At 37.8% G+C, this 116,505-nt stretch overlaps 1 protein-coding gene and 1 pseudogene across 3 annotated transcripts; both read right to left on the minus strand.

Moving 5' to 3' along the window:
* Positions 1-3,741: 3,741 nt before the first annotated feature.
* Positions 3,742-100,119, minus strand: CC2D2B (coiled-coil and C2 domain containing 2B). 3 transcript variants are annotated; one of them, XM_060033629.1, is made up of 35 exons: positions 100,000-100,119; positions 96,024-96,088; positions 94,100-94,160; positions 92,756-92,832; positions 92,322-92,395; positions 89,572-89,659; positions 85,632-85,830; positions 85,157-85,293; positions 84,928-85,056; positions 76,538-76,747; positions 72,343-72,440; positions 67,563-67,703; positions 62,659-62,764; positions 62,345-62,463; positions 59,584-59,761; positions 56,768-56,918; positions 55,471-55,618; positions 51,221-51,359; positions 49,875-50,078; positions 44,192-44,284; positions 40,831-40,922; positions 36,173-36,343; positions 34,609-34,705; positions 33,710-33,819; positions 28,830-28,926; positions 23,740-23,838; positions 21,175-21,357; positions 20,835-21,032; positions 17,593-17,682; positions 14,882-14,995; positions 12,535-12,669; positions 12,024-12,146; positions 7,518-7,576; positions 5,819-5,996; positions 3,742-3,930 (listed from the first exon to the last, which is right to left on the minus strand). In XM_060033629.1, the coding sequence occupies exons 2-35, from the start codon at positions 96,063-96,065 to the stop codon at positions 3,742-3,744; spliced, it is 4,329 nt and encodes a 1,442-aa protein (XP_059889612.1). In that variant the 5' UTR covers positions 96,066-96,088; positions 100,000-100,119. The 3 variants fall into 3 exon arrangements, with proteins under 3 accessions (XP_059889612.1, XP_059889613.1, XP_059889614.1); XM_060033630.1 differs by lacking the exons at positions 21,175-21,357; positions 33,710-33,819; positions 34,609-34,705; ... (20 more) ...; positions 96,024-96,088; positions 100,000-100,119 and having other exon boundaries at positions 28,830-28,850; XM_060033631.1 differs by lacking the exons at positions 5,819-5,996; positions 7,518-7,576; positions 21,175-21,357; ... (22 more) ...; positions 96,024-96,088; positions 100,000-100,119 and having other exon boundaries at positions 28,830-28,850.
* Positions 100,120-113,268: 13,149 nt separating this feature from the next.
* LOC132439170 (52 kDa repressor of the inhibitor of the protein kinase-like) lies at positions 113,269-115,108 on the minus strand (annotated as a pseudogene).
* Between the last annotated feature and the right edge of the window lie 1,397 nt (positions 115,109-116,505).

Here is a 116,505-nt window from a genome sequence, read left to right on the forward strand (position 1 = left end):
ATATTCACAACCAGGGCTGTCACATAATATACAACTCCAGGGGCCCTTGCACATAAATTGTGAGTTGTGTGGCACACAAGCTGCTTAAGTGCACGTAGTGGTCCTGCCCACACTTTAGAATAATATGGATGTTTTAAGAAGAATGAATTAGTTTACTTGGAGTATTTTCACTATTTTTGAAGGAGAAAAATAACATGCAGGAAAGCATACACAATGTGGTCCCATTTTTATAAAACAAACAGGAACATATGCATATATGTATATATGTATACATGAGAATGTTGGTAAGTGGAAGATACCTGTTGGTAAGGGGGTGGGTGGAGTGAATAATGTGGGTGGAGGAGGGGAGAATAGTAGGACAGGGACCCAAGCAGAAAAGGAAAAGAAAAAGAAAACCTGCACTTTAAAACATGATCATTTTTATGCACAAATAATAAGTCCCTCTAAAAATAATTTTAAAGTCTTCTCAAATATAAAAAAGGAAAAATACTACTTTATTCGGTTACCTAAAATCTTTCAATGACTGATTTGCTATTATACTTTAAATAAAATACAAACTCTTTACCATGACCTGTGCGATCTGGTCCTTGTCTACCTCTCCAACCTTATGTGCTACTACCCTTCCCTCTCCATATAAGTCTCTTTCTGGACTAGAGGCCTTTGTAATTGCAGTCTCCTCTGCCTGAAATGCTTTTGCCACAGGTCTCTGCATGACTGGCTTCCTCTCAACTGTGGAAGTCACAGATGCCTACCCAATAGCCATCCTCCCCTACTTCCTCACCAACAGAACCCTGATTTTACTGGGAGAGCAATATGTCCATTTAAAATACTTGATCTCTGGCCTCTCTTGTGGCTAGGAGTGATGCAATTCTGGCCAATGGAATGTAAGTAGAAGTTACTGGACACAGCCTCCCGGAAAGCCTTTTAAAAGAGCTAAACCAGAGGCCTTTTCTACCTCCTCCTTCCCTTTCTGCATTTTCTTGCCATGAAAATGACTGCGAGGCTATGTCCTCTGTGGTTCCCAGGTCAGCAGTCTCAATATCACCTGGGAACTTATTATAAATGCAAATTATCAGGCCCCACCCCAGATCCCACTGAATCAGTAACTCTGAAGGTTAGGCCCAGCAATCTGTGTTTCAACAAAGTCTTCAGGTGACTCTTAGGCATGCTGAAGTTTGAGAGCCACTGAGAAAGAGGACAGAAGTCTCCTTAGAGATGGTGAAGAAGACGGATGAAGATTAGTACACTTCTGACATCACAGAGCTACTGCACTAGAGTTGGACTGCCTCCTTCACACTTGGCAGTTGTATAATCCCTATTTGGTTACGCTACTGTGATTAGGTTTCTGTTACATGCAACTGAATGCAATTCTATTTGATAAATCATCTTTTAAATCTCCGCTCAAACATTATCTCCGTGGAGAGGCCTTCCCTCACTACACTGCTTATATCCTCCATCCCCAATAAAGTCCTTCTCCATCATGCCAACCTTTTTGCTTCCTTTATAGCAGGAGTCCCCAGCCTCCCGTCAGCGGCCTGTTAGGAACCGGGCCGCCAAGCAGGAGGTGAGCGGTGGGCGAGTGAGCGAAGCTTCATCTGCCGCTCCCCGCTGCTCGCATTACCGCCTGAGCCATCCCACCCCACCCCCTCCACTCCCCCACCGCCGTCCGTGGAAAAATTGTCTTCCACGAAACCGGTCCCTGGTGCCAAAAAGGTTGAGGACCACTGCTTTATAGCACTCATCATATCCTGAAATGATCTCACTTACTTACTGTTTATTTGCTTCTGAGCTGTTTCCCTTGTAAGAATGTAAACTTCCCTTGTAAGAATGTCTTTTCACTACTGTCCTCCAGCACATATAAAGTGTCTGGTACATAATGGATGCTTTGTAATTATTTGTGGAACGATTCATAGAATTTTATAATTGCATGTTACATTTAATATCATGTATTTTTAAAACAGTAAAATGAAAACATTGGTTCATTATAGACAATCACAATTTTTAGGAAAAATTTTTAGTTGAGAAACACATACACATATTTAAAAATGCATATAATACAGAATACAATACACACGTGCCTATGAACACTTTCTACCTTACTCTCAAGTGGCCTATCAATTCTAAAACCACAAACGATTAGCAAAATAGCTAGGTAAACATTCAGTGTGTCACAAAAATGAACTGCATGAATTCAGCATTTCTTTGGCAAACTTGTCTTTTCATAGATACAATTCTGTGCTACCCCAATCAGTGTGGGAGACTTGTTAATAACAAAACTTCCTATAGCATTTAAACACAAACATTCAAATAAAAACAAAAATTCTGATCATTTTTCTCATGCATGTCAGAGGACATATATAACTAGGTTTTAACCTTGCAGAGAAAGCATTCTCTTTACCCACATGCCCACTCTTTCTACTCTTCTAGTAATCTTGAGTTTGGTCCGAGACTAACACCCTGCAAATAAATGAGGTCTTCTCTGGCATCAACCTATGCAGGTATATTGGGGGAGGGGATACAGACTGAGGGTTCCCTGAGGATGAATTTGGGGTCTCTGCTCTCTGCTTGTGGGAGTGACTCAAGAAGCCCCAGTGCTACTACAGCAGGAGAAGTGAATTTTCTTTTTATGACTTTTACCTCATATAAAACTGCTCTCATCATATAAAACCTTTGGAAATCTGTATCTTTTGATTAAAAAAATAAGTTGTTATGTAACATTTAAATAAACTGTATGAATACTCTTCTCAATGAAGCACAGAACAATCAAATACAAGAAAGTACAGTGTTTCCTACTTAGATACCTATCCACTCTTTCTTGAGGCCCTAGATGGGTCTCCTTGGGGGCACCGTTGTGAAAGAAAAGCAGCAGAAAAGTGCCAGAGGCAGAATGGGGGGCTGCTCATTAAGAAAAAAAGGAGCTCTGGGATTTGGTAAGACCATTTTCTCCCTTTGTCACAGAATCAGGAAAGCATTTAGGTAGTGTTTCCTGGGAGTCCCTTCCAAATACTTGGAGATGAAATGACTTCAGGTCAGTGGCATCTAAAGAGAAAATTTTTGAGAAGCCGCCAGAAGCGGTCCTCAACCCAACATGGCATATTTCCCTCTTATTCTTAACCAGTGAAATAATCTTTTATCTCACGAGAAGCAATGACCTTGGGTTTCTATTTGAATAACTTCTGCCTGGAATTCCATCAGAACCAGCATCAGATGTACTAGCCTCACTTCAGTAAAGACAACACTCTATAAGGTAAGGTTCTCACTCTTAACTGGTCAAGAGAGTTACCTGGGGAGCTTGTTTAAAATAATGTAGGTTCTGGAGCTGTACTCCCAGAGATCCCCATTTAGTAGGTCCTGGGTGGGATGTGGGATTCTGCATTTTCAATAAGGCTTTCCAGGTGATTTTGATGGAGGTGGTGTGGGGCCCCCAATTTGAGTAACACTGATTCAGAGAGAAGTCAGAATTGCTTCTTTCCCAGAATAAGACCTACCGTAGACAGCGACCCAAGGCGCCAGACTTCCCAAAGTGTCCTCCCTGACGAGGTCTCCGGTGAGGAGGTCATTTATGCTTGTCCTCAAAGACTCAGGGAGTGAGTCTTGTGCCCAACTCTATAAGTGAACCAAAAATTGGGCTCACACCTGTCTGGATTTGAGGATAAATAGGAAAATCCCAAGTACTAGAAAAGTTTGGCTTCTGGTTGGAGGGGGGCTATGTACAATCTTTCCCTTTTCCCTTATTCCTTTTCACTGATACCGCGCTAATGAAGCCAAATAGACCCAAACAGATAATATGTTGTTTGGGTAGGGGTGAATATACACAGCTAGAGCAAATTCTGTCTGAGGAAATTCAGAGGAATGAATTCCAGTTTGATACACAGCATCAATAACTGACTGTACATCAGTGTATGGCATCTGGATAGGAAATCCTGCGACCTAGACAAATGGCAGAATAACACGTCAAACCACATTACGGTCACGTAGGTGATGGAGAATTACTGGATGCAAAGAGATTACAGAAGCCTCAAAGAAATGGAAGTCATAAAATAATAATAATAGTTATCATTTTGTGGGTGCTTACTATGTTCTAGGCACAATGCTAAATACTTCACATACATATTTAATCCTCAAACAACCCTATGAGGTAGGCTTTGTTATAATCCCCACTTTACAGAGAGAGGAGCAGAACCGGGTCTGTCTAATGCCAGAGGCTGCACACTTAACATTCCACATATTTGCACCCTTTCTGGAATCGCAAACTGCCAACAAGGAAACCTTGATCCTATAAGTGACAGATTTAAGGGAGCACTTTGGAAGAATTTATTTAACATTGATTCAGTTTATATTTATTGATAACCATATGACAGAATTAAGGGGTACGGAACATGGTCCCATGTAAAATTTTCTATTTAAGAATATACAAAGGACAGTCATTAGCTTCTTTCAAGACTTAGTTTGCTTACTTCAGGAGGCTTTTCCTGATCTTTAAATCTGTTGATGTGCTCTTCTCTTGTGGTTGCATAGGACACTGTCCTTTCCTAGCTTATTTAATAAAATATACTGCAATTACTCGTTTTCTGGTCCATTTCTCAAACTAGCCCACAGTCTCTGTGAATGCTCAAGATTGTATCTGTCTTGTTTACTGTCATAACCCCAAGTGTCTAGCACAATGGCTGCCACATAGGATACAAATAATAGTTAACATTTATTAAGTGCTGGGTGCTATGGTTAAGCAGCTCACTTAATCCTCACCACAACCACAAAGCAGGTAACTCTTTTTATCCCTGTTTATCTTGAGCCGTGGGGTAGAAGGTATAGAGAAGTTAGGCAATCTGGTCAAAGTTAATGAGTGGTTGAGCCAGGATTTGAACCCAAGCTGCAGGATTCGGTCTAGGTTCATGAATGTGTGTTACTAAATAGCAGATAATTTTACAAAGGAACTCCAAGTTTTAAACCTTGGCTTATACTTAACTATGCTTTGCTTATCTCTTTACCCCCTAATTCTATTAAAAAGAAAGCAAAACAAAACACCTTCCTCCCTATTCATGAATGAATAGTGCCTGCAGATCCCTCCCTGGCAGCCTGAGTATAAACTCCCAACAGATTCCTTCCTTTCTTCTCTTAGAGGGTTTCCCGAGGAGACATCTTCTAGTCTACGGGATAGTAGGGGGAAGGAATATCACTCTTGAGAGGCTGGGGCTTCCAAAAAACCACTGGAACAATTCATAGGGAAAAGGAGGTGAGAGGATTCCATAACTAAGGATATCATAGGGGAAGAAAAGAAGGACCCTAACAATACACCAGATGCCCACCATGTCTGATTATGGACTTAACTGAGTTTGAAGTGCCTTTCTACCATCCATGATGATGTCAAATGTGCTGGTGAATATATGAGAGGAGGTCAGAAGTCCAGGCTGGATGTATAAAGTTGAGAATAATTTGCATGTAGAAGATATTAAAGCTTGCCTTAGTCCTCTTGCCCAGAAGCAAGGACATGGAATCCATTCTATTACTGTACCATCTAGAAATCATGTTTTAGTTTCTTAGTTGCAAGTGGTTTCCTTTTGGGTATCTCTTTCCAAAGTTTGTGGTTTATACATTAAAAAACTGATTCCAAGAAAATGTCATGCAATCTGGTCATGGTACTAGTTACTCACTACATTTGAAATTTCTCAGTCTATAAGTAAATGCATTTTAATGCCATAGCATGTATCACCTAAGATCAAGATAAAAGGCATTTCAGGGATACTTAAGATTAGTATCATCTGGCAATTAATAACATAGATAAAACAAATGACATTAATGCATTAAATCATATACAAACCCAATAAAATTGTAGCAGTCTTTCAAATTCACTCTCTTCTTCAGATGAAACAACGTTTCCGGTGCCAAGCTCTAACTTAGGAAGGATTTGTCTTAAAATGAAAGTACATTGTCTATTCCAACGTGTTGGCTGTTTAGGTCGCCATTCCATTATTTTATATTTCAGAGTTCTTTCAATCCTAAGGTAAGAATGCAAAGATTATTTTATGATAAATTACAACTCATTTAAATAAATGTGGAAAAAGTTTTGTCACTTTTTCTCAAGTATGAGAATGATACTTTTTTGATTTAGGAGAAAACCAGACCTCTATGGCTAGGGATATCTGCCTACTGGGTGTGATTTGCCTACCATCTGATTACTGGGTTGGCATTCCTATTCTCCAAGACCCTCCTTTGACATAAGACATTGTGTTTCCAAGAAATGCCTTTATAAAAATTCAGATATCTTGTCTGGGATAATGTTAGCAGGAATGGGGTCACTGGACCAGTTAATTCAGCAAGCAGCATTGGGAGGAAATGAAGCACTGGACTGGTCAGTATGATGAGCAGTTTCCCTACCAGAACGTATGCTCCACGAGGGCAGGGAGTTTTGCCTACCTATGCCGCCTCTAAAACAGTGCCTGCTGAGAAACTGTTTCGGGGAGGGGAGAAAGTGGAGCACAGTGTGAGTTGGTTGATGGAAGCTTCTCCTCTGGGCAGAATCGTTGTGTGCTCCGGAAGAAGCTGCTGGGCCTCTCCTCACAGCTGAGTCCATAAAGTGACTAAGCGGTTTCGAGTTTGCAGAGAGTCATAGTCACGGCTATACGCCAGAATCACCTGTAGGACTTTATCAAAATATTTCACTATCTTCCAGATAGTGATTCAACAGGCCTGGTCTTGACCTCTGGCACCTATATTTTAAAATAGTTCTAGAAGCAATTTCTGATGAAAACCAGAAGTTGGGGACCATTTTCCTAGTGCTTTTATTCCTTTTTTGTTAAGAGTTGGGGAAGAAGGAGGGGAATAAGAGGTGAGAGTTGTGTGCTAGTGAGAAAAGGGAGTGGCAAAATGCTTTTTGTCATATTCTGTTTCAATTAGTTGGTAGCGGCTTACATGCCAGCCTGCTGTGTCAGCATGAGTCACTGGAGGTAGTCAGATCTAGAAGCTTCTGACACATCTGGAGTAGGAGTGAGGTCTGCTGCAAGGCTGTGACCCTTTGGGCTTGACTCAACCACTCCTCCGGACGTGTGTGTGTGTGTGTGTGTGTGTGTGTGTGTGTGTGGTGGGGGGAGGGGGAGGGTGCCTACGAGGGACAGTACTGATGTTGCTGCCACCCAGCTTGGCTCTTTTTACCACACACCAGGTTGTGGGCCATTTACCTTCCTGTCCTTTCAAGAAGTGTTAGCTACTGCATTATTATTACTATATGGCTCAACAGGTGTCTGTGTTGAGAACTTCCTAACAGCAGCCCACGGTGTTTTCCAGATGCAACCATATTTAACTTGGCATGTGTTTTCAAGAAGCACCCTGGATAGCGGAGGGGTGACTTTTGATGCACCAAGAGACAGATGACTCAGTGGAACGATTATAATCTGCATTTCATGCTCCTGTTGCTGAATCTAATGGGTATTTTGAGAGCCTGGGTTAGAGGACTGAAGGGTGGCTGAAAGAGAGATTAGAGAGAAAACATGATACTCATAATATATAAATAGAGATCATACCTGTTCTTTAGATCTTCCACCATGCTTTTATTAGTATCAGAATAAATTATTTCTTCAGGCTGAAATACAGAAAACTGAAAGTTAGAAAAGATTCTAGGGAGACCATCTTTACGTCAGTAGGCCCTTGGAGTGCTGATTATAATGAGGGTGAACCTAAACCAGTCTCATGTGGCAAAAACACTCCATGGTAGAGGCACAAAGGTAACGCAGATCACAGTGTTCCCTTTGATGTTAATACTACTTCACCAGGGCATGGAAGGGAGAATGGACTTACAAAAGATATTTTTCATGACAGAAGAAGACAGATCTGCTATCCCCATCTGTTTATTCAAACAAGCATTGGACATGTTTATTGATTCTACCAGATAATCTTGGAAGTTGCACTGGTATCTTCCACTTATTAACTGTGACCTTGGTGAAGTCACTTAACCTCTGTGAGTCTCAGTTACCACGTCTTTTAAAGAGGGACAATAACAGTACCTACTTCCCTGGGATCATGCAAAGATTTTAAAATCAAGTAATACATGTAAAGCCTGGCACATATTGTTCAACAAAGATCAGATACTATTGTTATTATTACTCTTGTAACATGGGGTACCATCTTCCGTCTTTGATTATTTGCTCCTTTCAGCAGGCGGGAGTCAGGGCTCTGTGTTTGCATGTGTGCATGTGCACACACTCGCACATACATGCAGAGTCCATTTCAATCTCCCCGTCGCCAAGCCTTTGCCCCGGGCACCCCAGCAACAGCAGAGAGCAATGCTCTACCATGTTTCCCCATGTTGCCCCCTGAGCAGGATTTTCTGGGAGGAGGAGAGGACTTCTCCAACCCCCTCCCCACTACCTAACCCGTTCCTCCCCTCCCTGAAGGGCTCATATAGACAAGAGTGAGGGGTTGGGTTTAGGCGGTTTTTACTTAGGATATTTCTGAGCTGAGAAATAGAGGAGCTATAGAGACACGGACAGATGTTTCCCCCTCATGAGTGGAATGAGGGTTGTACGAAAAGAAGGAAACATTTGCTAGGCCTCTAGGTCTTGGAAAATTTCGGGAGTGATTTGAGGGGGCTCAGTCTGTCAGGTGATGATCTAAGCCAGTGGCTCCCAAAACGTGGCCCCCAGACCAGCAACCTCAGACCCAGTGATTCAGAAACTCTGAGGGTAAGGCCCAGCAATCCATTTTTCCACAAGCCCTCCAGAAGGTTCTGATGCCTGCCGTGGCTGGATAACCACTAGATTAGAGCATAGGCTCAAGCACAGTGACTTTCCCCACAGTGAACACGGCAGGAGATGAGAGATACTGGAGAAAGGGAAGCATAAACTGCAGCATCACCTTACAGGGGCCACCAACTATCACAGTCAGGACAGGTAAACTGAAGTCCCTGATTGCTGTCACCAACCACTGTCTGCCCCTCCAAAACAATCCCCCGCACCCCTATCCTGGCAACTCTTAGGGATTAGTTAGGCCACTTTCAGGCCTGAAAAAGAGGCCTGGGTTATGTTGACTTGATAAGTTTATGGAGTGTTAGTCTATTTTCTTTTCAGGCAAAGGCCCCTTTCAGGGAATTCATATCCTTTAAAACTTTGAGAGGATTTCCCTGTTAACTCCATCTCTGAATACCCATATTCTCATCATACACACTCAAATTTGTGTTCTCAATTGCGATTAAGAAAAAAAACGACAACAGTGTTCACCACAGATAGTGGTTTGTTCCGGTATGTGTGCGACAAGGCAGAAGATCAAGGGCCATTAACCCACAGGAAAGAAATCAGTAGGGATACAAGTCAAATGCAACTATGAGTTTTATATTTATATATTCAACTTGACAAAGGCTTTAGTGGCTTTTAGAAATACACTTTTGATGATGGCGGCCCTTGCCTTGGTGATGTTGGCTTCTGACTGTCCTCGGCTCACTCCTTGGCAGCAGCCAGGCTGGCCTTTCAGCTCCTCGACAGACATCCGCTTGCCACTGCAGGTCTTCATGCCTGCTGTCCCTGCTCTGTGCTGGGACCATACTCCTCCTTAACTTCCATCTAGACCAGCTCCTGCTCACCCTTCTTCACTCTGCTAGTCATCACTTTTTTCCCCAGGAAGCCCCTGCAACTCCCCTTCACCTCAGGCCTCCTGCTGAGTGCTCCCCAAAGTACATTCATTTCTTCTATAGTAGCATTTATCGCTCTGTACAGCAAGTGCTCATTTCCTTCTGTTTCCTCCTCTAGAACACAAGCTCCAAGAGCACTGAGACATGTCTTTTTCCTTGGGGTACCTATACCTAAAACAGTGCTGGCCTGCTGCAGCACTCAATACACATTACCTGAATTAATAAGAGAATGAGTAACAGAAACAAAAAACCTCAACTCTAAATATATCATTCTCCCCCCTAGGAGGCAGCAATACTTTGGTCACAACTTTGGGATGGGAAAAGCAAGCAAGGTCTGTGGATGCCATAAATGTGGTTTGCTCAAGAGAGATAAGCACATTTCCCCTTCCTTATAAGGACTTTACAAACATCTGCAAGGAGAATGCTCAGAAGGATGCACAAGAAGCTACCAACAGTGGCTATTTCTTAGAAAGTGGGAAAAAGATGTTGAAGAGGAGAGAAACTCTTCACTTTTTACACTTTGATACTGTTTGATTTTTCTCCCCACAACCACCATTCCTTCTTTTTGATATTATGAACTATGTCAAACATTCTCAGATAAAGCACTGAGAATAATGTAGTGAACATCCACCCAACATACATACCACCAAGCTACATCTAATCGTTGCATTCCTCCATACTTGTTTTAGGTTTTTTTAAAGATGTAAAACATTACAGACAGATTTGAAGTACTCTGTATACTGCTCCCTGATATCATTCTTTTTTTCTCCTCTTTCCAAAGGTAAACTTTACCCTAAATTTGGTGTTTATCATTCCCATGCAAGCTTTTACACTATCACTATATATCTCTATATACGTAAACAACATATATTTTTCAAACTTCGTATAAGTGTGTCATTTCACATCTTCTTTACTTTGCTTAACATTACATTCTTTATATTCATTCATGCTGATAACAGTGGCTCTAGGTCAGTAGTTCTCAACCTTGGCTGCATGTGGGATCACGTGGGGAGCTTTAAGTAATACCAATGCGTGGGCTCTTCCCTCAGACGTTCTGATACAATGCACGTACAGCCAAGTTAAGAACTACAGTAAAGTAGTTTCATATATTTTTTTACTGCTGTATAGAATATTTTATAGTAGGAGTATTCATAACTCATGTGCCCATTTTCTGGTTGATGAATTGTTTCCTTTTATTTATTTATTATTTATTGCTATCTCAAGCAATTCAGTAATGACCTTCGTGTACTTGTCTCCCTGTGCGTGTATCTCTAGGGTATATACTTAGAAGATGAACTGGTGGATCAGAGGCTGAGTTTCTTCAGCTTTACCAACCTTACCATATTGCTTTCTAAAGTGTTTATAGCAATTCACACTCCCACCATTTCTCTGCCTCTTTGCCAATACTAGATGTGATCACACTTTTTAAAAAGTTTGGCCAATCTTCTACATGTGAAATAGTGTTTTATTGTTTTAAATTGCATTTCCCTCGTTATGAGTGACGTTGAGCCCTAGAGTTTCTGCTTCTGTGAATTGTCTTCTTCCTATTTTTCCATTGTCCTTTTTCTCATCCCCCCTCTCTTTCTTCCTCTGGGTCATAGCTCCTAGTTTTTGAATTTTGCAATTGCCTGCACACTGCCATACCATGGCTCTCAATCCAGAAACAGCTGTCGAAATGGAATTTGGGTGCCTTCCCAAAGCAGTAGTGAGTACATCATAGATCCCCTGGACAAGCCATCTGGTGATTAGGTTGGTTCCTGATTCTCAGCTCTGTACTTTGGTCTCTTGCCTCCTAAGCCCCAGGCAGTGCGTCTGCTGCTTTTCTTTCCCATCTTCTCTCAAGAGTAGCAAAGTAGGGGAGCCGCAATGCAGTCCCTGGCTTCAAAAAGTGAGACTGGCTCTGGTTCTCTGGATTTCATGAAGCATTTTCAGACCTTGGTGCCGTCCTCTTTGGGCCCCACTCACTGCTAGTGTTTCTGTCCTGCTTCTATTCCATGAGATAACTATCATGGTTGGGAGCCCAGATAAGCCTTCTGTTTTTCAATTTTTATACTTTATCATTGTTATGGATATGTAGTAGAAGGGCTAGGTCCAAGTAAGAACTTATTACACCATCTTGACATTATTTTTTATGTTTCATGATGAACATTTTAAAATTTTTATTTTAAAACCTAAATTCACAATTAAGATGATACCTTCTTCTCAATTCCTCTTTTCTGCAAGTAGAGAAAAAGGATCACAATAGCCCAAACTCAGGCTGGAGGGCAGAGAAAACTAGGTTTTATTAATACTGCCAAATAATTCAATGAGCAATCAGCTGTGTAAACATAATAAGAGCTGTCACAATTCCTAAGATTAGAACCAATGGTAACTTTCATAGAGACACACCTGGAAAAGTATAATTTACCTGTATGCTTTGTGCTTTCGTCCCTTGATAATTTTTTGGAAGCAACTGTTTCCAGAAACTTTCCTTTGAATAGTCAAAATATACAGCCCCTGGTGAATTATTTTGCTGAATGTTAAACCAGACCTATTAATACATCAACATAAAATCAGTAGAGGCCCACAGGAGTACGAAGCCCATAGTAGGTTAGGACGGAGCACAATTTTACAGTCCTACTCCCCAGTGAAGTGGCAGAAGCCAAGGATGGTTCTGAGGCAGGAGGTACAGAGATTCCAGGGGTGTGTGCGCACCAGACTGCTCGCTGGTTCTCAACCTTGGAGGCACTGCAGAATCACGTTAAGGAGCCTTGGGGATAAAAGATTCCCCTGGCCCTACACCCCAGGGATTCTAACTGAACATCTATAGCTTCTTCAAAGTTCCCACATGATTCTAATATATGGTCAGAGTACAGAACCACAGGTTTAACTCTTGAGGAGATAACTCAAGATCCCGCCGCCCCCCGCCATATACTTACATTTTCACCATCAAACAAACAATCTACACTTTGTAAGGGACAAAATGGGTCAAACTGCTTATGACATTGCCCAGTTAATGGATTCCAAAGCAAATATTCATCCGTTTCTGGCGTTAATACATAAGCCACATGCCCCTGTGCGAAGAAAGAGTTAAAGGCATTTTTGGTGGATGATTGATTTCACTCATTTTCGTATGTGGAATTTATAGTGTAAGCATGTGAGATCTCTGATTTTTTAATAGATAATATTGCCAGTTACCTTGGTTATTCTTTGTTCCTGTATTATTTATTTATTTGCCTTGCCGCACAGCTTGCAGGATCTCAGTTCCCTGACCAGGGATTGAACCTGGGCCACGGCAGTGAGAGCCCAAAATCCTAGCCACTAGACCACAAGGGAACTCCCTGCTATCTCTGATTTTTAAAAGCCTTTTTTAGGACCTTCACAATTTTTTTGAAGAGGATAAAACCAAAGCAACTGAAATCCTCAGGCCCAGGGTAGCATGAGGATTCAAATGAGAACTTTTGAGCTAGTGCTGCCACGTATGGTCCTGAAGGGTGTACCCTCATAGCAATAAAATATGTTGTTCTAACAAAATCAGTATATTATGACCAATTCCCAGTAGCCAGTACTAAAGGGTTTGGAGGTAGGGGCGCTTTTGTGTGATTCACACGAAGGTGCTACATGGATTAGCCCTGCTTTATGTGGAACATACTTGGAGACCAAGGGTGAACACCGTGCAGAGTTAGGGAATGGAATTTTGCCTAAGGCTCTGAAAAGCCAAGTGAAGTTGAAAAGCCATAAAATTAATTTTGTGAGCAAGATACAGAGTTAGAGGCCAGAGAGAAATTACACAGGAAAGCACCTGAGGAATAAAAGTAGTCATTATGTGATTATTTCGCTCTGCACATACTTTTGAAGTATAAACCTTTCTTATTTAGCAAAGAATAAAAATGTCAGGTAACAATAATAATGACTATCTAACATTTATTGAGTACCCCAGCTACTGTACTCAGCACTCACTAATTTTCTCACATGAATTCCAGATTCTGTGAGGCAGGGATGATGGTCATGCCCATCTTTCACATGAAGCTTGTCTAGGGTAACAGTAAATGGAATGACTCCTTTTCGGGGAGGAGATAAATGAGGCTCAGAGAAATAAGGCTGAGATCGTACAGTTAGTAAACGTCATTTCTGGGTTTTAAAATCCTCTTATGACTTCCAAATCTATACTCTTTTTTTTGCGGTACGCGGGCCTCTCCTGTTGCGGAGCAACAGGCTCCGGACGCGCAGGCTCAGCCGCCATGGCTCACGGGCCCAGCCGCTCCGCGGCATGTGGGATCTTCCCACACGGGGGCACGAACCCGTGTGCCCTGCATTGGCAGGCGGACTCTCAACCCCTGCGCCACCAGGGAAGCCCCAGGGAAACCCCAAACCTGTACTCTTAACACTGTGCTGTGTAGCCTGGTTTCCCTAACTCCAAAGCTCTTGCTCTTTATCACTGTGCTCATCTTTACAGTAAAGAGGCTTCACCTCAACCAGTAGCAGAGGTGAAAGGCACAGATGAGTGCTGCCACCCAGTGTTGACTCAGAGGTAAAACTGTAAAAATGTTTGTTGAAATATTGTTGGCTGTTTACTGCCATCTAGTGGCACTCAAAACTACAGCGGGGGATCATATGGGGAAAATAAGGGAATATAGAGAAATAAATGATCATGACAAGAACAAGACTGGAAGTTTTTGACACTTATCAAAATATTCATAGTAGAAATAGAAACATCCAAAAGAAGACAGCTTTCTGGAGGTTTGAATGCAAGTGTATATAAGTTGTAAAAATTTCAGGTAGGTTAACATAAATTTCTGGCCCACTTCTTACACGATTAAAAATTGAGCAGTGTAAAATAGGAAGAAGTACTTCTTAAGGATCTTAAAATATAGTGTTAGGGACACATAAAGATGATGGTGGTGATGATGGTTAACAACCACTATAACTACTACTGTAACTATTACTACATCACCTACCACCACCATTTTATTGAGCATTTTCCACATAAACCAGGTGCTGTCCCCAGTGCTATTTACTATGTAATTTAATATTTTTAGTAGCTCCATGAAGTAGCACTCTTATTTGTACTACTTTATGAAGAAGAAAAACAAAAGGAAGTCATTCTTTACATTGTAGAAATTTTGATGAACGAACATTATCCTCCTAAGTAAATAATTGTTCGCCTAGGAAATTTCCTAATTAGCTTGTGAAAAGAAGGAAACTTGGGGTTGAAGTCTTTTAAACTTGCAGCTAAAAGCTAATTAGTTTTGCTTACACTATTTAAATATTAAGTCCAACACTTACTTCCAACATCGAGGTTCCTAGGAGGACCAAAGCTTTCTTTCCAAAATACAGGAAGAAATTACAGAGAAGTATGGCATGCTCCTCCTTATTTCCAAGAGCCAAACTGATGCAGCGCTGAGGCAAAACAAAAGCAACAAGGACACAAAAAAGGAGGGGAGGAGAGAAAGTTGAGTAATGCAAGCATTCAACAGATTTAGAGTCCCTCCAAACCCTCACACACACATCCTTGCCAGGTCACTAAGATGACTGCAAAGCCGAAAGCTCCAGCACCCTTTGCCTGTGAAAACACTAGGTCATTAGAAAGAGAGAACATTAACTTGGAACATAAGGATCACCTTTATCATGGGATAATTAATGTGGATACTGTGTAAGTGACCCAATAATTTTATCCTCCAAAATGGGGCATTTTTGTTTGAGACAAATACCCTGGGAAAACAGGGATATCTTGGCTGATATTTTAAGGAACTTCACCTGATGGGAAATCACATAGTGTTTTTGGAGGAAGGGATCCTTTGGTCAATGGAGCTACACTGTGTCCTGTACCCACATAGTGCTCTCAACTGAAAGAGAGGAAGAGATCTGAGTTGGAGCCCAATCAGAAAGAGTAATGGAAACTTCTTTAATTGAAAGAGCTGAACAGTTGGGCTGGGTGTAATCACATACAGGGTGCCTAGTAAAGCAGTGGTAGCAGGAGAGAAAAAGCACAGCAGAGGTGGCAGACCAGTGGTCTGTAACCTAGTTCTAGTTGAGAGGTGTGTTTCGTTTGGCCCCGAAATGCTTTTAAAAGTTGGAAGATCTCATATAAAACTCTGGATTTCTGGCATGAAAAATCAAAGGATCTAACAAAATGTATAGGCCCAAATGTTCATATGGCAATGATGTGCTATTGCTGAGTAGCGGCTGCACCATTTAGACTGCACGTGTGCTTCCATTTCATTAGTCCCACAGAAAGGGCTGTGGTGGTCAGGGAGCTTGGGGAGGGGGCGCTCAGGAGCCCTTGGAGTGACTATTTACCAGTCTGGAAGCATTTCAATGTTTTAACAACTGATATGGCCACATCAGTACACACCGGCTGAATGTGATGCTGAGGAGGCTAGGGAGGATGGTAACGTGGCTCTTTTGAAAGGTGTGCGTGAACAGGAGAATGAAGAGCAGATTATGAGCAGTCTTCAACGTCAGGCCAAGGAGGTTCCCCTGACTGGATTTCATAAGAGAAGGAGGGAATGGATGAGAGTAGGTAACTAACATACTGCGTTCCAGGTGCCTATCCTTTCAAAACCCCTGTATGCCAAAGATGAGGAAACTGAGGTCCAAAGAAGCTAAATAACTTATCTTAGGTCACACAGCTATCAGATGGTTGACGTAGGATTTGAACCAAGGTTTGGTTGACTCCAAGACTGTATGTTGGGTAGGAGAAATAACTCTTGTCTTGTGACAAACTAATTAGTCATTCACTCATGGGTATCCCAAGTCCAAACAGTTCATGTCAATGGGAAGACATTGGCCAAGAGGAAGCCTATGACTGTGGTAACCTGTGGATTATGGGTATTGTTTGGATTGGAGGGCACTCGGGAGCACTAGTATTTGCCTGAATGGTTATTTTGTGGTTATTTTTAGCTACTTTAGAGGCTATCTTTCAATGTTCTGCAGGATCATAATACCCCTGGACACATTCTGATTAGTTTGAAGAGTCTAAGAAGAATCTAGAGTTAACTGACTCCTCTTTGAGTTTTACCAGATTTGAATCACTGGATCCCGAAACAAACCACGTGCTTGTATCTCCCTTACTCCCACTTAGCAGAAGGCAGGGTAGCTGACCTATTAAGTTAGTCCTGTGCCCGCTAAGTCCATTTCAGCTAAAAAAATCTAACCTCTAAAACATTCTAGATAAGTGCCAGGACTATCAGTTCCAGATGGAGAGTGTCCTTCTCTTAGGCTCCCATCAGGCTGGTATTTTCCATTAAAAATATTGAATACTTGCTAAATTTAAAGTACGTACAAGTGACGAATATAAAAATAAATAAGAATCAAATCTTCCTTATCATTCAAGGAGATTAAACTTGGGATGTATATGTACAGTGTGTGGGTATAGGGCCAGTATATAAGCAATTAAATATAATTTAAGGTGGAATGGAAAATGTGCTCTAATTAGGGCTGCCACACTTGTGGAGGGGGGCGGGGAATAGGATGCCTAGTTCAATTTGAATTTCAGATAAACAAGTAGTCTTTTAGTATAAATATGTCCCAAATATTGCATGGAGCCTGTATTTTACTTGGAAATCAGACTAAAGACAATTTTAATCCAAGTGCCAAGGAAGAGCACTGCTATACAAGCTCTTCATTCAGATGTGGGAAAACTGGGGAAAGCTTCTGGGAAGTGGTGGTATTTCTGCTAGACTTCAGGGTCTGACCACCTCTATAGTGAACAAGCCATATTTCTCTCTGGAGAATGTCATAATATTGTACACCTGGAATTCCCGTTGAATCTCAATATTATGAGCTCCTTAAAATGTTGAATAAGAATTTTGGTCTTTAAGAATTATTTTTACGGATCGTTATAGAGCTGAAAATGATGTATTAAATTATCAATTACCTTCAAATTGCACGAAGCAAATTACTACATAAGTGCATAATATTTTTTAAAAGTTTTCTTTAAAAGAAAAGCAAGTAAGAAATGCTATACATTTAAATTATAAAATGTAATTTGTTACCTCTGATGTCATCCATATATCAAAACCATCATTTTCATCCAGTGTATCAGGCATAATAGGAATCAAAGATACAAAGCGAGCAACGAGGTCCTAAAATAATATTAACTAACAGTTATTGAGAGCATACTATATGCCTATCACCAAGCACAGTGCTTTACATGCACTGTCATCACATTTAGTGTATCCTACAAGCCTATGAAGTACACACTATTATTAATTTTATTTTACAAAAGAAGAAACAAGCTTAGAGTGCTAAGATAACTTGCTCAGGGTCACACACGAACACAATTTATGGGTCTCTGGGAATAAGCCCAAGTTAGCGTGACTTCAGAGCATGCATGTTAACCATTATATTTCATTGTAATAAGTAAAAAATTTAAACACGATACATTACATGTATACTTTAAAGTATAACTGTTTAAAAAATGAAAAAAGATGTTGAAGAATAGCAAAAGTTTGATTTACTTTTAGGTTCAAAATCTAGCAGAAATATTTTTATTAATAAAAACTAGTTATAAGTTGCTGCAGCAAGAAGTCATTGGTGCAGCCGACTTTTTCCAACAACAGATCAATTGTGGATTGTTCCCCCTATAGGGCTGGAGATAAGGACTCGGACTAGAGTAGGAAAGAAGAAAGGAGTACAAATAAACAATGAGCTAACACAGAAAGTTCACCAACATTTTCACTGATTTACAATAGCTACCATTTATGCACTATTATGACTTCCTCCACTGGTCACGTTTCTGACTTCATGCAATTAATTAAACATAGTTCACAATCCTTGATAAGCAAAGGAGCTAGGATTTATGCTTTTTTAAAAAGGCAAAGATTGTCCTTGAAAGAAATCTGAGAGCATTATTATCTCCTTGGACTTTCGGTGTCAGGAAACAGGCAAGAAGAAACACGTAATGGAAAAGCAGAGTGTAGCAAATGGTGATCTAAACTAGGACTTTTGATTTTAGCTTAAAGAATCCAGGTAAGAGCTTTATACTGGGAAATAATATAAATTTTCTGAGGAGAGTCAATTGACTCGATCAAGCCTGAATAAATAAAAGGTATAAATGATTTTTCATAGATGCCCTTTAATCAAAGCTTCTTTTTTCTTTTTTTTTTTATGAAAATAAAATCTTTATTTTCAGTTATTACCCACCAATAAGAGAAAGTTCACAGTTTTAGCTCTTGACACAAAGTGAACTAGGAGGCAAATTTACATCCATCAGATACAACTAATGGACTAACTTTTAAAATCCAGGCTATCTTGAAAGCTTGCAACATACCAGATATTGCTGTGTATTTTCTAGTGACAGAACGCCAGCAATGGCTGACAATGACTTGTGAAGTGTTTTTAATAGCAGTGTTTTTTAATATGTTGCTAGAAATCAGGAGGTTTATAACACATTCATGTCCAGAAATGGGTTAAGATACTTTAAAGTCTAAACACAACATGTATGAGTGTGTTTAGGAGTATGTATGTTGCAGTCTCAAGAGGGGTCAGTAGTCCATATGGACTAAATTAATACTTGCCTCTGGGTAGCAGGTATGTTTGTAAATATAAAATTATGTTAAACATTAGCACCAGTGCAGAACATGCTCAGCATCATAAGATCCAAAACACCAGCACAAGTTTATCCATCATTAAAAAAACCCAATTACCTCCTTCCTAAAATGTCAAACTAGTAGGTAACTAGATTAATAAATCTAATCCCAATGAATGACTCTTGTACTGTACAATTTCTCTTTTAGAAGTAAAGGGGAGAACTAATCAGCTAAACAGACATGTTATGATTTAAAGTCTTAAATCATAAAGTATTTTTAAAACTGGATATTACCATACATAGATAGAAAATTACTAATAATAGTGACAAAAAAGAGCTTTAAAACTGTAAATAAAACCCCTTTCCTGTTTATCAATAAATGTTGCAGAAGACTTAAAAAACAAAAGATCCTAGAAAGCCTGTTTATTGATTATTCTCTCCATGTATGTTTTAGTAAGTGGTGATGCTCTTGATCAAGAAATCCATTATTAAACTAATTTTCTAATGGAGGAAGAGGTAAAAGATACTTATCACCTTCTGTGGAATCTATCAACTTAAGACCAAAATTAATAACAATATAGGAACTTCAGAAACAGTCAATTTGTGGTTTGTATTTCATGGATGGTGCTGCTGTTCCAACCTATAAAGTAAAGGTGTCTGCAAAGCTTATTTTTTTCTTCAACGGGAGACTAGATCTCTGATTTCACATTTTCGTTTCTCAAAGTGGAAGAAGCTACATTCTCTTCTGAGTCCATAATGAATACAGGTACATGTCTCTTTTGTCAGCTGGTAAATAACAGATATGCATAAAGCCACATAAGGATGGGGTGGGAAGTGTTTATGTTGGCGGTTTACAGAGCAAAACGTAACATAGTTGGACTTCCCTGGTGGCACAGTGGTTAAAGAATCCGCCTGCCAATGCAGGGGACACGGGTTTGATCCTTGGTCCGGGAAGATTCCACATGCTGCAGAACAACTAAGCCCGTGCACCACAACTACTGAGCCCACGTGCTGCAACTACTGAAGCCCGCGCTCCTAGAGGCCGTGCTCTGCAACAAGAGAAGCCACCGCAATGAGAAGCCCACACACCACAACGAAGAGTAGCCCCCGCTCGCCGCAACTAGAGAAAGCCTGTGTGCAGTAATGAAGACCCGAGGCAGCCAAAAATAAATAAAACAAAAAAACATAGTTTCTTCACTCCCACATACAACAAGAAGCAATCCTTAGAGGGCACAACTCCTTTAGAAACATAACTTTTAATCTTGCCTGGAAGTCAAAGGAATTTTTCTGTGTCATTTTTCAAAGTTTGACAGAAAAGTTGTGAAGCTGATATGGTCACGTGAACTGGTGTGGCAACAGTGACTCTCTAGTACAAGTGGGCAGAAGTGAAGGGGATCAGGAAGAAATGTTTTCTCCCATCTGGTGCTCAAGAGGACACATTGCAACATAGACGGTTTCTCTCTCAGGAAACTGTCTCTGAAGGTAAAGTAATTTTAATAAGAAAGTTATACTCAAAGTTAATAATAAAAAGTAAACAAGTTAAAATAAATATAAATTTGGAGTGATCAAAATGTTCTAAAATTTACTGTGGTGATGGTGGCACAACTCCGTGTATAAAGTAAAAGCTATTGAATTATATGCTTTGGAAGGGCAAATTGTATGGTATACGAATATCACAATAAAGCTACTAAAATAAATATAACTTACAAGTGTTGCATTAGAATCATGAAGAAATATATCCAGGAGTTGTTGAGGTGGATTCAATGCCTTGATATATCTTGTTACTAAGATCTGTATCCCTTCATCATTAAAAACAGTAGTTGTGATTCTTCGTTCAGGAAATAATGCCTTACAATTTTTTTTAAAAATCTGTGCTCTCTCCAAAACATCTATTTGACCTGAAAACTAGAATCGAGTTGAAAACATTTCAACATTGTACTATATTGTCTCCACAGGAAAATATCAAGAACCAACATTCATTTTTGTCAGCTTTGAAATTAACACTTCTTTGATAGTATATATGAAAATAATTCAGTGTAAAACCTACCTTGTTTAGTTCTGGATTACAGATGGCATATGATATTTGAGGTTCAATAGTAGCAAAAATATTTAAGAAGGTACATTCTTTTAAATTCTGTCCATTATAATCTTCTTTAGGAGACACATAAGTCTCACTCCAAGTATACCCAAGCAAAACCGGTGGAATATTTACTTGAAATGTTCCACTAATCTGAAAGAGTATATCAGTATAATGGATTCTGCATGATGAAAATAAACATCAGTCAAATATAGTATAGCTCAGTTCAGTCTTCTCCATGGCAGGAAACAGGCTTGCATGGGTTCATGCTGATTCTACTAATAGGTACTTGCACAAGGATGGTAAGGTTCTCCATGATGATTTGTTCATAGGCAACCTTGACACCCTGGGTCCCTGTCTAATATGTAGTACGTGGAGAAGGCAGAAGTAAGAAAGGGATGAAACAATGAAGCAAGTTAATGGACCAGAGTGATAAAAGCTCTTAGAAGATCTAATTTAAGCTCAGAGAAAATGCTAAAAGACCATGATACATTTTGCATTGGGTCTGGAAAGAGGAAAAAAAATATAACAGCAGGAAGGATGACCCAAAGTCCACTGGAGGAGGGATCTTATGTGTGTGTGTGTGTGTGTGTGTGTGTGTGTGTGTGTGCACGCGCATGTTTGGGAGGAGATAATTTACAATAATAACTAATACTACTACTAATATAACTAATAGTTATTGAGCACTTACTATGTACAAGGCATTCTGCCAAGTGCTTGATATAGATCATATTATTTAATAAGGTAGATACCGCTCTTATCTCCATTTTATAGATAAGGAAACTGGGGCTCAGAGCATGTAAGTAATTTGTGTGAGATCACAAAACTAATGAGTAGTAGAGCCGGGATTACAACCCAGGTTGGTCCACCTTTTTTTTTGCGGTACGCGGGCCTCTCACTGTTGTGGTCTCTCCCGCTGCGGAGCACAGGCTCCGGACGCACAGGCTCAGCGGCCATGGCTCACGGGCCCAGCTGCTCCGCGGCATGTGGGATCTTCCCAGACTGGGGCACGAACCTGTGTCCTCTACATCAGCAGGCGGACTCTCAACCACTGCGCCACCAGGGAAGCCCGGCTGGTCCCCCTTTGAAGCTCACATTCTTAACTACTTCTCTATCCTAGCATCTGGCCTGAGACTGAGAAACACCTGCAGGGATTTACAAACATAGGAAGCCCTATACCTCCAACAATTTAAAATCTCCGTTGCTCTTTATTTGCAGCACTTGTATTTTCAACGTGCTCCCTCATGACATCCTGTGATTGCATAATACGCAGACGTTTCTATTCTCCTCCATTCTCTTCTCCTTTCTTACCAACAGTTTTAGGTGGTAACATGACAGCCATGTAGTGACCAAGTCACATAAGTAAAATGCAAGAAGTCTGAGAGGTTTTCTGGGGAAGTGTCTGTTTTCCTGATACAGGCACTGCCCCTTCTTGCTTCACCCCACCTCCTGTCTGCAGCATGAATATGAGGCTGGAGGTGCAATTATGAGGATGAAAGTCACATGATAAGGAGAGTAGAACAGAAAGACAAAAGTAGCTTGGATCCTTGATGATATTCTTGAGCAGATGCACTGGCATCTAGACTTCTTTTTTGTGAGATAAATAGACCTCTTACAACAGCCACTGTCAGGTTTTCTGTTGCATATGACTGAATACAGTACTAACTGATAGATACATAAATCCTTCTGAGTCAAATGACTTTGTGTGCTTGATAAATGCATCTTTAGGGACTCGATTAAAAGTTATCTCCTCTGTAAATATTCCCCTGACCTTTCATGCTCCTCCTCATTCTCCTCTCACCTACCCCGAACCCCTCTGAACACCCCCTTGCTTCCCCCTCCAAACCAGGAAGGGTAGGGTACTCCTTACTCAGTGTTCTCATAGTACCAACCTCATGCCCCTATCAAAGCCCTACAGCATTACCATGTCGTACTGAAATGGTTTTCTTCTATAGACAGTGAACTCCTTGAGGTAGAAAATTCATTGCTGAATCATCTGTAACTGGCATATCTCTGTAAGTTACAGGGCCCCGATGAAATCTAGAATGGGGTTTTTATATTTTGCTGGCCATGTAGGCATTTTCTTGCTGCAAAACCCAACAGCAGAGCCCTCTGGGGGTACCACAGACACAGATGCTAATCATCAGTCTCACCATTATCAATAAACAGTGTCTGAGGAGCTGAAACTCCTGGAACCCATGGTTACAAAGCAATGTCATTAATCAGAATATTTATGAATCTGGTCTTACAAAACTATTATGAGCAAATATGAATGTTGCTTTAAGATCTAAGGCTACCTGTCCTTTTCTTCATCAACAAACACTCTAAAAATACATGAAATAAATTTGTGGGTGTCTCCTATTCCAGAGACAGCTAAAACCTTCAAATACTCCAACACCCATGGGGCAGTTGAATACAGGATCATTTTGACTGACTTATCAACCTGCCAGTCAGAATCTGACTCAAAGACACAGGTATTTCTATTAGCCAGAGACAAAAATTCAGAATAATTAGCAAAGAATCATCTTCTATTACCTCAGATTGTTGCAGGAGAGCAGAGAAAGGGAAGACAATGGATCCAAGCCAATTCTTTCTTATATATGAATGACCACTGCAGCTCTTGAAACTGTGATCCTATTAAAATAAATAATTTTTCTATTACTCATTCTATATCATGTGTTGGATAATTTCACACAAACATGTAGGTAAGTATAAAAAATTCTCTTCCTTTTTAAAAAGAAACCAAAGAGTAAATAGAAAAGATTTTTTTTCTCCCTTTAAAAAATTTCTTTAAAAGATAATTGACCATTTAAAGCAATAATAATGACCTGTTGTGGAGTTTATGACATACATATAAGGAAAATGTATGATAACACTAACACAGAGCACAGGAGGGGAAATGGTAGTATAGTAATATCCTGTTCTTACACTATATATGAAGTGGCATAATATTATATAAAGATAGACTGTGATAAAGAATATATAATAAAACCTAACACCATACACAAAAATAAACTCAAAATGGATTAAAGACCTAAATGTAAGACCGGACACTATAAAACACTTAGAGGAAACATAGGAAGAATACTCTTTGATGTAAATCACAGCAAGATCTTTTTTGACCCATCTCCTAGAGTAATGGAAATAAAAACAAAAGGGACCTAATAAAACTTAAAAGTTTTTGCACAACAAAGGAAACTATAAACAAGACCAAAAGACAACCCTCAGAATGGGAGAAAATATTTGCAAATGAATCAACAGACAAACGATTAGTCTCCAAAATATATAAACAGCTCATGCAGCTCAATTTAAAAAAACAAACAACCCAATCCAAAAATGGGCAGAAGACCTAAATAGACAGTTCTCCAAAGAAGACATACAGATGGCCAAGAAGCACATGAAAAGCTGCTCAACATCACTAATTATTAGAGAAATGCAAATCAAAACTACAATGAGGTATCACTTCACACCAGTTAGAATGGGCATCATCAGAAAATCTACAACCAACAAATGCTGGAGAGGGTGTGGAGAAAAGGGAACCCTCTTGCACTGTTGGTGGGAATGTAAATTGCTACAGCCACTACGGAGAACAGTATGGAGGTTCCTTAAAAAACTAAAAATAGAATTACCATATGATCCAGCAATCCCACTACTGGGCATATACCCAAAGAAAACCATAATTCAAAAAGACACATGTACCCCAATGTTCATTGCAGCACTATTTACAATAGCCAGGTCATGGAAGCAACCTAAATGCCCATCAACAGACGAATGGATAAAGAAGATGTGGTACATGTGTACAATGGAATATTACTCAGCCATAAAAAGGAATGAAACTGGGTCATTTGTTGAGACGTGGATGGATCTAGAGTCTGTCATACAGAGTGAAGAAAGTCAGAAAGAGAAAAACAAATATCGTATATTAAGGCATATATGTGGAACCTAGAAAAATGGTACAGATGAACCAGTTTGCAGGGCAGCAATAGAGACACAGATATAGAGAACAAACGTATGGACACCAAGGGGGGAAAGTGGCGGGGGGGTGGGGTGGGATGAATTGGGCTATTGGGATTGACATATATACATATAAACACTGATGTGTATAAAATTGATGACTAATAAGAACCTGCTGTATAAAAAAATAAATAAAATAAAATTCAAAAATTAAGAAAAGTACATGCACCTAATAAAGAGTTACAAAATATATAAAGCAAAAACAGAGCTAAAACATATGACACCAAAAGCAAGTTGATAAATTTGACTTCATCAAAACTTAAAACTTTGCTCTTCAAAAGGCACTGTTGGGAAAATGAAAAGACAAGCTATGTACCAGGAGAAAATATTTGTAAATCATATATCTGATAAAGGATTTGTACACAGAATATGTAAAGAATCCTCAGAACTGAATAATAAGAAAACAAATAACCCAATTTGAAAAATAGACAAAAGATTTGGACAGACACTTCACCAAAGAAGATATTCAGATAGCAAATAAATACATGGAAAAGTGCTCACCATCATTAGTCATCAGGAAATACAAATTAAAACTACAATGAGATACAACCACACGGTTATTAGAGTGGCTAAAATTTTTAAGTCTGACCACTTGTCTGTAAGACTGTGAAAGAACTAGAAGTCTCATACATTGCTGGTGGAAATAAAAAATGGTACAGTCACTTTGGAAAAACTGTTTAGCAGTTTCTTAAATGTCTACTTACCATATGATCCAGCCATTTCACTCCTATGTATTTACCCAAGAGAAATTAAAGCATTTGTCCATACAAGGACTTATACACAAATGCTCATAGCGGCTTTATTTATAATAGCCACCCCCAAAGAAAACCCAAATGTCCATCAACAGCTGAATATTTAAACGTACAACAGAATGTATGTGTTCAATAGACTACCACTATACAGTAAAAATTAATGAACTAGTTGATAAATAAAACAACTGAGACACATCTCAAAATAATTTTTCTGTGAAAGTTGCCAGACCAAGGGGAAAAAAGTGCATACTGTATGATGCCATTTTTCTACAATTCCAGAAGATGTAAACTATAGTTACAGAAAGCAGATCAGTGGTTGCCTGGGGTGGGAGGAAGGAAAGGAAGGAGGGAGGTATTCTAACAGGACAGGGGAAAACCTTTGAGAGTGGTGGATATGTTCATTATCTTGACTTTGATGATGGTTTCATGGGTATATATACGTCAAAACTTGTCAGAGGGGCTTCCCTGGTGGCGCAGTGGTTGAGAGTCCGCCTGCCGATGCAGGGGACACGGGTTCATGCCCCGGTACGGGAAGATCCCACATGCCACGGAGCGGCTGGGCCCGTGAGCCATGGCCACTGAGCCTGCGCGTCCGGAGCCTGTGCTCTGCAACGGGAGAGGCCACAGCAGTGAGAGGCCCGCGTACCGCAAAAAACAAACAAACAAACAAACAAAAAAAACCAACCTTGTCAAAGTATACACTTTAATTATGTGCAGTTTATTATATGATAATTATGCCACAATAATCCTATTTTTTAAATTAGAGAAAGTATGTGTAGTAAGAGAAGCAGGGACTAGACATAAATGGGTTTGGCATTTACCACCACGACCAACCCCACTGGCAGTACTCTATGATTCACTCCACTTTTAGCCATATAAATTTTTCACTTCATCAACAAAAGTGCTGAAATGGGGGAATATAGGAAAGGTGTTAGAGAATAGCTCTTGGGACAGGCATGTTGCTTGTTTAAGACTAGTATAGGCAATATCCCTCTCTTTAGCACTAGTATGTACTTATATCCACTGAATTTTTTTGTTTGTAATTAGGGAAGGTGAGAGCAGTTGGGCTGAGTTTAGGAAGCAAGGTGAAGAGAGAGGACAATGAGGACATGGAAAGGGTTGGTGTGCACTGTACCCCACTAGGTCCCTTGTCCTGGGTTTGACCCCTGATGATTAGGGTCGGCGGCTGGAGAAGCTCTTCTACTGTGAGATTTTGTGTACCAATACTGTTGCTTTAAGATCTAGATATATAATATGTAGCATGAATTCAGAGAAAATAGGGCCATTCTTCCCATGTTTGTGCAGAATCCAGTGCCTCTTGGGTATTCTGAAGTTTCATAGCTTTGGGCTCAAGGATAATTGGGGAGATAATACCCTTGGCACAGATGATGGCATCCTAATCAGGGGCAATGTCAACAGTGGTGGTGGTGAGATTCTTTTAAGTGGCTTTGAGAGCTGTGGAGCCTGAATCAAAAGAACACACACACACTGTTGAAATGGGAAGGATGACTATAGCTAACAGTCATGTTTAGGCACATATATGAGGACTACTTGGAGGCTTCCAGAAAATTTTCGGAGGGACTGGTGGAGGTTCTGTGAGTAGAGGGTGGACCAAGAGGAAGACCTTAGATTATTTATGTTAACGTGACTTCTTTTAAATCCATAAACTCAGAATTTCTGTTAATATTAAAGTTATACACTATTATCTGGGCTGAAGTAAGGAGATAGGATAAAAGAAGGGAGATAAAAAGGATAATTCATTGTAGCTTTCCTCACACACTCTCTTGCTTTCTGCTTCATTTTTTACCTTTCCACCATCCACCTCTGCCTTGCTGCTGTAATTATGGACCATGTTGGCTTACTGCCAAGAAATAATGGTATCAGTTAGGTTGCCATGGCCCGTTCCTTAGAAAATTCATCTGATGGTCCACTTGTAGATAGTCCAGGTTAGAAATGTAAAAACCTTGCAAAAGAAAATGCAGTATATTCTGGCTCCCATTTTAATCTGATCTCTCTCTTCTAAGAAGAACAAATGCCAGGGAGTCCAGGGTCATAATAGACAATTTTGAGATTCTAGTGATCATATGCAACTGTTAAGAATATCAAGAAAGCCATGGTATTCAATTTCCAAGCCCTGGGATTGTTGTTGCTACGTACCTGAATCTGGGGAAGGGCCGAAGTTTGAAAAAAGCTGCCAATACCCCAGATTCCTGCCTTCAGTTCATAACCACTGCTTTTGGATATCTTGCTACATGTCAGTAAACAGTGTAAAGCATCTTAATGTATATACCTTTATCACAGTAAATATGCTTAGTGCAGCAAACTTTAAAAATACGCTAAAGCTTGGCTACCAGGAAGTTCACATGTAAATGTAACGTTCAATTGCAGAAATCTAATTTTCCCAAATTCTTGGTATATTTATCTCTCCTCCTCTTATATGTGGTTTATGATCCCTGTTATTTTATTTTATTTTATTTTATTTATTTTTTGCAGTACACTCTCACTGTTGTGGCCTCTCCCGTTGCAGAGCACAGGCTCCGGACGCGCAGGCTCAGCGGCCATGGCTCACGGGCCCAGCCGCTCCATGGCATGTGGGATCTTCCCGGACCGGGGCACGAACCCGTCTACCCTGCATCGGCAGGCGGACTCTCAACCACTGTGCCACCAGGGAAGCCCGATCCCTGTTATTTTTGAATTGACTTGTCATATGTCTGATTTTATTTCAAGTTGCCCCATATCCTTTTTAGAAAATGTTGGAAATAGATACTGTATCTAAAAATCAAATTTACAAATATGTTAATAGACTTCATTCAGTCTGAACTTATAATTATTTCAACATTGATTATTATTTTACTTTACCTCATGTTTTTCAATAATCATTTCATCAAAAATGTTGATATATATATTATCTTTTATTTTAGATAAGCTTGAGACGCTATAATCATGTCCTGGTAAGCTGTAAATAAGAAAAACGTATTTAAATGCTTAACTGATTTTATAAAAGCATTATTCATAAAGGACTATAAAATTGCCTGCATTATTTTCTTTTATAAAGTATAAGATAAGAAAATCTATGTGCTTTCAGGACAACTGCTATCTTTCATTAAAGCCAGTATCAAAATATCTACAAACAATAAATGCTGGAGAGGGTGTGGAGAAAAGGGAACCCTCTTGCACTGTTGGTGGGAATGTAAATTGGTACAACCACTATGGAGAACAGTATGGAGGTTCCTTAAAAAACTAAAAATAGAACTATCAAATGATCTAGCAATCCCACTCCTGGGCATATACCCACAGAAAACTCTAATTGAAAAAGATACATGCACCCCAATATTCATTGCAGAACTATTTACAATAGCCAGGATGTGGAAGAAACCTAAGTGTCCATCGACAGATGAATGGATAAAGAAGATGTGGCACATATATACAATGGAATATTACTCAGCCATAAAAAGAAATGAAATTGAGTTATTTGTAGTGAGGTGGTTGGGCCTAGAGTCTGTCATACAGAGTGAAGTAAGTCAGAAAGAGAAAAACAAATACCATATGCTAACACATATATATGGAATCTAAAAAAGAAAAAAAAGTTATGAAGAACCTAGGGGCAGGACAGGAATAAAGACACAGACTTACTAGAGAATGGACTTGAGGACACGGGGAGGGGGAAGGGTAAGCTGAGACAAAGTGAGAGAGTGGCATGGACATATATACACTACTAAATGTAAAATCGATAGCTAGTGGGAAGCAGCCGCATAGCACAGGGAGATCAGCTCGGTGCTTTGTGGCCACCTAGAGGGGTGGGATAGGGAGGGTGGGAGGGAGGGAGATGCAAGAGGGAAGAGATATGGGGATAGATGTATATGTATAGCTGATTCAGTTTCTTATAAAGCAGAAACTAAAACAGCATTGTAAAGCAATTATACTCCAATAAAGATGTTAAAAAAAAAAAGTCAGAGGGATGCCATCAAAAAACCATGCAAATAGTCAAGAACCATATGATCTGCAGAAATTGAGGGAGATGAACAAGATTGGCAAGAGAAGGGGGTAAGGGCGCCAGGAAAAGAGAAAGGACTTTGATAACAGATGTAGTTGACAGTTCTTTATATTCCTTTTACCCGAGGGAGAGCTAAAGATGTATAGGAAGTAACAACTGAAAATTGCTACTTGAGTTTAGAGAACAATTTTAAGTTCCACATTTTAAATCTGTCTTGATCAGTGCACTTTATTTTCAATTACAAAAGCCTATTTATATAGCTTTAGCATCAAATATGAACCTTGAGAAAGAAAAGAGCTGGAGATCCCACTTCCTGATTTCAAAATACATATTTTACGAAGTTACAGTAATTGAAACAGTCTGGCCTAAAAACAGACATATAGACCAGTGGTACAGAATAGAGAGCCTAGATATAAATCCTTGCATCTATGTCAGGTCAACCGATCTTTGACAAGGGTGCCAAGACTACTCAATGAAGAAAGGACAATCTCTTCAACAAATGGTGTTGGTAAAACTACGTGCAAAAGGATCAAATTTGAGGGAGGAGATATGGGGATGTATGTATATGTATAGCTGATTCACTTTGTTATAAAGCAGAAACTAACACACCATTGTAAAGCAATTATACTCCAATAAAGATGTTAATAAAAAAAGAATCAAATTTGATCTTTATCTTATACCATACACAAAATTCAACTCAAAATGAATTAAATATTTAAAATGTAAGACCTGAAACTATAAAGCTTCTAGAAGAAAATACAGGGGAAAAGTTTCATGACATAGGTTGTGGCAATAATTTCATGGACATGATACCAAAGCACAGGCAACAAAAGCAAAAATAAAAAAGTGGAACTATATCAAACTGTAAACCTTCTGCACAGCAAAGGAAATAATCGTCAGAGTACAAGGTCAACTTATGGAATGGGAGAAAATATTTGCAAACCATATATATTATAAGGGGGTTCCTCTCCAACATACATAAAGAGCTCATACAACCGAATAGTAAAAAAGCTAATAATCTGATTTTAAAATGTACTAAAACTTGAATGGACATTTTCCAAAAATGACATACAAATGGCTAATAGATACATGAAAAAAATGCTCAAAATTACTAATAATAAAACACTCAGTAATAATCAGGGAAATTCAAAGCTACAATGAGATATCACTTCACAATTGTTAGGATGGCTATTATCAAAAAAAATAAAATAAAGTAACAAGTGCTGGTGAAGGTGTGTAAAATTGGAACTCCTGCACACAGTTGGTGGGAATGTAAAATGGTGCAGCTGCTATGGAAAACGTTATGCAGGTTCCTCAAAAAATTAAAAATAGAACTGATACCATATGATCTAGCAATCCCATTTCTAGGTATTTATCCAAAAGAACTGAATCAGAATATCAAAGAGATGTTAGCACTCTTATGTTCATTGCAGCACTATTCACAACAGTATGGAAGCATGCTAAATGTCTGTTGACAGATGAATGGATAAAGGAAATGTGGTATATATATGGAATACTGCTCACCCTTTAAAAAGAAGGAAATTCTGCAATATGTGGCAACATGGATGAATCTTGAGGACATTATACTAAATGAAATAAACCAGTCATAAAAAGACTGCATGATTCCACCTATATGTGGCATCTAAAGTAGTCAAATTCATAGAGTCAAAGAGCAGAACGGTGGTCACCAGGGGCTGGGGGGAGGGGGAAATGGGAAGTTACTAATCAACAAGGCGTAAAACTTCAGGGAAGCAAGAAGAATAAGCTCTAGATCTGCTGTACAACCTTTTACCTACATTCAGCAGTAGTATATTGCACACTTAAAAATTTGTTCAAAGGGTAGATGTCATGTTAAGTGTTCTTTCCACATTAAAAAAGTCAGTAGACGTTGAGTAAGGCAAACTACCCTCTGTAATAGTGGCTCACGTGATTGTGGGGGAAGGCAAGCCCCAAATCTGCAGGGTAAGCTGGCAGCCTGGAAGCCCAGGGGAGAGCTGCAGTTCAAGTCTGAAGCCAGTGTGCTGGCAGAATTCCATCTTCCTAAGTGGGGTAAGTCTTTTTTCTGTTAAGCCTCCAACCAATTGGATGAGGCACACCCCTATTACAGAGGGTAAAGAGAGTCAAACAGACACACACACACACACACACACACACACACACACACACACACACACACACACACACACACACACACACACACACACCCTGTTAGTTCTGCTTTTATGGAGAACCCTGAAATGCAATGACACTCTGGAAAAGGTAAAACTATGGTGGCAGTGAAAGGATCAGTGGTTGCCAGAGGTTCCAGGGGAAGGATGAACGGATAAATGGGTGAAGCACAGGGCATTTTTAGGGCAGTGAAACTATGCTGTATGATACTACAGTGGTGGATACATGTCATTATACATTTGTCAAAACCCGTAGAATGTACAACACAAAGAGTGAACCCTAATGTAAATTGTGGACTTTGATAATGTGTCAACATTGGTCCATTGATTGTAACAAATGTACCACACCGACACTTTAGGGAGGCTGTGTGTGCATGTTGTAGGCAGAGGATGTATAAGAACTCTGTGCTTTCTGCTCAGTTTTACCGTGAACCTAAACTGCTCTAAAAATTAAAGCCTATCGATTTGTTTAAAATGGAAAAAAAAAAGAAACTCAATCTCATTAGAAATCCAGGAATGTAAATTAAACCACAACAAGAATATCACTTTAGATCCACTGTATTAGAAACATTAATTTTAAAAATACAAAATATTATTGAAGATGTGGCACAATAGGAACTTTTATATCGCTGTTGGGAGTATGTATTGGCACAATCACTTTAGAAAAAACTTTGGCATTAGCTAGTAAAGTTGAAGCAATTCCACTCCTGGATACAGATCCTAAAGTAAAGGGTCTCAAAGTGTCCCCTGACTAGGAGCATCAGTAACACCTGAGAACTTGTTAGAAATGGAATTATGTATGAGAACTACTGAACTAGAAACTATGGAGTTGGGCCCAGCAATCTGTTTAAAGAAGCTGTACAGGTGATTTCAGTGCACAAAATACTTTGAGAACTACTGTCTTAAAAAGAAACTCTTACATGTGTGTTCCAGATGACAAGTACAAGAATGTTCAGAGCAATACTATTTACAATAGAAAAACATTAAAACCAGGCAAATCTGCATCAACAGGATAAAGTATAAATAAATTATGGCATTTTAATACAGTGGAATACTATACAGAAGTGAAAATAAAGGAAGGAAGGAATATGAATTCATATTCATATGAATATGGACAAATCGCTCAAAATAAGAGTAAAGAAACAGATTGCAAAAGATCATTCAATTTACATAAAGTTGGAAAACGTCCACAGGTAAATAAAACATAGCTAGGGATAAATACCTATGATTTAAAGTCATAAAGAGAGGGAATGATAAACAAATTCATGGTTGTTACCTCTGGGGAGAAAGAAAGGGGATACAAATAGTTATTGGCACAGTGGAGCCTTCAAAAATATTGCTAATACTCCATTTTTTAAGCTAGATGGTAGATACACAGGTATTCATTTTATCATTTTTCCTCAGAACTTACATTTACATATACATTATATATATTAATATCTATGTAAGAAATACTTCATAATTTAAAAACTTAAAAATTAAGCCTATATCCATCATTATTTTCAATAACCAGCTCAAGAAAATAATTTTGTTACTGCTCTATTTTAGAAGCTGAGGAAAAATGGACTCCAACTTACATAAAATCTACTTTAATTTCTTCGTTCCAGCATGGATGAGATCCACTTGCAACACTGGTCTGGTACACAGTGTGCTGAAAGGAAACTTCCACAAAGGGGTGCACAGTATCCTGAAACACATGATTAACACGACTAGATTTTTGTAACATTTTATATAGCTGATAGAAGGTAGAAATTAGTTACTGGCTGATAACTGGATGGCTTACTTTTTCCAGTTTTTCAAACAACCATTATTCATTCATTCATTCAATTAACATTTCTTCAACCTATTCAATATCAGGTACTACTTTGCTAGGATCCAAAAATAAATGGAAATCCTTAAGGATTTTTATCTTAAGTCTATCAGGAGAAAATAAACAGGTAAACAAATAATTGCAATGAAATGTAAGAAATATATTCAAGGTATAATAGTAACTCAGGAGAGAGAATGATTAACTCTCTGGGGTGAGGACAAGGAGAACTTCACAGAGAAAACATTGCTTGGGCTTGAGCTTTGAAACATTAAATAGTAGTTCATGTGGCCAATAACATGGAGGTATGGTGGCCATTCCAGGCAAAGGAAAGGGCATATACGGAGGCCTTCTAGAACAAGTAGTAGTATGATATGATACCGCTGTGGGCTGATGAGAAATGTGGCTGATTGGTATGTAAGAACCAGACCATCACAGAGTGGTAGCCGTTCTAAGGAGCTACCATTGTAAGGAGCTTGCACCTTATTCTATAGACCCTGAGAGCAGGGTAGCAGAGAATGAAATAGTTAGAATTACATTTTATAAAGAGCACCTTCACTGTGTTATGGAGAGTAAACTAGAATTAGATGGATAGTCCAGTTAGGGGCCAGCTGCAATTCAGGGAAAACATGATCAAAACGGCACTTTACAGAAGTGTTAAATACTTACCTCATTTAAGATCTCATCTGAGGTTACGGATTTGATTGTTTCTTTATGTCTGAGGCGAGACATGGATGATATCAAATAAGTAGGAATATCCAAGGCTCTTCTGAAAAACAATATAGAGATAGGCACTTTAATTAATTTTAATATTAGTTTTGGTGGCTTTTTGCTTATGCTTATAGAGGTATATAAGTCAGCTACCCTGGATCTTATAGAGTTTGCTTTGGATCTTCATAACATAGGTGGTTAGAGATAAATACGTGACAATCACTACTCTGAAAGGGTAGCTCCTAAATGCTGAACTATGGATTGGAACCAGTCTGTGACAGAGTTTTCACTGACCCTCAGCAAAAGGAAAAAAATAGAGCAAGTAATACTTTGAGACTATATTCTTCCTATTTTTGGTGTTACAATATTCTTTCTTTTACAAATTGATTATTATAGAAAATGGTGGTAATTTTATAATGTCCTTATTTCACAAAACAGCCTTGAAATGTGCATTTGTTTTGAGAATATCAATTCTATCATAAATAAAGTCATATTTTATAATATAAAACACAGGCAAAACCTTTAAGAGGTTTTAACTATAGATTCGTAGCTAGTAAGCAAAATATTTGTTTTGCATATGTAGAGTTCATGGGATGTGGTAAACATAAAATAAGCAAGTAGAGCACATAAGTGTTAAATGTAGACAGAGAGGGTTGATCAGTATTCCTGAGGTACCTGGGCACTAAATATTCACAATACATAAATTATACATGAGATTAAATATATGAAACACTTGAAATTCGGGTTATACTAAATATTCATGAGTATTTAATATTCATGATGCCTTAATTTGGCCACTCTGACCCTACATATCCTCTGCCCAAGAAACGCAAATAAAACACACTGCGTGCCTGCAGAAGAGATAGGTAAGGTTTGATTTTTGTAGAAGTCACCTAAAATGATAAATCCAAAATGGAGCTTACTCTCTCCTGTAGTCTATATACTTCCAATACTGTGAGGGGACAGTGGCAGAAAACAGTGTAATTAGCAATAGCAGCTTAAGTTTTCACAATAGGGAATAGGGACAGAAGGTATTTATTTGATATAGCACCCAAAAATATACATGTTAAAGGTACTTTGGGCATCTCAACTTCTGAAAATTTGTAATACACAGCAATGACAGTAAGTTTGACTATCCAAATGAAGATTTCAACTTTCATTTAGTTTCTGTATATTGAACATTAATAAACTGCAAAGTTTTTGTTTTGTTTTGTTTGTTTGTTTGTTTTGTTTTTTGTTTTTTTTTTATGAGGGCCTCTCACTGTTGTGGCCTCTCCCGTTGCGGAGCACAGGCTCCGGACGTGCAGGCTCAGCGACCATGGCTCACGGGCCCAGCCGCTCCGCGGCATGTGGGATCTTCCCGGACCGGGGCACGAACCCGTGTCCCCTGCATCGGCAAGCGGACTCTCAACAGCTGCGCCACCAGGGAAGCCCCAAGTGCAAAGTTTTATTAAGAAGACAGTATAGAAATTTACATTTAAGACATCTTTTGCAACTCCAAAAATTGGCGCAATTGCCTTACCTATTAACTATTGCTTTCCTTGTAGGAATATTATAAGCCCTCAATATTCTGACAAGAATCTTAATATCTCCGTCACAGATAGTCTGTGCTGCCACTTTTTTCCTTTCTTGCCTCTGAGGCTTTAACTTTCTTCGTCGTTCAAGAAGCTTACAAACTGCACGTGTCAACTGGCTAAAGAGTAAAAAATGATCAATCACACAGATACAAGATAACTTAAAATTTGAAATATATCAATTTTTTAAATTAACTATTATAAATAAGGCCATTATTCTGAACCATGTTCTCTCCATTGTGGAGGGGAGACAGAGTTGTCTTAGACCCAAGGAAAGAATCTTTTTCTGGGCATAGAAGAGATGCTATGTTAAGAGAGAATGTGATTGCTCCAAGTAATTTGGGTGTATGGTCCAAGAAGAAACAAGGGCGTGGAGAGGTAATTCCATGAAACATGACGTTATATCAAAGGATTATTCATTTTTTAGGAATCGTTCTCTTGAAAGTGGTTAGATACTCAACTTTTCTACATGGTTCTGAATAGGAGTTAGTTATATGTGCTCCCAACCCTGGCAACACAAATCTATGCAATTATAGCTTTATGGTCACACCTATTTTCCTCCAAAGACTGAAAATAAAACACAGACTTCAGACTATACTACAAAGCTATAGTCATCAAAACAGTATGGTACTGGCACAAAAGTAGAAATATAGATCAATGGAACAGGATAGAAAGCCCAGAAATAAACCCACACACCTATGGTCAATTAATCTATAAATATGACAAAGAAGGCAAGACTATAAAATGGAGGAAAGAAAGTCTCTTCAACAAACTGTGCTGAGAAAACTGGACAGCTACATGTAAAAAAAATGAAAGTGGAGCATTCTTTAACACCATGCACAAAAATAAACTCAAAATGGATTAAAGACCTAAATATGAGACCAGACACTATAAAACTCTTAGAGGAAAACACAGGCAGAACACTCTCTGACATAAATCACAGCAATATCTTTTTCAATCCATCTCCCAGAGTAATGGAAATAAAAACACACATAAACAAATGGGGCCTAATTAAACTCAAAAGCTTTTGCACAGCAAAGGAAACCATAAACAAAATGAAAAGACAACCCACAGAATGGGAGAAAATATTTGCAAATAATGTGACTGACAAGGGATTAGTCTCCAAAATTTACAAACAGCTCATGTGGCTTAATATCATCAAAACAAACAACCCAATCAAAAAATGGGCAGCATACCTAAATAGACATTTCTGCAAAGAAGACATACAGATGGCCAAGAGGCACATGAAAAGATGTTCAACAACACTAATTATTAAAGAAATGCAAATCAAAACTACAATGAGATATCACCTCACATCAGTCAGAATGGCTATCATCAAAAAATCCACAAATGGGCTTCCCTGGTGGCACAGTGGTTAAGAATCTGCCTGCCAATGCAGGGGACACACGTTCGAGCCCTGGGCTGGGAAGATGCCACATGCCGCGGAGCAGCTAAGCCTGTGTGCCACAACTACTGAGCCTGCACTCTAGAGCCCACGAGCCACAACTACTGAAGTCCACATGCCTAGAGCCTGTGCTCTGCAATAAGGGAAGCCACTGCAATGAGAAGCCTGCGTACCGCAACAAAGAGTAGCCCCTGCTCGCCCCAACTAGAGAAAGCCCGTGCACAGCAACGAAGACCCAATGCAGCCAAAAATAAATAAATAATTTATTTACTTAAAAAAAAAAAATCCACAAGCAATAAATGCTGGAAAGGGTGTGGAGAAAAGGGAACCCTCTTGCACTGTTGGTGGGAATGTAAATTGATAGTGTCACTATGGAAAACAGTATGGAGGTTCCTTAAAAAACTAAAAATAGAACTACCATATGACCTAGCAATCCCACTATTGGGCATATACCAAGAGAAAACCATAATTCAAAAATACACATGCACCCCAATGTTCACAGCAGCACTATTTACAATAGCCAGGACATGGAAGCAACCTAAATGTCCATCAACAGAGGAATGGATAAAGAAGATGTGGTACATATATACAATGGAATATTACTCAGCCATAAAAAGGAACAAAATTGGGTTATTTGTAGAGATGTGGATGGACCTAGAGAGTGTCATACAGAGTGAAGTTAAGTCAAAAGAGAGAAACAAATATCATATATTAACACGTATATGTGGAATCTAGAAAAATGGTATGGATGATCTTATTTGCAAAGCAGAAATAGAGACACAGATGTAGAGAAGAAACTATGGATACCAAGGGGGAAAGCAGGAGTGGGAGGAATTGGGAGATTGGGATTGACACAAACACACTATTGATACTATGTATAAAATAGATAACTAATAAGAATATGCTGTATAGCACAGGGAACTCTATTTAATGCACTGTGGTGACCTAAATGGGAAGGAAATCCAAAAAAGATGGGATATATGTATATGTATAGCCAATTCATTTTGCTGTACAGTAGAAACTAACACAACATTGTAAAGCAACTATACTCCAATAAAAATTAATTTAAAAAAAAGATGTTCAATATTGCTAATTATTAGAGAAATGCAAATCAAAACCTCAATGAGATATCACCTCACACCAGTCAGAATGGCTATCATCAAAAAATCCATAAGCAATAAACGCTGGAGAGGGTGTGGAGAGAAGGGAACCCTCCTACACTGTTGGTGGAAATGTAATTTGGTGCAGCCACTATGGAGAATGGTATGGAGGTTCCTTAAGAAACTAAAAATAGAGCTACCATATAAACCTGCAACCCAACTCCTGGGCATACACCTGGAGAAAAACATGGTGCAAAGGATACATTCATCCCAATGTTCATTGCAGTGCTGTTTACAATAGCCAAGACATGGAAGCAACCTAAACATCCACTGACAGAAGAATGGTTAAAGAAGATGTGGTACATATATACAATGGAATATTAGCCATTAAAAAGAATGAAATAATGCCATTGCAGTAACATGGATGGACCTAGAGATTGTCATACTGTGTGAAGTGAGACAGAGAAATAGAACTATCATATGACATCACTTATATGCAGAATCTAAAAAAAAAGATACAAATAAACTTATTTACAAAACAGAAACAGACTCACAGACTTAGAGAACGAACTTATGGTTACCTGGGGGAACGGAGGGGAGGAGGCATAGTTAGGGAGTTTGGGATTGACAGGTACACACTGCTATATTTAAAATGGATAACCAACAAGGACCTATTGTATAGCACAGGGAACTTTTGCTCAATATTCTGTAACAATCTGACTGGGAAAAGAATTTGAAAAAGAATAGATACATGTGTATGTATAACTGAATCACTTTGTCGTACACCTGAAACTAACACAACATTGTTAATCAATTATACTCCAATAAAAATAAAAAGTTTAAAAAAATAAATTTTCATCATTGACACACACACACTACTATATACAAAATAGATAGCTAATAAGGACCTACTGTATAGCACAGAGAACTCTACTCAACACTCTGTAATGGCCTATATGGGAAAAGAGTCTAAAAAAGAGTCGACATATGTATATGTATAACAGATTCCCTTTGCTGGACACCTGCAACTAACACAACATTGTAAATCAACTCTACCCCAGTAAAAATTTTATTTTTAAAAATTTATTTATTTTTGGCTGTGTTGGGTCTTCGTTGCTGCACATGGGCTTCCTCTAGTTGCGGCGAGCAGTGGCTACTCTTCTTACAGTGCGTGGGCTCCTCATTGCAGTGGCTTCTCTTGTTGCAGAGCACAGGCCCTAGGCGCACAGGCTTCAGTAGCTGTGGCGTGTGGTCTCAGTAGTTGTAGCAGCCGGGCTTAGTTGCTCCGCGGCATGTGGGATCTTCCCGGACCAGGGCTCTAACCTGTGTCCCCTGCATTGGCAGGCGGATTCTTAACCACTCCACCACCAGGGAAGTCCCTACCCCAGTAAAAATTTTTTAAAAGTAAGTTTTCATTTAAAAAATGTGCCCATGAAACAATTACTTCAAGGTATATTTTAGAATAGAACACCCCCCTCAAAAAAAATAGCCTTCAGCATCCTACACCAATTAAAACCTTATTATTAATACTAAGAATCTGCAAGTGGCCCCAGGGCGGTTTCCCCAAACGCAGCATCCCTAATTCCTGCTCCCACCCTTAAGTTTCCCAGATAGGACAGTATGAGAACTGAGTTACTTCAGCCAAAGGCTCCCCCAACTGCTGCCTGTGGATCACAGAGCCCTTATATGGCTGAGGATTCCGTTTTGAAAGGGAGAGATTACAGGCTTAGTGTGTGGTGCTACCAGCAATGACTTTTCCAGTAGCAGTCTCGGGACAGGGAAATCTTAGGGCAAAACTAATTTGGGACAAAGGTATTTCTTTTTTTTTTTTCTTTTCTTTCTTGCCCTAAAAAGTATCAATAAGGAGAGGGTTAAAATCTAAAATATTATACAATTGAAAATACAAATCATATAGTTATGTCCAAAATACAATTTTAAAATGACAAAAAAAATTAAGTCACTGTGTTTCATTTTATGCTTTGTAATTGCATTTTGACATTAACTTAATTAATATAAAAATACAGAATTTATTAGAGGACTTTGAAGGTATTATCTTATAGCTTTGTATTTTGTACTTAAATAATAATAATTTTAGATGTACCTTGTAGATACAATTTCTTCATAATCAGCCACAATATCTGATAAGTTAAATTTGCTAACTTTGGCAATTCTTTTCATTATTGACCTTCTCATCTACAAAAAAATTTTTAGAATTTAAAGAAATGCACAGTTTATATTTTAAGATTAAGTATATACGATGCTACTGGTGTCACTATTTTTTACTCCTAATTTTTTCAAGCAATGAATTGAAAGGGGAATTAGGTAAGTGAAAGTATGGTTCTGTTTGCTACCATTATTAAAATCACTCCTAACGCTCTCATTAATGTCCCTCTCATCTCTTTTTCCACCTAACTCTCAGTATATGTGGACAGAACGAATCTTCACCAAAGGAGATGATTATCCTGTGAATGTGTTTCTACAACAGTCACTTGTACACACACAAATCTTGATTCACAAGGAAATGTGGTCACATTTCTGTATTTCCTTTGAGTCCATCCTATTCTGACCTTAAGCTCTCATTCTGTCAGCTTGGTAAGATATTTAGTGCTTGAACAGAGCCAATCCCCTAAGCCCTTGCACCTTGCAGAACCCACAGACCTTGGTTCCTCCAAGGACTCTGAAATTCTTCTTTTTAGTCTGAGGAAATCCCTCCCTTTCTCCCCTAACCCCATGCTTCACAACAGGTTTAGACTTTCAGAAATGAAACCAGGAAGAAGTGTGTCTGGAGGCAATTTTCTTTCTGTCCTGCCACAAATCATCCCAAAGATAATGTAACCTAAAGCCTAATGATCTGCTTAAATTCGATAGGAAAATGGGGTGATAGGAGAATGGGAAATTATAATTCCTAAGAATTACCCTGCCATGTGGGGAACAAATTGTTTCCTTTGAAGGTGAACCACACCCCTCCTCCCTCTGACCCCATCAGTGTGCTTGAGCCTTCTCACTTGTGCTTTCTCTCTCTGTCTTTCTCTCTTTCTCTCTCCCTCTCCCTTGCTTCCTTGCTATCACACAGACTGAGCTCCTTGCCGTTCCTCCCATAGGCCACGCATATTCCTTCCTCACAGTTTTCACATGTGGTTCCATTAGCCTGGAATGTTCTTCTCCCAAAAAACCTCCATGGCTAGCTCCTTCAGTTCACTTCAGGTCTTTTGCTGAAGCGTTAGCATCTCGAGGGCTTTCCTTGATCTAAGGAAGGCTTTCCCTTGTCTAAAATCACACCTGACCCCCCCAACCCCATACACACCCCTGTCCTCTCTTCCTACTTCACTTGTCATGGCACATATCACTTTCTAACATACTCATGTTCTGTTCATTATCTGACTTCCCCCACCAGAACGACCTCCTCTAGGAGGCCAGGGATTTTAATCTATTTTGTTTACTGCTGTAATTCCAATGTCTAGTATAATGACTGATTCACAGCAGGTGCCCAATAAGTATTTATTGAGTAAATTAATGAAAGGGACAGGTTGCGGAGAAGCACTGGCCTCTTAGATGCAAATATTTCAGCAAAACTTTATCTAGCAATCCTTGAGACTGCTGGGACTTTACTGCTCCAGTCCCGGCCTCAGCCACCACTGACCCCAGTAACACAGCAGGAAGTGCAATGCATGTAACTCACAGTCCCTCCCACAGCAGGATTTAGACACCATGGCCCTATTAGGCCGCCAGTGTCAAAGCAGGATTCCAGTACCTGTAATTAAAGTAATTATCCCTTAAACTTGTAGTTTTAAACTATCCCGAGATAGCAAAGAAGTCTTCACAAGGAGGTGAAACCCAATCACACAATGTTCTTAAAGCTCCTTCCCAGGATTCCTATATGAAGGTCAAGCATCCTCAGACACTTGCTCTCTTACCACATTCCTGATCTTTTGCTGCCCTCCCTTCTGGGCTTCCTCATACACCAAAAAAAGAGAAGGCATAAGAAGGATATGTATTCTCTTTTCTTTTCTTTTTTTTTTTTTTGTGGTACGCGGGCCTCTCACTGTTGTGGCCTCTCCCGTTGCGGAGCACAGGCTCCAGATGCGCAGGCTCCAGATGCGCAGGCTCCAGATGCGCAGGCTCAGCGACCATGGCTCACGGGCCCAGCCGCTCAGCGGCATGTGGGATCCTCCCGGACCGGGGCACGAACCCGTGTCCCCTGCATCGGCAGGCGGACTCTCAACCACTGCGCCACCAGGGAAGCCCTCTCTTTTCTTATGAGTAAGAACACCTCTTTATTTCCTAAGACGCAAATATCATTATTAAATCACATCTCAACTTAAAAAAATATATATGGAGCTAATGAAGAAGGTGTAGGAGGGGCAAGAGTGAGTGGAAAAAAACGTCTGCCAGCAATAAAGAGGAGGTGCTCTTTCAGGCTACAATAGCTATAGTGGTCTGCATTTCCACCACACTTCCATAGGAACAGAGTACAAACTAGCATAGAACTTGAGGTTCTATCTTATTTGCCCCTTACTTCAGAAGTAAAGCAAGGCAGGCATTTTTATTGTCTGTTTTTATAGAACAATAAGGCAGGACTCAGTGCATAGATTACCTGCCCAAAGACAAACAGGATGGTCAGAACAGGTCTTCACACACCTGCCTAGCGCTTTTCTAGTCACACAAGGTTGCTTCTCTCCTGTCTCCACGAGGGAATTGTATGTACCTCTTAGATCTTCCCATGGCTCTCTGCTTCTTTTCAAGTTACCCTAAAAGGCTGCTCTGGTGCCCTATAGCAAAGCCGATAGATTCTATTCTTGCAGAAGTCTTAGAAACCTCCTCAGCCTGCAATTTTATCCCTTACTTCATTAATTGTTCAAACATTTCTCAACATTTTCTGAGTGAAGAGCACTGTGCTGGGCATGATGGATCTATACATATAGTCACTGGAGCGATGAGGGGTCAGTGGAAAGAAATCAGGGGTGAAATTCAGTGAGGGATTCCACCTCAAACCTGGTTTAGGCTTTGTTACGGTGTTCTGTCTCCTAGTGGCTCCTCCCTTTGTCCCGTGAACTGCTCTGGTGTACGGCATTATGAGTTATTAATAAAACTAGGGATTCTGGCAAAATGCTGGCATACTTCCCAAAATGAACTTTTAGGGTCAAAAAGAGATGGGAAGTCTTTAACGTTCATTTGTAAATGGAAACAGTGGGATATGCTTTAATAATGAGTTTGCTGTCAATTGAAGTAACTGCTGCATCAACAATGTACATCAACAGTGTACATTTACAGATGGTCAGTAACTAACTCTGAAAAGGAAGTCTGAATAGAACAGAAAACCTCTCAGTGATCAGAAAGAGGTGATGAGTAAGCAAGTCTGTCTATCTGACTCTCTGGGAAGAGTATAGTACTATGCATCCAGGAGACCAGTTTTCACAAAAGTAAATTCAAACATATTGATAAAACTATTTTGTTGTTGTTACCTTTTTCAGAAAATTGGCAGAATTAATCCTTTGTGCGGTAATAGAATTCATATCTGAAATGGACATATCCTTCTCTATCTGACTTTCATATTCCTATAAACAGAGAATTAAATTAGTTTCACTTCTTGAATGTAACAGAGTTTAGATATGATACACTGCAATAAAATATTAACTACTCATTTCAGTTCATGTGTAGGAGATATTGGCAACACTCTGGAATTGAGAGGAGAGAATACTTCTTTTAGATTCTCCCAATGAGAATTAGCTAAGAACACATATTTTGTTTGCTTCTAGGAGGAGGTCCATTCATCTTTTAAAACTGAGTAATGATTGAGAAAAAATTTGCGATTGAGAAAATTATAAGAAAATGTAAAGACGATTGAGAACAATTCTTCATGCATGCATTTACCTGGTAATCACTAGAAACAAAAGAAATGGAAAGTGGTAGAGTATAAGCGTCAAGAGAGTGGGCTTTGGAGGCCATAGTCCTGGATCCAAGTTGGCCCTGCCATTTATTAACTTTGTGGTTTGGGAAAAAGATGATTAACTACTACAGACCTCAGTTTCCTCTTTTGTAATAATTATAATATTACTGTTATTAATATGTCACAGGATTGCTGTGAGATTTAACTGAAACAATATCTATAAAGTGCATGGCATACAGTAAGTAGTCAAAATATGCTGGCCATAATCAATAACTTTAATTTAAAATCCAGCAGTGGGTCTAAGATTATTTGTCAGGATGCTTCATCTATGTAATTTAGAATAAATTGCATCTGTTAGAGCTGCATTTGTGGGATACGTTCCTAACTGCACACTGAAATCATTTTACATTATAGAGAGCATTAAAGATGACACAAAAATTATGAAGTATCTCTTACCTTAAGTAGATAAATTATCTGAAAGTAATTTATTTGTTTTTCTAATTATCCACAAGAAATCTTGAAATTAATCCTGTTGACAAGTAACATTTTACCTAGGGATATATTATATTACTATTTCATATCACTTTATTTATTTTAAAAGTATTAATTTATAGGAGTTACTTAAATACTCTGGATACTAATTTTTATTAATTAATATATAATTTGAAAATATTTTTTCCTAATCTGTGGGGTTTAAACTTTAATATTATCAAGTTTACTAATCTATTTCTTTATAATTTATACTTTTTGTGTTTTAAGAAATACTCTCCTGCCCAAGATTAAGATATACATTTAAAGTTTTGCATTTCATGTGTAATCTTCATTACACATAGTATTTATTTCTTTTGTGAGGTCTGAATCTAATTTTACACCGTTCAAAAATGTTTTATAATTTTCTCCATCAAGTTTTTGTACATGTTTTGTTCAATATATTCCTATGACTCTAAGAGTTTTTATTGCTACTGTAGGGTGTATCTTTGTTAAGTTACATTTTTAGTGGGTTTTTGTTGGTGTATAGAATGCTATTTATTTTTTGTTTTTAATTTTTCCTCAAGTTTTTCAAACATACAGAAAATTAGAAAGAATGTTAAAATCTATGTACCTACCCTTTAGATTAAGTAATTAATATTTTGCCATATTTGCTTAATTTGTTGCTTTTGTTTTCTTTTTTTTGGCTAAATATCTCAAAGTATAAATTACAGACACCATGACACTTCATTCCTAAATAAATACTTCATCATGAATCTCCAAAAACTAAGGACACAACCACAGTGCCATAATCACAGACAACAAAACTAACGATTTTCCCATGTATCTACTATTCAATTATCAATATTACATAATAGTCCAATATCTAAATTTCACCAATTGCTGTCTTTTCACCAATTGCTGTTTTTTCACTATATATATATTGTATATCTCCATATATATATTCTTTTCAGATTTTTTTTCCCATTATAGGTTATTACAAGATATGGATAAAGTTCACTGTGCTATAGAGTACGCCCTTGTTGTTTATTTATTCTATATATAGTAGTTTGTATCTGCTAAGCCCAAACTCCTAATTTATCCCTCCCCCACCCCCTTTCCCTTTTGGTAATCATAAATTTGCTTTCTATGTCTATGAGTCTGTTTCTGTTTTCTAAATAAGTTCATTTGTATCATTTTTTTACATTCCACATATAAGTGGTATCATATGATATTTTTTTCTTTCGTCTTATTTTATTGAGAACAAGCTTTACATGAGACAGCCAAATGATGGCTTTACAAAATTCTAGAAAATTGCTACTGATTCCAGCCTGGAAATCCCTAGCAAACCTAATACCATCAAGGGACGTGTGTGTATGAGCACATAATTGCACAGCTCTCTTTTTAAGACTTTGTAATGCATTTCCTAAATTGAAGGTGGTATCATATGGTATTTGTTTTTCTCTTTCTGACTTACTTCACTTAGTATAATAATCTCTAGGTCCAACCATGTTGCTGTAAATGGCATTATTTCATTCTTTTTATGGCTGAGTAATATTCCATTGTACACATATACCACATCTTTTTTATCCATTCATCTCTCCATGTACACTCAAGCTGCTTCCACGTCTTGGCTATTGTAAATGGTGCTGCTATGAACATTGGGGTGCATGTATCTTTTCGAATTAGAGTTTTCTCTGGATGTATGCCCAGGAGTGAGATTGCTGGATCACATGGTAACTCTATTTTTAGTTTTTAAAGAACCTCCATACTGTTCTCCATAGTGACTACACCAATTTACATTCCCACCAACAGTGTAGGAGGGTTCCCTTTTCTCCACACCCTCTCCAGCATTTATTTAATTTGTAGACTTTTTGATGATGCCCATTCTGACTAGTGTGAGGAGGTGCCTCACTGTAGTTCTGATTTGCGTTTTTCTAATAATTAGCAATATTGAGCATCTTTTCATGTGCCTGTTGGCCATCTGTATGTCTTTGAAGAAATGTCTATTTAGGTCTAAGAATGATGACTTTTTAAAGAGATGAAAATGCAACAGAGAGAAACAGTTGTACTTGCTAGCCAGTTGGCCCACATTCCAAATTTGTCTGATTGTTTCTTTGTGGTGTCATTTAACTTGTTCCTTTATTCCTCATACTTCTTGTAAACAAATTAGAGGAGGAGGACAAGGGGGAGGAGAGGGGGGAGTAAGAGAGAGGGAAGAGGAGGAGGAGGGGGACAGGCTGAAGATGTCTCCGGGCATGTGGGATCTTAGCTCCCCGACCAGGGATGGAACCCGCACCCCCTGCATTGGAAGGCGAAATCTTAACCATTGGACCACCAGGGAAGTCCCTTGGGCATTTAAAAGGAGCATATTTTTTCCTTCCTTAACTCTGTTAATGTGGTAAATTATATTAATAGATTCCTTAATTAGATTAGCTTAGCTCTGTTATCTGGAAATAAACCCTACTAGATTATGGTGTATAATTATATATTTATACATAATATATTGCTTTTTGATTTGTTAAAATTTTATTAGGAATTGCACATCTATGCTCATAAGTGAAATTGACCTAAAATGATCATGTTTTGCTTTCTTTGCCCAATTTTGGCATGAAGGTCATCAACCTCAGAAAATGAGTTGGGTTGCTTTCCCTCTTTTTGTGTTCTCTCAATACTTTGTATAAGATAAGGAAAGTCAGCAAAGCCCCTAGTTTCAGAAGCAGAAATTCTTCCTTTTTTATGAAGTTATATCCTCAATTATGCTGAGCACTGTGCTTTGCCCACAGTAGTTTACGTAACTGTAGAATTGAATTCAATCATTGAGAGAAGCAGGAGGAAACTGAATAACTTTTCAGCCATTCTAAGCCAAGGGCTTCCCACTGCAGTTTACTAACTGAAATTCCTAAGGTCTCAAAACAGATGAATCACAATTAAAAGTTGAGCAATGCTTTCCAAAGCCAAATATCAATTGGTCTGTTTGTGAATACATATATTTCTACTCACCCATGTTTGTGAAAATAATGAATAATCTGCAAATCCTATGACTATTATAGTCATATGTGCTAACTGGTGGTGCCATGATATCATCATTGAAAAATCATTGACTTGCATTTCCTCTTTCACCTCTGAGCCACACCAAAAGAGATTCTCAGACAATCCACTTGGTTCAGCCATGAGTGTCTTCCCACTATTACTTGAGTTTTAAATGTAATGAGTCCTGTATAGTTTTGTTTGTGTCTCCTCTATATTAGGGTATAACAGCTAAAGGATGGCTGAGTGGCAACAACAAGAAAAAAACATAAACCTTTTTATAAGTAACTTTTACTATTTTTAATACTAAGTGGCTTGCTGCTGTTTCCCTTCAGTCCAGAATCGAATGAAATAAAATATCAAAAAGTTTATCCGTTTTTTATCAATTGATAATAATTCACCAAAGTTAATAAACCTGTTATAACCAATTTTAGTATAAGGCATTCACTCTTTCTGACCCATAAGATGTATAAACCTCAATATCCTTCATCAGCATCTGCTATCTTTAAGTTGGCTGACATCACCCTACAGTGGTAATTCTACTACACAGGCATTTTCTTCAGAGATGGAACATTGGTTTCTTCCTTCTTTAACCACCTCTTTGCAAGCACAAGTGTTAGGATTAGTACAATTGTTTTTTTCTACAGGAATTAGCTCTTATAATTCCATTCTTTTAAGCCTAGTGGAGTGCTGGTAAATGTTTAACAGCCAGTTCTCTGGGAGTGGGAGGGGAAGCCCCAATTTGCAGCATTTGTTGGTTTATGGTGTAGACATTCTCCCAGCAATACATTTAAAGCAACCAACATGAAATCACTGAAGGAGGAGCGGGGAAGAGATGCACACAACAGGCTCTTACCAGCTGGTGCCAGCAGGCTCCAGCGTGCCATCACTACACAGCATAAGATGAACTTTTCTTTCTTTCTTTTTTCCCCACATTTTAAAGTTTCTGAAATTGAGATGTGCTTTATAATCAAGTGTAAGTTTAATGTGGTAGTGTTTCTCTCCATTATCCCCCAAAGTTGCTATTAAATTGGTGATACATTTTACAATAAAACCCACAATATTTACATAAATTTATAATATACTTAAAAGAGTCTGGCTGTGAAATAGGTTGTTGGGACAACTAAGTTGCAAAGTTAAGCTAAGGACTTTCTGAAATTTGGGAGAGCTATACATTTTTAATGCCTAAAGAAAAGGGGATCCCCAAAAAATCAAGAAAGAAAAATTCCCATGAAACAAGCTCGACTTAATTGTGAAAGAGAAAGTATTATCAACATGGACATGACTGTTGCCTATCTATGTCCAACATGTTGCCTAATATGTCCAACAAAACATATTGTTTCAAACAACTGAATATAACAACGACAAAAAAGAGACTCACAGATATAAAGAACAAACTAGCGGTTACAAGTGGGGAGAGGGAAGTGGGGAAGGGCAATATAGGGGTAGAAGATTAAGAGGTACAAACCATCATATATAAAATAAGCTACAAGGATATGTTGTACAACACAGGGAATATAGCCAATATTTTATAAATAACTATAAATGGAATATAACCTTTAAAAGTTGTGAATCACTATATTGTACACCTGTAAAACTTATATAAATATTGTTCATCAACTATACTTCAATTAAAAAAATTTTAAGAGGGGAAAATTGTTGTCTACAGATTATCAGTTAAAAAAAAATTAAGATAGATTTAAAGCAGCAAAACGTTAACTTATCATAGAATAAACTATATTCAAATAGAAACCAAGTACCTGGAAGAGTAAATCTGGAATCTCTCTGTCATAGAGAGGCATTTGCGGCAGAAGGAAAACATCTAATTGACCTGCATTTCTAAGTTGCAATAGCTGGAAACGTTTACTCTTTTTCATTTCCTCTTCAGAAACAAAGTTAAATTCATCTTGCAACTGTTTGAGACGAAAATACTTTGGAATATCCTGTTCTTTATGTTTCATGTACTATAAAACACAAATAATGTAAAGTCTTTACTTAAAATATTAATTTTTTGAAATTCAAGAATTATTTCAAAACAGTTTTTCCCCCTAACTGTGAGATATGAGAGTTGCAATAGAAATAGGAAATGGAGCAACTGAATCTGTACAGAAAATCTGAGAAAAAAAAAAAATGCAGAATCCGGCCTATGCAGTTTCTCAGCCTTTTCCTGGTCATGATTTATACAGAAAATGAAAACATGTGTACTGCACAGCGGGTTAAAAGATGAGAGTTTTTGTGTCTGGTTGCCCTATGAGTCGACAGAGGATCAATATTTCCATACACATGTAATCAATTCAGCACATCAGTTGAGAAGTTCTGATCTGAAGAAGCTTAATTGCAATAATCTATGCATGCACTGCTTTATTCAATAAATGTAAAAGTGAGTACATGGTACATACAAGGAAAAGTGCTAGCTGCCATAAGAGAGACAAAGATTTACTAGTTGTAGTTCCACAAGGAAAGATAAAGCACATGAACAAATAACTAAGGTAAAAGGCAGAATGGTATTAGAGCCATAAGAGTTTATAAAAAGAAAAAAAGTTAACAGGACGGCAAGGGAAGAAAAGCCCATATCTAACTGAGGTTGCCAAGGAAGGATTTACCCAGACTTGCAGGGTGGGTAAGACAGCTGCTATAGGTGCGCTTCTAAACAGAGGGAATGACATGAATAAAGGTATGAAGAAAGCCTGTTGGAGCACACAGAGCAGTTCAGTTGGCTGTAAGGAGGAGTAGAAGTGAATAGATAATAGAGTCTTTGAGGGAAGGAGTGTGTCTATAAATCATCTTTAAAATCCTCAGCATTTAATAATATGGCTGGCATTCAGTAGATGTACACTAGATGTCAGCCTGGATGCAAGATACACCAAGCAAGGGCTGCTAAATAGTGGCAGAGTACCAATCACCAGGCCTAAAGTAGTAATTATTTCAGTTGCTGAATTTCTGCCATGCAATACTATAAACTGGCTGAAAACTCTATCTGTCCTCAGATTTACTTTTAATGCCTCCTAATGCCTAGAAAAATACACTGCAAACTGTGGAGGAGTATAAGAGTGTAGAGCTTAAGAAATAAAATATATTTACAGTACAGATATTTGCTATAACTTACCATAACAAATTCCATTAAATCAGAATATTCTGGATTATTTGGGTCAATTCTGACCTCATTTGCCCATTCAAAAAGCTTCTGTGCATTAATTAGCCATGGAATTCCAGGAACACCTCTTGCATCTACATCCCTAAACACACTAACATAAAGGAAAATATTTTGTGAACTTCTATATAATATGCAGGTGATAAATCTGTTATATGGGGTAAAACCTACCCATTCCAGGTATTTAAAGATAAAGCTTATCCTGTGTTTAAGGATAAAATAAAAGGTTTAGATGTGATATCTTTCCTGGTTCTTCTCACTTTCTAACTGTATCATAGCTTTTTTTTTTTTTATTGGAGTATAATTGCTTTACAATGGTGTGTTAGTTTCTGCTTTATAACAAAGTGAATCAGTTATACATATACATATGTTGCCATATCTCTTCCCTCTTGCATCTCCCTGCCTCCCACCCTCCCTATCCCACCCCTCTAGGTGGTCACAAACCACCTAGCTGTGTATCATAGCTTTTTGATAAATGTCTACCCCTCCCTTAAGAGACAAGTAAGCTTCTTAAGGGTAAAGTCTGTAAATATTCATCTTTGCTATCTAAAGTCCACAATATAAAAAGAATCTTTAGGCTATATCTTTACAGTTGAAACATAATATAGAGTATGTAATACAATTAACTGGGAAGTAAGGGCCAGAAGAATATCTTTGGTCATATGAGGCCATCTTCAGAGGTTAAGAGAGCTATAAAAGATGGGCTAGACTCATAATGCATCCTTAGTGACCTCAACTATAGGCTAAGTGAAGAAGGAATTCAACCCTAAACAGTAAGGGTTTATTTTCAGCCATCAATTATCCCAGTTATTTAATCTCTCTCTTCATAGATAATTTATTTCATCATGTAGAATTAGAGCAATTTGGACTAGAAGATTTCTAAGATCCTTTCTGTAAAGTACTCAAGAAAAATTCCAGTCCATAAACTAGGATTCCAGAAATACAGTTCTGACTCAGATTCAATAATGTCAACCCAAACATGGGCATACATTTTACACTGTCTACTTTCCATCAGTATCTATTCATATTTTTACGATGAATCTTTGGAAGCTATTGCTAACAAAGCCAATGTATGGTATGATAGGATGTTAAGCAAAATTACAAACAGGTAAAGTTTGAGTATTCTTCCTTTCTTTAATTCCTATGTCTGCTCTCATATTTAAACTGTTTTAATGTCTTTGTATAAGAGATATCTAGGGCCTGACACCCTTAACACCATCATGTAACAAATTTTCCTTCTCATGGGAAGATTCTTAGCCCAGGTCCCCTAGAGAACAAAGGCTGAGGTAAAGTTTAAATGTCAATGAATAGATTAGGGAGAGAAACTTATCCCATTATAGCCTAAAAAATTTAGGTTGTAATTGTATTTCAAGGTAGTCTCCAGATTTCTGCCTCAGGGGAAATAATAAACACCACAGAACATTTCCTGCCCTTGCTATATTGATTCCCCCAGCTGGCCCTACAGGTGTTTAGCTGTGGGCTACGGCAAAATTCCTCAGTCATCTGCACCCCCTCCTTCACAACCAAATGCTAAGCAAGTAATATAATTCAGTGATATTAAGTATACCCACAGTATTGTACAACCACCATAACTATGTACCTCCAGAATTTTTCATCATTCCAAACAGAAATTATGTACCATTAAACAATAACTCTCCATTCCTCCCTCCCCTCAGCCCCTGGCTTTGTCTCTATGAATTAAGCAAAAAATTTTAAAGTTACCAGGGAGAAAAGACAATCTACAAAATACTAATGTTTAGACTGATGGCAGACTTTTAAACAGCTATGATAAATCCCAGAAGATAATGCAACTATAGCTTCAAATAGGGAAAGTAAATATCAGCCTCAAATTTTATGCCCATCTAAACAATTATTCAAGAAGGAGGAAAATATAAATACATTTTCAGATCTACAAAGACTAAACAAGCTTGCTAGCCATGAAAACTGAATCATTAAAGGAGCAACTTTCAGCAAGTAAATCCAGAATGAAAGTCGTGGGAGGTAAGAAATGAGGGCAAACATAAAAGTCAATTAACCACATCAGAAAATAATTAACTAGTGAGTGTGAGAAAAACTGTTTTATGTTTTAAAAATGTATTAAACAAAAACTCTAGACAACATGGGATTGGAGAGGTGTGCCTAATGTTATACTGAAGCATTCTAAGATCTTCTTTTCGTTCACTTCTTTGTCTCTGGCTCTGTCAGTAGTTGATGAATAAATGAATGAATGAGTGAGTGAAACAGTGAATGAACATACTTTCTTTGTGCTCTCCTTTGGCTCCATGCTCTGACTCTCACAAGTCAATCTTGCCTTTTGGAGCACCCATCCCGTTCCTAGAACCACTGCTCCTCACCAGTCCTTGGGCTCCCGCAACTGTAGAGGAGGAGAGTTCTGTAACTTCCTTCTCTGATCTCAGAGGCCCCAACTGTAAAGTTTTACTTCTAGTTCACTTTAGAAAGGACTTTGAACTTTGAAACCCTCTCCTGCAATTCATTCCCTGTTGAAACCTGTCATCTGTTCCAATCTTGCAGAATTACTCTCAATCTTTTATAAACTTGAGTTCCCAACTAACAGGAACTGTTAAGTGCAGCATCACAGAAGCCATGAGACAAGAGACTTCAAGAAGCAAAACGAGGAGGACAGGCCAATGAATATGTCCAGAAGGTCCCTGGTAGCCTTCAGGAATAACTGAGTTGGGTTAAGGACGAAATGTGTGAATTAAAAGTAGAGGCAATGTATGCAGACCAGTAGACCACCCATATGAGGACTTGGGCGAGAAAAACAACCAGAAAGAGTTTTCAGGGTTTAATCAAACGCTTGGATTTTTCTTTGTTTCAAAGCACAGAAAGCTTCTTGGATACAAAAGACTTATAGCGTAGGAAACGGAAAAGTTGAAGAAAAGATAAGAAAAGGATATAAATATGTCAGCAGAATCCTAATGGAGACGAAGGAAAGTTCCAAATTACTTGTATAAAAGCTAGCTTTAGAGTGAGGAGAACAAACACCTGACTCCAAGAAAAAGGCAAAGAATAGCATGATGAGGCAAAGCTTAAAAATAGCTGCAGTGGGGACTGTGCTAGGGAAATACTAAGAAACACAAGAAAATAATGGTTCAGCGTACTAAAAGCTTATTCACTAGTTCCAAAATGAATTACCCTTATTAATTGTCCATTTTTCTCCTAAAACACCCTGCACAGCCTACCTCACTATCAACATCCTGCACCAGGGTTATAATTTATTATGTCTGTTGCAATAAAAGAATTGCACTTGTTATAATCCATGAACCTATGTTGACCCATCATTATCACTCAAAGTCCATGATTTACATTAGGATTTACTCTTGGTGTCTTACATTATATGGATTTTGGCAAATATGTAATGACATGTATCCACAATTATAGTATCATACAGAGTAGTTTCACTGTCCTAAAAATCCTGTGTGCTCTGCCTGTTCATCCCTCTCTCTTCCTAACCCCTGGCAACCACTCACATTTTTTACTGTCTCCATAGTTCTGCCTTTCCCATAATGTCATATAGTTGGATATAGCCATGGTTTTTTAAAAAATATGTGTTTAGATGGGGAGGGGAAAGGCTATCTTCTTGTTATGATCATTCACTAATTTTTAAATGATGGGATCTTTTGGTCCTTTATATATACCGTCTTACTCAAACATAGCACAATAGGTAAGCCAGCATTATCATCGTTTTTATAGAATTTTACTTTACTTCTAGTAAGCCTGTTTGTGGATGTGGTCTAGCAGTTAATCCCAATTCCTCTAGGAAGTCCTGGGATATAGATGAAAGTTCTATGTCCAGCAATTTCTTCCAGCAAATTGATAATGCAAAAGATGATTCTTTCATAATCCAGAATGACTGGGAGATATAAAGGTCCCAGAAGTAAAATCCTTCGGAGTCTTGACCTTTGCCTACAGTTTAAGGACTGTGGAACTGCCTCTCTCATCATCCATGTGGCTCTAATCCTAAGCATTGAAGAGATACATTCTCTTACATACAAAGATACTTATTGTCTTAGTAGAGTGATTATAAATAAAATATATAAGTATTTTACATATTTATAAATACAAATAAAAAATAAAGCAACATCCAAGTAAACTAAACTGTTTCTAGAGTTTTCCCTTTTGTAGGTCTTGTGAGATGCTTTGCTGAGGACTGGCATTATTTTTCAAGCATAAACATTTATTACCTGCAGTAAGCAGATCTTAATGACTGTGACATAGGTGTCAGAGGAACACCATTTTCATCTAAGGCCCATGATAGAGAATAGCTTAGTTTTCCTGAAGTCAAAAGACAAAGTTCTTCAGTTCCGTTTCCCTCAAGAAGAAAGGGCACATCTATTTATAAAAGGCATTAAAAACAAATGAATATCTGAGCACATTACAGTTTTTTTCCAGACTTTTACTTGTGGAACCTCAGGAACACAAAGTTTATGTTGACCATAGGCTCTAATCTTAGAGCTCTCCCTCACCTCACATCTAAGATCCCTCAAGGTAGACTGCTTCAAACAGACTACAAAAGAGAGAGGAACATATTTATCTGGACACAGAAGTTTTTAACCCATTCTTTCTGGGAGTGGCTGCCAGCAAGAAAAAAATATTGGCAGCAGAAAAAGAGCTACTGTGTGTCTCCTTTCCTACATTCTTGAGCGTTCCCCCTCTCCTCATCTTCTTTCTGTCTTCAGAGAGCTTAACGATACTCCTTGAAACTTCTGCCAAGCTCCTAGTGCTCCCTAAAATTTTCACTCTTAAGTCTTTTCTGCTGGGTCTCCACAACCCTATTTTCTGCTTCATCTGGACTTTGTCTAAGCAGACTACATTCCTCCCTCATTTTCTGTTCTCCCCTGGTTCCTTTGCCTATTTGTTTTCTTCTCTCTCCTCCTTGCTCACTCATTCATACTCCCTTTCTTTTTACCAGCTGGATGCAGCAACTGCAAAACCCCTAGGAAGGTGAAAGAGAAGGGAGCTGGGGGAGAAGAGAAATGACAGCATTCTGGCAGACATGCTAACTTAAATTTAATTGCAGGAGGAGTAAAATCAACTGAACAACAATAAACAAAAACATCACTTCTTCTTTCCTCTCTCCTTTACCACTTCCTTTCTCTCTCTTTCTCTTCCTCCCTCCCCTATTCAGTTCAAAGATGAATCAACCTGTCCTGGAGCATCTTTAAGATTTACTAAAGGATAGGCAGAGGCAGAGCAGCCTACCCATTCAGGAGTGGAGCTCACATTCCAGAGAGCATAGCGCCCTTGTCTCAGATGTCCCGGGAAAAGCAAAGGGGCTAATCCCGAATTTTAGATATCCCAAAGATCTGATTCAAGTCAAAGTTTTAAAAATTAGTTTAATGTCTGGAAGAAGAACTTAATTCATTTTTAACCTAATACTGTAAATATAGGATTCTTTATTCATATAAATGACCCAGGGTCATTTAGGATATGGAACTCATGAAGAAAATAGGAGGGAAGAAACATTTCTAATAAACTTACTGCTTCCTACTTCTCCATATGCAGGTATGACCAGCTGATCAGAGCTAAATTCTACATATTCCAAAACAGTTTTGCTTTTTAGCTCTGTGTTTTTAGGTAAGGGTAAATGTAGTTTTGCCAATAAGCTTGTCCTTTTACTTATTTCATAAACCTAAATATAAAAGAAATAGTTGATAAATCACTGAAAGTACAAAATAGAAAAAGAACTAAAATAAAGATCATCACTAACATAATTCCTTTAAAAATACTAGAATGTAAAATAGGTATTGCTCTATAGCATTTGATCCACATGGTTGTGAGAAAAGTAGATAATCCTAGGTGTTTAAAAGTATAATGCCTTTTACTGGTTTCAAAGAAAATCAATTGAATAAAAGGATTACAAATACAGTTCCGTGAATATATTACCTATAACACAATACCCGAATACCTCACTTTTGTGTAGCACTTTTAAAATTCTTTATCTCATTTAAACCTGATAAAAATTATAGGAAATAGGTATTATTCTTCCCACTTTGTAAATGAAGAAATGGAGTCTCTATATGAAACTATATTAATTTTTATTAAAAGTGATAGAAACCCAGGTGAAGTGCTTAAGAAAAGGGGAGATGTGCTGGCTCATGGAATCCAAGGACAGGTTAAACAAGCTATGGGGCAGGGAAGGGAGGAAAAGTCCCAGAATGAGTCAGGGAGGTGCTGGGTAGACTGTTCCATAGATGTCCACTGGGTACTAACCCAGGTCTTCTGATTCTGTATGCTGTGCTTTCCACTACAGTTCCATCACTGCCATAACTACAAACCTAAAGTTTTTTCAACAGAAAAATCTTATTTTGACTTATACTGTGTTATCAGTGTTTGGGGAAACAGTGATATGTGTTCTAAGAAGAAGGAAATGGAGGGGGGGGGGTGGTAAATGCCCCGTGAAAGATAAAAAAGAATGTACCAATCAAAAGGATAGTTGATTAACCAAGAAAGCAGGGGAAAAGGAAAGACAAAGAGGCAAATTTTTTCTGGTCATCTAAATACTGTCCCTGTAAGAGTGAATTTAACCCAACACATTGGTCCCTTTGACAAAGGCCTCCCTAATACAGAAATGTTTGTAGGGGTTATAGCTAATGGACTTAAAGTATTTAGGTTTGTGAAAAAATTTTCTTACTGTAAATTAGTAAATTGACTAACTAAAAAGAGACAACGAACTGATAAATAGATTCAGATATTGAATTGGCATTCTGATTTTACACATCGTCCTTGTAAATTTATTTAGGGTATGTAGATGCATTCTCATGGAACTGTTAAATCCAGTTTCTGAGACTGCAGAGCTGGAGGCCAGATCCTGGATGGTAGCAAATGTAAAGGTAGCGAATTCTACCTGGAATCTCCCCAGAGACAGACTTGTCTCCTAATGGAAGCTATCAACACCACTGTGTGGCTGAGATGGAGTGTGAAGAATGAAAATAGGCATTATAAGTGGAGAAAGTAGAATATTCAAAACTCTAAGTAGGAAATTGCAAGAATGTATGGAAAAAACAAGCAGTTCAGTTTGGCTCAAGTGAAGAAAGAGTAAAGAAGAATAGTAGGAAGAAAATTATAAATGTAGGTTAGAATGTTAGTCTAGGGCATATAGATTTATTCAGCAAGTTTTGCACTGCTAATGGTGCAACTTATCCCTAGATAGATTCCTTTCTTTCCCTGCCTCTTGTTTTGTTAAGATCATGTGCTAATTCATGGGATGATGAGGGATTCAAAATACACACTTATCTATTTTGGGAGGGGGCAGATTTTAAACTTCAAGTGGTTGGATTATTATATCACAATTTATTTTAGGTACAATAGTAGGAAAGTGTAGTCAGTATATTTTTTAAATAAAAATTTCAACAGAGGTACATTTTAAGATGATAGTAACTTGACAGCTCAGATGAACAAAATGAATACAGCTTTTGATCAGGGATAGCACAAAATTATTTTAGGCATTGAAAAATAACTTTGATTTAGATTTGTAATAATAATCTTCTCCCCACACCTCAAACTCCACCCCACACTCACATACACAAATCTTTTTATTTTTACTTTTATTTATTTTTATTTTTTTGTCGGGGTATAGTTGTTTTACAACGTTGTGTTAGTTTCTACTGTACAGTGAAGTGGAGTTCTCTGTGCCATACAGCCGGTTCTCATTAGTTAACAAATCTTTATTCCCTCCTAACTTTTCTTTCAGCTCTAGGTACAAGTTTAACCCTTATATTAACCAGCAAGATTTCTTGTCTAAACTCCTTTACTGTGTCTAATTTTTCTCCATCATCCTATTTTCTTCTTCTTTTAGTGAAGGGATTCTTATGGTGGGGTGTTTGGGCAGGAATCAGGGGTCTGCTGTATGTGTGTTCTTTCATCAGATTCTTAAAGGGATCCAACATTTTTTTAAAAAATGAACAAATATATCAAGAGACTGATATCACCAAGTTAAGGTTGGGGCAATTTGGAGAAATCATTCAACACTTACAATAGCTATACTACTCATAGTTTAAACAACCCTCTTCCACCTCACTAACAAATGAATAATAATGCTGCACATCTAGGGTTGGCAAGAATTTTAGCAGGATAGAAGTATTTAGAACAACTACAAATCAAATAATTTTGTACTTACAGCTATTAATAAAAGACTATTGATGAATTATAAATATATTATTTATAAATGTCTATCCATATAGATCAGTCATCTCAATATAAAAGAACTTACTTATCACATATAACAGTAGCTAACAAGAAATTTAAAATTATGTATGTCATAAAATAAGATACAAAATTAAATGACAACGGCATACCTCCAAGCAAATTGTTTCAGGCCAATATATTAACTGAATATTGAAAATTTGTTGAAACATGACTTTAAAATCAAACTGTAGGGGAGATACTGAAGTGCAAGAAACTTGTTTATTGTTGTATAATATTTTAATAAAATATTTAAGCTTCTGAATTTTGGCTCTCCTCTTTTGTTCATGCCTAAAAATTAAATAAACCTTTATTGGACCCTTGAAAAGCAAACCAGATATAAAATATTATTCTTTTCAAAATGTACCTCAACATGTTAAAATATGATCATTTTAGAGGACAAATAATATTTGAGCGCAATAACATTTGCCTATATGTGGATAAAAGTCTTTCCTACCCCTCAAATGTTTTTTTAAAAAGACATTTACTCAAAAATACAAAAAGAACTAAAATTAAGGTACCATAAATCATTCAGTTATTTTACTAAATTATAACTTAAAGAGATTATAGCACTTACCCATTATGTCTCATGAGAGGAGAAAGCTGAGAGACTTAGGAATGGGGGTGGCGGAGCTTGAATTGAGAATTCAAAAATATTTTCTAACTTTTAAAAGACACACACACACACACACACACACACACACACACACACACACACACACACACACACACACACACACACACACACACACACACACACACACACACACACACCATGTCTTCAATAACCTCAAGGAAGTGGCTCTAAGTCAATAGGCTTGCTGTGTCCTCTTAAAGGTCTTTGTGAATCTCTTTAGGCTTTAGGTTGTATACCGTTTTTTCCCCAGGACATTGTTTCTCTGAACCCAAAGATCAGACAGGCAAGCCAGAGAGGTTACTTTCCTGGGGCTCTATGAAAACACTTTTTGGGGGAGAAATTGATCCATTCAATGATATGAGACTACAAAGAGAGTCTTCAACCCATCCATTCATTTTTGTTCACTCAACCAACATTTACTGAATATCTTCTCAGCTGCAAGGCAACTGACCTAATGATATTTAAGACTTAATCCTGCTTTTCAGAAGGTAGACTAGTTGGAAGATAAGCCATAGGTTGAAAAATAAAATCCCCTTCTGTTCTCCATCCTAATCATCCTATAGGCCAGTATCTCCCTGCCCCCATATGTGCTCATCTTCTCTGTAATCTTCTCAGAGGGTTATGGGACAAAAGATTAATTATTCTTCCTGTCTCCCTGTAGGCCTTTTTTGACCTTCCTCCCAATTACCTTTAAAGAAATAGTTTCATAAAATAAGTCCTCTGAAAGTAGTTTAAATAATGAGCTTATGAAAATTTGTTAATTCGGGGTTATATTTATCCTCATGAAATCTTGCCTTTTTCTTCACCTGTAAACTCTTTTTAATTTTTCTTTAATCCCTGTACTCCTTTCACCTCTACCCTTGACATCAGTATATTCTTGTTTTCTTTTGTTGTTGTTGTTGTTGTTGTTTTGCGGTACGCGGGCCTCTCACTGTTGTGGCCTCTCCCGCTGCGGAGCACAGGCTCCAGACGCGCAGGCTCAGCGGCCGTGGCTCACAGGCCCAGCTGCTCCGCGGCATGTGGGATCTTCCCGGACCGGGGGACGAACCCGTGTCCCCTGCATCGGCAGGCGGACTCTCAACCACTGCGCCACCAGGGAAGCCCTATATTATTGTTTTCTAAAGAATCAATTCTTATTCAACTGGACATTTTAAATGGATAATGACAGCAATGCCACAACAATAGCTTTGAAAAGATATAAAGCATTATATTGCCTTTTGCCTTGACCTCCACTAAGTTTTAGCCTAGGCTTTCCAGCACAAATATCTTCCTCCTTCTCTTTCTCCTCTTTACTTCCAACTTCCATTTTATGGCTGTTCTCTTGTCCTCATTTAGATGGTCCTTTTGCATGGGTGTCTTACATAATAAATCATCTTGGGCCCTTGTAGGTGTAGAACAAATAAAACATTGCTTCACTGCTGCACTTCTCTAGTCAGAAAGAAGGTAATGATAATTGTGCCTTTGTGTTTGCTACTCTTTATGTTCATTTAAAAGTTTAACCACCTATTCATTCATTTAATGAAGATGAGTATTTACTGGGCACACACTACCTTCCAACACCATGCTAAATGATGCACATTCACAGTACTCAGAGACGAATCTGTACCAAGTTTTCCATGGGACAGAGATGTTGGAAAGTTGTACCTAGTTCAGTGCTCTAAGTTGCTACATCCGCTTTAGGGGAGATGAGATCCAAAGGCTTAGAGATGGGAGAAATGGCGATCGACATGACATCGGTTTATGCATGGATGTCCTAGGAGTAGGGAGAAAACCTTAAAGCTCAAGGAAGACGTCACAACTGAGAAGGAAAGAAGCTTGCATTGTCAAAGTAGAAAATTGTCCAGAGGGCCCTTTCTACACCAAACACTTTCTATGAAATCCAGGAGGTCCTTCAACAAGCAAGGGTGACCATATAACCTTATTTTTCACAGTGGCTTTATATTCCACCTATCTATACCTGAACAAAAATTACTACCATAGTAAAACAAAAAATAACCATCAAACTAAACTGGGTTATGTCCCACCTCAGTCATTAATTAGAAGTGTGACCCCCATCTCTAAGGTGAAGATAATACCATAGAGCTATAGTGGCAATTAAATGTGCAAATATATTTTTTAAACTCAGCATGCTAAGTGCCTGGTATATGGTACTCACTCAAGAAATCTAACGTTATTAAAAAAACAATACAATTACTAGACAATATATAATGAAGAAATAATCCTTTAAAAATGCTTACAGTGAACATCTAGATAAGTTTGTTAATTCTGCTGTGAAAGAAATTTGTGGCATCAAGGTAATTGGATTTAGTCTTTCAATATCTGTTTCTTCAAATTCTGAAGCTAAATATGAGAAGTTCTAGAAACAGAAAAATAAATATATAATTTATAATGTAAGTTCATTGCTTAGGACAATCATTCTTAAAATTAAACTTTATTTCTTATATTTGTCATTTTCTTGGGTAACTGTTACAAATACCAAGATTTCCTATTCTACCAAACAAATATTATAACTAGTTAAGATGAGTTGAATGTTATTTTGCAATATAAATACCTCCTGTTTCTCCCCATTCTTAAGTGCTTTTCCTTCAGTTTTCTTCTGAGTCTCATATATTTTTGACAATTCTTGTTTTTGTTCATCACATTTATTCATTTTCATCCTAATTAATAATAAATAGAATTATTTAAAGCAGGAATAATGGATTTGAGAGTTGTTAGAGATCTTGCCAACACACACACACACACACACACACACACACACACCACAATTCCTTACATAAAATAATTTTACATCCCAAGAAAATTATCAATATGATACACACACATATATATGTATATACATAAAATTTCATAAACTTGTTCTTAGTTTTCACAGATTTCTCCCTACTTAGTGTCTTCAGCCTTTTCTAAGGACATCAAGAAACCTCTCTGGTGAGAATGAGTAACCAAGGGGGATGGAAGACACAAATTTAAGGGCACATGCCATGTTTCCTCTCATTTTGCTTCCTCTCATATTTTTTAAAAAATTTTTGGCTGTGCCACATGGCATGCAGGATCTTAGTTCCCCGACCAGGGATTGAACCCATGCCCCCTGTAGTAGAAGCATGGAGTCTTAACCCCTGGACTGCCAGGGAAGTCCCTCTCATATTTTTTAAGCTGTGAGAACATGAGCATGTGTAAGGGCAGGACACTATAGGAATATTAAGTGGTAAATCTCAGTTATACTCCTTGGGGTTTATGCATAAACAGTAAGCAGTTCATGACATTACTACTACCACTACCACAACTACTACCACCACCACCACCACTAACAACAATAACAACTACTACTACTACTACTATCACTACTACAACTAGTACCACCACCACTAACAACGACAACTACTACTACTATTACTACTACAACTACCACCACCACCACCACCACTAACAACGACAACTACTACTACTACTATCACTACTACAACTAGTACCACCAACAACAATGACGACAACTACTACTACTACCACTACTACAACTAGTACCACCACCACTACCACTAACAACTACTACTACTACCACCACTACTACTACTACCACCAGTACTACTACTAGTAGTAGCAGCAGCTAACTTTTACATTGTACTTACTAAGCACATGGCAGGCAATATTCTAAGTACTTTATACATATTAACTCATTTAATTCTCACAGCAACCCTATGAAGTAGGTATTACTATTATTCCTCTTCTATTAGTAGTCCAGCAAAACCCCAGTTCTCTGGAACCCTTTCAGAAAATAATTGGTCTGGGAGTTGACTTTTTATTCTTTTCAGTTCAAAGTTCAGTTTTTTATTTTTAATCTTTTAAAAAGGAGATTCTTTGATAAGTATTATATACTCTGTTGGGAATAGAAAATGGTGCAATTGCTTTGGAAAAGTCTGGCAGTTCCTCAAAATGTTAAGCACTGAGTTACCATATGACCCGGCAATTCCATTCCTAGGTATATACCCAAGAAAAACAAAAACTATATCTACACACGTGAGGAGTGACTGCTAATAGGAAGATAGTTCTACGGGGGGTGGGGGGGGTGCCTAAAATGTTATAAAATGATAATTGTGGTGATGCTTGCACAGTGCTGTGAACATACTAAAAACCATTGAACTGTACACTTGAAATGGATGAACTGTATGGTTATGTGAAGTATATCTCATTATCATTGTAAACTATCATATGCTTTTTGCCTTTTGCAGTAAAATATAGGGAACCTAGTGTAGATACTACCTATATGGGCTAGAGACCAGACCACCTGTGTTGAAGCCCAGACCCATTACTGACACTATGGAATTTGGGCAAGTTACTTAAGTACTCTATGCCTTACTTTTCTCATCTGAAAATTGGGTTGTTATGAGAATTAAATGCACTCATTCATGTAAAGTGCTCAGTCCAGTGCTTGGAGTATAACAAACACTCAACAAATATTATTATTGTTTTCCTCTGATTCAGGGTAATCAATATGAAAGTCATTTAACTTATTGTTTAATCCAATGGCTCACAAACTTTGTCACATATTAAACTCACCTGGGGATATTTTTAAAGTTCCTGATGCCCAGACCATACTTCATACCAACTAAATCATAATAGTGGTTTTTAGATCTCTCCCAGGTGATTCCAGTGTAGAGTAACTTAGGCAACGTACAGTACTTAGACAACAGGTGTTTTAACAGGCAGTCTCTTTTTGAGGAGATCACTGAGACAGTGATCTTGGTTCCATAGCTTCCTCCTTTCTATTCAGTAGCTCTGGGAAATGACATGGATTTTCCTGCTTGAATAGATTGCTCTTTCTATATCTTTTAAAAGCCCCTTTGACAGTTATCTGGATCCCTTCCAGGTAAGTAGGAGCCTAACAGAGAACACAGGTGAAGAGAATATACAGGAATCTGGGTTCACCGTGCTACTTACCAGTGCTGTGGTTTGGGTTCAGTAGCCAAATTACAACAAGGTCTGTGGCTACTTACCCAGGCAGTTTCTCTAAGTTTAATGTAGTGTTGGTAACGTGAGACAAGGAAAATGTATTGCCTGAATGAGAAGACAGGACTAGATCCTCAATTTCCTGCTATTTTATTCTGCCACCATCACTTCATCAAACCTCCTCTAATTTCTCAATCAGTAACCTCCATGTGAGGAAATCCAATGAAAATTTTTAGTCCTAGACTTAACTGATACTTCAGAAGCATTAAATAGTATTAACCCTCCCTCCTATTTAAAATATTCCCCTTTCTTTGCCTCTGTGGCAAAACACTCTAACTGGTGTTTCTCTGTCCCTCCTCTGGTTTCTCCTCCTCTATCAAGCCATTCAAGGCAGTTTCTCAAGATTTAGCTCTCGGCCCTCTTTTCATCTCATTCTCTACCCTCTTCCAAAGCAGACTCATGCACATGCATGGCTTCAATTACTATTACTCTGCCATAAAAATTCAGCATTTTTCTTTCTAGTACAAACCATACATCCAGCTGCCCATTCAGCTGCTTTATTTGGGGATGTCTCAAAAGCTTATCAAATTCAATATCCCCAAAACCAAATATATGAAGAAAAGATAAGCTGAGCTTAGTGTCTAGGTCCCAGGTCTTCCTGTCATAAGTACTGTCTTTCACATAGGCCTGGCTACAAGCTTATTCAATTAGGGTTCACAAGGTGAAGGCCTGTGGTGAGGTTGCTGGTGATACACCTAGCCTGGAAACAGAGTTCCCAGGAGCACCTTCAAACATCAGCTTTTCTAGTTGATCAGAATGATACTTTGCTCTTTGTAGTGAGGTGGATGGACCTAGAGTCTGTCATACAGAGTGAAGTAAGTCAGAAAGAGAAAAACAAATACCGTATGCTAACACATATATATGGAATCTAAAAAAAAAAATGGTTCTCAAGAACCTAGGGGCAGGACAGGAATAAAGATGCAGACATAGAGAATGGACTTGAGGATATGGGGAGGGGGAAGGGGAAGCTGGGACGAAGTGAGAGAGTAACATTGACATATATACACTACCAAATGTAAAACAGATAGCTAGTGGGAAGCAGCTGCATAGCACAGGGTGGTGCTTTGCGACCACCTAGAGGGGTGGCATAAGGAGGGTGGGAGGGAGGGAGACGCAAGAGGGAGGAGATATGGGGATATATGTATGCATATAGCTGATTCACTTTGTTATACAGCAGAAACTAACACAACATTGTAAAGCAATTATACTCCAATAAAGATGTTAAAAAAAAAAAAGAATGATACTTTGATCAAGTGAAATGCCCCATTTTAGTGTAGCTGGGGCTAGCTAGTCCTGTGCGGCCAAACTCATCACTGACACTGTGGGGTTTAGTTCAGAAGTCTACAGGAGCAATCTGGAGAGGCAAACCCAAGCCAAAGTCCACGGGGAAAGTTGAATGGTAAATGTCAGAAGGAACAAATGCAAAGGGCCTCAAGTGGGATTGGAGTTTAGTACAATAAGAGTAGGTGGTGAGCAGGAATATTGGTCCAGAGCTACTGTTCTGAACAAGCTTATTGCATCTGTGACTCTCCTTTTCTGAAGAGGGGTTCATAACGCAAGAGTGTATTAGACCGGTTTAAAATATGAGAGGCAAGTCAGCAAGTTTACATGAATTCAGGAGCCTAAGATAAACAAAGTCCATGCTGGGTTAGGTTTAGAAACTGTCAGAAGCACTTTTGTTAAAAACTACTACAGCAGGAAAAAAAATCAACAAAGCTAAACATCTTTCTTAATTGCCTGAAATTATACTAATCTTTTATAGTTTTGAAAAACAAAAGACCCAGGACAACGGCTTGTGGGAGAGAACCAGTTATTTCACTGTGGGTTCACAAACAGCTTAAGAAGTGATTTGCAAGCAAAGTTTTTAATTTGTAACTATCTCCTCCACTAGATATGTTTTTGTGACTTACATGTTCCATCTAGAAGTATGATTGCTGGGTCTATGTTTAACTTTAACAAAAAGTGCCAAACTGTTTCCAAAGTAGCTGCGCCATTCTGCATTTCCACCAGCCATCAGTGAGAGTTCCTGTTGCTTTGCCAGCATTTGTTATTGCCTTTTTCTTTTCTTTCTTTCTTCTCTCTATTCTTTTCTCTTTTTTTTTTTTTTTTGGATTTTAGCCATTCTAATAGGTGTGTAGTGTATCGCATTGCGGTTTTAGTTTACATTTCCCTACTGATATAACATAATGTTGAGCATTGTTTCCTGTGTTCATTTGCCATCCATATACCTTCTTTAATGAAGTGTCTGTTCAAATCTTTTGCCCATTTTTAAATTGAGTTGTCTTATTAAGTTGTAAGTATTGTTTATACATTCAAGATACAAGTTCTTTGTTGACTATGTCAAATAGTTGACTAGCTTCTGGATTTTCTTTTCCAAGTTACTTTGAATTCCCAGTTATTCGTGGGCAGCTCCTCAGGAGACCTATAAGAACAAATAGAGCAGCCACTCACCTCTGAAACTGCAACTTTATCGAGGTGCTTGTAAACCCTTGGCGTTGTCGAAGGGATTTCATCTGTTTCCAAGTCCATAATATACTCTGTAGTAGGGAGAAGTCCTTTTCCTTTTCTAAGTCATAGAGCTGTTTTGTATTCCTACAATAATGTTAGATTAAAAATATGTTAGTGGGGCTTCCCTGGTGGTGCAGTAGGTAAGAATCTGCCTGCTAATGCAGGGGACATGGGTTTGAGCCCTGGTCTGGGGAGATACCATATATCACGAAGCAACTAAGCCCATGAGCCACAACTACTGAGCCCATGCACCACAACTACTGAGCCTGTGCTCTAGCACTCGCAAGCCACAACTACTGAGCCCGCGTGCTACAACTACTGAAGTCTGCGTGCCTAGAGCCCGTGCTCTGCAACAAGAGAAGCCACCGCAATAAGTCCACACACTGCAATGAAGAGTAGCCCCCGCTCGCCACACTAGAAAAAGCCTGCGCGCAGCAACGAAGACCCAATGCAGCCAAAAACAAATAAATTTTTAAAAATATGTTAGTGGATTAGAACTACAGTACAAGTCATTACAAATGGCCTGGAAGAATGTATTGTACTAACTCTTCTGGGCCCCCCCACCCTTCCTTTTTTTTCATTTTACCCACATCTTGATGTAGAGAATGAAATTCCATTTAGAGATTCATACCTTTTAAAGATTTTTCACTACTCAAAAGTGCTCTGCTAACATCCATGTATTTCCAGATTTTCTGGACATTCTGTAGTATATTTCTTATACATTTTTTCAGATTAACAATTAGAACCATTGCTTCAAATTTAGAGGTACTTTGCCTGATGGGTAGTGAGCAGATTATTTGGATGTTGAAGTAATATACTATTACTGGTTTCCTGACTTTGCAAACACACTATAGTATGGCAAATTATGCTGATTGATTTTCTAATATTAAATCATCCTTGCATTCCTGGAATGACCACAGTTTAGCTATATTATTTGATAAAATTCTGTTTAGCATATTTCGTGAATGAAATTGGGTTGCAGTATTTTTTGTGTTGTTGTTAGGTTTTAATTTCAAGGATAATATAACCTCATAAACTGAAGTCCTGAGTTTATCAATTTTTTATCAAACATCTGGATTTGTTGATTCTATCCTAGCTTTCTTATTAATTTCTGTTCTCTTTATTTCATTCCTTCTATCCTTTTCCCTAGCTTTCTAAGAAAGATGCTTAGCTCATTAATTTTCAACCTTTCTTTTTCTCTAATATATGTATTTAAATAGTCAAATTTTCCCTGAGATTTATTTTAGCTGTATCTCACAAATTTTGATACATATTAGTATTTTATCAGTAAATTCAAAACATTTTCCAATGATCAATATGATGTCTTCTCTGGTTAACAAATTATTTAGACCTGTATTTCTTAATTTCCATACATATGGAGATTTCCTAGTAATATTTTTTGCATTTTTATGTTGGGTTTCTGCACTAAATGATTTAAATCCTTTGAATATATTGAGACTCTGAGATTTGTTGAGATAGCATAACGTCAATTTTTGTAAATGTTCCATGTGTTCTTGAAGACAGTGGTATTTTGCAGTTGTTAGGTACAATATTCTACAAATACACCAAGTCAAGTCTATTAAGCATGTTGTTCAAATCTTCTATATCCTTAATGAGAATTTTTGGTTTATTTATTCCATCAATTACTGAGAGGAATGTGTTAAAATTGCCCAATACATTTGTGAATTTCTATTTTTCCTTATATTTCTGTCAAATTTTGCTTTATATATTTTGAAGCCATATTATGATATGCATGTATGTATATGTGTGTGTGTGTGTGTGTGTGTGTGTGTGTGTGTGTGTGTGTGTGTATGCACACGTGTGAATTAAACCATATATTCTGATGTGGCCCTCTAGCTCTAGTAAAGCTTTTTGCCTTAAAGATCTATTTTATCTTATACTAACTTAGCTATGCCAGCTTTCTTTTGTTAGTGTTTATGTGGCATATTTTTTCCATTATTTTGTTCTCTAACTTTCTATATCCCTATGTTCTAGATAAGTCTCTCCTAAATAAAATATAACTGGATTTTTAAAAATCCAATTATTGAGCTTCCCTCGTGGAGCAGTGGTTAAGAATCCGATTGCCAATGCAGGAGACACGGGTTCGAGCCCTGGTCCAGGAAGATCCCACATGCCACGGAGCAACTAAGCCCGTGTGCCACAACTACTGAGCCTGTGCATCACAACTACTGAGCCTATGCGCCACAACTACTCAGCCCATGTGCCACAACTACTGAAGCCCATGCACATAGAGCCCGCACTCTGCAACAAGAGAAGCCACCCGCTCACCGCAATGAAGAGTAGCCCCCGCTCGCCACAACTAGAGAAAGCCCGTGCGCAGCAACGAAGACCCAATGCAGCCAAAAATAATAAAAATAAAATAAAATAAAATTCGGACATAAGTGCCACGAAGAAAAATTCCAGAAAAAAAATCCAATTATTTTAATCCAGTCTAGATAAAAATGGATCACTTAACTCACTTAGATATATTTAGGTTTAACTCCACCATTTTCTTTTACGCTTTCCCCTTGTCTCATCAGTCTCTACAGTCCCTTTTCTCTCTCTTTTTTTTTTTTTTGCCTTCTTTTGGATAGTTTGAGTATTTTCTTATTATACTATTTTCCTCTTCAATTGATTTGGAAGACATATTTTTAAATTCTCTTTAGAGGTCATAAGTTAAAATCTAAGTCCTTGATTTATCAAAGTCTAATATTAAGCTTTACCTTTTTCTCCTCCTAGTCAATGCAAGTATCTTTAATTACATTTATGCTTCTCCATTCTTTACTCCATTCTAAAAGTTTTATTTTATTTTATTTTTTTTTTGCGGTACGCGGTCTCTCACTGTCATGGCCTCTCCCGTTACAGAGCACAGGCTCCGGACGTGCAGGCTCAGCGGCCATGGCTCACGGGCCCAGCCACTTCGCGGCACGTGGGATCTTCCCAGACCGGGGCACAAACCCGTGTCCCCTGCATCGGCAGGCAGACTCCCAACCACTGCGCCACCAGGGAAGCCCTGAAAGTTTTATATTTTAACTCTCTCTATATTTTTATACCCTGTAAGACATCATTATATCACTACATGATTGTTCATTGAGACTTACCCACATATTTACCACTCTCTTTGCTCCTCAATCCTTCCTTACTTGCTCTGTGTTCCTTATGCCATGACTGTTCTTTGCCTTAAGTTGTAGTTAATTTTATAAATAACGCTAGTTTGTTTTGTAAATACTGAAGGTTTCTGTTCATTCACTCATTCATTCAACTAACATTTATTGAGAGTTCACTATGTGCCAGTACTTGTACAAGACATATGTCAACTTCCTCAAGTAATATTGTTTGCATTTAACTAGGTTATTCTAGGAAACCAATTATTTAAAACAACTTGCCTCTAGTGGTTAAGAGCTTGTAGAGCCATTTCAGGTCAATGGGCAGAGAGTCAGGGAAATTCTTTAACTATCAAATCACTCTCACAGTTGTCATATCTTTGTGCACAGTTTAACTTTCTACCCAAAAAAAGGCTCCCAGAGAGCCTTCTTGCTTTTGAAGATTCCTTGACACATAATCATGTGTTGTCCTGAAATTATTTTTCCAGTTATTTTATTCTTTCCTAACTTCTCTTCCCAACAAGTCTATCAGCCAATGATTCCCAATTTGTAGATCACGTTTTTTTACAGGGGTCCTTAACTCTATATACTATCTGAGTATTGTTTTTAGATGGAATTAATAATATATCCTGCACATATGTGTATGTGGACTAATTCTCAAACATATACAAACACTTGAGATAAATATAATCCAAGTCAATTGAAAGGTATTAATAAGCTCATAGTAGTTTTTAATCAACATGTATTTTTTTAAAATAGACTGTAAAACTACTTTCATGTGACACCTCTATGAAATATTCTTACACAAAAATGAGTTTTTACAAAAGGTTGGAACCATTTCTATAACTGCCTAAAGACTAAGGATCTTCAGCAATCCCACTCCTGGGTATATACGCAGAAAAAATGAAAACTCTAATTCGAAAAGATACACGCACCCCAACGTTCATAGCAGCACTATCTACAATAGCAAAGATATGGAAACAACCCCAAGGGCCCATCAACAGATGATTGGCTTAAGAAAAAAAAAATACACACACACAGCCACACGCACACACACTGGAATATTACTCAGCCATAAAAAAGAATGGAATAGTGTAATCTGCAGCAACATATGGACCTAGAGAATATTTTACTTAGTGAAGTCAAAAAGAGAAAGACAAATACTATATGACATCACTTATATGTGGAATCTAAAAAATAATACAAATGAATCTATACACGAAACAGAAACAAACTCCAGATGTAGAAAAGAAACTTATGGTTACCAAAGGGGAGAAGGAGAGAAGGAGGAACAAATTAGAAGTATTGGATTAACAGATACAAACTACTATACCTAAAATAGACAAGCAACAAAGATTTACTGTGTAGCACAGGGAATTATATTCAATATCTTGTAATAACCTATAATGGAATATAATCTGAAAAAAATACAACTGAATCACTTTACTGTACACCTGAAACTAACAAAATATTGTAAATCAGCTATACTTTAATTTTAAAAAAAGAGTAAGGATATTGTTATTTTCTTATTTTATATCATCCATAGCATTGTACTATACTCTGTCTAAAGAAATTACTTAATAAATGCTTGATGAATACGTGAATGGCCTAAAACCTACCTTATCTGCCAATAATAATCCTGTAAAGATTTTCTGGTCAGCTGGCTTGTTTCCAAATTTTCGTTTGCTAATTTGGTAGCATCCTTCAGTGCTTTAAGCTACAACAAAGAAAAGAGCTTTTTTGGTACATTTCATCCACTTGTTACCATCATGCCAATTCACCTGTAGGTCTAGGTATGAGCAGCAGAAGCACAAGTGTATAACTTTTTGTATATTACTGTCTTGTCTTCAAAAATATATTTTATATAAGCACCTTGGGGCAGAACTGAGAAGAGCCTCAATATTTGTCTAAGAAACAAACATTATACCTTGAAACTTCTAAGTAATTAATCAATTAATATAAAGAAATGCCAATCAATCAAGATGATATATTGAGCACAGGCATCTATCTTATCTTCTATCTAAAATCCCATGGTTACAGAAAAGATATCTCTCTTTATCATATCCACTACCATCATCACAACCATACCTATACATGTATTTTATAATTATATCAACACATCTATATCTCACTATAAAATAAGTGTATAACAACATAGGATAACAAGTAAAATAAAATCAGCAAAATATATGGAGGAAAGTATAAAACAGACAGAAATAACCACAGAGAATATCGACAGAGAAATAAAAAATAAAATAAAAAAACAGACTCTAGGTCCATCCACCTCACTGCAAATAAGTCAATTTCATTTCTTTTTATGGCTAATATTCCATTGTATATATGTGCCACATCTTCTTTATCCATTCATCTGTCACTGGACACTTCGGTTGCTTCCATGTCCTGGCTATTGTAAATAGTGCTGCAATGGACACTGTGGTACATGTCTCTTTTCAAATTATGGTTTTCTCAGGGTATATGCCCAGTAGTGGGACTGCTGGGTCATATGGCCATTCTATTTCTAGTTTTATAAGGAACCTCCATACTGTTCTCCATAGTGGTTCTATCAATTTACATTCCCACCAACAGTGCAAGAGGGTTCCCTTTTCTCCACACCCTCTCCAGCATTTATTCTTTGTAGATTTTTTTGATGATGGCCATTCTGACCAGTGTGGGGTGATACCTCGCTGTGGTTTTGATTTGCATTTCTCTAATGATTAGTGATGCTGAGCATCCTTAGAAAGGCATCTTTATAATTTTGGTTTGCCAGACACTATTGGTCGCCCTTGAATACTCATTTCTCTTGGTAGGCAGAGCCCCAATTTTGTTCAGTTGCTCAATCTTCTTCCATTTATTTTAGACGTAAACCCTGATGAGTTTAGCCATTTGTAGCAATGTCATTCTTCTCTCTCGTGACTGGTTTAGGCATTTTAATGTGATATAATTCTAGGCAATGAGACATGAGGGGAAATCTGCTGTGGTGTAAGGGAAAGGTTGGAGAGGGCTCTCAAAGTGAGACTCTAGGCTGCATATTGTGTGTCTGGCCAGCATGCCTTCAGCTGGAGCAGCCACTCTGCTAGTTCCCATGAGAAGAGCTAACCAAGTCAACTTTCTGAAGATGAAGGTTAGAAAGAGAGAAAAGCCAGGGTTGTTGATGATATTGTTGAGCCATCAAATTAACCAACTATAGAGCTGCCCTAACTTCGGACTTTTGATACAGAAGGTAATACTTTTTCCCTATTGTTTAAAGCAATTGAGAGAGAGTTTTCTGTGAGTTGTAACCAAAGGTATGCTAATTGATACAAATCTAGGAAGCGTAGTAAGTGAACAACAAAACTTAAAATCCCCAAAGAAAAAAACTGACAGATTTGACTTCATAAAATTTTAAATATTTCCAAGAGATAAGAAAAATGAAGTTGAAAGGCAAGAAACAGAATGGGACAAAAATATATAAAACATATTCAAAAGACATATATCTCGTATGGACTTACATCCAGTGTGTGTGTGTATGTGTGTACATGTGTATATACGTATATGTGTATATATATGAAAACTCTTATAAAGATACATAAAGCTACAGAAAAATGGGCAAATAATATCAACTACTGGTTAGGACTCTGGGAAGTGGGGTCTGTCCTGTACTGTCAGTGGAAATTCAAACTGAAAACCTTTTTTGGAAAGGCAATTCATTACTCTCTAATAAAATTTAAACTTCATGCACCCTTACCCTTGACCAAAAAATATCACTTCTATGAATCTAGCCTAGATTTCACTTGTGTGAAAGAAGTTTTCATTTGTGTGCTCGAATATATGGGTACAAGGATGTTCATTGCTTTATTATTTGTAATCATAAAAAGATGGAAATGACCTAAGTGTCGTGAATGGGAAGTGATTAAACATATTAAAATACAGGTATATTATGGGTCTATATATAGTGATATGGAAAAAGCTCCAAGATGCAGAATTAGTTTTAAAAAACGAAGTTGCCAAATAATACATATGGGAAGATCCAATTTATGTTGAAAACTATCATGGCATATGTATACACACAGATACATGGAAAAGAGAACTTTAAAGCTGTAGTTCAAACCATGAGGTGAAGATTGAAGTGGGTCTTTCACACTTTGAAACTTCTACACTGAATCATTTACAATGAGAATGTACTCCTGTATTACTTGTGTAATTTAAAAAAAAACTAGAGGGAAAAATAGCAGAATGCTGCCAAGTTGAGGATCCTTTCTACTCTCCAATACTGTCTGCAGCATTTCTCCTTGTTCTTTAAGTGAGATTCATACTCATATAAAGGGACATATTCCAGTTTCAGAATTCCTTGGATGTCAGTGAGTTTCCCACTACTCTGAAGTTGGTTTGAACCCACTGAGAACAAGCAGAGCCATACATTTCACACCAACGGACTAAAAGGATACATACATTATAAATCAGTATTTTGGTAGGAGACCAATGGACACACTCTGTAACACTTGGCCTTTTCTCCTCCTCCCTACTGTTCTTCTCCTCTTTCATTTTAGAAGGGCATGAACATGACCTACCAAATTTCTCTTTTTACAATTTACCAGGAAATTGGAGAAAATGTTTATGTGCACATAAGGGAATAAATTGAAGAAAAGTAAAAATCAGCTAAGAAATTACTTTGGGTTCCTAAGAATCAAAATAATAATAATAATAAAAAACATGTTACAAATAATGATCCCCAAATGTTATTGTATACAGAGAGCATGCTACATGAAAAACAAATGTAGAGTTTTTATGTACAGTAATAGATAGTACTCTAGTGAAATATAATTGATATTGCTAGATCAGACTTCAAAAATTATACAATACTGTTGGAAAACTGTCTATTAAGTAGAAATCTATAAATCAAGTCACTTTTTCAATGACCTACATCTTAATTTCAGAGTTGATTCCTTCATTCATAAAAACAATGGTCATATTAAACTAAAAGTTAGAATATTCAATATTTGTTTTAGGAAATATTCTGACCTTAATAATTCATGGTCTTCATCTGTTAAGTTCTCCCACACAATTGCTATGTGAAAATTCAATCAAATGGATTAAGTCCTGTAGTTTTTGCACTTGTATTTTAAAAGGCAGATATATTAAGGTACAATTCATTTCCAGCTTACTGGAATATCTTGGTGACTCTATTAGTTTTGAATATTTAGCTAAATACCTCACTAAATATTTATTTTTAACTGTATTAATTAGCTGAATGAGACCTATCAAAATATCTTTTCAGAGAGAACACTAGTTAACAAAATGCTCATGTATCAAAAACTCAGCACAGAGTCTAGATGAGAGGTGCAAATTCATAAAAATAATCAGTGGGTACTCCTTCGATTTCTCTTCAGATTTTATGTACCCTTTATGACGTCATTAGATGACTACTTGGATCAATCATTCTCAGACTAACACTCTTCATATTTGATGAGAGATTCAAGGTCACTAATATTTTTATCAAAAATACACTCTTACAAGATTGAAAACAGCCATTTGGCTCTTTTAAATAGTAATGATTTCAAATATTCTTCTTGAGTCATAGGACCAAGAATACCATTGATCAGCAAACATTTATAGATGCTAAATATCCTGCAGGATATGTTTGAGGCTGCCTCCCTAGCCAGTTAATTCCTATAGTTTCTTTTCAGGAAAACTGAAATCAATCATTCTTTTATTTGATTAAATATTCAAAGTGCTAAGGGAACATATTCAATGATAGCTTGCTCTGTACTAAGAAGTCTCTTTTCTCTTTCAATATTAAAAGTTCAGCTCTGTAAATATAATGAAAACCATTCTCACCTTCTCATAAAGCAGCTGAGGTAAATTCTGTTGCTGCCTGTCCTGAAAACACTCATAAAGTTGGAGCAGCCTAGCACATAACACTTGCTCTTGATTGAAGAGAGGATGATGACTGAATTGCAAACCCACAATGTTGAGATCTAATTGGTACCTTTCCCTTTGACCTTCCATTTTGTTCCTAATAGAGCTTTCTAGATCAGATTTCACTGCCTTTTAAAGAAAAATATTTATAGGATATTAATTTTATTCTATTTCTTTTGAAATTACAAGTAACTTCTTTAAAAAGTAATATGTTAACTGTAAGAAAATTGAGATACAGAAAAGAAAAAAAACAATTATTTGCTCCTTCTTCCTCAAAATTGATTATAGCCCTTGATTTCATAAAATATATTATACTGCAGCATTTTAATCACCTTGCTATAAATTACTGTCATCTACCTTACTATTGTGTGCTGGTAGAGGTTGAACTTTCAAGTTATAAGCCGCCAAATAATTTCCTATAGGAGCACTATGAAAAATGGTGTTTAGAACTGGTGGGTCAATAGTTCACTATGTGATGTTCTAACAGTCATCTGTGGCCAGAGTTAAATGACAAACCCTTATTAAAACATTTTTCTTAAGTGAATATGTTGGTAATTCCCTGGAAAATTCCCTGGAGGGGCCTGGACTCTCTAAGCAAATGTTATAAGGAGACCATCTTTCTTTATACATGACACTGTCTCCATTTGTAAACCAGATTGTCCCTAAATTAGTTGAAGTCCATAGGCCTTAGATTGTATTAAAAATGATTCAACAGTGTTTTAGTACACTACTTTGAATTTAAGTACTTATGTTTGAATATTCATGTGATTAGTTTTTAGTGATACAGTTTGAGAAGGTTAATGGGTTACTTAGCACGTACAGCTTAATTCATGAATGGCTAGCCACTCCTGATATGAGCCATGACTGCAACCACCTAAAAAACACAGCATGAGCTCTTTCTAGATCAATCTGTAGTAGTAGAACATACCCTCCAGTCTGTGTCATTGCTATTACACCTGTTATTACACTGAAAAAACTGCTGTCCCACCCCTGATCTGGTGTGGCATATCCAGTGCTTCTCAAGGACTGTAGGTCACCAGGATGATGCCTACATCTCTCCCTCCCTCCTCTCTCCTGAGCTAGGAATCTCCTCCTTTTTCCTCTCTGGGTTGAGGGGAGGCAAGAAAATAGTAATAAAGCTTGTTTTTGTTTTATCCTTATCTTGTAAGTCTCTATTCTCAATGTAAAGGCCAACTCAGAAAGGGAAACCTGCACTTAATTCCACCTATAAAATTCAGTAATCGGTAGTAAATTGGTCATTAACCAGGCAAAACCACCAAGGAAATAAACAGTTTCCATTTTACACCACCAAATTATAATGGAATAATTTTGGAAATTCAAGTTGCTAAGCTAGAGATGCCTGTCTTATTAAGCAGATTCAGTACTGGACGAATAACCATGCTGCTTACTTGCTTTGGGTTTCTACTGGAATAACACAAACATCTGCCCTCGGTCCCGTCCTATTCAATACCTACTGATTGTGGTGCTCAGATGCTAGAGAAGGGTAACTGAGATGGCGGAATATCCAACAGCAGTCAAAGGAAGCAAGTTTAGACTGGAAAGCAAAAGCTAAAGGTGGAAGTAGGCTTCAAATATTTGAAGAGCTGTCACATAAGTGAGGTAGTTTATGAGTTCTTTATGGCCAAAGTCAAAAGAGCAATAGTGATCCAGGAGACAGATTTTAATTCACACAGAAAACAATAAACAATTGGAACTGCCTAATACTGGAATGAGCTCTCTTGGGAGATAGTAAGCTCCATGACACTGGTTAAAAGCATCAGTTGACTGAAGGAATTATGTGAACTTCTAGAACTAGGTAAGTGTGTTAGACCATAAGAACAAAGATCTAGGCAACAATGAATCAAAAACCAGATGAAAGTACAAAAACATCCATGCTGTTACATGGCATAACAAGTTAAAAAAACAGATTTTCAGAGACCCAGATATTGGAGTTTGATCAGATATGGACTTTAAAGTAGCTACTATTAATGGATTTTAAAAAGAGTAAAAGATAAAATACATGAAAAGATGAGAAGATGAAAACATAGGGCATTCCACAAGAAAACTGGAATATATATACAGAAGAATCAAATGTCAAATGAACACTTTGAAGCTAAAAATATACTGAAAATATCCGAAATTAATAATTCATTAGATGGGTGATTCTGGAAATATAGTGGCCATGTAGTTTTAGATCCAGGCATACTTCATTTCATTGTAACTTGCTTTATTGTACTTCTCAGATGTCGCATTTTTTTTACAAATTCTTTAATTTGTAAAAATTGATTCATGGCAACCCTTTGTTGAGCAAGTCTGTCAGCACCATTTGTCCAACAGCATTTGCTTAATTCCCGTCTCTGTGTCATATTTTGGTACTTCTTGCAATATTTCAAACTTTCTCATTATTATATTTGTAATGGTGATCTGTGGTCTGTGATCTTTGATGCTACCACTGCAAAAAGGTTATGACTCCCTGAAAGCTTAGATGACAGCATTTTTTAGCAATAAAGTATTTTTTAATTCAGGTATGTACATTGCGTTTTTTTAGACATAATGCTATTGAATACTTAATAAACTACAGGGTAGCATAAACGTAACTTTTACATGCACATGTATAAAATCCAGGTAAATGTATAAGAAGAATGCCAGAAGGAATAAAGGGCATATAGTAAATAATTAGGCAAAACTAGTCAACAAAAAACAAGCAAATAAGACCTGGGGTAATAGAGGTATGACAGAGTATTAAAGTACCTGGCCAAGGCAACAGCAAAGAGAGGATTTTGATACTCAGGGAGCTATTATCTCTGTTTCAATGGCCCTTATGTTATTTTTATTCCAGTGAGAAACCCCAAATGAACCTTGCCTCCATGGCTGGCTGAGCAGAGTAAAAAATGTAGAGAAGATAGAAGGGAAAGGCAGGCAGAGGCATTTGTGTGGCACTAATTTGAGAACATTAGCTGTTAAGGATGCTGCTACAGAATGAATTTTAATGCTCAGTTTACATGCTTGATGAAGTGACATTTACATTTATTCCCAACTCTAAGAGTCCATGAAATACTGAAATTAGCTTGGATGAAGCTAGAACAGATGTAGTTGAGGAAAAATTACTTGTTCAGCCCAGTGGTTTCCAACTTGGGATTCCAGATGGTTACAAAGGTTAATCTGGATAGTGGCTAATGTTTATCCAAAAATTATATTTTCTGCATTTACTTATCATCGCTTTGTTCATTCAGTTATTCATGCACTCACTCATTCATTCAGCAAACTGCCATTGTTTCAAGGACCTCCTTCTCCAAGAGCAATGGTCTCCAATAATTATGTTAAAAGATCTGTGCTATATCTTGAGCAAAATTTAAATAAAACACACTGTCACCATAACATGCAAAAGTTATGCCATGTAACAGCAAAAAACAAGATAAAATAAATACCAGGGATTTCCCTTCCTTCCTCTTTTATCCTTTTATTTTTTGATTTTTTAATGGAGATGGATTTTATAGTAACTGGGGAAAAACAGAAAGATATTGCACTGTTGGGTGGGGGTGAGGGGGTCATTTATAAAATCTTGGTAAGTGTGTTATACTATGAATTACGATGAGGCAGAGACATTGCCAGGCTCTCATGGTGTGATAGGCACCATGAAGAAAATAGGATTTTCTAAGATTATGCCAGTCAACTGATGTCTTTCTCTTCTAAATTATACAGGACCCTAAAAGCTTACATCTACTGAAGTGATGAATTCCATTACAAATTATGTAAGTATTCACTGAGTGTCTGCTATATGCTAGGCATTTGGATATGTGCTAGTGATTTAAAAAAACAAAACAAAAAGAAAATCTTACCCTGGTTACAGTCAAGCAGGGAAGAGATTAGGTAAACAGAAGACTTAGATACAGATTGAGCCTTAACAAAACTGCAACCCAGTCTGAAATCAGTTAAGTCCCTGATTGGATTAAGATGATTATCCCCACTCAATATGCCTAAAAAGTAGAGGAATGAACTTTTCTGCAAGAAGATATGATCTAGAGTTTCTACAACTTTTCATATATAATATATGGAATATAATAAAAAAATACCAACTATAATAAAAGACAGGACTAAAAGCGCAAAATCAAGAGAGAAGAACAAATAATAAAAACAGATTTTGAGGGACCCAGATATTGGAGTTACCAGATATGGACTTTAAGGTAGCTATTATTAATGTGTTATAAAAATAGAGTAAAAGGGGACTTCCCTGCTGGCACAGTGGTTAAGAATCCGCCTACCAATTCAGGGGACAAGGGTTCGAGTCCTGGTCAAAGAAGATCCCAAATGCTGCAGAGCAACTAAGCCCATGCGCCACTACTGAAGCCTGCACGCCTAGAGCCTGTGCTCCGCAACAAGAGAAGCCACCGCAATGAGAAGCCCGCGCACCGCACCTAAGAGTAGCCCCGACTCACTGCAACTAGAGAAAGCCCGCACGCAGCAACAAAGACCCAACACAGCCAAAAAAAAAAAAAAAAAAAGCCATCAGCCAAAACTGTTAGAGGTTTTGTCTACTCCAGTTATGGGTTACAGCAAGGAATTCTGAAGCAGCTAGGGGCGCCTACTCCCTAGAAAATTTTATGACAAGGCTTCACACTAAAGAGAAACTACTGGAAGTGGAATAAAACTTGAGATGGTCAGGGACCACAGAGATTAATAGAAGATACAGAAAAAAATCTGGGAAGGAGACTACAGCCACTATATTGTTTAACACTACACAAAAACAACAGAATTCTGTGACATCAGAAAAGTTATCTGAAACAAGCTTTTTTCCTAAAATTTCAGGAAAACTAATTTAATATAAGAATGAACAGCAGAAAAGGCTCAAGATTAAATCTATACAAAGTTTCTATAATAAAAATGAATAAACAGTAATATAATATCCCCACAATCAAAGCATACCAGAAAGACATTCAAAAACATAAAAATAGAAATGTGGATTACAAAACAAGCCAAAAGACATTAAGAAAATTTATGACATTAAAGAACACAAACCAGAATTTGGAAAACTCAGAAATGAGGTAACAATAGAGTAATAGAAATAATTAAAATTTTTTTAAGTATTTAGACATTAAGCCTAAACTAGAAGGAACACAAAAACAAAGATCACAGAATGCTTTTTCCTTAAGGTAAAAAAAAGAGAAATCTTTTCAAGTAAAAAATAAATGAAGAAGGGGAAATAATTCATTAGATGGATCTAACAGGAGATTAAACACAGTAGAAAGTTAGCTAAGTGAACTAGAGGGCAGGGCAACAGAAAATATTCAGACTAAACTCAGAGGGAAAAAGGGATGAAAACAATGCAAAAGCAGAAGATAAAATGGATATGTATACTTGATGTTCCAGAACACAAAGAGAAAGAGATTAGGGCAGAAGCAGTATTTGCTAAGATAATGGCAGAGGATTTTCCAAAACGGATGCATAACATGGAGGCATACAGTGAGGAAGCCCTAATAGCCCAAAGCAGGATCAGTATAAAGAAAAAGCATACCTTAACATATTACAATGGAAGTCACACCTTAACATATTATAGTAGAAAACCAAAGACAAAGAGAAAAACTGAAAACCACAGTAAGACTTTAAGCTGACTTTTCAGTAGAAACAATGAGATTCAGAAATGAGTGGAAAGTTATCTTCAAAGTGCTAAAAGAAGAATAACAACCAACCCAGAATTCTAGACCGTTTACTTCAATGGTGTGCTGGAACTTCTCCACTGGACTCCCAGAATTCCATAATGGCACTCTTGTCCATGGGTGATTGTCAAAATCAGTGTTCTCTGGAGAGAAAGATGGTAGAAAACTCTTGACATAATAATGATGTCACTCTTCCAGTTTTGCTCATCTCTATCAAGATTGTTTTGGCTATTCAGGGTCCTTAGAAGTTCCCTATGAATTTGAGAATTGTTTTTCTATTTCTGTGAAAAATACCATTGGGATTTTGATAGGGATTGCATTGAATTTGTATATTGCTTTGGGTAGTATGGACATTTTAACAATACTAAGTCTTTCAATCCACAAACACAAGATGTGCTTCCATTGGACAATCTTTTATTTTTTTTAAAAATATGTCTATAATAGAAAACATTCCCACAAATAAATTTCCAGGCCAAGATGCATTCAGCAGTGAATTCTCCCAAACATTTAAGGAAGAAATAACACCAATCTTATACAATTCTCCCAGAGAAGAGAAAAAGAGGGAACACACCCCAAATTGTGTTGAAGCCAGTGTAACCTAGATGGAAATCTGACAAGAACATTACAAGGAAGAAAAATCAAAGAAAAAGTTATCTCAGGAACATGTATGCAAAAATCCTGAACAAAATATTAGAAAATCAAATTCAGTAATATATAAAAAGAAAATGCATCACAAATGGGATTTATTTCAGAAATATTTGAAAATCAGTGTAATTCACCACATTAAAAGTTAAGAAAATACTATTACAATACTTAAGGCTTAGAGAAAGCATTTGATAAATGTCAACTCTCATTCATGATAAAAATCTTTGTATATGTCTTTAATTTTAAAAGTAGGACAACTGGGCTTCCCTGGTGGTACAGTGGTTGAGAGTCCGCCTGCCGATGCAGGGGACACGGGTTTGTGCCCCGCTCCGGGAAGATCCCACATGCCGCGGAGCGGCTGGGCCCATGAGCCATGGCCGCTGAGCCTCCGCATCCGGAGCCTGTGCTCCGCAACAGGAGAGGCCACAGCAGTGAGAGGTCCGCGTACCGCAAAAAAAAAAAAAAAAAAAAAAAAAAAGTAGGACAATTAATTAAAGCTTAAATGCATTTTGCATGGTAAAATGGTAAAAGATTTTCTTAGCAGCAAAAAGTTTTGGTGTATTTTTAGAAAATCCTGAAAGAAATTTGTGAGTGGTATAAAGATATAAAAAACATATTACAACATAAGGAAGACTTTTTTTTTCAAATTTTCTAGTTTCTCTGGGAAAGAAATAGAAACTGTGGAGAAGAAAAGAGAGCATATATCATAAAGAAAGAAGATCCTCACATGTTACAGAAAGAGAAAGAGACCTCCAAAAGTATAAATCTCTTCAGTTTAGGGAGAAATCTCATTTCCTATGGAGGCTGAGAAGTAACAGCCTTATAAGGAACTAAGTGCTCTTGCTGTTAAAATGTTGCAGTTACTGGAATATGCAAGAAACACAGAACTGCAACTGTAAAGAAAAAGCATTAACTACAGAAGGCATATAATTACTAGAAGAGGAGAAGTAACTCACAGGTTTAAAGCAACAGAGGGAATAGAGAATGAAGTCCTGTAAGTACAGATGACCCTTAAACAACATGGGTTTGAACTGAGCTTGTCCACTTATACACAGATTTATTCAATAATTACAGTATCTATATTTTCATTTTACAGATCTTTAAATTAACTAAGTGTGGGGAAAAGTTGGTGTTCGATTAGAGATCACAATGTGTGGAATCAAAAGAACTAGGGTTTGAGTCCTGAGTCTACCCAAACTGTCTCAGCTTCCTGCCTTTGGATGAGCAAGTTATTAATTTCTTTATTTTTGAGGCAGAGAGAGCAGTACGCAGATTTTTGACTGCATGGAGTTGGTGCCCCACTGCTGCATTGTTCAAGGGTTGACGGTATTTTTAGGAAGTATTATTTCCACTTTGTATCTACCTACAGCCATATTTCCTATATATGGAATGGTTAATGCAAGTGGTTGAGCAATTAGGTTTTTGTACAAAATTCTTATTTAAATTGTTTCAAGCCAAATTTTTAACATAACTATTTCTGTCTAAATATTTCTTCTCATTAGGTTAATGGACTGCTAATTTTCATAATGTCTTTTGGAATACACATAAATTAGTTTAATTATAAGTATAACATATATTCATTTCTGAAATTTAGAAAATAGAAAAGAGTATAACAAAGAAAATAAAAATAATCCTATGTCCTACTATCCAGAGATAGTTATTGACTATGATATATTTTCTAGTCTTTTTATCTACATACACATATATGTACGTACTTATTCATTCATTGATAAATTCATTCATTCATTATCTATTTTTATAAAATTAGGATCATATGAAATTTTGCATTCTGCTTTTTTTTAACTTTACATTTTATTTTGAGCACTTCTCCATATCATTAAATATTCCTTGAAAACATAATTTTAATGGATATTTAATATTTCATCATAGTTTTGCCTTTACTAGACTTACTAATATCTTTAAAAGGTGAATTAACACCACAAAAATAAGTATATAAGTTATAATTGATATTACAAGAATTCTAACCATAAATAAACTGTTGTTGGTTACCTTCCTGTATATGGTCTTCAGTGCTGGATTTAAAGGTTCCTTACTTATGTTGAGTCTGAAATTCCATGAACGTCTAACAGGTGAAGGTAATGACATTATTTCTCCACTTTCTTCAAACCAACACTTCCCCTATCAAAAATATTTAAGAATATAGTAAGTAAATATTACACTAAAAACAAATGTCACACACCATCAGTGAGTGGTTTCCCTTGTTAGCTAGTGAACTTGCCTCTTCTAGTTTAAGCAGGCGATTTTCCATTTTGTTGCAGGTCTTTTTATATATTTCTGGCTTTTTGTGAACATAGAATCCTTCTTCTTCTAAAATGCGTGGCATCATATCTTTTGGCAGTTTAAGTTGGTTGATCACTTAATAACAAAACATAGATATTACTTTAAAGTCCAAAATATTAAACTGGTATTGACCAAACAAGAAGCAAAAGGGAACTATCATATACTCTACCACTAAAGCCTAGCAGAAAGTCTATACACACACACACACACACACACACACACACACACACACACACACAATGAATGAGCTCTTTAAACCAATTCCCTTTAACTCAGAGAAAGCATGAAGAACAAATATAGAAAATTTTCTATAATTTTAAATCAGTACTTTTTATCTATCCAGCATACAAAGAAGCTATTATCCTACAATATGATTCATTAATGACTTGAATATTTTCTTGTAAAAACTTTACCCGGAGAATTGCTTGGAACAAAAATATTTGCCTGTTGTTTTTTTACTTGTTCTTGATCATCTTCATAATCGGCAGCCTTTACTTCAAGTAAATCTAGGAAAACGACTTCTTCCATAAAATCTTCATCTCGGCCCTCAGCAAAGTTTTGTAAATTATCACCAAGTGAAAAGTGTTTGTGGTAACTATCATTTACTGATCTCTGTTGAATACCAAAAAGAAAAATAAGTATATGTGTTTGTCCTCAATGATTAACAGGCAGACAAATGAAAGGTACTAGAAGCTTGCTGTGAAGTCTTTCTGATCTATGCCACCCAGTTCAAGTTCAAGCTGAAACTGTGTGACAATGAAATTTCATTGAACACAGAGGAACTCACTTAAGGCTTAATATTATAAAATATGATTTTTCTATAGCCCTTCATTGAAATTCTCAATGAAAGACTACTGAAAAAGAACTACAATTCAAGTCTCTCCTCTCCTATGGAAAATGTTCTGAAATATTGGACTATGATATTTCAACTGTTGAGAATTCACAGTGCAGGGCAAAGTCTAGAGACATCAAGCCATGTGGTCTTCAGCCCCATTTTTTTCCACCATTCAGAAAGAAGTACTACCTAAGGTGATGTGGAGTAGTCATGCTGTTTTCTGGATGATATTTAAGAAAAAAAAGAAAGAAAAGTAAAGATACAAATAGAAGTCTGTGGCAGTGTGATTGATTATGATACATTTCTGAAATATGATATATAAAAGTTACAAACAATCTGAATGTAGGTATTGAAACAGATGTATTACTAAATATAAAAATGTATACTTTTATATTATATCAGAAATTTTATATGAGTCTCTTCACAAAAAATATTACCAATTTATTTTGGATGACTTTAGTTGTCTAACTTAAAATCTACATATGTTGAAACAGAGAAGGAGACAGAGTATGTGAGTCATGCAAATAAAAACCCCTTAATTTTCAAAAACATACATTTAGGGGTAAATAATTAAATTAAAAGAATTAATAACAGAATTTCATTGAATAGATAACAGTAGATGGCCTTGATCAACTCTGACAAAATTAAGTGAGTAACATGGTTAAGCATCACCTAGGTTCACATCAAGTCATCACATCATCATACCTTCCCTATATCCCTGTCATGAAATCAAGAAAGTATTTTATATCTAGAAATCTTTGTGGCATCATTTTCGGAAGTCAAACAAGATATGACACTGGCACCTAGGAGCAAGATTTGGGGGATCTTCACATAGGGGATCTCTTTGAATATTCCAATCATAGACAAAGAGGGGCTCTTTGCTCCTGCTGGAGGTCCCATTACCAAGCTACTTTCACCGCACCCCTGGTGTGGGCCAGGGCTTTTAACCTGCCTTCAGAGCTGAGGTCTGCCCTGATGGCTGAGTCATGTCAGGCTCTCATCTTGGATCCCAGCCTTTTATTTATAACCATGTAGGTCTCTTTCATGAATCCTACCCCACTACAGCTACCCATATGTTTAGCCTGAGACAAGCTATGATCTCAACCAATATAATCACCTTCCTGGTCTTCACTATGCAGCTCACAGCAGACCAGTGTCTGTGCTGTTAGCTGCTGTGTGACAGGAAGCATGCGGTCGGAAGGCAACCACCTAATTTTCCATGCATAAGTCTAAATGAATGCACCTGAATACGGTGTGGTTAAAAAAAAAAAAAAAAAAAGAGAGAGAGAGAGAGAGAGAGAGAGATTCTCCCCTTTCTCCCAGTAGGAAGGAGCCACAGTCACACACAGCCTCCCACAAAACAGTAGCTTTCTCCTCCCTGTGATGAGGACAGTAGATTCCCATTGTCCCCAAATTTACCAGGTGCAGGGCAGATGGCTTTTCCAAACAACTTCTCTAAACAACCCACATCCAAGCCTGGACTTCCTTGTGCCCAGTCTACTTGCCCCACTGACCTAATTTCTCTCATGTCTTCCCTGTGAGAAGGAAAAGCAGCCATAACCACAGCGCTGCGTCCTGGTGCACTCAGCTGGGTGGACCTTCTCGTTTCCCCTGAAAAGTCCACTCCTTAACCCATATCGTGGGATTCTGGGGTATCAAGTGACTTGGCAGAGCATGTGCATGTTTGATACTCATTTATTCAATATTCACTCAAATATGGAGTGCCTGATATGTTCAAGGAAGAAAATAAACAGAGACAGAAGTACATGCGAGGTGGTGATAAATGCCATAAAGAAAAATGATGCAAGATAAGTGGCTAGAGAATACTGGGATGGGGGGTTGGGGGATTGGGGGGTACTATTACATAAGGTTTTCAGGCACAGTATTTTAAATTATGTGTCATTTGAACAGAGACCCAAAGGTAGTGAGGGAGAGAGCATGAGGATAAGAGAAGAGATTTCTAGACAGTTAAAAGGTACAAAGTCCCTGAGGCAGGAACAGGAAGGAGGCCAGTATGGCCGGAGTTGGGTGGGAGAAGGGGAAACTAGTGAGAAAGGAAGTCAGAGAGGTACTAAGGGGGCCGTGGAAGCCCCTATAAGGACTTCAGCTTTTTTTTGAGATAGGAAACCATTAGAAGGTGTTAAAAAAAAATGTTCTGTCTTAGATTTTAACAGAATCACTCTGACTACTGTATGGTATACCAAATAGACCGTTGGGGCAATAGTAAAAATAAAGGGACACTATGGCAATGATCTGGATGAGAGGTTACGGCCGCATAGACTAGGCTGTGCCAGGGGAGGTGATGAAAAGTGGGCTGGGTTCTGGAAGTGGGTTGGATACTTTGAAGGTAAAACCAACAGGATTTGTGACAAACTGGATATGAGGCATGGGAGTAAAAGAGGATCCAAGGATGACACCAAGGTTTGGCTGAGCAATTGGAAAAATGGAATTGCTATACTGTGATTCTATTTATATAAAAGTCAGCGTGTGCATATATGGGTATAAGCATAGAGAACAGTATGAAAAAATGGTAATAGTGGTTTATCTCAGAGCAGTGGGATGTCACATGATTTTTATTTTCTTCCTCATGGTTTTCTGCATTAAGTTTTTATAATGTATATAATAAATTTGTTATATTTTTTGAAGATAAAGTTCTTTTCTGTGGAACAAACAACAACAAAAGGAACGTAAAGACTGGAGCAGGATACAGGATACAAAGAAAGGGGAATGGAAGAGACTGAGAAATAAGTAGAAAGGCAAAGCGGGGTCCAAGAGAAATTCAGAAGGAGGACCTGAAGGATTTGGAAATGACTGGGAGGTGTCAGAAGATACTGGGTAGAACTCTGGAAATACAGGAGGGGGCTCAAGGAAACTGTAGAGAGATCTGAAGGTAGAGAGGAATGGAGAAAGTTGAGAGGAATAGGAGCAGAAGGGAGACCAATGAGACTGACAAATCAGGAGACGAGAAAGACTAGTGAGACTGATTAGGACTGGAGGAAAGGACGGCCCTAGAATAACAGTGGACTGAAGAGTTTGGGAAGAACTGACAGAAATTAGAAGGGTCTGGGATTGTACAAGGAGGGATGAAGAATGGGGAATCAATGAAGAGTAATAGAGATTACAGAGGACAACGTGGGCACTTGGAGAAATGAACAGGAAGAACAAAAGAAAACACAGGCTTTGGAGCCGATAGCCTGTACTTCCCGGCTCTATCAGTTCTTACCCCTGTGTGCCTATTTCCTCACCTATAAAACAGAGATGATAATAATGCCTACCTCACAGGGTTATTATGAGGATTGAATGAGATAATCCACATTAAAAATTTAGCATATCACTGGGCATCCAGTAAGCACTCAATAAATGTTAGGAATTATTATTATGAACAGCTTCTCAATTCAAAGAGAAGGCAGCTCAATAATAAAAATTTCACCTCCCATCAAGTATTTCATTCTATGCCTTTAATAAAGAGTTATTTTTCCTGAGAATGAGGATGTAGGAGGAAGGGAAACAAATCCAACCTGCTCTGCAGACTGGCCTAAAGTTGAGTCTTCTTCACCACTCAGAATAAAACACGAAAGACCTTCATCCAGTGAGACTTCAGTCTGCAGGTTAAACAATGGAAAACCAGTATTCAGTGTTGAAGTGAGAGCTTTTTCTGCTTTTAAGGGAAAGAAGTAGTTTTCTGTAATATGGTAATAGTAACTGTATCTTATTCAAGGACAAAAAGCAGTAGGAGAGATAGTATCAAGTTAATATTTAACTTTGAGTCTGTTTGGCTCATGAATTATTTTTGTATTTTGTTTTGTTTTTAAGGTCCGGTAACTGTGATTTAAAAAAAAAAAAACAATAAAATTGCAGCATTATTTCCAATAGCCAAGGTATGGAAACAACTTAAGTGTCCATCAACCAATGAATGGACAAAGATACACACACACACACACACACACACACAATGGAGTACTATTCAGCCATAAAAAGAATGAAATCTTGCCATTTGTGACAAAATGGATGGCCCTTGAGAGCATTATGCTAAGTGAAATAAGTCAGACAGAGAAAGACAAATACCATATGATCTCACTTATCGATGAAATTTTAAAAAAGCAAAACAAAAAATCAAGCTCACAGATACAGAGAACAGACTGGTGGTGAACAGAGGCAGGGGGTGCAGGAGGCAGTAGGCAAAATGGGTGAAGGGGGTCAAAAGGTACAAACTTCCAGCTATAAAATAAGTCTTGGGGATATAATGTGCAGCACGGTGACTAGTTAATAATGCTATATTGCATATTTGAAAGTTGTCAAGAGAGTAAAACTTAAAAGTCCTCATCACAAGAAAAAAAAGCTTTTTTTTTGCAACTATATATGGTGACAAATGTTAACTAGACTTATTGTGGTGATGGTTTCCCAATATATGCAAATATTGAATCCTTATGTTGTACACTTGAAAGTAATATAATGTGTCAATTATATCTCAATTAGAAAATTTCTTAAATTAAAAAATTAAAATATAGGGTCCAAATCTTTTCCATCTTCCCAAACTATCTCTTCACTCTAGTCAGAGTATTGAGAGCATTACCTTACAGATAGATCAAAATTGGACTCAGGGCAAACTCTTTTCTCTCCCTGTTTTTGGGTGCTCTCATGTATGAATGCACTCACATACAAGTACCACCCCACCCCACCAATAATCTTTTGTGAACTTAGAGATAATAAAAAGTATTAAAAGTGGCATATTCTTAGTGATGAACTTGCTTGTAAGTAGGCTCTCATTTTTCAATACTGTAAAGTCTGAATCTTTCAATTATAAATCACCTATCACTTCTTTGTCACACACGTTTAAATGAACTGTTTTTAGAGAGGTTTGAGAGAGGAATCGAAGGAAGGAAGGGAAGGAGGGAAGGAGGGAGGGAGGAAGGAAGGAAGGGAGAGAGAGAGAGAGAGAGAGGGAGGGAGGGAGGGAGGGAAAGAAAGAAGGAAGGAGGAAATCTGCTAGTTCCTAGGAACTGAAGAATTCAAAAATATGTAAAATACAAAAGCTTATCCTACATCCTGTTTGTATCTACAATATCGCTGTCCCATTAACTTTAAAAGTTATGTACCTTTCAACAATACTGATATATAAACTGTCCATATATACTTTTACTTCCCTCTGTCTCTGCTCATTGAAAAATCATTTGCTAAAATCCTCAACTTCCTGAGCAGATATCCCTTCCTAGTAGTTTGTAATGGAAACTCTTAGAAGCCAATTTCTCTTCCTTTTTACCTCTTTTCTTGATATTCAGTGGACTTATCTTGATAAACTTCCAATTTTTTACTATTCATAGTTAAATTAAATCCAAGTTAGGCTCATTTTTATTCATTTGTTGAATGAACAACATGTATACAATCATCTTTTTTTAGTCTGCTTTTACTATTAAATTTAATTAATTTTTACTAAGCACCCAAGAGGGACCCTGCAGAGAAGACAAAGATGAGTTTTTTAAAAACCCGAGATACACTCCTTACATTTTAAAATTTGAGAGTATTTTTTAAATACTCTCATTGCTTATGGCAGAAATGACTAGTTGTTCATTGCTGTCTTTTCTCCCATTTCTAATAATAGAACTTACTTTTAGCTGGATACCGAGACATTGTTTCCCACATTCCTTTAGTGGAAATAATGTGTGCAATTTTCAGGTCTTGTCCTGTAAGAGATCAATCTGCAGTCCTATGGCTCTCTTCCTCCTCCCTCCCCTTTGGTTAGCAAATGAAGACACAGTAGCTTTGCCATTGGACTCAGAGATGGAAACTAAGTGTTGAAGATGGCAGAACTCTCCTAGTAGCCTGGACTACTTATCTATTACACTAGAGAGAAATAAAACTTCTATCTTAATTAAGACATTTTACTTTGAATCTTTTTGTTAAAGCTGCTTAGCCTTTACTCTAAATAATGCAGTTTGCCCAAGATGTGAGTTATTTTGTCATTTGAAGTTTCAAATATGTGATTACACGTTGTATTTGAGAACAAAATCTGTAATTTGGGGATCACCTATAATATTTTATTATAATTTTTTAAGATAAGAAATAATGTCAAGTAGAAATAGAGAGTGATTAAATATTGGCATGAGAGATCTTTTTGGAGTGACAAAATGGTCTAAAATTGGATTATAATGTTGATTATATATTCTGTAAATTTACTAAAAATCATTGAATCATATGCTTAAAATGGATGAATTTTTGCTACGTAAAGTACACCTCAATAAATCTGTTCTAAAAAGTTTTTTAAAAAAAGTTATTCACCTTAGACCACTGATATATCTTATTATCAATGAGAAGCTGAGTTGAAGATTTTTTGCCTTGATTAATCTGAAACACAATGTAAATAAATAGTATGGAAAACTTAATGTTCACAGATATAGACATAATCATGTTCATAAGTCTTTTGTCCAAAATGGATAAAAACAAAGACTTCTCAATGTTTTTCTTTTAAAAAGTATATACATGTTTTCTCCTGAGATGTCAAATTTAGTTACCATAACCAAATCACTTAACTTTTCTTGGCTTCAAGTTTGGAAATAGAAAGCATGGAAAATAACTTGAAGCTTTTTGGATTTAAGGAGCTATATTAAAATAGAATTTTAGCTCTTTTTGATAAAGAAAAGTTTATCATGATATATGTTGATTTAAACAGTAAATTTGAAAATAGGAAAGAAAAAATAATATTACCTTGGCATTTTTTAGCTTTTCTCTTACTTTGCCTCTCAGAGTTTCTATTATGTCTTGATTTTCTTCCACATTTAAATCTATCAAGAAGCCAACATAATATGGAGTTCATGATACTTTCTTATAATAATTAAACAGCTACAGCATCAAAAGTACTTATTAAATAGCTAAATAACATGCATTTCTTTGGATCATGACAATTATGAAGACTGGGTCATTGCCCCATGAGAGCTTAGAACCTAGAAAATAAAGCTTAGAAACTTCCCCCTCTTCCATCTGGAATAAATACTCATGCATGGTCAGGACTGAATTTTGTAGTGAGGCTAAAAAAAGAAAAAAAAAAAAGTTCAGGTAAGCAAACCTTTATCTTTTTCCTTTTAGGAAAAAAATCAATGAAAACAGTAATATTCTATATAAAGTGCTCTATAGTCCACAGAATATACAAATATCAAAACCAGTTTACTTCAACTTGATTAAACTGAAGAGGAAGGAATCTGAAAAAAAGAGAGGTAAGTCTCCAAGCATCCATTCTAACTACTTATGTCAGTTTTGTAAATTCAGTATAATACCGCCAGCTCTTAGAGGAAATGAAACAGTCTTGCTGGGTATAAAGAAGGCTCCAGCTGCTATGTGTACTCCAAGCCTCATGTTATTTTCTTCTCATCCACCAGATGATCTACTGTATGGATTGAGAAAGACAGGGGTTATGCAGTCCTAGGTACAATAGAAAATGGAGGACCTACTGGTCATTTTGCCTTGTAGTTTTCTTTTTCTTCTCCCTGCCTTTGAGTAGTTAAAGGTTAAATAGAAAATGGTGGAAATAAAGGGTAAGCATAAAGCTAAATCAGTATAGGCCATGAGAATCTTCATTCTTAATTGCAGTATTCCATGATAAAATTTAAGAATTATTAGTTGGTTTGTTTATACTCTATTCCCAGAACTTAGAATGACAGATGGCACATAGTAGGTGCTTAATAAATATTTGCTGGATAAGTGAAGCAGGAGTCAACCATTATTTATATACTTTTCTCCCTGAGACCTGGAAACTTCCTGAAACAGGTTCTATATCTCTGTATCTTTATGGTGTAACATAGTCTGAAGAACGAGAAGATTCTCCATGTTTGCAGAGAGAGAGAGAGAGCAAACAAAACTTAGTTTTATTACATGCACTGACTTTACCATTATTTCCTTATACCCACTTGTATTATATAGGAAGTTTAGTTTCTGTTTGAACTTATCCCTTAAGAAACTGTGTTCCCAAATGAAACCCTGGGATAGGATTAGTCATTTATATCTTTTAAAAATAAAGTCCAACAGTATTAGAGCTGTGGTATACTTATTGAGAACCTTTCTGGAGATGCCTGTCTACATTTTCTTCTACTGCAATGTTATCTGTGTCTTCTGACATCTGCAAAAAAAAGGGGGGAAGCGTTACCTTGTATCTTTTTGTTTTGGCATTTAACATCTTTTCATAGGTTTATCAGCCCTTTGAAAGTCATCTCCTTTAAAATGACAATTCAAATCCTTTGCCTGTTTTCTTAAATTTCATCCTTTTATCAATGGGTATGAGCTCTTTATATATGATAGATTTTTTGATTAAAAAATTGCTCTCTGTAATATCAAAAAGAACCTTTTAATGATAAAATCCAGTAGATAGTTGTTGGTGTTCATATACTGCCTACTTCATATACCTTTTAGGAGGGTCAAATGAGATCAAACATATGAAAATACTTTGAAACTCAACACTATATCAATGTTAGCTATTACTTGAGTACTCTGTAGCATCTGATAACTTTCTAAAAGCTTTCTATATCCTTTTCCTCTACCCTTATACCTCTCTGGCCACTTATTCCTTGTATCCTTTCTTGGTCACACTTCTCCTCATAGCCTAAATGTGGGCACATTCCAAGAATTTGGAGAGTGCATGGATTCCCATGGCTTCCCAAATCTGTCTCCAACCTTGACTGCTCTCCTGAACACCATATTTCTAGTTGCCTACTGGTATTTCTAATTGAATGTACTACCATTATCAAAAATTCAATATTTTAAAATGAGCATTTATTTCTTTTACCACTTTTTTTTTTTTTTTTTTTTGCATTACGCGGGCCTCTCACTGTTGTGGCCTCTCCCATTGCGGAGCACAGGCTCCGGACGCACAGGCTCAGCGGCCATGGCTCACGGGCCCAGCCGCTCCACAGCATGTGGGATCCTCCCAGACCGGGGCACAAACCCGTGTCCCCTGCATCGGCAGGTGGACTCTCAACCACCGCGCCACCAGGGAAGCCCCTTTTACCACTTTTTAAACCTCAATATTCTAAAATTAAACCATACTAGCAACGTTAAATGTTTTTTTTTAGAACAATATGGATAAGTTTTTCATTTTAAGTTGAAAAAATAGAATAGCAAAAGACTCCTTAAATAACAACTGTACATGCTAACCAAACTAATGTGCAGTTGGAATGGGAAGAGCAAGCAGACACACATCAGATTTCCAATCACAGTAAAAACATGGATTCGTGTCAAAAGTCAAAGCAGGGTATACTGACATGATCACAGTAAGAGCTTAGTCTATAGACCTTCTGAAAGAACTCCAAATCCACCAGTGGTTCCTGTACCACACTTAAGAACTACTGAGTAAGGTCAGTATGAACTAAGATGTTCTGTTCTTACTAAGCCTTCAGTATTTTCCTCAACAAAATTAAAAATACCTAACTTCACTCTTGACCAAGGAGACAGTAACCCTTGAAGGTGTGATGGGACATTAACCCCAGCAAGTGATTGATAGATGTCTCCTTCAATTCCCAATAATCTCACCCAGCATTCTGGATATACTTTTCATAACTTCCCATCCCCATCTAGAAGGCAGGAATAAAACATGAATCTTAATTGCACTTACTCTAGGTGACACGTAGATACCAGTCCTAAAAATGTTTCACTCATTCATTGATTTAAAAAAGAAAAACTTTTTTTTTTTTTTTAGCAAAGCAGGAAATGGATTGTTAGCTGGTTGAGAGAACAGAGAAATAAATATTTAAATAAGGGAATAAATAGATAAATAAATATATAAATAACTCACCTCTAATACTTTATTACATAATTGACAGACCAAAGAGTATAACTAATCTGTAAACTCTCTTATTATTTTTTAACATATGAACTATACGATTTGTATATAGAACCAAATATATCACATTTTTTCAAGATTCTCCTACATTTACAATTGAGCTATTTAGTATAATCAAAATCCTTATAAACTCCATTAATACCTTACTTTTCTAAAAATATCTTCTTTTCTCTTTGAAATCTTTTTCATGATGGTTCTTTCATTTCCACCTTCTAAATAAATAAGAAATATTTTTAAGAATTATATATCATATTACTGAGAGAAAACAATTATTTTGATGCTTGAGATAAACATGCTATTTAAATTTTTTAATTTAACTAAAAACTAAACAAAGAAACACACTATTGCCTTTAGTATTTAGTTGTTGATCACCTTTAGTATTTAATAGAAATTCTAGTTAGTCCAATAAGACATGTAAAAGAGTTAGAGGTAAAACTATTGGAAAGGAGAAAACAAACTGATTCTTTTGTAGAGGGTAGGTTTTATACATAGAAACTCCAAGACATTCAATCAAAAAACTTTAGAAAAAATGAGAAAGTTGATAAGTGGCAGAATACAAGAGAATGTATGGCAAAGTTACCAGCTTTCCTATATGCTAGAAATATAATAGAAATCACTTTCATAACAGCAATACAAAACTTTTTCAAAATACATAGGAATAACTTCAATGAAAATATTTGGGACCCTCCCCCCCAAAAAAAAGTATAAAACTTTACAGTGAGAAAAAAATCTGATTAAACAAAGAGATATTCCCTGGAGGCAGGAAAACTAGTAAAGAAGCCATTATAATAGTCCTGATGAGAGATTCTGGAGATCTGAATCCAAAAGTGGAAGCGGGAATGGAAGATGGAGATTCAGTTAAGAGGTAGAATTCACAGAATTTGGTGAGCAACTAGATGCGTAGGACAAAGTGAGGGAGAAATCAAGGACTCTAAGGTTTGGGCTTGAGTAACTGAGAGGTAGTATCATTCTGTGTATTGTCGAATATAATTGAGGAAGGAGTTAAAGAGTTCAGTTTTCAGAGGCTGCTTACGGGACATTAAGGTGAGAGGTCCAAAAAGTGATTAACAATACTGAACTGACTTGGAGCAGAAGAGAACCAGCTCTAAGTTAGCTAACTCCTTTGTTTACTCAGTAAAAAAAGCATTTAAGAGATTGATTCCATGACTCTTGAAAAGAATCAACACCTTTAAGATTTTTCCCACCAACATACCAAGAATGGACACAACAGGAATAGAATGTTGGGAAAAGAGAAGTTTGAATTTACTTTCCACTCTGCAAGAACTTCTAAAATGAAAAATGAACTTCAAATCAGTACCTGGCTTACTGATGCCTACACCTGCAAATTTTATCTGCTAAAGCTAGGGAAAACATTAGCAGTGACACATCCTATAGATAGTTAAATTATAATAAATTATTAAATAAATATCTTATTGTAGAAGAAATTATTAATCACGTTTTTTGCAGACCTGTAGATGTTTCTAAACTAGTTTATTTATCGTCTCATAAATACTATAATAAATACTAAATAAATGATTACAGGCAAAATAGTAGATAAAATTGAAGATCTGGATGAAAATTGCATTTGCCCTATCGAAAAATCACATGCGGAAGCAAGGAAAAATTATGACTCAGACTTCTACCTTCTTACAGAAATTCAACTTTCTGTATTAAAAAACTGGCTCCAACAGTTAAATCCAATATTCTCTTCAAGGATATTGCTAATTTACAATTCTTGTAGTTACAGCTTTTTCTAAAAGACAAGGAAATTGAAGATTAGCTATTTTTGTATCAGATGAACTGGAGGTCCACAGTCAAAGCCTGAGAATTAAAGTGAAGTAATTCATTCAACCTTTTCTGGTCCATACCAAACAGAAGGCAATTTTTTGTAAGTGTTTTATAAGTATAAAAGTTTGCCTCTTGCTTAGCATGTAGAAATCTCTGGGTTCTGCAAATACATCCAGCAATGCCTTTATCACTATGGTGATTGCTGAAATAAAATTTCCTAAAGCCTATTCTATGTTGCGTGTAAATTTAACATTCAACCACCTGCCACTTGGTTTCAGGAGTGTTAGCAGAACAAAATTACAGGAAAATCTCTAGTGTATGAAATGATCACAAAATGCATATTCTGGTATCTAATAATATTTCTTTGGTTAAGTATGAACTAACTAGAAATTTGTTTTTCCTTCAGTTTTTCCCCAGCTCTTGTTGAAAATAACTTCAAATGTATTAATCCACTTTTCTTCCTTAGCAGAACAGACTTCAGTCCAAAACCCAGTTTCATCTTTATCTTTGTTCATTTATTGTCACATAGTATCATGAACCTTTTCTGAACTCCCTTATAGCAATGTTTGACAAATCATGTTCTCCCATTTGATTTGAATGGGGATGCTATGCCAAAAAATTAGTCTTGTTCAAAGTTATGATAAAATTAAAGCAATGGATAGCACTTTTTCAAATTAAAATTTATTAAATACATGTCACCAGCTACCCTTTACTGGTACTGGGATATGGAAAAGGTGGAACTTAACCAAAATATTCCACAATTAAGTGTAACACAGCATTATTTCACAGTGTTTCATGAAAACGATCAAGATTTCCAGGTGTTCCATTACCTAAGTTTGAAAATTAATATCTTTCAGTTAACTGTGATCTTATTTTCTAAACTGAAAACCTAGGAACCAACAGTCTGACAAAGAATTTTCTGATCTGTGAATCTGTACACATCTTTGAAAGGCATCAAAACTAAATCATCCACTGCTCTCAGGACTAAGTCGGAAATCATCACAACCTGCTTCTGTAGGTCAAGAAAGACTGGATCCACTTCCCTTGAAACTTCTGGTATATAAAAATTGAGGGCTTCCCTAATGGTGCAGTGGTTAAGAATCAGCCTGCCAATGCAGGGGACACGGGACTCTATCCCTGGTCCGGGAAGATCCCACATGCCGAGGAACAACTAAGCCCGTGCACCACGACTACTGAGCCTGCGCTCTAGAGCCCGTGAGCCACAACTGCTAAGCCCACGTGCCACAATGACTGAAGCCCGCACGCCTAGAGCCCGTGCTCTGCAACAAGAGAAGCCACCACAATGGGAAGGCCACGCACTGCAACGAAGAGTAGTCCCCACTCACAGCAACCAGAGAAAAGCCCGCATGCAGCAACGAAGACCCAATGCAGCCAAAAATAAAATAAATAAAATAAAATTTAAAAAAATTGAATAAGTGACAAAACAAATTATAAAAACTGTAGTATATTTTGAAACATTATATCCAACACACAATGCAATGTAATTTTGCTACCCACAAGTTCATCATAGGATTGATAAAAATGTATTAATTCATAGAGCAACAAGGGCCATGAGGTCCAGAAACTGGACACAAGTAAGTCCTGTGGTGTTATCTTTTATTTAAACCTGAAGATGTATCTTGGGTGCCTGTACTTATAGTCTCCACTGGAGAGAAACTCAAAACAAAGGCCCTTTCTGTAAGTGAGGGCAAAAGACGCTTGTGTCCACTTCCCCACCTAAGCCTTGCTCACCACTCTCTCATAAACCTTCAACTATACCCAGACCAAACTCTTCTTTATACTCCCCGCAATTCCATCATTTGATTTTTCCAGCTTCTCCCGTAATCTAGAGCATTCCACATTTCAAAGCCGGATTCAAGCCCCACATCTTCCAGGAAATTTTTTTCTGACTCCGGTCCTTCTGGGACCTCCACTAGCACCAATAATACGTAGTTTTTGTTCATTACAGTCTACCTTACAAGGCCACTTGCTTACCTACAGTGGGCTGGGGCATGAACTCATCTTCTTCTACCCTCCACCAATCCTAGCAAGGTGTTCATCACACAGTAGGGGCTCAATAAATAATACGGTCCCGGATTCAAAGTAAATCAACCAGTGCTCTCGAAAGCTATATAATGGAGTTGTTCTCAACCCGATTAATTCCCAAGGGGATGACTAATGGGTGGGCCAGGTCCCGGGGACTACAAGTCCCAGTGGCCCATGCGGGTCTGGCCCTGGTAGCCGGGGAACCCACAGAGCCGGTCTCCAACCAGACAAAATACTGGAGCGTCTGACAGGGAAGGGTGGAGGCTTTCTGGGGCAGTAAGACATTCACCTGGATGGACTGCACTTTTGCTACGTCTGGGCAGCGAAGGCAGGACGCACCGTTCACCGCATACTCTGAGAGGTCACCAACCGCCCCGCAGCGCTCCCGACGTCCGCTCCACAAGCTAGCCTGGCGCTTGCTCCTCTAGCTGAACTTCAAGGCGGTTCGGGAGCATGCGCGGTGCGGAGCATGCGCGGTGCGGCCCCGGCGCGCGCGAGGAGCCGGTGCCTTCTGGAATCTTCCGTGCGCAACGTCTGCTCACCCGGCTGCGTGGGCTTGGGGCTCGGCCCGGTCTCCGCCTAGAGCGCCCGGCGGGAGCCACGGGCTTTGATCACCCGCCGCCTGCGTCTGTGTTCCAGTGGCCGCAACTGCCCTGGCCGCTGTTCTGGAAGAGATCTGAGAGCGGGGTGGCCTGGGTCGTGAGAACCCCGCACCTCTCGCGTTGCGGTGAAGAAGAACCGTTATTCCCAACGGGTGAGTATCGGCCGCGCGCTCCCTGGCCGGCGCGGGCCCGCGGTGACCACCGGGGTCGCCCCTGAGCGGGTGTTCCCGGGGGAGGATGCTCCCGAGCCCGCCGTGGAAGTGCGGTCGCCCGCACCGTCCAGATACGCCCCGGAGCCTGTGACCTGCGTGCGGGTCGCCGAGGAGCACGAAGACCCGGGTCTTCGCCGGCGGGACCTGCCTCTGCCTTGCCCCGAGGAGAGAGGTTCTTAGAGTTAAGGTGCTTTGGGTGTGGCATCTGAAAGAGCGCCCCGAATATGCGAGGGGTCCTTTTTCTTTCCAGAGCTTGCTATTAGTGTAACCAATTTAATTATTTTGCACTCTTAAAATAGGGCATGCTGGGCATGCGCACTCGTGACATGTCATCTTCGCTTAATGAAAGAAACAACTTACATTGATTTATTTTCTTTTCCCAGTGACTCACCCCGTGTTAAAATAACGAGTTAAATAAAATGTTCCGTGGTTGGAAACTTGTCTTGGGAAACTCTGGCGGGGGCGAAGTGAGGAAACTTGCTAGTATGGAAAGAAGCACAGCAGTGTTACGTACGCTTTCATTCATTCAAACGTTCAGATGTTTAATGGCCGCTTTCTGTGTGAGGCGTTGTGCTTAGCGCTTTAACCCTAGAGAAATTTAGAAAGTGTTTAAAACTTCTAACAAACCTTGTACATTTGGGGAAGGGGAGATGTGGAAGTAAAGAAACTGCTGCAAAACTAATATTCCAGGTTATATTTGTACATTATGGCATAAGTACAAGTAAAACTGAAGTTCCACTCACCTTATAATCTGAAATAATGCATACGGATAAATATGTCCAAACCTTGAAATCATTTGGCCAAACTGTCATACTGAATAAAATCCTTGCAGGGTCTCCCCTCTTTCTAGGGCTCTTCTGGTATAGGAATTTAGGAACAATGAGAGTCGAGAAAGAGAAAATGTCTAGAAATATTGGGTTGGCCAGAAAGTTCCTTTGGTTTTAAAGTAAAAATAAAAGATACATATTTCATTTTCACCAAGAACTTTATTGAACAATGTATTCACCGTTTTGTTCCACTACCTTCTGCCATTTTTCAGGCAACTTTATAATTCCGTCTTCCCAAAACTTTTTATCTTTGTGAGCAAAGAACTGTTCCAGGTGCCTTTTACAGTCTTCCAGGGATTTGAAATTTTTACCATTAAGAGAATTTTGTAAAGCCCTAAATAAATGGAAATCCGAAGGTGCATACGGCGGATGAATCAGAACTTCCCAGCCAAGCTGTAACAGTTTTTGCCTGGTCATCAAAGACACATGCGGTCTTGCGTTATCCTAATGGAAGATTATGCGTTTTCTGTTGACTAATTCCAGACGCTTTTCGTCGAGTGCTGCTTTCAGTTGGTCTAATTGGGAGCAGTACTTGCTGGAATTAATCGTTTGGTTTTCCGGAAGGAGCTCATAATAGAGGACTCCTTTACAGTCCCACCACATACACAACATCACCTTGTTTGGATGAAGACAGGCCTTTGGTATGGTTGGTGGTGATTCATTTTGGTTGCCCACGATCTCTTCCATTCCACATTATTATACAGTATCCACTTTTCATCGCCCGTCACAATTTGTTTTAAAAACGGAACGTTTTCGTTATGTTTAAGTAGAGAATCGCATGTGGAAATATGGTCAGGAAGCTTTTTTTGGCTTAACTCACGTGGAACCCAAACATCAAAGCAATTAACATAACCAAGCTGGTGCAAATGATTTTCAGTGCTTGATTGGGATATTTTGAGTATGTCGGCTATCTCCCACGTGGTATAATGTTGATTGTTCTCAATGTCTCGATTTGATCGCTACCATCTTCAACTAGTCTACCCAACGATGGAGCATCGTCCAGCAAGAAATCTCCCGCACGAAACTTCGCAAACCACTTTTGACATGTTTGATCAGTCACAGCACCTTCTCCATACACTGCACAAATCTTTTTTTGCATTTCAGTTGCGTTTTTACCTTTCTTGAAATAATAAAGCATAATATGCCAAAGATGTTGCTTTTCGGCAACATTTTGCATTTCGGCAAAATGGCTACACAAAAATTCACCAATTTTGATGAGTTTTTTTGTTTGTTTGTTTGTTTTGTTTTGTTTTGCGGTACGCGGGCCTCTCACTGTTGTGGCCTCTCCCGTTGCGGGGCACAGGCTGCGGACGCGCAGGCTCAGCAGCCATGGCTCACAGGCCCAGCCGCTCCGCGGCATGTGGGATCTTCCCGGACCGGGGCGCGAACCCGTGTCCCTGCATCGGCAGGCGGACTCTCAACCACTGCGCCTCTAGGGAAGCCCGATGAGTTTTTTTTTAATGCACAGTGATATGACCGTTGTCACAATACAATCTAACAAAATTGTTTCAAATGAAGTTAAAAACAACTAAGTGCTACCAGAGCCATCTTATGGAAAAAACCAAATGAACCTTTCGGCCAACTCAATATATCTCTTAAATAGCAACATTATACAGTATGTGTGCATATGCAAGTGATATGTACTCTGTGGTGTTCCTTAACTACACCTAACTCCTGGAATTATTATTATACAGTGGTACATGTTTTTAAAAATACATATAGCATGTATTCACTGAGATGTATTATTATTTTTTTCTTTCTGGATGAACTTTTTTTTTTAACATCTTTATTGGAGTATAATTGCTTTACAATGGTGTGTTAGTTTCTGCTTTATAACAAAGTGAATCAGTTATACATATAAATATGTTCCCATATCTCTTCCCTTTTGCGTCTCCCTCCCTCCCACCCTCCCTATCCCATCCCTCTAGGTGATCACAAAGCACCGAGCTGATCTCCCTGTGCCATGTGGCTGCTTCCCACTAGCTATCTGTTTTACGTTTGGTAGTGTATGTATGTCCATGCCACTCTCTCACTTTGTCACAGCTTACCCTTCCCCCTCCCCATATCCTCAAGTCCATTCTCTAGTAGGTCTGTGTCTTTATTCCCATCTTACCCCTAGGTTCTTCATGACATTTTTTTTTCTTAGATTCCATATATATGTGTTAGCAGACGGTATTTGTTTTTCTCTTTCTGACTGACTTCACTCTGTATGACAGACTGTAGGTCCATCCACATCACTACAAATAACTCAATTTCGTTTCTTTTTATGGCTGAGTAATATATTCCATTGTATATATGTGCCACATCTTCTTTATCCATTCATCCGATGATGGACACTTAGGTTGCTTCCATCTCCTGGCTATTGTAAGTAGAGCTGCAATGAACATTTTGTTACATGACTCTTTTTGAATTATGGTTTTCTCAGGGTATATGCCCAGTAGTGGGATTGGTGGGTCGTATGGTAGTTCTATTTGTAGTTTTTTAAGGAACCTCCATACTGTTCTCCATAGTGGCTGTACCAGTTCACATTCCCAGCAGCAGTGCAAGAGTGTTCCCTTTTCTCCACACCCTCTCCAGCATTTATTGTTTCTAGATTTTTTGATGAAAGCCATTCTGACCAGTGTGAGATGATATCTCATTGTAGTTTTGATTTGCATTTCTCTAATGATTAATGATGTTGAGCATTCTTTCATGTATTTGTTGGCAATCTGTATATCTTCTTTGGAGAAATGTCTATTTAGGTCTTCTGCCGATTTTTGGATTGGGTTGTTTGTTCTTTTGATACTGAGCTGCATGAGCTGCTTGTAAGTTTTAAAGATTAATCCTTTGTCAGTTGCTTCATTTGCAAATATTTTCTCCCATTCTGAGGGTTGTCTTTTTGTCTTGTTTATGGTTTCCTTTGCTGTGCAAAAGCTTTGAAGTTTCATTAGGTCCCATTTGTTTATTTTTGTTTTTATTTCCATTTCTCTAGGAGGTCGGTCAAAAAGGACCTTGCTGTTATTTATGTCATAGACTCTTCTGCCTATGTTTTCTTCTAAGAGTTTTATAGTGTCTGGCCTTACATTTAGGTCTTTAATCCATTTTGAGCTTATTTTTGTATATGGTGTTAGGGAGTGTTCTAATCTCATACTTTCACATGTACCTGTCCAGTTTTCCCAGCATCACTTATTGAAGAGGCTGTCCTTTCTCCACTGTACATTCCTGCCTTCTTTATCAAAGATAAGGTGACCATATGTGCGTGGGTTTATCTCTGGGCTTTCTGTCCTGTTCCATTGATCTATATTTCTGTTTTTGTGCCAGTACCATACTGTCTTGCTTACTGTAGCTTTGTAGTATAGTCTGAAGTCAGGGAGCCTGATTCCTCCAGCTCTGTTTTTCGTTCTCAAGATTGCTTTGGCTATTTGGGGTCTTTTGTGTCTCCATACAAATTGTGAAATTTTTTTTCTAGTTCTGTGAAAAATGCCAGTGGTAGTTTGATAGGGATTGCATTGAATCTGTAGATTGCTTTGGGTAGTATAGTCATTTTCACAATGTTGATTCTTCCAATCCAAGAACATGGTTTATCTCTCCATCTATTTGTCTCTTCTTTAATTTCTTTCATCAGTGTCTTATAATTTTCTGCATACAGGTCTTTTGTATCCTTAGGGAGGTTTATTCCTGGATATTTTATTCTTTTTGTTGCAATGGTAAATGGGAGTGTTTTCTTAATTTCACTTTCAGATTTTTCATCATTAGTGTATAGCAATGCCAGAGATTTCTGTGCATTAATTGTGTATCCTGCTACTTTACCAAATTCATTGATTAGCTCTAGTAGTTTTCAGGTAGCATCTTTAGGATTCTCTATGTATAGTGTCATGTCATCTGCAAACAGTGACAGCTTTACTTCTTCTTTTCCGATTTGGATTCCTTTTATTTCCTTTTCTTCTCTGATTCCTGTGGCTAAAACTTACAAAATTATGTTGAATAAGAGTGGTAAGAGTGGGCCACCTTGTCTTGTTCCTGATCTTCGTGGAAATGCTGTCAGTGTTTCACCATTGAGGACGATGTTGGCTGTGGGTGTGTCATATATGGCCTTTATTATGTTGAGGAAAGTTCCCTCTATGCCTACTTTCTGCAGGGTTTTTATCATAAATAGGTGTTGAATTTTGTCAAAAGCTTTCTCTGCATCTATTGAGATGATGATATGGTTTTTCTCCTTCAATTTGTTAATATGGTGTACCACATTGATTGATTTGCGTATATTGAAGAATCCTTGCATTCCTGGAATAAACCCCACTTAATCATGGTCTATGATCCTTTTAATGTGCTGTTGGATTCTGTCTGCTAGTATTTTGTTGAAGATTTTTGCATCTATGTTCATCAGTTATATTGGCCTGTAGTTTTCTTTCTTTGCAACATCTTTGTTTGGTTTGGGTATCAGGGTGATGGTGGCCTCGTATAATGAGTTTGGGAGTGTTCCTCCCTCTGCTATATTTTGGAAGAGTTTGAGAAGGATAGGTGTTAGCTCTTCTCTAAATGTTTGATAGAATTCGCCTGTGAATCCATCTGGTCCTGGGCTTTTGTAGCTGGATATTTTTTTTTTTGGTGCTGTACACGGGCCTCTCACTGCCATGGCCTCTCCCGTTGCGGAGCACAGGCTCCGGACGCACAGGCTCAGCGGCCATGGCTCACGGGCCCAGCTGCTTCGCGGCACGCAAGATCCTCTCAGACCGGGGCACAAACCTGCATCCCCTGCATCGGCAGGCGGACTACCAACCACTGCGCCACCAGGAAAGCTCTGTTGGAAGATTTTTAATCACAGTTTCAATTTCAGTGCTTGTGATTGATCTGTTCATATTTTCTGTTTCTTCCTTATTCAGTCTTGGCAGGTTGTGCATTTCTAAGAATTTGTCCATTTCTTCCAGGTTGTCCATTTTATTGGCATAGAGTTGCTTGTAGTAAGCTCTCATGATCTTTTGTATTTCTGCAGTGTCAGTTGTTACTTCTCCTTTTTCATTTCTAATTCTATTGATTTGAATCTTCTCCCTTTTTTTCTTGATGAGTCTGGCTAATGGTTTATCAATTTTGTTTATCTTCTCAAAGAACCAGCTTTTAGTTTTATTGATCTTTGCTGTCGTTTCCTTTAATTCTTTTTTATTTATTTCTGTTCTGATCTTTATGATTTCTTTCTTTCTGCTAACTTTGGGGTTTTTTTGTTCTTCTTTCTCTAATTGCTTTAGGTTCAAGGTTAGGTTGTTTATTCGAGATGTTTCTTGTTTCTTAAGGTAGGATTGTATTGCTATAAACTCCCCTCTTAGAATTGCTTTTGCTGCATCCCATAGGTTTTGGGTCATCGTGTTTTCATTGTCATTTGTTTCTAGGTATTTTTTGATTTCCTCTTTGATTTCTTCAGTGATCACTTCGTTATTAAGTAGTGTATTGTTTATCCTCCATGTGTTTGTATTTTTTACAGATCTTTTCCTGTAATTGATATGTAGTCTCATAGCGTTGTGGTTGGAAAAGATACTTGATACAATTTCAATTTTCTTAAATTTACCAAGGCTTGATTTGTGACCCAAGATATGATCTATCCTGGAGAATGTTCCATGAGCACTTGAGAAAAATGTGTAGTCTGTTGTTTTTGGAGGGAATGTTCTATAAATATCAATTAAGTCCATCTTGTTTAATGTATCATTTAAAGCTTGTGTTTCCTTATTTATTTTCATTTTGGATGATCTGTCCATTGGTGAAAGTGGGGTGTTAAAGTCCCCTACTATGATTGTGTTACTGTCAATTTCCCCTTTTATGGCTGTTAGTATTCGCCTTATGTATTGAGGTGCTCCTATGTTGGGTGCATAAATATTTACAATTGTTATATCTTCTTCTTGGATCGATCCCTTGATCATTATGTAGTGTGCTTCTTTGTCTCTTGTAATAGTCTTTATTTTAAAGTCTATTTTGTCTGATATGAGAATTGCTACTCCAGCTTTCTTTTGATTTCCATTTGCATGGAATATCTTTTTCCATCCCCTCACTTTCAGTCTGTATGTGTCCCTAGGTCTGAAGTGGGTCTCTTGTAGACAGCATATACATGGGTCTTGTTTTTGTATCCATTCAGCCAGTCTGTATCTTTTTTTTTTTTTGCGGTACGTGGGCCTCCCACCAATGCGGCCTCTCCCGTTGCGGAGCACAGGCTCTGGACGCGCAGGCCCAGTGGCCATGGCTCACAGGCCTATCCGCTCCACAGCATGTGGGATCCTCCTGGACCGGGGCACGAACCCGCGTCCCCTGTACTGGCAGGCGGACCCCTAACCACTGCGCCACCAGGGAAGCCCCAGTCTGTCTTTTGGTGGGAGCATTTAATCCATTTACATTTAAGGTAATTACTGATATGTATGTTCCTATTCCCATTTTCTTAATTGTTTTGGGTTTGTTATTGTAGGTCTTTTCCTTCTCTTGTGTTTCTTGACTAGAGAAGTTTCTTTAGCATTTGTTGTAAAGCTGGTTTGGTGGTGCTGAATTTTGTTACCTTTTCCTTGTCTGTAAAGGTTTTAATTTCTCCATCAAATCTGAATGAGATCCTTGCTGGGTAGAGTATTCTTTGTTGTAGGTTTTTCTCCTTCATCACTTTAAATATGTCCTGCAATCCCTTCTGGTTTGCGGAGTTTCTGCTGAAAGATCAGCTGTTAACCTTATGGGGATTCCCTTGTCTGTTATTTGTTGTTTTTCCCATGCTGCTTTTAATATGTTTTCTTTGTATTTAATTTTTGATAGTTTGATTAATATGTGTCTTGGCATGTTTCTCCTTGGATTCATCCTGTATGGGACTCTCTGTGCTTCCTGGACTTGATTAACTATTTCCTTTCCCATATTAGGGAAGTTTTCAACTATAATCTCTTCAAATATTTTCTCAGTCCCTTTCTTTTTCTCTTCTTCTTCTGGGACCCCTATAATTCGAATGTTGGTGCGTTTAATGTTGTCCCAGAAGTGTCTGAGACTGTCCTCAGTTCTTTTCATTCTTTTTTCTTTATTCTGCTCTGTGGTAGTTATTTCCACTATTTTATCTTCCAGGTCACTTATCCGTTCTTCTGCCTCAGTTATTCTGCTATTGATCCCTTCTAGAGTATTTTTAATTTCATTTATTATGTTGTTCATCATTGCTTGTTTCCTATTTAGTTCTTCTAGGTCCTTGTTAAATGTTTCTTGCATTTTCTCTATTCTATTTCCAAGATTTTGGATCATCTTTACTATCATTATTCTGAATTCTTTTTCAGGTAGACTGCCTATTTCCTCTTCATTTGTTAGGTCTGGTGGGTTCTTACCCTGTCCCTTCATCTGCTGTGTTTTTCTATCTTCTCATTTTGCTTATCTTACTGTGTTTGGGGTCTCCTTTTTGCAGTCTGCAGGTTCGTAGTTCCCGTTGTTTTTGGTGTCTGCCCCCAGTGGCTGAGTTTGGTTCAGTGGGTTGTGTAGGCTTCCTGGTGGAGGGGACTAGTGCCTGTGTTCTGGTGGATGAGGCTGGATCTTGTCTTTCTGGTGGGCAGGTCCACATCTGGTGGTGTGTTTTGGGGTGTCTGTGGCCTTATGATTTTAGGCAGCCTCTCTGCTAATGGGTGGGGTTGTGTTCCTGTCTTGCTAGTTGTTTGGCATAGGGTGTCCAGCACTGTAGCTTGCTGGTCGTTGAGTGAAGCTGGGTCTTGGTATTGAGATGGAGATCTCTGGGAGATTTTTGCCGTTTGATATTACGTGGAGCTGGAAGGTTTCTTGTGGACCAGTGTCCTGAAGTTGGCTCTCCCATGTCAGAGGCACAGCACTCACTCCTGGCTGCAGCACCAAGAGCCTTTCATCCACACGGCTTAAAAATCACAACTTCCTGAAGAAGGCCATCAGAAAAGCAGGGTAGCATTGTCAATAATCTTCACTGTCTTCACTCAATAACCATTTTATGGATGCACCAAGGAAATGGAGTCATACTGCAATCCCTCAAAGACTGCTAGTGTTGGCGGGTCTCCTGCAGAGGCTGAGGGTGGCTGTGGCTCAACGTGAGGACAAGAACACTGAGATGTATCATTATGACTACACCTAATTGTTATGAACTATATAGGCCCAAATAACGAACAGGCTAAATAGAGGTAGGATTTGAGCTCTAATCGTAGACATAGTTCAGAGGGGGAGAAATATCAACCCTAAATATATTCAAGTTTAAAGAGCATTATGTGTTTTGGGGGGAAGAAGAGGAAAGCAGTATCAGTCCAGCGGATATCTCAAACTAGTGGGCCAAATCTCACTTGCCAAAGTGTTTTGATTCAGTTTTCTTTTTTTTAAGTTTCTGTCATTTAAAGGTCAGGAGACTTAACATAAAAGTCTATATTTCTTGAAAAATCAGACTTAGAAAAACCAGATCTGTACATGGCAGTCATCCAAGGCAATAGTCAGTTGTAAGTGATTTGCAGCTCTCTTCGCTATGAACAGAAAGCCTCTCTGGTTGTCCAGTCCTCCCATTTACCATCACCCCCCTCTGGCCCCTTCAGCACTGAGGCTTAGTGTAAATTACCTTTTCATTTTATCGTTTCTTTATTTGGGGCATGTTTTACTTAGGTGTGTCATCCTGCCTGGCGTCTGAATTTGCAACTCCAGCTATATAGGGTAAGAGGGAAGAAGGACCTTAATTTATATTACTGTTTCCAGACAGTGCTGTGAAGGACTGTTTTGTCAAGAGGTGCGGTTACCTTCCGTGATGTCAGCCTCAGAAGATGAATCTGCCTCAGATATCCCTAGAGTCCTTTAAGCTGCAGTTTTGTCATCTGAACCACCTGGATGATCATAATATTCCCTCTCCTGCCTGCCACCTGGGATTATGTGAAATGTGACCGTGAAATATGAAAGTGCTTTGTTAAATGTAAAACCATTAAACAAATTAGTTGCAATGACTCTAAAGCAGCAATTTTCTTATCTGGAGGTACAGATTTACTTTTACCTCCCAGTGACCTCTCTTCCCAAAGTGGGGGAGGGGGAGGGGAAATATATGGCCACAGACAAGAGATACTGTGATTGGGGTCGATTTAGAAAAGAACAAAAAAATGTACAATTGCCTTTTAAATTATAGAATATTTTGACATGAGGGGTTTTTTTGGGGGGAGGGGGAGAGGGATGATGGTAGTAAAAGAGAGAAGATAGAGAGAGGTGAGAAATGACCTTTGCTAAACCCTGCTGCTTAACATACTTTGATCGCATCAGATTTGAAGTATTATAGTCATCTAAATTTGGAGACAGATGGTCTGCTTTTGTTTTTTGAAATAAAAATTCATTTTCCCATGGATTTCTAAAGTTTTTAGAAATGTATTTCAGAGATGTTCTGTTTATTTGATCCAAATGGAAAACTCTTTTATTAAGCTCTCTGCCTTATTTCTTTACTTTGAGACACTTTCCTCATATAAGAGCAGTTCCTGGTAGTTACACTTTGGACCCACTCTCTTTCCAAGTAAAATTCTGTTCTTTGCTATATTTGCGTCCTAGTGGGATTATATATGTTGTGACAGAATAACCACACTGAGTTCCATACTCATATCCAAAACAGCTGGGATCTTCAATTCCATACAGCTGTGTCTCCCTCTTACTCTACTTATTTGCCCATTTTTCAGAGCTTTTCTGGCACAAAACCAGAGGGTCTGCCATGAGAAGGGCAGTTGTAGCCCTGTATGGGGATGAGGGGGATGAAGTCCGTGAATCCCGAAAATTGGGAACAGAGTGCTGTCATACATGATTCTTGCCAAACACTGGGTGAGTTTAAGCTGGGACCTCACTCTCTAATGTAAATATTCAAAATTGATTTACATTTTTAAGCAGTGTTCTATAAACGTACATTCTAGAGGTTAAAATACTGTTTTATGTTCCGAACTGTACTCATGCTTCAAGGGGTAACCTTTAGTTCGCCTTTGAAATTTACAGTTATCTTGTGTGAGTCTCTGATGAGTTTTTCAGCTTTGATTTTATTTTCTAAATGTATATATTAATGACAGAAGAGTATAAACATTATTAATCTTTTTATTTTGAGATTCATTAATTACCTGAGTTTCTTAGAGTTTTTATCTTTTAATAGTATAGTCACCAAAACTAATACTGATGTTAACCTTAATAACCAAATAAAGTCCCAATGTCTTTGGCAGCTCGGCACCGAAACAGTATTATGAAAGTTTCATTTAAGATCCAGAGATCGGTAAATCGTACACTGCCTCTACGTTCTGTCATACTTGGTAAACACCCAGAAAACTTCACGTGTATCACAGGTTCAGCACCCCAAATTCCCTTAACTGACTGCAGGACCATAACATCTAAGACTGTTCAATATTAAAAATCCTAAAGTCTAACCTTCTCCTCTCCTTCTTCTTCTCTTCTCCTTCTTCATCTCTCCCTCTCCCTTATTTTTCTATATTTAATCCCTCACCTCATGAAGACCCTGTCTCTTGACTACCATTTTATCATCGGTAGTCTCTGTCAATAGATTAACTTTCTTCCTTGTCTAGCCACATTACTTGGTTTATTATTTATTCACACTAGTATCTAAACTTTCCTTGCCTTTTGTCTTGCTTCCACTTTTTCCCAGCATACTCTCCACCCTAGTTCAGTTTAGCCATTTGCTTTTTCAACTGATATATATATATAAATGTAACTAAATTCCAGTAGTGAAAATCACATAGCCAGATTATTGTGGTGATGATTTGTCATGGTCTATAATGTAGCTAGCCATTTTTTCCTTTTCCTACTCACAGCTACTGTTCTTTTATCGTTCCTTAAACTTTCTACCCCACTTTTTTTTTTTTTTTTTTTTACGCGGGCCTCTCACTGTTGTGGCCTCTCCCGTTGCGGAGCACAGGCTCCTTACGCGCAGGCTCAGCGGCCATGGCACACGGGCCCAGCTGCTTCGCGGCACGTGGGATCATCCCAGACCGGGGCACGAACCTGTGTCCCCTGCATCGGCAGGCAGACTCTCAACCACTGCGCCACCAGGGAAGCCCTACCCCACTTGTTTTTAAAAACAAAATTCACATTTTGTTTAGGTTGATAAAAGCTATACAAAATTGATTTTCTTCACCAAAAATTACAGCAATATTTTCTGTATTATTCCTAGATAAACTACAAAACACTTATTTTTGTAGGTTTTCTAGGTTTTGCTTATAAATCAAGATGAGGCAGTAGATCATGGAAAAAGACAGAAAAAAACAGACAAATCAGTTGTCAGTATCCATGGCCTCTGATCCTGTCTTGACCATGAAACAGAAGTGTTCAACATATACCTGCCAAAAAGCTTATGAAGATGTAGGCTCAATAAAGGAATATAAACAACAACCAGATGTGGAACAACAATGGCAGGCTCTTCCATTCAAACTTTAACTATAACTTGTTACTTTAACTTCATTTGATAAAGACAGAATCTACACTGAAATCCTTGTTTGGCAAGCTCACATGTTTCTCTTACAGTCTGATAATTTTCTTAAGAGTCCCTTACAGATTTTTAACAGCATACTTAAAACTCCTACTATTCAAAGGTCAGTCATGAGCTTCACTGTAATGTTTATAAAATGTATTCCTTCCACCCATACCTCCTCAAAATTTATTTCTTCAAAGAACTGATAACTCAATACCTGACAATTGGATCCACAGTGATAAATGTTAATGTCTAAAATGACTTAACTAATACAATTCCAAAGTGCCATTAGCAGAGATCACACAGAGTGTAACATGGTACTTTCAATGCTATCTTCTGGAAGAACAGTTAGGTCTCCAAAGCATGGGACTTCAAACAGGCCATTTAAACAGGCAGATTATCAATGACTAATGTACTCAACAGGAGGCCTACAGGTCAAGATATTCAGTGATTAAGTGGCCTACGTACACCTTACAACTTTTCTGTAAGGTATTTTTAGATTGCTTACAGATTTCTTCAAATATCAAATATAAGAGAGAGGCTATTTTAAAAGTCTCTTAGGTATTTTCAATGGTTTCTGAATTATCTATAGGAAGCTCTGACTTACTTCTATAGAGTTTGATATATGTATCCACCATTAAATCCAAATCGTGTTTTATATCCAAATTTATGTTCAGCAAAGCCAAGTTACTTTACCTTTGGTCTGTCAAGGTGTTCCTCAGGTATGCTTTGAGATGCTTTTGCCCATTTTCATAGCGTTCATTCTCAACCTTCATCACAGGAAGAATACGTAGGACCCTGAGCAATGCGTAAACATTAGGAAAATCTTGATGTCTGCCAGATGAAGAGCTTCATAAATAGTGGATGGAAGTTCTATAATTTTCCATGTTTCCACTTGATTCTCCAACAATGCAGCTCAGCAGAGAGTGTGTCAGGATTAGGTAAATCACTTCTGTACATGTCAGCATGATGCTCCTCTGATGTATTGAATTTGAGCTGTCCCATGACAGAGGGTACCAGATATAAGCATTTAAGAGCTTTGAGGTGCTGTTCTGAGAATATATCTTTCAGTTCCTGAATAATGTGTTCCACTGTTGGAACACTTAAGAGTTTCTTTATAGTAACTCTCAGAGGTTAGCTGAGATTCCAGGTTACTGTGCTGAGCTCTGTGAAATTTCCCTGGGAGTTTCATCTGAATATCAAGTTTGGTTGCCAAATTTGTGGCTTCCTCAAACCAAAATTCATGATAAACTTCGATATTTTCCATCATTTCATTTAGTGAATGCAGCACTGCAGTCAAACTACTGGCTGCAAAGAAGACATCAGAAGTTTGCCCCTGAAGATTTTTCCCAAAGGCTGTTGTAAAAGATAGAACATTTTTAAGAACAACAATGGTAACGATGAAATCAAAATCTGTTACCGCACTACAGAGTACAAATGCTCGGCCAGCTATACAGTTATTCCATCTAACATTTGTGACACTCTTTATACCATCTAAACATACAACAAGTGCTTGTAGGAGGTCCACTAAGATTTCAAAAGCATCATGCCTGCCTGTCCACTGGAGAATGGCAAATTTCCTTCAGTTCTTTGCCCCTTTCTTAATTGTTCTGAAAAAGGACAGAAATTACATTGTCAAGCTCTAAAAGCAGTTGTGGTGATAGATGGAAAAAAGAACAAACTTCCTCCATTGTTCCTAATGCGACAGATACTCCCATAACAGGCAGTGATTTTGCCAACCATATATTTAAGGCACAGGAAGAGCAGAGTGTGTAGATACCTTGGGGATATTTCTCTAAAAGTCTAGAAGCAACAACTTGCATTTTGGAAGAAAATCCACTGGACACAATGTAAGCCTGGCCACGACAGTACTCTATGTTGAATCCCCACTTCTCAGTTAATCATAGTGTGAAATTTCATAGCCAAAATTTCTGCATCAGTTTCATAAGGCAGGAAGCCCACAGATTCCTCTCTCAGGTTGTGAGCTTCGTCAACAAACCTCACCAACACAGGCAGGTACTCTTTCCCTGTTATGTCCACCACATCGTCAGTGATGATGGAAAAGAAGTGAGAGTCTCCCACTTCTCTGAGGGTTTCTTCCCGAATGCAGCTCTCACAGATCTCTAGCATCTGTTTCTGCTATGTTTTCGAACAATGTGTTAACTGCTGTTGTCTCAAAGCGCTTTCTCAGAACCTCTTCGCCAGAATTGATCCGGTACTCAGGCAGTGCTTGAAAGTTATCAGGAGTAAAGAGACCTTCTGGGATTTCATCAGCTTCATGTCCATCCAGAGGTATGTTCCGTTTTCCCATAAGAATCAAAATTTCAAATAAAGATTTTTAAGTATTGTTTTCCTTCTCTTCAAGGGTTAAAACTTGGCACTTAAACTCGGCACTTTCACTTCCGTGGCCCGGGTTCAATCTCTGGTTGGGGAACTAAGATCCCATGAGCCGCAGCCCAGCCAAAAATAAAATTTTTTTTAATTTTTAAATAAAAAAATAGGGCTTCCCTGGTGGCGCAGTGGTTGAGAGTCCACCTGCCGATGCAAGGGACACGGGTTCGTGCCCTGGTCCGGGAAGATCCCACATGCCGCGGAGCGGCTGGGCCCGTGTGCCATGGCCGCTGAGCCTGCGTGTCCGGAGCCTGTGCTCCGCAACGGGAGAGGCCACAACAGTGAGAGGCCCGCCTACCGCAAAAGAAAAAATTAATAATAATAATAATAATAAATAAAAATGGGATCTCAAACAGTACATATTACCCTTCAATGAATACTGTTCCTTAATAGTATATTATAGACATTCCATCAGGTCAATAAAGACTGAACTCATTCCTGGTAAAAGTTATATAATGGTCCAAAACTATACATTAGTTTATTCTACCATCCTTCTATTGATAATCAAATCTTCTCTAAAAACTTTTGTCACCACAAATATGGGGTGCATATATCTTTTGAAATTTAGTGTTTTTGTTTTCTTTGGATATATACTCTGGAATGGAATTGCTGGATCATATGGTAGTTCTATTTTTAGTTTTTTGAGGAACCTCTATACTGTTTTCCACAGTGGCTGTACCAATTTACATTCCGAGCAATGTACTAGGGTTCCCTTTTCTTCACATTCTCACCAACACTTGTTATCTGTGGTCTTTTTGATGATGACCATCTGACAGGTGTGAGGTGATATCTCATTGTGGTTTTGATTTGCATTTCTCTGTTGATTACTGATGTTGAGCATCTTTTCATGTGCCTGTTGGCCATCTGTGTATCTTCTTTGGAAAAATGCCTATTCAGGTGTTCTGCCCATTTTTAAAATCAGGTTGTTTGTTTTTTTGATACTGAGTTGTATGAGCTGTTTATATATATTGGATATTAACCCCTTATCAGTCATACCATTTGCAAATATTTTCTCCCATTCATTTGGGTTTTTTTAAGACAATATTACGGTTTTTTGTTGTTTAGTTTGGGGGTTTTTTGTTGTTGTTTTTTAATTAAACTTTCCTTTTCTTGTTGCTGGAAAGCAAGGTTCTGACTTTGTGGTCAATTATAATATCTCATCCTGTGTTTTTAATAGTTATCTTTTTGTCATTCCAAATGCTATCTATTCCTCTTTTAAACTCTGTATCAAGTTGGTGTATTTTTATGTTTATGTAGTTCCCTATATGTAGTTCTGTAGTTCCCTATGTAATTATGCAGTTCCCTATAAAACTAAAAATGGATTTAACATCTGACCCAGCAGTTGCAGTCTTGAGCATC

The sequence above is a fragment of the Delphinus delphis genome, chromosome 16 (genome assembly GCF_949987515.2).
Source record: "Delphinus delphis chromosome 16, mDelDel1.2, whole genome shotgun sequence".
Classification (NCBI taxonomy): domain Eukaryota; kingdom Metazoa; phylum Chordata; class Mammalia; order Artiodactyla; family Delphinidae; genus Delphinus; species Delphinus delphis.

Coding starts and splice junctions, on each gene's coding strand:
- CC2D2B (XM_060033629.1), bottom strand. CDS start 96,065: ATGAAAAAGATTTCAAAGAGAAAAGAAGATATTTTTAGAAAA. Junction 50,079..51,220: donor ATTTAATGGAATTTGTTATG/GTAAGTTATAGC, acceptor TGTGTTTTATAG/TACATGAAACATAAAGAACA. Junction 34,706..36,172: donor AGGAAAGCAATAGTTAATAG/GTAAGGCAATTG, acceptor GTTTTTCAGAAG/AGCCTTGGATATTCCTACTT.